The sequence below is a fragment of the Miniopterus natalensis genome, chromosome 2 (assembly GCF_054644295.1).
Source record: "Miniopterus natalensis isolate mMinNat1 chromosome 2, mMinNat1.hap1, whole genome shotgun sequence".
Taxonomy (NCBI): Eukaryota; Metazoa; Chordata; class Mammalia; order Chiroptera; family Miniopteridae; genus Miniopterus; species Miniopterus natalensis.
This window is the reverse complement of record NC_142082.1, coordinates 21,420,272-21,535,385: the sequence shown is the minus strand read 5'-3', so window position 1 is coordinate 21,535,385 and position 115,114 is coordinate 21,420,272. Positions and strand designations below refer to the sequence as shown.

Below are 115,114 nucleotides of genomic sequence, written 5' to 3'. Positions count from 1 at the left end.
ATTTGAATACTTTTATATATTATAAAAATTAGTATTTTATCTTTATGTCAAATTGTATGACTATTTATCTCATATACCAAGGTTAATTATGCTGCTCTTAAAATAAAATGCTTTCTGATTGTCTAAAACCTGATCAAAATTTTATCGCCTACTATACATCACTGAAGGCACGATGAGTATTAAAAAAAGGCTGGTCATGCTTCTACTTATAATTTCTGTGGTTCAATCAAGTTAGAAAGGTGAAATATGTATTTGTTATTTATATTCATTACTTTTTTTTTCATGATTGGTAATAAAGGCTCAGCTTTTAATATGCATGACTTATAGGCATTTAAATCATATGTGTTTATAAGAACAAGTACTTTTTACATGTTTCCTGGAAGCCTGGGACTATGCTGATATCAAAATACGTGTGACACTCTCCTTATTTCCAAGTACATTAGAGACTAGCAGATAACTAGATATGTACAAGAGATGCCACAGCTAGAAGTAAAAAATCCTTGTTAGAGGGATGTTCAAAGTTCTCTGGGAGCACAGCCAAGATAATTTTGTTTTCTATACAGATATCAAGTGAAGCTAAAGAGTAGATGTGACATTTGATCTGAGCTATATTTGGATGAGTGAATGACTTGTATGGATGTTAGTGCATTTTAGAAATTTTTGTAAAATAATTTTAAACTATACAAAAATTTAAGTGCAAATGAATGATAGATTTTTGTGTTAGACTGATAACTTGTAATAGTCTAAGGGTGGTGGGATTGAAATGATGAGGACTGGAAGCAATAACTTCATTAAGAGGAATTTTCTATAGGTTAGGCCAGTACTGTCTACCTCCTCAGGTCTAAAGGGGGGGGGGGGGGTAAAGTAGTAAAGATACCTGAGAGATATTTTGAAAGAAAAATAGGTTTGTTGAATTATTTGATATGGAGAATGATGAAGTTGTTAAGATGACTAAGCAACTGGGATGAAAGGAGGGAACCAATGTTACAAGCAGCAGATTGAATCAGGGAATGAGAGATAATGAGCTCAGTTAAAAATATGTTGAATTGGAGGTGTTTTATGAGTAGTAGGTATATAGAATATTGGAGGAGTTGGATCTCTTCGTAGCTCAGGCTGGATAGTCCTGGGCAGAACACAAGCAGACTTTGGCCTGCACCTCCCTTACGACCTCAGTCTATTCAACTGGTCCATTCTGGTCCATTCAAATCTCTTAAGAATAAAGCTTCAGATCTGCTGATCAAGGGAACAGAGTTTTGCTCAAAATAAAGATAATATCTTCACTTCAGTTTTGTTTCAGCCCCAGGCCCATGAAAGCTGAATGGCCCTACTGACCACACCCTCACGAAACCAGGAAGAACAATGACATGGCTGACATTAGGACCAGATGCAAAGATCAACTATGCCTACCCCGAACCCAACCAATCAGTAGAACTCATGACCTCAATTCCCTTCACCACCATGACTAATGGTTATTTCCCTATATAATCTATCCTCTGGAGGCCACTGGGGAGCCAGGGCTTAGACCTGACTGTCTCCCAGCTTGGCATCATTCCTTAAATAAACCTTTACTTTCTTTGCTGCAAACTCCTGTTTGTGTGCATTGGATTTTGCTGCACACAGGCAAGTGAACCCCTTTAGTTTGGTCACTGACTTGCCCTATGGGTCACCCAGCAGAGGGGCAAGAGAAAGGTGGTGGGTAAAGCAAGAGGCCTGGAGTTAAATAAAGTGCAGCCTCCAAAGCGAACACAGCCTCTCACAGAAGCCTGGTTCAGGGTCACGGGGAGGGTCAGGTGGGCAAATATTGGATTTACTGAGGCTGCACCCAGTCAGCCAAGTCTGATGAGAAGGACCAGGAGGAGGAACACGGCCCACCACCCAGAGCCCTTCCTGAACAAGAGCAGTAGGTGCTAACCCCACAGTAAACCCAAGTGGGTGGTGGGAGAGCCGGGGAGAAGAGCTCAGGAGCTGAGTGTAGGTGGAAATGTCCTGCTTAAGATGACCACCTTCAGGTAAGGGCCCTGGAATGACAGAAGTGCAGGCTCAGGCTCAGGGGTGGAGGAGAGAGAAAAACAGACAGGCACGCAAACTGTTCCACACTCAGTTTATTGTTTTCTTCAGCTGTGACCGAAAGAGGGAAGGTGGAATTTTCATTTCTCAGTGAGACACTCAGCATTATCCATGGCCATCTGAAGAAAGTACTAGTTACTCTGGAGGAAAACAAAGACTCAATAATATATATCATCAATTTCTATTGATGTATATTAAATTATGTATATTTAAACTATATATAATTGATATATATAGATCTTATATAAAATGTGTGATATATAATCAATATATATCATGTATCAATGTTTTATATATGTATCAATATATGGCATATATATCATATGTATATCACCAGTGATATCATATGTATAACAAAAGCAATGTTAAGCAAATAAATTAGTAAAATAAACAGATGTGAATATTTTGGGTTTATATGTTCTTATGTTAATTATTAACTCTTACTCAAACAAATATTTCCAAAAAAAAAAAAACATGGAAAATAAATTTTTAAAAACTATAACTTTTTTCTGTTTACAAACAAGAAAAGCAATAAATTTTTTATTTTGACTGTAAATTGTAAGGTATACAAGCACAATTTCCATAAGTGAAATATTTTAAAATGTAATGCAAAAAAATTCTTTCAAAATGGAAATTAGGGAATTCTATTTTTAAATTTTTGAAGACTTGCCATATTGTATTTCCAAGAGCCTGTACCATTTTACATCCCACTTACAGTGGACAAGGGTACCAATTTCTTCACACACTTGAAAACACTTTATTCTCTGTTTGTTTGTTTTTTAATAGTATTCATCCTAATTGGTGTGAGGTGGTAGTACATAGTGCTTTTTATTTGCATGCCCTTAATGACTAGTTGGTGTTGAGCATCTGTTCTTGAGTTCATAAGCCATTTGTGTATCTTCTTTGGAGAAATGTCTATTCAAGTCCTTTGGCCATTATTGAATAGGGTTTTTTATTTGTTGTTGTTGAGTTGTAACCCCTCTATATGTATTCTAGATATTCATTCCTTATCAGGTATATAATTGGCAAATATTCTCTCCAGTTTCTTGGGTTGCCTTTTTACTGTGTTAATATTCTGGTTATATATCCAAAGTAATAGCAAACAGGGTCTTGATGAGATATTTGCACACTGATGTTCATCACAGCTTTATTCAAAATAGGTAAAAGATGGAAGCAAATTAGATATCAAAAGATGTGTGTCCATCCAGAGATGACTGGATACACAAAATGTGGTATTTAAACACGAATATTACTCAGCCTTGAAAAGGAAGGAAATTCTGACCAATGCTACAAAACAGATGGACCTTAAGGACATTATGCTAAGTGTAAGAAGCCAGCCACAAAAGACAAATAGTGTAGTTCCACTTGTAAGGAGTATGGAGAGTGGTCAAATTCTTAGAGAAAGTAGAAGGTAGTTGCAAGGGTTTAGCAAAGGGAGAAACGGGAAGTTGTTTCATGGGCATAGAGTTTCAGTTTTGCAAAAACAAAAATGTCCTCCAGGTGTCTGGTGGTGATGTTTTCATAACGATATAAATATACATAATAGCAATGAACTGAACACTTAAAAATGGCTTAAGATGTTACATTTTATTTTAAGTGTATTTTACTGCAACAAAAATTATCATAAAACAAATTTTATGATAACTCTTGGCAGAAGAGGCCTAGCTTTGGGTCTATCTCAGCTTTAGACATCTTCCTCACTAAGCTTAATCATTTCTAGCCCCAAACAATTGCAATTGTAACATCACAGACAACCATAAAAAATACGAGGAAACGTTTGAAATATTGTGAGAATTAGCAAAAATTGGGCACAGAGACAAAAAGTAAATGCTGTTGGAAAAATGGCACTGATAAACTTGCTTAATACAGGGTTGCTACAAATTGTCACCTTGGAAGTAATACAATATCTGTGAAGTGCAATAAAGTGAAGCACATTTAAAAAATTTTTCCATCATCCTTTATCCCCCTTTACGCCCTCTTCCACCTCCACCCATACCCTTCCAACCCTGCAATCATCACACTATTGCCCATGTCCATGAGTTGTTTTTTCTTTTTTGCTCAATCTGTCCATCTCCCCCCGTCCCCCACACCCCCCACCCTTGAGCTTTTCTACCTGCTCTCTATGAGTCTCTCTCTATTTTGTTTGGTAGTTCAGGTTGTTCATTAAATTACACATATGAGTGAAATCATATGGTACTTGTCTTTCTCTGACTGGTTTATTTCACTTAGCATAATGTCCAGGTCCATCCCATGCTGTTACAAAGTGGATAATTGTCTTCCTTTTTATGGCAGAGTAGTATTCCACTGTGTAAATGTACTACAGCTTTTTTATTCACTCATCTGATGGACACTTGGACTGCTTTCAAATCTTGATCTATTGTAAATAACACTGCAATGAACCCAGGGATGCATGTATTCTTTCAAATCAGTGGTTTTGGTTTCTTTGGATAAATTTCCAGAAGGGAAATCATTGGGTAGTAAGGCAGTGCCATTTTCAAATTTTTAAGGTAACTGCACACTGCTTTTCACAGTGGCTCCACCAATCTGCATTTCCACCAACAGTGAACCAGGGTTCCCTTTTCTCCACATCTTTGTCAACACTTGTTTGATTTATTGATAATAGCCATTCTGACAGATGGTGATGTCTCATTGTGGTTTTAATTTGCATTTTTCTGGTGATTAATGACATTGAGTATCTTTTCATATGTCTCTTTGGAGAAATGTCCCTTCAGGATTTTTGCCTATTTTTTAATTGGATTGTTTTTTTGTGTTTGTGTTTGTTTTTGTTCTTGTTTTGGTGTTCAGTTTTATGTCCTTTATAAATTTTGGCGATTAATCACTTATCAGAGGTATCATTGGTGAATATGTTCTCCCATTCAATGAACTGTCTTTTCACTTTGTTGATGGTTTCCTTTTTTATGCAAAAACTCTTTAGTTTGATGTAATCCCATTTGTTTATTCTTTCTTTTGTTTCCCTTGCCCAAGGAGATATATCAGAAAAAAATATTGCTATGAGAAATTACTGCCTGTTTTCATCTAGGATTTTTATGGTTTCAAGTCTAACTTTTAAGTCATTAATTCATTTTGAGTTTATTCTTAATGTAATATCACCCAAAGCAATCTAAAGATTCAATGCAATTCCTATCAAGATACCAGTGGAGTATTTCACAGAAGTAGAACAAATGTTTCAAAAATATGTATGGAACCACAAAAGACCCTGAATAGCAACAGTGATCTTGAGAAAGAAGAACAAAGTTAGAGCAATTACTCTACTTGATATCAAACTATAGTACAAGGCCATAGTAATCAAAATATTATGGTACTGGCATTAAAACCAACTTATAGATCAATGGAACAGAATAGAGAGCCCAGAATAAATGCACACCTTTATAGTCAATTAATATTTGACAAAAAGGCAAAAACATACAATGGCCTACTGAATAAATAGTCTATTCAATAAATGGTTTGGGGAAAATTGGACAGATACATGAAAAGAAGAGAAGAGAAGGAAGCAAAAGAAAGAAAGAAAGAGAGAGAGAGAGAGAGAGAGAGAGAAAGAAAGAAAGGAAGAAAAGAAAGGAAGAAAGGAAGAAAGGAAGAAAGGAAGAAAGGAAGAAAGGAAGAAAGGAAGAAAGGAAGGAAGGAAGGAAGGAAGGAAGAAAGAAAGAAAGAAAGAAAGAAAGAAGAAAGAAAGAAAGAAAGAAAGAAAGAAAAGAAAGAAAGAAAGAAAGAAAGAAAGAAAAGAAAGAGAGAAAGGAAGAAAGAGAGAAAGGAAGGAAGAGAAAGAAAGGAAAGAAAGAAAGAAAGAAAGAAGAAAGAAAGAAAGAAAGAGAAGAAAGAAAGAAAGAAAAGAAAGAAAGAAAGAAAGAAAGAAAGAGGAAGGAAGGAAGGAAGGAAGGAAGGAAGGAAGGAAGGAAGGAAGGAAGGAAGGAAGGAAGGAAAAAAGAAAGAAAGAAAGAAAGATGGAGGAGAGAGAGAGAGAGAGAGAGAAAGAAAGAAAGAAAGAAAAAGAAAGAAAGAAAGAAAGAAAGAAAGAAAGAAAGAAAGAAAGAAAGAAAGAAAGAAAGAAGAAGAAAGAAGAGAAAGAAAGGGAAAGGAAGAAAGGGAAGGGAAAGGAAAGGAAAGGAAAGAAAGGAAAGGAAAGAAGGAAAGGAAAGGAAAGGAAAGGAAAGGAAAGGAAAGGAAAGGAAAGGAAAGGAAAGGAAAGGAAAGGAAAGGAAAGGAAAGGAAAGGAAAGGAAAGGAAAGAAGGAAAGGAAAGGAAAGGAAAGGAAAGGAGGAAGGAAGAGAAGGAAGGAAGGAAGGAAGGAAGGAAGGAAGGAAGGAAGGAAGGAAGGAAGGAAGGAAGGAAGGAAGGAAGGAAGGAAGGAAGGAAGAAGGAAGGAAGGAAGGGAAGAAGAATGAAAGAAAGAAAGAGGAAAGAAAGATAAGAAGAAAGAAAGAAAGAAAGAAAAGAAGAAAGAAAGAAGAAAGAAAGAAAGAAAGAAGAAAGAAAGAAAGAAAGAGAAAGGAAAGAAAGAAAGAAAGAAAGAAAGAAAGAAAGAAAGAAAAGAAAGAAAGAAAGAAAGAAAGAAAGAAAGAAAAAAAAGAAAGAAAGAGAAAGAAAGAAAGAAAGAAAGAAAGTTAGACCACTTTCATACAGTGTACACAAGCAGCACAATTTTTTTAAAAAGCTTAATGAGATATATCTATGTTATGCTGTGGAAACAGATTTCTACCTTGAATAATGGTATATGGTGATGCCATTATAAGATATACAGGATGTGAAGGGAAAATTATACCTTTTTATTCAAACATTGATAAAGGAAGGATACTAAAGGAAATATCTCATTGGTTTGTTTTCTATAAAGTTTGTAGCAAATACAGATATAAAATCCATCATGGAGTTAACCTACAATAGCAATGAATGTAGTACACCACATTAGCAGAATGAAGGAAAAACAAGACGATCATCTAAATAAAACAATAAAAGAAAAAAAACAGGGTTTCATAAAATTAAGTAGCCTTTTATGACAAAAATATTCAACAAGCTAGGAACAGAATGTAAAAACCTCTTAATAATAAAAGATATATGAACAACCCTATAGCTAACAGCATAATCAATGGTGAAAGGGTGGAAAGAGTTTGTAAAAAATCAGGAAGAAAGCAAAGATGCCCATTTTGCCGCTCTTATTCAAAAGAGTACTGGAAATTCCAGGCAGGGAAATCATGCAGAAAAAAATGAGGCATCCAAATTGAATTAAGTAAATTATCTCTTTTCACAGATGGTATCATCTTGCATGCAGAAAAAGCTCTAAAAATTACATACACACATAGATACACATCTGTTAGACCTAATAAATGAATCCAACAAAATAGGAAGATACAAAGTCAACACTCAAAAATATGTTACATTTCTATACATTTAACAGTGTACAATCTAGAAAGAAATTAAGAAAACTATTCTATTTACAGTGTCATCATAAAAAGTAAATTCTTGTACTGGCCAGTGTAGCTCAGTTGGACATAGTCCCATGCACCAAAGGTGGTGGGTTCAATTCCAAGCCAGGGCACATAACCAGGTTGTGGGTTCGATGCCCAGTAGGGTCATGTACTGGAGGCAACCAATTGATGTTTCTCTTTCTATCTTTCTCTTTCCCTCTTCCTTCCTCTCTCTGAAATCATTAAAGATATGTTAAAAAAAAAAAAACACACAGATAAAAAAGAATAAATTTTTAAAAGAAGCTGAAAGCGGTACAATGAAAACATACAAATAAATAGAAAGACATCCCATGTTCATGAATTAGAATACAATAATTAGTAAGATGTCAGTACTACCCTCAGCAATCTATAGGTTCAATGTATAAAACTATGAATGACTTTTTGAATAAATAGAAAAATCCATCCTAATATTTATGTGAAATTTCAAGAAATACTGCCCTGGCCAGTGTGGCTCAATTGGTTAGGCACCATCCTGTGCAGCAAGAGGTTGCCTGTTCCATTTCCAGACAAGGGCACATACCAGGGTTGCAGGTTCCATCCACAGCGGAGGGCGTGCAAGAGGCAACCGGTCAGTGTTGTGGTCTCACATTGATGTTTCTCTCTCTCCCCTTTTCCCATACCCTCTCTAAAAATGAATAAACTATTAAACAAAAAAATACTAGGAATCCCTCATAGTCAAAACAGTCTTGAAAAGGAGAAAGTTGGAAGACTCACACTTCCTGATTTCAAAACCAGTTACAAATCTACAGAAATAAAAAAGAATGATATTGACATAAAGACAGACATATTGACCAATGGATGAGATTAGAGTCCAGAAAGAAACATTTATGTATATGGTCCAATGATCTTCTGGAAACTTAGCAAGATCATTCAATGGGGAGAGGACAATCTTTTCACCAAATGGTGCTGAGAAAACTGAATCTTCATATGCAAAAGAATAAAAAATAGACCCTTTCTTAACACCATGTACAAAAATTGACTCAAAAGAAATAGAAGACTTAAATGTAGGAACTAAAATGATAAAAGTCTTCAAAAAAAAAACAGGAAAAAATACCACAAAGTTGGTTGGGTGTGGCAATGATTTTTTTGGATATGATGCCAAAAGCACAGATAAAAAAAGAAAAACACAAACAAACTGCACTCCATGAAAATTAAAACCTTTTGTGTATCAAAAGACCCTACAGAGTAAAAAGGCAACCCACACGATAAAAGAATATATTTGCAAATCACACAGTTTGCAAATCATAATCTCATAAGGGATTAAAATCCAGAGTATATAGAAACTGCTAAAACTCAACAACAAAAACCACCAAATAATCTGAATCAAAAGTTGACAAGGAACTTGAACAGACCCCTCTCCAAATAGATATACAAATGGCCATGAAGCATAAAAAGAAGATTCTCCACATCGGTAATCATCGGGAAAAATGCAAATCAATATCCACAATGCCATACCACCTCATGCCCATGAGGAAGGGCACTGTCAAAACCCCCAGAAAATAGTGTTAGTATGGATGTATAAAGATGTGGAACCTCTTAGCACTCTTGGTGAGAATGTAAAATGTGTAGCCACTGTGAAAAAGTTACTCCAAAAAATTAAAAATAGAATTACCTTATGGACCAGCACAACCCAACTTCTGGGTATACACACAAAAGAATTGAAGGCATGGTCTCAATTACGTATTTGTACACTCATGTTTACAGTAGCATTATTCACAATAGTTAAAAGGTGGGAGCAGCCCAAGACTGCCAAGAACACACACAAGGGAAAGGAAAATCTTTTCAATGAATGGTGTTGCAAAAACTATATACTCACGTGCAGAGAAGTGAAATTGGATCATGATCTGACATCCTACCCCAAAATAAACTCAAACTGAATTAAAGACTTACACATAAGACCTGAAACTCTAAAATGCTGAGGAGAAAGCTCAGGTAAAAGCTTCCTGATTATGGCCGAGGCAGTGGTATTTCCATGATCCCCAAAAACACAGGCAGCAAAAGCAAAAATATACCATGGAATTGCATCAAACTAAAAAGCTCCTGCACAGCAAAAGGAATAATTAGCACACTGAAGAGACTATGTTATGCAAGGAAATATTTGTAAATTTTACACCTGATAAGGGGTTAATATAAAAAATCGTATAAGTAAATCAAGTCAATAGCAAGGAAAGAAATAGCCCAATTAAAAAATGGACAATTATATAGATGTAAGTTCACAAAAGTCAAAATGTAAAACCATTTCCTCATGGCTTATTGCAGACAGGTTTGATCTCTGAGAGTTTTCTAAACTTACTCTGACAAAAGCATCACTTACCTCTTACTGGTGGACATTTAGAAAAGGAAACTCTTAGTCTCTGTGGTGAGGTACTCCCACCCCTGACTCAGGAGCATCTCTGTGTATTGATGGGAAATCTGCAGGTCGTAATTATCTCCAGGGAAGATGATGGATTTCTAATCCATGTATACTGGTTTGAGGTATGGAAAAGTGTACCTATCTCAGTAAGAGCAAGATGGGGAGAGGGGACACTAAAGCAAGACAATCTTACCCAGAAAAGCTCAGCTTCAAGTAAAGAAAGAGCAGCAAAACCGGGTGCAGCAAAGGAAAAAATACAGCCTAGACTGCAAGTTACATGAGGTCAAGAAAGTATCACCTGGAGACAGAACATTTATGTTTGACCAGAAACTCAATTAGAGCAATTCCTTGAAGATAGAAGGGATGCTAGGGAGTCTCTGGGGGCTTGGGGCTGGCCTTACCCAGCAACACTTCAAATCCAAAGCTTGCAATGGATAGGGAGGGGAATCACAAGCTGCTGGGGAGGTAAGGGCTGTCGGTGTCCTCTTTGGAGATGGGAGCAGTTAGCACAGCCATAGGCACTGAGGGCGGCAGCACAGGGGACAATGGAATGTTCTCACCTCGGGATGCAACAGCCTCCCATGTTCAAAAGAGGCTAAACTGCCTATTTCCTACTAAAGGGTCACAGCCTGTAGAAGAATCAACAGACACAGGCCTACATACTTTCGCTCACAGGATTTATTTTGGTTTGTGAAAGTGAAAGCCATAAGCCATAACAAAAGGAGAGAAAAGCAGATTCTTTTCATTCTTGGATCAGACCAGCTAATGGTGAGTTTCTTGGTAATATCCTTTCTCCAACCTAAGGCTTTTTGACTTATTGCTTAGTCACTGATCTAAAGAAATACAGAAAACAGAAATGTTAAGTTGTAACTTAATAAAGCTGCCTAATTTTACTATGCACCTACAACGGTAGCATTTAATTAGTGTAATAAGACACTGGTTATACCACCAAAACCTATGTCTGTGCTCTGTGAAATTTGTAAACCCATTTCTTTTTCCTGAATCCTTTGTGATAGACACATTAAAAATATATTATGCATTGGCATTTATAAGTGTCTCATTTACATAGTCTCTATGCTTCACATGGTAAAAAGAAAATCACCAGCAAGGAAACAGAGAGGAAAAGAACAATAAAAACCTGTGAGAAATAAATTGTGAGTAATTGGTCCATTTTTATCTACAGAGGAGGAGTGCTCCCAGAGTTCTCCAGCAGGTGACCCACATACACATGATCAAAAGCAAGCTCATTCTTCACTCCCCTCCACAGCGTCCTTCCAGCACCAAACTGGCTCTTTCCTGCTATACAGTCATAAGTAAAAGCTATGCTAATGCACTGTATCAGAAATGGCTAAGTCTTTGTAGTCCTTTGTTATTCTACCCCAAATATATCCATCACTCACCACTTAATTGACTCTACCTCTGTTACATCTCACGAAACTTTTTCATCTTCTCTTCCAAACCTGCCCTCATCACATCTTTCCTGTGTATTCCTTACTCCCGTAGCTGCTGTGCTCATCTCCGGTGCTGGCTGAATCTGACTGAACTTTCCCCTACTTCATTCCAGCACCATGCCACGCTAAATCCCTCCCCTACCACTTGGGAAATACTTTGACGTGTTCCCATTCATATATGAGGAAATGTAAACTCCTTATCAGGGCACCCCAGACACTTGCCTTGGCTCACGGTTACCTATGTATATTTTATCTCTCGATGTTCATGAATTTTAAAATAAATTTTAAAATGTATTAAGAGTAAAATTTAGAAACGGGTCTGGGTTTACATCTTAGCATTCCTATCTTCCAATGTTTACCAATAAACATCATTTAGGTACTTTTTTTTACACTTTGCATCCAAACTGTCAATGCCTTCTGTTGGTTCACCTTACGAATTTATTCCTAAAACCATTTTTACTATTGCTCTCTGAGCTGCCGTTCTGTTTTGTCGTGGGTTACTGCAGTAGTACTTCACTGACTGGTTTTTCTCCTTTTAGTCTCTGTCCTTGCTTCTTTCAATAAAACAGCTTTAAAAGTGTATGTCATGTGCCTTCTGGCTAACTCTGCTCCAGACAAACTGGCATCACTGTTATTTATCAAACATTTTGACTTTTTTTCTATTGGATCATTCTTGTTTGGAAAGCTCCTGCCCAGATATATGCACGAATAGCTCTGCCAGCTGCATTCCTGTGTAATATAGCGTTGATTTATAGCTGAAATGGAAAAGCTCTATCTTTATGGATGTCTGCTTTCACACTTTGCCAAAATAAGGGCAGTGAGATTGATGATCAGCTATTTAAATTCTTTTTAAAAGGAACCTTGAGACTTTGTGTATGAGGTGTCTCTCTGACATCCATTACTTGCCTGCACTCTTCTCTTGCTGTGCCGTATCCTTTGCATTTAAATTAAAGCCTCATGTGAGATGAACTTGTAAGTCCATGAGAGTCTTTCTAATATCTAAACTGGATAAATATTTTCACCTCCTTCAATTCTTTGCTTACATATTTCTTGTTCAATTGGGCCTACCTAGTCAACCATTTAAGAAAAAAATGACTATCGAATTCCTTCATCAACATCAACTCTTCCAATTACCCCTACTGCCCTAATCTTTCCCATCTGATTAATCAATGTCAATACACTATATGATCAACTTATGAAATGTGTTTATTGCTTATGGACTGACTGCCTAACCCACTATTTCAAATTTTTGAGGCAAGATCTTAAAATAACCATAAAGTAGTGGTGGCAGAAGATGGCTGCAAAAAAAAAAAAAAAAAAAAAACCAAGAAAAAAATATAAACCAAAGGAAACTATTGCATTTATGACTTAAGAGCTCGAAGAAATCAGAGGAATGGCAAGATCAGTAAGTATATTGCTCTAGGATAAAATGACTGAAGTTGGGTGGCAGCGATTAATTGAAGGGAAGACAACCCAGCATGAGGATGGACTGTGACTGGAGGATGTGAGAGGAAGACAGCGACCCAAGTGCCAAAATCCTCACCTAAGATGTGGATTTTCATAGAATAATTAAAGAAGAAGTAGGGATAGGTCTAGTCAGAAATAAGATTAATTTCATTCAGGGTAGGAGTTATAAATTTGTTCTCTGTGGCAGATAAGGAAACAGATCCATTGACTTAACTCTCTCAAACTCAGATACAGAAGAATGGCACATACGCTTCTGGATGAATTCTGACCTCACTCTTGGATGAATGTTTGAATCCTTCTATGTACTCCAAGAGAGAGGTCTAATATGTGAAAGATCATGGTTTCTTTATACATATAAGTTAAAATTTGATAAATATTTGCAGATGCCTACTTTATTCCATCTTATAGCAAATAATTGCCTTTCTGCCTTGGAGAGTGCATGTAGCATTCACATATCAGGCTATATGAGTCAAGACTATGGAATTATTAGTTTGAACCCTTGAGTCTGATTGTCTTAAAATCGAACTCCAAGAATTCCTAAAATTCTATACACATGGGGAATTATTTAAATTCTTATGTCTATTTTCTCATTTATGAAACAAGAATAACCATAACCATGGGATCTTAATGAGGAAGAAATATAAATGTTTGGAAACAATCTATGTAATTCTACCAATTGGAACCTTAAGTGAGTGAGCAGGATACATGACAACTCATAACTATTTTAAGAATATATTTAAATCTCTCCAAAGTCATTCCTATTTCAAGAAGATAAACAGCTGACAAATCTCTAATACTTGTTAACATTAACTATTTCTAAAGAGTATAAAGCAATGCTTGAGTTAGCTTTTGTTTTAGTATGTGATATTGACAAATAGGAGTGATGAGGGTGAAACGGAAAAAATAGGTCTCATACTGAGGTATTATTAAAGATTAAAAAAAAACTATTTCAGCATGTTATTTTATCAATAGTTTGATTCTTTCATTTCACCTTTGACTCTGTGTATGACTCATTGCTGTTAGTCTTGCTGCCTTCTGACATAGATCTGTATAAGAGAAATAACATTAGTTTTATGTTTAGGAAACTTTGTAATCTTAAAATCAAGAAAAGTAACAATGGTATATTTATACTAATTACTCAAACAATCTATACCAAGATCCGCTTTGCTTCCCATATTCCACTCAGTGATCCCATATTTCTAATGTTGATCTAACAACTAAATATGTTAAGCATATATAATTTTAAACTAAAAATGATCCTCTATTTTCTCTATCTTCTCTACAAGGAAGGCAATAGGTATATTAACATGTCTATGACAGTGTACCTCCAAAGTTAAAAAGGTAATTTACATGCAAATTCTCAAATTCTTAACTTATTACCTTTCCAGTTATGATATTTCTATCAAAAACTATGTAAATAACTTTCTCACTTTCATTAATGAGGTCATTAGTGAGGCCTCTATGTCTTTCAGTTACATTTAGTTACATTTGGTGGTATTTTAGTCTTCATTTTTTTCTTTGGAAAACTCCAATATCTACACAGTTCCTGTCGAAGAGAAATGTCATGGTGCCCAGGTCTCTGCTACATGACTACAGTTCCTTGGCCATGGGGTAATAAAGTCAGGTTGGAACACCTAACTCAGGGTTATAAATCCAGACAGAACACAGGTTGATTTTAGGCACACTTCCACACCCACTTCCTCCTGTCTCTTGATTATGTAAATAAAAAGGCATTGGTTTGGAAACAGATTATTGGTATTTTACTTGAAAAGGAATCTAGACAAAGTTTAGATTGCTATTCTCTGCTATGTGCAAACAGAGCAGTCATTTTTCAGGTAATGGACACACATACACAAGAAGAGATGATGTCAATCATAAAGCCTTACAGTGATGGAATGACATAGTTGCTGAACCTGCAGTTCATTATACCGCCCATTGGTGCTTCAGCTCTACATCATTTCTTTCTTTTTTTTTTTTTTTAAAATATGTCTTTACTGATTTCAGAGAGAGGAAAGGAGAGGGAGAGAGAGAGATCGAAACATCAATGATGAGAAAGTCGTTGATGGAGCCTGCAACCGGGGCACGTGCCCTGACTGGGAATCGAACCCCAATCACCTAGATCCTAGGTCGATGTTCAACCGCTGAGCTATGCCCAGCCGGGCTACATCATTTCTTACCCTTGCAACCCTGAACCCACTTAGTGTTGCTCTAACACTTAGACTGTCATGACCAGTTTTAGTTATTTATGATCAGTCATTCCCTATTACAACATCTCATTTAAAAGTCAGGTTTACTTCCAGCAACTATTCAGATTTGTCCAAGAAGTCTTAAGTAAGACACAAGAAGACTTATGCCAGATATTCATTCAGGTCAATTTATAATAATTTGATGATTATGTAAATGTCTACATCAATCAGGCAGAATACTACACTGAATTTAACTAGTTCCTTCTAACTTGCTTATAAATAAAATTAACTAACTTAGGAGATCGACGTGTTGACAAGATTTTCTATCATTATTTTATTTATCTCTCCAAAAGTAAGAAAGAGAACCACTTTCCTTTATCATGGAATAAAGAGACCCACTTATTTATATTTCATTCTGCATTCTCATTTTCTTTTCTTTTCTTTTTTTTAAAAAATATATCTATTGATTTCAGAGAGAGGAAAGGAGAAGGGGGGAGAGAGGTAGAAACATCAATGATGAGAGTCATTGATCGGCTGCAGCCCACAACCCGGGCATGTGCCCTGACCAGGAATCGAACCCCTATGGCCTGGATCCTAGGTCGACGCTCAACTGCTGAGCCACGCCCGGCCAGGCTGCATTCTCATTTTCTTGAATATTCACTAATCAAGTTGCAGTGTGTATTGGTGTTACTGTTAAAGAAAAAAGCTGTGCAAGTACCTTAATTCTAACTTCAGAAACACGTGAGCAGTATTAATTATGTATAAACTGGGCAGTATCCTGTGTTATCTCCCTCATTCTGTGCTATCTTGTGTTTTTCTTAACTTCTACATATACTGTACACAAAATTTGCTTCCGTATCTCTATTGATCTCCTTGGTATACCAGAATGTGGGGTTGCTTGGAAAATAGAAAAAACCTCCTAAAACAATTATAGCCAAGTAGTTTTCTATTTGAAAGGCACTGAGGATTTACTGAGTAGCTTCAGTTGTCCCTGGGCCCATGTGCACATGAAGGATACCTACCTGCCTGAAATCTGAAAAAATAAAATTATATACTAAGACTCAATATTTCGACAAATCAATCCAACCCATCCCAGAATTTCTGCTTGTAATATCCTGAATTACATTTGAATTCTTCTCACAATGCATTTTAATATAAACATGAGAAGTAATAAGTTTACTTACCCTTCACTTACTGTTTCCTCTCTTTTCCAAAATTTCATTTTATTCCATTTAAGAGCAATGATGGCAATTAACATAAGGCCAGTTAGAAAAATGCAGAAACTGATAAAGAGACCATTTTTTTGAGCAGCAGTACGTGGTTCTTTTATAGGCAAGCTTACAATTTTTCCTGAAAACATGAGAGTACCATTTAACATTTTCAAAAATTATATTCAAAGCATATTAGAATTTTAATTTATAAAAATTTGTGATTCTAATAATGCAGTCATGGAATGAATAAAATTAAGTTTAATAGTATTTTCCAATATTCTGTAACTTTGCCATAAAGTGCTTTACATAATTATGTCACTCTATATATATCAATATCACTCTCATACTTTATTTTAAATCATTACATGTATAATTTTTATTTTTGTTTTAATTCTAATACATTTTATCATATTCCCTTCTGTGAACTGCTGCTGAGCACATATGAAATTGATATTACTACCTAATAGTTTCTTCTATTGAAAATATAGAACATACAAAAGAACCATTTAAAAAAATGATTTAATGAAAAATTATTGACATAACTGAAGGTGAATTGTAAAGCACAATTAATGATAGTAAACTAGGTTAAGTTTTCATATTATCTGTATAAAGTGATATTGTCTTAACTTTGATTATGTTAGAAAAATAGATATTCCCTAGGTGTTAGAAGACATTTCTGAAAAATTTTTAAATCTATGGAAACTTGGTCCAATTTAACAAAAGAAATAATCTAGACAATTAAAATACAGAAAACTAAATTAAGCAATCAGAATTACCACCAACATAACTGTGATAACATTAAATGTAAACAAAATTAATGCCCCAAGTAGGAGAAAAGTTCAATAACTTTAAAACACACACAGTCCAATTACATGTTGATAAGAAGTGATTTAACTGAAATAAAGTGATTCAGAATGTTTTATGTATTAGAGGAAATAAATTGTCAAGTATATGCAAAAATATTGAAATCATGCAAATAGGCAGCAGTCTTACACTATGGTAGAACTCAAGACTTTTAAAACTCTCCTTTCCCTGCTACATCCATCAGAAAAGGTCAGTTCTCCATTAGTCCAAGTTCAAAATATCGTATTGGAAGTAGATCTTTCTTCTCATGTACTAAAGGCTAATTAAAGAAATTGCACCTACTTATTGAATTGAGAGATGTCCGTTACCCTAAGGAAGAATGGTAAGGCTTCCACTTTAGCTATGATGGACTTTTTCCATTAAATGGTGCCAATCTAGCTCTCTTACAATAAAAATATAAAACAAGACAATCTACATGAAGGAAATGATTTCTGGAAGTCAACAGGAAATGCAAAACTATACCTGAAGGAAGGAAAATATGATGTTGACTTTATGAAAATTCAGTTCTACCTTTGGAGAATTTGCTGATCTCAGCAGACAGTTAGAGTCCTAGGCAAAGTATAGCATTTCACAGAGGTAAGGAGGCAAAGGACAGAGTTCACAGCAGCAGAAATGGCTGGATCTGCAGGGTGCAGCACTGGAGAGACAATTGCTCTGTAGATTAGGGACCCCGGAAGTGTTGTGATAGCCTCCCAGGTGTCCTTTGGTAGAGATACAACCTGAAGCTAACCAAACTGCAGCTCCTGCTGAGTTGAGATTGAAAATGAGATACTAGAGCTTGAGCAGTGCTGGAAAAAGCACCGAGAACATCCCAATTTCTCCACATCCTCACTAATAACATGGTGCCTGTATTATTATTATAATCAACCAAAGGAGGGCAAATGAGTATCTCATGTGGTTTTGATTTACATTTTCCTAAAATGTTGAGCACATTTTCATGGGTTTATGAGGTATTTTTATATCTTCTATGGAGATATGTTTACTTAAACTCCTCATTTTTAATTGGGTGGTTGTTTTGTATGGATTGTAAGGGTTATTTATGTATTCTGGATACACAATGTTGCATAGCAGATAAAAGATTTGCAAATATTTTCACCCATTCTGTAGTGTCTTTCACTTTCTTGGTTATATCCTTTGCAGTACAAAAGTTCTTAATTTTAATGAAGTTAAATCAATCTCTTGTTTCTTTCTTTGCTTGTGCTTTGGTGTCTTCTATAACATAGCCTATGCCAAGGTCACAAAACTATACTTGTGTGTACTGTTTTATAAATTTAGCTCTTCTGTTTGGATCTATGATCCATTTTGTTATTTTTTGTGTGAGGTTGTGATGTATCAATCTAACTTCTTTTTCTGCATGTTGATACCTACTTTTCCCAACACTGCTTGTTGAGAAGACCATTCTATCCTCCACTTAATTGACTTGACATCTTGTCAAAAATTAATGATTTTAATTAATGACTATTTATTTCTGGACTCAGCTTTTTATTCCATTGAGCTATATGTTATCCTTATTCTTAGGACAGTACCACACTGCCAATTATTTTTGCTCTGTAATATGTTTTGAAATTGAGAAATATGTTTTCACTTTCAAATTTTCTTGAAAACCTACTTTTGAATTTCTGCCTGCCTTTTAGGATCAGCTTGTCAATTTTTGCAAAAAAGACAACTTGGGTTTGTTAATGATTGTATTGAATATTTATCTCAATTTGTGAAGTAATTTTGCATTAACAATATTGAGACTTCCAATACATTAGATGTCTTTACATTTATCTAGATCTTTTAATAATATAATTGGCTTTCAGTGTGTATCTTATACATCTTTGCATAACATTATTTCTAAATATTATATTATTTTTGGTGATATCAAAATGGAATTCTTCTAATTGAATTTTTATTGTGGTAAAATGCACAACAAATAAAATTTATTATTTTAAACATCTTTAAGTGTACATTCATTGGCATTATGCACATTAACATTGTTGTAAATCCATTACCACCATAAAACTTCAGCCTTTTTATTACCTCAAACTGAAACTCTTCATCCTTTAAACATGAATGTGCCATTTCCCCCTCCCCACCACCCCTGAAAACTGCCATTTTATTTTCTCTCTCTGAATTTGACTAATGACCTCATAAATGCAGAATCATTCAGTATCACATCCAGCGTGTGACTGGCTTTTTAGTTAGCATAACATCTTCAAGTTCCATCCATGTTGTAGCCTATGCCAGAATTTCATTCCTTTTTAAAGTTAAGTAATATTCCATTGTATGAATATAACACATTTTGTTTCCCCATGTGTCTGTGAATGGGCATTTGGGTGTTTCCACCAATTGTCTATTGTGAATAAGACTGTATGAACGTGGCTGTACAAGTGTCTGTTTGAGGTCATGGTTTCGATACTTTGTGGTATATACCTAGCACTGGAATTGCAGGATAATAAGGTAATTCTGTGTTTAATCTTTTAATGAACTACTGCACTATTTTCCACAGAGGCTGCATAATAATAACTTTATATTCCACCAATGGTACACAGGGGCTCCAATTTCTTTGTGTCCTCTTCAACACTTAGCATTTTCTCAATTTTTTGACAACAGCCATCCAACTAGTTTTTAATTAGTATCTCGTAGGTTTGACCCAAAATTCCCTAACAATTAGTGATACTGAGCATCTTTTCATGTCCTTGCTGGCCATATGGGTATCTTCTTTGGATAAATGTTTACAATTGAATTGTTTAATGGGGTTGTTTCATTGTTGTTGTGTTATAGGAGTTCTTTACATATTATGGATATTAATATTTCATCAGATATATAATTGCAAAGATTTTCTCCCATTACATGGTCTACCTTTTCACTTTGTTGATAGTGCTCTTTGTTGGAAACAGTTTTTAATTATGGTAAATTCAAATGTATCTACTTCTGTTTTCTTTATTTTTGGTGACATGTCCAAGAAATTATTGCAAAACCAAGAAGTTTTGCATATTTCTGCTGTTTTCTTCAAAGAATTTTATAATTTTAGCTCTCACATTCAAATTTCTGATCCATTTGTAGTTAATTTTTTTACATGGTTTAAGTAAATGTCCAAGGTTATTCTCTTGCTTGTTGCTATTTACCATCCCAATGCCATTTGCTGAAAAGACTGTCCTTTTCCCATTGAACGGACATGGCATCATGTGGAAAATCATTAGTCCACATACATGAGGGTTTATGTCTGGGTTCCCAATTTTATTCCATTGGAAAATTTCAGTTTTCTGATTTTGTTGCCCAAAGAAATATAATAGCTTCAAAGAAGGTCCAAAAGAGCTTTGGAGTCAATTCTGTCATTATTTTAGCTTCTATTGAACACAATTGAGAATTTAGAAATTTTATTTTACTGCCATAGTGATAAAGAAAAAAGTATTGATGGAGGAAGACATTTTACAATTTATAATCAGACAAATGTAGAGAAAGAGAGAGCAGAAGAGACTTTTTGCTAAAAAAAGGATATAAAGATGCCAAAATAACATATTAAATATATTTAACATCATTACCCATTAGGGGAGTGCAAATTAAAACCACAATGAGGTATTATTATACACCGAATTGAATGGCTTAAAAGTACGTGGTGGGAATGCCAAAAGTTGGTCATTCAGATATTTTTGATGTAAATGTCAAATGGTTAGCCACTCTGGAGTAGTTTGGCAGTTACTTTTAAAATTATAAAAGGTGCCCGGCCAGTATGGCTCAACGACTGAGCATCAACCGATGATCCAGGAGAGTGCAGTTCGATTCCTGGTCAGGGCACATGCCCGGGTTTGTGGGCTGAATCCCCAGTGGGAGGCATACAGGAGGTAGCTGATCAATGACTCTCTCTCATCATTGATGTTTCTATCTCCCTCTCCCTAAAATCAATAAAAATATGAAAAATAAATGTAACTATAAAAGGCTTAGTATCAACCGAGCAATTTCACTCTTGGGCATGTTTCCCATTGAATTTAAAAAATTACATTTATTCAGAATATTCCACATGAGTATTCATCGCAGATCTATTCATAATAGTTAAAAATTGGCAGCCAGCCAAATGTCCTTCAGTGGGTGAATAATTAAATTTTGATACATCCACACAAAGAAATACTAATTATCAACTTAAAAAAAATGAAGTACTCACATATGCAACAACTTACATTCAGTTCATGAAATTTATGCAAGAGAAAAAGCCAATCTTTAAGAGACACAAACTGTATCAATGTATTTATATAACATTCTCTAAATAACGTACTTAGGGAGACAGAGAAGTCTAATGGTTGCCAAGAGTTAGGAAGGGGAGAGAAAAAGGTCAGTGTAGCTATAAAAAGGAATAATACTAGTTTAGTGATGATACTAAACTACAGTTCTGCATCTTCATTGTGGTGGTGACTACACCAATTTGAAAGTGTTTCCATTGATGAAGGCTGACTAAAGGGTACACGGAACTTCCTCCTACCTTTCTTTGCAATTTACTGTGAATCTGTCATTATTTTAACTTAAATTTAAGTAAAAGCCCAATTAGACATCATTACACATCTAAAACTGGAAAAACAAAATTGAACAAAACAACAATAACACCCACAACATCAAGTGTTTATGAAGGGCATATATCTATGCAGAAAAACTGTATCTCTCATTAATGAATGGGGGGAAGGAAAAATGGTACAGCCAGTTTTGAATATAGCTTGGCTGTTTCTTATAAAATTAACAGTCCACGCACTAAAAAAAAAAAAAAATACACTTAGTAAATGACCCAGCAATCTCACTACTAGGTGTTTACCCATCAAAAAGTGAGAATATATGTATATTCTATACATATATGTATATTCTATAAGTATATTACATAAATTATATTAAATCCTACATGCACATTTATATCAGCTTTATTCTTAATTGCCAAAATCTTGAAAAAACACAAATAACCTTTAATGGGTGAGTCTATAAGCAAACTAGAGGACATCTTTTCAATACAAGGCAGGTTAAAAATAAAAATAAATGAACTATTAAAACATATGACAACAGGAATGAATCTCAAATGCATATGACATTCTGGAAAAGAGAAATCTCTAGGGACAGAGAACAGGTCATTGTTTCCTAGGAATTAACACTAGGGGACCACTGCAAAGGGAAAGCCAGAGGGAGGATTTGAACTGATAGGTCTATTGTGTATCATGTGACAATTGATGGGAACAAAAGTCTGTTCATTTTTCCTATATCCATAGAATTGAATACCACAAATCTTAATGTGTATACATTTTTTTAAAAGCCAAATATGTTTAATAAAAAATAAATATTGAAAAACAGAAAATGGCTAAGACATTTTTCAAAATTTCCAAGAATACATCAACCTACAGATTCAAGAATCTCAGCCAACCCAAACAGGATAAATTCAAAGAAAAACACATCTTGGTCAATCATGGTGAAAATGTAGAAAATGAAATATAGAAAATAAATCCGAAACTCAGACAAAGAATAAAAGAATAATTATATTATTGAAATGTATAATAAGAATGACAGCTGTATTCTCATCAGAAAATGGAAGCCAGGATACAATGTGATTACATCTTTGAACTGCTGAGAGTAACAATTCCTAACTTAGAAATCTACTTCCAGTGAAAATACCCTTCATGAATTTAGACATTCTAAAAACATTTTAAAGACAAACAAAGGCTGAAATTTAAAAAATAAATAAATAAAGACAAACAAAGGCTGAAACATATGGTCACTGCAAGATAAATACAAAAAAGAGAAATACAAAAGGAAGTTTTTCAAGCTGAAAGGAAATGACCCATATGGAAATTTGAATTTGCTGGAAGAGTTGAAAAGCCCTAAAAAACAGTAAATATGTGGGCAAATGTAAATATTTATATTTAAAAATCTTTAACATTCTATTAGCTACCTAAGGCAAATAATAATGCATCGTCAGTTTTATAACATAATATATAAATGAAATATAAAACAAAAGTGCCGATGATTGCAAGATATTAATGGAATGAAACTCTTATGAGATTTATACATTGTGAGGTTTAGAAAAACCAAATACACTACTTTACTCATGAATGTTCACCAAATAAATGGAAAAGTGTTTTATACCATCTACTCTCCATGTGCTATGGGTGTGAAAGATTTGAGCATTTTTACCTTTCTACATACAGAATGGTTAACTTAAAAATGCAACTTAGTTATGAACTAGCACATCATAATAGTTAAGATCCTTGGAATATAAACTATATAACAAAACTATCCCCTATTCTATAATTTAATAACACCAATCAAGAAAACTCTGCCATATAAATAGAAATGTTTGGGTAACCGTGGTTAAAATTAAGGAGACACCTATTAAAATGTTCACGTCTAGATGTGAATTAAAAGTGTATATAAAATTTTTATTGACAGTATCATTTAGAGTAGAGCTGCACTGTGTAACAGAGTAGCCACAAATGGCTATTTAAGTTTAAATTAAATAAAGTAAAATAAAATGGAAATTTTAGTTCCTTAGTTGCACTTTCCACATGCTAGGTGCTCAACAGCCACATCAACAGTGGAGATGTAGAACATTTCTGTAAGTGCAGAAAGTTCTGTTGGAACACACTGATCAAGATACTAACCTTCGGATAAAAGCCAAAACCCATCATCAATACTTCCTCCTGGTGATGATGGTATTAACTCACAAGATGGAGGAGTAAATCCAGCGTCACAATGACAATGGTTGTTAGTGTTGCAAACCTAAAACCAAAACCAAATGAAAAATAACAATATTATACAATAAAAATTAAATGCATTATTTGTCATTGTTAGTCAGTGTACATTATTAAATATTATAATTTAGTATATTACATATAGTGTTTATTTTAATGTGCAAATAATTCTAAAATAAAGTTTAATAAAGTAAATGTCCATGCAGCATCTTTTTAAATGTCACAGAGATTTTCTATTATTTGTCTCTTGTGTTTTTAAATAAAAGTAGGTAACATATTGGATACAACTGAAATATCTTATCCTAGAAGGGCATAACATTATGAGGCTAGATGTTATAAAATTGTGGGAGTTTAAATTTATTGTGAATTGTGGTGGATAAAAAAATAGTTAAGAGAAGAGCCAACCTTTAGCAAAAAAAATATGGGAGTAAAAAAACTAAAGGAAGAACTTGCTTAAACAGACATAAATAGCAAAAAATTATTTTGCTAGAAAATATCTATAAATGTGAGCTGGTGAAGGAATTGAAAGAAGGGTCAGAAGCAGACTAGAGAATCTAGAAGTAGGGTCATGCAAAAATTGAAATAAAATTAAATAAAGAAGAGAAGAATCAGAAAATAAACTGTAAATAATAGGACATTTAAGTTATCTGGGAGAAAATTTTGAATCAAGACACACAGACACGCTCTTTCCTGGGTTACTGTAGTATAATATATGAAGCATCAATATGGTGGAAGACACTAGTCACACATGTAAAGCCAAAGGCATGCTTGGAAACCTTCCAAAGTTTCCAAAATTTCTATAACCTAGTAGATAATTGCACATTGGGTGGGCAAATAGAAATGCAAATGGGAAATATGACCATACAGACATAATTAAGAACTGTATCATTAATTATTAAATAAGTGCAAATTAACAATAGATTTACCATGGTAGAAGAGATTAAAGAACAGAGAAACTAGTCTGGCCAGAATTAGAGGAAATGCACCTTTTCATACATGAAAAGTGGGAGCAAAAACTGGTATACTGTTTCTTGAAGGCAATACAATATTACAGAAAATATTAATGGTACATACATTTGGCCTATCAGATTTTATTGTTAACAATTTAGGAAATCATATAAATATGCAAAGATGAATGTATAACAATGTCCATTGCACTACTATTTATAATAATTAAGTAAAAATTAACATTGTACCAAATTCCAGTAGTGAATGACTTCAAATATAGTGTGGGACAGACATACAGGCAACAAATTGAAGCCATGAAAGGGTGGAAAAGATCAGAATAGACAAGAAACTCTGCTTTCACAAAAATATTAGACTATAAAAAATATGTGTAATATAAATATATTGTGCATGTGTAAATATATTTCAGTAACACTCAATAATAAACAATTTTATATGTATATATAATTGCATATGTACTATGTTTAATAAATCTATTTCCAAAATTTTACAATCTTGATCTTATAATACCTTGTTTTATTTTGCATTTTTCTAAAGTTCAAAGCTTAACTCATGAGACATAAAATTCTGATTAAACACATAATTCATGTATATATGTATAAAAAAATGGAAACTGCTTTCCTTATTTGAGTGCAATTTTCCATAAGAAATTTCCCCATCAAATAATTCTGAACCTTATTTATTATCCTGGAAACGTTATTGACATGATTTTTTAAAAATATCTATACATAAAAATAGAGTAATTATTACGTACGCCATGTCCACCGCACAGTAATGTCGAATTACATGGTCGTGATGATATTAAGCTTGAAATGTGTACGCATTTTTGAGACATACAAACCTACAATTTTAGAAACAAGCAACAATGATGAAAAACATTAAGTGTAAAGAGCTGAGCAATTGTTCTTGGTACAAGACAGATGCACAAAACTTGTAGGTACCTATATGTAAAACATAGTAATCTGTTGAATAAAAGTGGTGAAAACAGATATCACTACCTTGTTCCTGACCTTAAGGAAAACAGATTTAGTTTTTGCCTATTGTGCCTAATGTTGTCTGTAAGTTTTTTGTACATGGTCTTTATTACGTTGTGGTATGATCCCTCTATTCCCACTTTACTGAGAGTTTTTATCATAAATAGGAGATGGATTATATCTAATGCTTTTTCTGCATCTATTGATATGATCATGTGATTTTTATCTTTCATTTGGTTTATGTGATGTATCACATTTATTGATTTGTGTATATTGTACCAATCTTGCATCCCAGAATAAATCACACTTGATCATGGTATATTATTTTTTTAACGTATTGCTGCATCTGATTTGCTCAACATTGTACTGGAAGTTCTAGCCATAGTGATCAGACAAAAAGAAGAAATAAAGGCATTCAAATTGAAACGGAAGAAGTAAAATTGGCATTATACGCAGGTGACATGATATTGTATATAGGAAACCCTAAAGAATTCATGAAAAAAACTATTAGATCTAATAAATTCAACAAAGTTGCAGGATACAAAATTAATATATTCAGAAATCAGAGGCATTCCTATACACTAATAATGAACTTTCAGAAAGAAAAACTAAGAAAACAACCCCATTTACTGTTGGTACAAAGAAAAAAAAAATGTATCTAGGAATAAACTTAACCAAGGAGGTAAAAGAATGGTACTTGCAGAACTATATGACATGAAAAAAAAAAAAATTAAAGAAGATACAAACAAGTGGATGCATATACAATGTTCATGAATTGGAAGACTTAACATCATTAAAATGTCCATACTACCCAAAGTAATCTATAGATTCAATGCAATTCCTATTAAAATACCAATGGCATATTTCACAGAACTACACAAAATATTTCAAACATATATATGGAACCCAAAAAGATCCCAAATAGCCTCAGCAATCTTGAGAAAGAAAATCAAAGTTGAAGAGATCCCAATACCAATATCAAGCTATACTTGACTTGTAGTCAAGGCCATTGTAATCAAAACAGCCTGGTACTGGTACAAGAACAGGCATATAGAGCAATGAACACAACAGAGAGTCCAGGAATCAACCCATGCCTTTATGATCAAATAACATTTGACAAAGGAGGCAAGAACGTACAATGGAGTAAACACAGTCTCTTCAATCAATGGTGCTGGGAAAATTGGATAGGTATTTTAAAAATAATGAAACCACACCATCAACATAAACCATACACAAAAATGAATTCAAAATGGATAAAAGACTTAAATGTAAGTCACGAAACCATAAACATCCTAAAAGAAAACATAAGCAGTAAAATCTCAGAAATCTCTTGCAGGAATATTTTTGCCAATATGTCTCCAAGGGCAAGAAAAACTCAGGAAAGATAAACAAATGGGAGTACCTCAAGCTAAAAAGTTTCTGAACAGCAAAAGAAACCATCAAAAAAAGATGAAAAAAGAACCAACTGTATGGGAAAACATATTCACCAATGATACATCCAAGAAGAGGTTAATTTTTAAACTACATAGAGAACTTATACAGCTCAACACCAGAAAAACAAACAATCCAATGAAAAAATGGGTGAAGACATGAATAAGCACTTCTACAAAGAGGACATACAGATGGCCAACAGACATATGAAAAATTGCTCAAGGTCACTAATTATCAAAGAGATGCAAATAAAAACTACAATGAGGTATTACCTCACACCTGCCAGAATGGCTACTATCAATAAATCAACAAACAACAACTGCTGGCGAGGATGTGGAGATGAGAGAACCCTTGTGCACTGCTGGTGGAAATGCAGACTGGTGCAGCCACAATAGAAAACAGTATAGAGTTTCCTTCAAAAATGAGAAATGGAACTGCCTTTTGACCCAGCAATCGCATTTCTGGAAATATACCTTAGAATCCCAAAACACCAATCAGAAAGAATATATGCATCCCTATGTTCAGAGCAGTATTACTTACAATAGCTAAAATCTGGATACATTCCAAATCAGTGCATTAAAAAAAGTGTGGCATATTCACACAATGGAATACTATGCAGCTGTAAAAAAGAAGGATCTATTACCCTTTAGAAAGCGTGGATGGACCTGGAGAGTATTATGCTAAGTGAAATAAGCCAGTCAGAGAAAGTCAAATACCATATGATTTCACTAATACATCGAATCTAATAATCAAAATATACTAAGGAACAAAGGGAACCAGAAGCATGAATACCGGAACAAAATGGCTGGTGCCTAATGGCGGTGGGGGTGGAGGTGACTGGATAAAGAAGGGGAAGGAAATAGCTAAAGAATATATATGCATACCCTATGGACATGGACAATAATTTGGTAAAGGCCAAGAAAGGGGGAAGCAGGGGCTGGGTGCTGGAGGTTAGCCAAGTGTGGGGGGTAGGGGACACTTGCAATGATGTCAACAATAAAAAGAAAATTCTATTGAAAAAACATATGAATCTGGATTTTATGGCATCATTCAATAAAATAACTTATTTGATCAAATATGAAATATTGAGAATCAGATACTATTTTTCCCTTGAGGGAGCAGAGCTGTGAGTTTATTAATACTAATTGGCATAAGCACAAAAATAGCCAACTTGTACCAATCACTCGTAATGAGCTAGGAAATGTCTTAGCACTTTCTATGCATTTTTACTTAGTTTTTTCTTTTTTTTTTTAAGTTTCTTTATTTTTATTATTGAAAATATTACAGACATCCTGTTTTTATCCCCACTGAACTGATCCAATCCACTTTGAATCCATTCCACCCCCAGGCTTTCCCCATGTCAATGTCTGTGTCCATGGGTTATGCTTATAAACATATAAGTTCTTTGATTAATGTCTCCCCACCCACTCCCTCCTCCCACCTTTCCTCTGAGATCCCTCAGTCTGTTCCATGCTTCTATGTCTGTGGATCCATTTTGTTCATCAGTTTATTTTGTTTATTATATTTCACATATGAGATCATGTGGTATTTGTCTTTCTCTGACTGGTTTATTTCACTTAGCATAATACTTTCTAGTTCCCTCCGTACTGTACCAAGGATAAAATATCCCTCTTTCTTACAGCCACATAATACTCCATGGTGTAAATGTGCCACAGCTTTTTTATCCACTCATCTACTGATGGGCACTTGGGCTGTTTCCAGATCTAATTGTAAATTGCACTGCTATGAACATAAATTCATTGTGATTGGTTTTTTGGGTTCCTTAGGATATATTCCTTTCTGAATTGGGATCACTGGGTCAAATGGCAGGTCAATTTTTAATCTTTTGAGGAAACTCCATACTGCTTTCCAAAGTGGCTGCAGCAGTCTGCATTCTCACCAGCAGTGTACCAGGGTGCCCTTTTCTCCACACCCTCCCCAGCACTTGTAGTTCCCTGATCTGTTGATGGTAGCCATTCTGACAGGTGTGAAGTGATACCTCATTGTGGTTTTTATTTGCATCTCTCTGAAGATTATCGATGTTGAGCATTTTTTCATATGTCTCTTGGCCATCTGTATGTCCTCTTTAGAGAAGTGTCTATTTAGGTCCTTTGCCCATTTTTTAACTGGATTGTTTGTCTTCCTTGTGTTAAGTTGTGTGAGTTCCTTATATATTTTGGATATTAACCCTTTATCCAATGTGTCATTGGCAAATATGTTCTCCCATACAATGGGCTCCCTTTTCATTTTGTTGATGGTTTCTTTTGCTGTGCAGAAGCTCTTTATTTTGAATATAAACTAGCATATAAGATGAACAAGAGACACAAATAGTGTCCCAGAAACAGTCATACAGTTAAAAAAAAAAAAAATCCTTATATAACTAAAACCATATTTCCTATAGAAAATGCCTGTTTATGTAAGCATATTTTCTTATAGTCCTGTGTAATTTTATTTATTAATTGATTAGCTTGCATACTTTTAGACATTTACATGCCCCAAACATATTATTTTTCAAATTTGAAATGCATGTGCTGAGGAGTGCTTATATCTTCTAGAATACCCACATGTCTAGGATCAGTTTGATAAACTATTCTCCTGTTCTAAGACTTATAAATGAAAAATTCAAAGACATTTTCTATCACAATCAATATTAAGGAAACTTGCAATGCTGGAATAATGCTTATCTCCATGTAGCTTATTGTTCACTTAGTATTACAGAATTAAATTTATGAGTGTTTTGACCGTCCGGGCATCACTCAGTGGTTGAGCGTCCACCTAGGATCCAGGCGATCCGGGTTCGGTTCCTGGTCAGGGCACATGCCCGGGTTGCAGGCTAGGCAGCTGATCAATGACTTTCTCATCATTGATGTTTCTATCTCTCTCTCTTCCTCTCCTTTCCTCTCTCTGTAATCAGTAAAGATATATTTTTAAAAAAAGAAAATTTATGAGTTTTATTTAGACTTACTATTACATAATAAGGGAGACATGCTTTTCTTCATGTGGATAAATAAGAAATAACTTTGCTCTCTTTTTGTATTGATCAACCAATTGATCAATCAAGATACATGGATACATCAATTAATAGATCAATAAATTGATAATTTTTACATAGGACCCACACTAAATGAGAGGTAAAGACATCTTAACTTTCTGACCTCTCTGAAATCTTCCTTCCTTCCTTTTTTCTTCCCTTCCTTTCCTTTCCCTTTTCCCTCCATGGGGACATTGCCCATTTGGGCATGGTCTAACGGCCAGACTTTCCCATGCAAAGAATTACTGCTAGAGAAATGAATAATCTGTAAAGCCATCCAGGGCTGGTGTGACAAACCAGAGGGCTTTGAATGCATGGCTCATTTCCCCTAGAACATTAGCTGAATTCCGTTATTATGTAAGATGACAGACAACTAGTTAACTAGCATGGCAATCTTCTGTAGCATTCATATGTCCAGTTCCCATATGGTTTTATTTCCATTATTGTAACTGTTACTCCTGTACATAGATATAATTGCACTCTCACTACTTTTAAGGTCTTTCTTTTAAGGTCTTTAATTTTCAAAATGTTTATTATGCTGTATCCTATCATAGATTTCACTGGATTGATCCTATCTGATGTTCTTTCAGCTTCTTTCATCTGTGGGTTTATGCCTTTTGCCAAATTTGGAAACTTTCCAGGCATTATCTCTTCAAATACTTTTCCATCCTTAAAGTCTTTCTCCTATTATCTAGGACGGCAATGCCATGCTTATTATACCTTTTCTTATAACTCCACATGTCCCTGAGGATCTGTTTATTTTTTCACCCCATTTTCACTCTATTGTTCAAACTGGATATCTTTTAGAGTTCTATCTTTATCTTCACTGATTATTTCTGTTGTCCCCACTCAGTTCTGAAACCATCATCACTGAGTTTTAATACACAGGGTGGGGCACCAGTATGTTTACAGTTGTGAAGACAGGAAACACAGAGTTTATTTTTTGTGTTTTATTAATCATTGTATTATTTTCCAAACAACTGTAAACCTACTTTTGTCCCACTCTCCACTAGTTGGTTCTTCTTCATATCTTCTATCTCTTTGCTGGAACTTTCTATTGTTTCATTAGTTTCAAGCATGTTTACAACTGCTAATTGAAACATGTTAACGATGGTCACTTTAAATTCTTTGGAGGGTATTTCTAACATCAATGTCAACTTAGCGTTAGTTGATTTTCTTCTGCTCTTTCAAATTGAGATTTTGCTGGTTCTTGGAATTATGAGTGACTTTTGATTAAAACCTCGATATTTTGAATATTTTGTTATGAGACTTTAAATCCTGCTTAAACCTTCTCTTTTAGCAGTTCTCCTCAGGGCTCTGGAGGTGGGGAAAGGGACACTGCCTCATTATTCTCAGGTAACTTTAGAAGTATAGGTTCCACTAACACCTGAGATGAAAGGGTTCCTAATTACTGCAAGAGTCAGGAGAGTACAGGCTCTCCACTAGTCTTTTGCTCATACTCTCCTGGTAAGAGTGGAGGTGTGGTTTCTCTTTGTGATTTAGCAGAAATAGAACAGTTACCATTTAAAAGCGTACTGCTTTGCTAGGCCATTCCTTTGGCTAAAGAAGTCAGGCTTACCTTGATGACTATGTTTGGTCTATGCCATTTAGCATTTCTGAATTGCTGGCTTCTCTAGTATTCAGTTTGGGTTATATGAAGAAGAAAAGGGAACTCATTACTATGTTGTTCCTTGGGTTCTGAGGTCCCTAGCTGGTCTGGCTTTTTCATTCAAGCTTTCAAAATATTCTTAGGTTTATATAACATCCAGGGTTTTTAGCTATACATAGTGGAAGGAATGGGAAAAAGCATATCTAGCCTGTCCTGCTGTAACCTCAAATCTCTATTTAGTAGTTTTTTAATCATAATGTAATACACTTATATTCTTCTTTATATAGATTTTATTTATATCATTTAAGAAATCTTTAATTGTACCAGGAACAATGCCTATTTTTTCTCTGAGGACTTTATCAAAACATTTTGATCTCTAATTCCTCCAAAATAACAATTTCCATTTTAGTCTATAGGCCAGTTTATCTATCCCTGTATCAATACTCCATTGTTTTAATTACTTTAACTTTACAATAATTCTTAATATTTAGTACAAATGTCCCGTTTCCATTTTTTCTTTAAAATTACATTGGCTATTTTGGTATTTTAGCCTTTTGCATTTCCATATAAACCTTTAAATCTGTCCTTCAGTTTCCCCCAACAACACATTTCCCCTCCACAAAAACACCTGCTGGGGTTTTGATTCTTGATAGCATCATATTCCTCAATTGATTTTTTGAGAACATAGACACATAAGTCTTCTAATTAATGAATACGGTTTATCCCTCCATTTATGTAGATCTTCTTTGCTTCTCTAGTAATGTTTTATAGCTGTCAATGTAGAGGTTGCTTGCTTATCTTTCCTGAGATCATCATAGGTTTTAGATGCTCTTCCATGCTATCAAAACCACAATATTTTGATGCTAAGGCTTCATCTAAAAACTTTATTTGTTACTTGTTATAAAGCTATAATAACTAAGACATAAAGTCACAGGGTTGCTACAATCTTGACTTCGGGGTGTCTCACAAGACAACTTAAGCCAAAGACATGACCTCTGCTTTAGCAGAAATTACCCATAGAATTTCCATGTGCAATCCAAACAGCAGAAATGCACATTTTCAAGGTTTTGCCATGGTTTCTCACTCACCGTAATTTTGCTAATATACTTCTATGTTATTAAAAAGTACTTCTACAAGTTATTTTAGAAAGAAATACAGTATTGGACATATTGTAATTTATCTGACCAGCCTATAATTGTCATTTAACATGTCTTGATTATTTCTCTCTAACTCACATCATAACTGCTTTATGCCAATGTATTTTTCTAATATCTAAAAATTAATTTGACATTATTCCATTAGAAATGGATTTTTAAAGTATGATATTGGACTCCTTACACATTTCTAAGTCACTTTCCAGAAAGTATCTGCTAATTTATACTTGCTTTAGGATGGTAATAAGTTATTCTTCTCACCATCAAATATTATTTTCGATGCCCAAATCATAACACATAAACAATAGCTTACACCTATAAAACACCTATATAAGTTTTATATATGTCTAATCACTATGCTGTACACCTGAAACTAATAAACTATTGAAAGTCAACTGTTATTAAAATATAAAATTTTAAAACAATAGCTCAATATTCAATGACGTATTTATTTAATCACAAGTTAGGTGAAACAGTTTCATGTTCCTTCGTCATATATGTTTAATTTCATGAGATTTTTTTGCACTGATGTATAATGAGAGATAGGTATGTATATGAGTGTATATAAAGGGAAGACATATTACTTTATGATGTTGTGGATACAAAAGGGGCCATATACTAAACCTGACAAGCTCAGGGGAGGCCTGCATGGTGGATCTTACAAACTCAGAGGCCAAAAGTAACCACACAGAATGGTCCAAAACTAAAACTTTCTAGCTAAAAATGTGTCAGTGTGACCTACGCTATCTTCCTTGACAAAGTCAGCTTTTAACTGAGCCTGCAGATTGTCTTTTTGCATCTAAAATAACATACCTATGGAACGTCAGAGTAATCTCCTCTTCCAGACCCCTCAGGGCACAGCCACTGCACCAGAGCAGTAGACCACAGAACCCCTCATTACCTTATTCCCACACACCATCTCTATGTGCTGTAAATGTTCATTATTGACTATCCTGTACCCACCATTGTATAAGAAGTATGTGTCTATTTGTTTTACTTTTTATCCAGTCTTAGAGATTTCCCAGCTTTGCTTTCTCCAGCTTCCCTAAACTACCACCAACGAATGTGAGGTAGCCACACTTATAGTTTCTCCTTTGATTCTGACACATAAAATAAGCAATAAAACTGCTATTCCCCAGAGCATTTCCTTTGAGATTTTGCTTCCTGGCAATTGTTGTGAGTTTGGTTCAAATAAACTCTTGTAAGATTTTTCTTAGATTGGACATTCTTTTGTGGAAAATGTAGTCAGTACCAGTATGTTCCTTTGTGATTACTTTATTATTTTTGCGTAAAAATGTCTTTTCCCATTCTGAAATGTTTACTCAATTCCCCTTTCTTCTTATTTTTCATTCCTTAAAATACTGTTTTCAATATAAATTATGTTAATTAAAATGTAAGATAAGTATACACGTTTAATTTTAATAATCTTTCGTCAACTATTTTTAGTGGTAATACTTTCAAAATCACTTATCTATTATGTTTCTAATATTTTTTAAGAAAAAGAAATGAAATAAAGCTTAGATGCTGTTTTATTATTGTGTCTTGTGGGAGGGCCAAATTTTTAACAAGTATACTATGCTTTTGGAGAAAGAATTAGGGGAGTAGGCTAATAAGCAAATAAATGTTTTACTTTCCTTATAAACAAGTCTCATCAATTACAGTAACACTAAATACTTGTTTGTTTTTGTTACTGCTGTTCTTATTATTCAGATTGCTCTATTCCACTTTTTTAGTGTATTATTTGATTCTTTTTTAGTTGTTTGTTTACACAAACTATTGCAGACCAAATCCTAGCCTAATGAAGAGGCTTCAACTTTCAAGTGTGAGAAAACCAGTTTGAATATCTACAGCAAAATTCATAAAAAATGATAGGAAAGCAAGTGTTCCTTTGATCAACAGAAAGTCTAATATTTGAATATTAAGATACAGGAGCCAGTTAGTAAAATTGTAAATAAAAAATCTTAACCCCTCTCTCTGTCTCTTTCTCTCATGTGCGCAGGCACACACACAAACACACACACCATATATAGAATCAAGTAAAATTTATATTTACCTTATTTTGATCACATATAGTACCATCCTCTACAAAGCTTTGATCTGGACCTGGAGTTTTTCTTCTTTTAGATGCTGACATACATATTTGGCCGCCAAGGTAAGTGTACTGAATATCATAACTTGTGGTTGATGCTATCTTTGTATGTGTCCAGTGACAAACTATCTTTGCACAAAGGGTATTTCTGGAAATATAAAGCAGAGAAAATTTCCCATATGTCACTCTGGGGCACAATGTATTAGGTAAATAACAATTCAAAATATGAAGATAATTCAAAATGTTACTCAGATCATAACAACAAAGCTATTCAGAGCAGACACCATCTTATGAAGTAGAACATATAAATTCATCTGTATGTACTATATTCATCTCTCATTTGAATTAAGTGAATCATTGTAGAAAACACATACACACAAAAATACTCCCACACACAAACACATATGCATTTGGAAAATGAAGTTTTTAAAATACACACGTTATAACACAGCGGTCGGGAAAACAGTTTCCAAAGTTATCTCCGAGAAAATTGACTTCTTCTGCACATAAATAACTAGAACCTTTAGAAACTAAAAACATAAAATTACAATTAGTCATTTTAAAAACATAAAACTAAAAATGTGATACATTAATATAGAAACATCTAGACAGCAGCAATGTCTAGTCAGTGCCATCTACTACAAATTTTTGATGTTACTTAGTGGCTCTTCAAGAATGAGAAACACTCCCTAAAAACTACCCACTTGAGAAAATTTGGTATCATCTTGCAGAAATGACAACACAGTCATTTGCTCTCTTATCTACAATTCTAATAATCTGCTTCCTTTGACCAGTCACCTGAAATTTTACTAATGTCCTATTGTCTTTATCCTATACTTATGAAGCCAACTTTGCTTCTTGACATAATTCACATACTTTGATTTGCAATTTTACTTTCAAATTTGGATTTAAATAAACAATGACTTTTCTTGTGGCTTATAGGGTGACTTTATAAAAACACAGTTTAAAAATGAACCCCAGCCCAGCCAGTGTGGTTCAGTGGTTGAGCGTCGACCCAGGAACCAAGAGGTCACTTGTTTGATTCCTAGTCAGGGCACATGCCCAAGTTGAGGGCTTGAACCCTGGGGTGGGGGTGGGGGTAGGGGTGAGGGCAGGGCAGGGCATGCAAGAGCTTGCCATCAATGACGTTTCTCTATAATCCATGTTTCTCTCTATATCCCTCTTCTTTCCCATCTCTCTAATAATCAATAAAAACATATGTTTAAAAAAATGAACCCCAGAAAAAAACCCACAACTATTACATTTTCCAAATAACTCCATACACTGTCTACTCGGATCTCGGCATATTCCCTTATAGCAAAAGGCGGTTTTATTACTACATGGTTCATAATCAAGAGATTTCATATCATCTACACAAAACTCAGATGTTCCAGTGCAATATTCTGTAAAATCACATGGATCTTGGCTTATCCGACATATATGTCCTCTTGGGAATAACTGTGAGAAAAAGAAAAACAAATAGTGTGTTTTTTGGTAATACATTTTATCCAAAGATCTTAAAGTGCTTCACACATTACAATTAATCAAGTCTTACTACTACTCCAAGCAAGGTATTACTATCAGCTATGATAGTTTAGATCAACTGTCATTATAGTTAAGAATGATGAGAGATTAAGTGATTTGTCAAAGATCATCCACTACTTCAGTACTGGAGAGGTACAACTCAGGTTCCTGACTTACGCTATTAACATTAAGCACAGCCCCTGTGCATGGTATCCACTGAGCACGGCACCCTTCTTTTGAAATAATTTACGATATGCTAACCTGTTATGAAGTTTAAGTGAACATGAACATAATGGCATCAGTTCATGTACTCATACCCAACACCAAATTTGGAGGCAAATATGCATGTAATTTTCTGAAAGATGGGGAAATGTTAAACACATAAGTTAGCATCATTATTTTTTCTCATCAGAAAATGTCATGTTACCTTTAAAAAAGTGTTGAACTCTCTCATTGTTCCTAATAACTTCAAACGTAAGAACAAAGGGAAACTGAAAAGTGGGGGCTGCTACCAAAGCAGCAGTTCTAGGACGAAGTCTTTTCACAAGGTTGCTCAGGTTTCGTGATTGCACCTGACTGTTTGAGACAAAGGACATTGTTGATTTCTTTTTTTGATCTTTCTGAAACAAATATTTTTGTAAAGCACTAACCAAAAATGTAAGAAGATTAAATAAGAGAATTGTGTTGGTAACTCTCATTTGGATTCTATTACGTTTTTAGATACTTAAGGAAAATTATAAATTTACTTCTAGAGAAGTAGACTGGAAAGAACCCAAATACTCATCAATTTTCACCTCATTTTTTAAGAAGGGTCTAGTGAAAGATCTCATAGTTACAATGCTGTGGTTATACTAAACACTTCAAGATAAATAGAAAATATCTAATATCAAACTATGCATATTTATTTTTCAACTTTTGACTCTTGGGGACTAACCACACACCTGAAATGCTGCACTAACTCAGAGGCTAGTCTTTACCATATTTCTAAAATATTGCTTAATGGGCTTCTTTTTCACGTCAAGTAATTTTTCTTTCAGGACCTATTCCACCTCTACCACAAGAGGTTATAAATCATGAATCTGCTTCTGACTCAGGATGATAATCAGAACACTTCTCCCTAGACAGTGAATGGAACAGTGGTGGAAATTTAACTCAGCAGGGTCAGTCTTGCTTTCCTCCATTACCAAGCACTGAGGCAGATGTTGGGAAAGAAAGGATCTTTCTGTTCTTCCGAAATATTGTACCATGAACTAGAAAAGCCAGGAGGTGCAGTGAGCTCTCGGCATTATATATGCAGAAACCTTGTTTGAGACCTGTTAACAAAAATGTGAGGCTATTGAATGGGTGTATAGAATAAGACCTCTATCGCTCCTGCTTGAAATGCTCACCTGAGCATGAAGTTAGACTCATCTTTTACCTAAGCTTCATAAGTGTCTGTTTTCCTTTGCTTGGCTATCATCAAGATACAACCTTTTGGGACAGCATGGGTGGACCTAGAGAGAATTATGCTAAGTGAAATAAGCCAGTTAGAGAAAGAAAATGCCATATGATTTCATATACTTATAAGTGAAATCTAATGAACAAATGAAAAAAACAAGCAAAATAAAACAGACTCAGACATAAAGAGAACAGAAGGACAGCTGTCAGAGGGGAGGGGGGTTGGGGGCTGGGTGAAAAAGGTGAAGCGATTAAGCAGTACAAATTGGTAGCTGCAGAAGAGCCAGTGACGCAGTATGCACCATGGAGAATACAGTCAAGAATGTCAAGAAAACGGTATGGGGCCAGGTGGGCAGCAGGGGGGCAACTCTGGAGAGTGCTGTTATCTGAAACTGGTGTGGCATGGCATTGAATGTAAACTGTGGCTGAAACACACAATAATTAAAATGAAATAAAATAAAATGAAATAAAATACTGAGTAGGTAGTGTGGGCTGTGTTTTGATTTATGTTCTTTACAAAACAAATTCTAGAATATTTTTATATTTTTATTTTAACTACTCTTTAGAAAAAAGAACTCTTCAGCTTATTCTTCTAAACAGTGAAGTTATGTAATGTCAAATTTTTTTTAGTCATTTTTGGTATTTAAATAACAAAAGCTATATATCTAGAAGTTATCACCTTTGCTGTTTCACTATGCCACTAAAATTATAGTATATCTAAAGGGTGAAATGAAAACAATATTAGCAGGAAACTTTATTTCAAATTTTTAATAGGCTTGAATCTAAAGTCTAAATATAGTTAGAACTATCAAATCTTTCAATATTTTCACACATAAAGTCATGTATAATGAATTCATAATAAACATCATTTTGTACAAATTAAAAAAAGATACAACTGACCAATACATAATTGGTCTTATACCGTACCAATTAAACTTTTAAAATTACATATAGAAATGTCTGAGTACTAGTTAGAAACAAGTTAGTCACTGTTATGTTTCAGTAAAACAGCTGGTTAAACTTGTCTTCCATATTTTTGCACTTGTATTTGTGCCTCTCTAAACAGAAATGTTATTTTTAAAATACTGGATAACATTGTTAAATTTTGGAAAAGCATTGGTGGAAACTAGCCTAACTGAAAGTAGACAGAGAAGAAAACAGGAAGGAAGCCTTTTACACCATGGCCAATAATGAAAGAGCAGAGTATAAGACACTTGTCAGCCATAAATGACATCAAAAGCCAAGTTCTGTGCTATAACACATAATAAAATTAATATAAACTAACAAAGTGCCTTTATCTCTTGCCCTGAAGCCTTCCTTAGCAACTTGTACTGTGAATTTTCAGTCAACCAAATGAACAGATTATCTCCATTTTAAAGAAATATACTTTGGGATGTAGGTAAAGGGCAATGGACTCTTTAGAAAAGTCTTATTGCTCAGTCCCACTGGTTTACAGACAAAGGTGAAGATGAGAGCTCTGCTGAAAGGAAAAACAACAAGATTTACTGCTAAGAAATAGAAATCCTACACTGGCCTCTACATTCATGTGCCTTAAAAACAAATGACCACTGGTTCTAATTACTAGCCCACAGAGTAAAGAACAAATATTGAACAAAGTAGAATAATGTTGTGAGAGATTTCATTGACACAGACAAAATGAATCTGGCAAGAAAAATTTCTCATTAATCAGCTTTTATATTTGTCATAGACTCCTGAAAGTGACACTAAATGAGATGCTGCAATGATGTAATCCACAGAAGACAAATCCTAAACAATCTCCTCTCAGATGTGGCTACAGAGAAAAATTGAATGGAAAGCTTCCCAAGGGAAGTCAATTCAATCCACTTCTAGGCCAGGAGTCCTGGCCAAAGGTAAACCTCATTGTTTTATATGCTACATATTGCTGACTAAACTACATAGGTTCCTTTTCTGTTATTTTCAAAATGAGATTTTAAAAAAATGACTCTCTCATTCAAGCATCACATGCCAAGTGTGTGGTGGGTGACTCATTTATCATTTTGTCATAAGTTGTTTCATGATGCAGAGCGGCAAACAGGCATGACCAGGAGGAATATATAGCACCCAAATAATCTGGAATTGGTTTCAATGCAATAAATAGATGGATCTTGAGTAGAAATTGAAACAATATAGTGAGTGATGGAGCTAAATAGCAGGAAGAAAAACACCTAAAGACATCATCTAAATTCTAAAACGAACTGTGTATGAATCGGGTACATAAACTAACATATTTGAAAGATGTGTAAACACAAGTTTTTAAAAAACTAAAATAGAAAGAATGCCCAAGAACACAAAAATTCCATGAAGGTAAACAATGAAATATTTTGAAAGTTTACCCGACAATTTTTACTATTACAGCATGGTCCACTGCCACATTCTGCAGAGTGACGCAGTTCACAAGTTGCCAAGTTACAGCATTTTTTGAAACGACACTCCTAAAAGTAAATACAATCAAGTTAAATAATAGAAATTTTCAATCAAATAGATAATTTTATTTTTCAAAATATACTAAAGTTTGTCTCTAAGTTAATCACAGTTACAGCGTAATTTTTACTTCTGTATTATTTATAACACTGCTTCATTAAACTTAATATATTTTCAGTATAGAAATCAATTGTAATAAACTATTCATGATTTCATGGTTAAGAAACTGAACTATTAATAATTTAATACAACTTCTTTCAATCCTCTTCAGTTTTGTAAACATATTTATGCACAATGAACTTTTAGATTTTTTTCATTGAATAAATTCTAAGTACCTTTCCATATTACTGAGTCTTCTCAAGAAATAATTTTGGGAATATATAACAAGTTATGATAGTGACAAAATCGAGGTTTCTAAATTATAATATTTTGGTACTGTAAAAGAGGATTCAGAGGAAATTGTCATTATTATATTTTAGCTCCAAATTTTATACTAAAGATTAACTCAAAAAGTTTTTGGAGTCATGGAGTACAAAAATAGTACATGCTCTTTATAATAGTATACTAGGATTTTGTTCTTTTTATACACTTGTCTATTCTATGAAAGAGGGATGTTTTTCTAGAATGATAAGAATATTTAAAAATTAGTAAAGTTTATAGGCAAACATAACTAAGCATTTATGTCTATTTCAATTTAATAATTTTACTAATAACGTGTTGAAAATTTCTCACATATGCACATTCTGGTTTACTTTATATTTCTATGTGTTGATTTTGGTTGAGGTATTCTGTTTATTTCCTATATTTGTAAGTACTTGTATATTAATGATACACAATTCAAAAACTGAGCTAGTCAGAAAGAAAACAACATAAATGAATATAATTCAGAATGCTTTTGTGATCTTGTTCCAGATTATCACAACTGCCCTTAACCTAAGGACTGGATACCCACTTTTTATCAGGAAACTTTAATCTGAGACTTGTTCACTTTGGAGGTAGGCAGCTTTGGCCTAAGATAAACTTTTGAACAGTGATATGATTCCCCTTAGCCACAATTTATTACATCTGGGGGTCTGCCTTTATTATCCAAAGAAAGACAAAACTCTCTTGTAAACTCTCCTAGGGCCCATAGCTTCTACTCTGATTGCTGGATCTATCATATTGCTGGCCCACTTGATGAAAATCATTAGCTGCTCCTTTGAACTCCTCGGAATATTGATTCCTTCCTACAGGGTTCCTTCCTGCATTTACATCTTTCTCATGTTAGTAATCCCTGCTTTCAGTCTCTTAAGACTTGGATCTTGACCTCATATCAGCCAAATGCTGCTGCTGAGGTTGCTACAAATGCCTTGGTAGAAATGATTTTGCCCAGATGGCCAATGTACTGGATCTACACATGCTGTGATAGGAGAATTGTTCTTTTCAGAAAAACTGCGGTCTGTTTGGCAGGGAACGTTTAAATCCATTCAAGGAGTGTGCTGATTGCTGACTCATCTCAGTGGAGTAAAGGAACAGTTAAGTCTGCAATTGTTCTTCCTTCCTCCTGGATCCTCCTGCAGTTTTTCTGACTCCAGGGCTTGGTGAGAGTGTGTTCAGCTCCAAAACAAAATCTCCATTATTGTGTGAGCCATTTCCTGTGATGTCTCACTCTTTCTATACTTATTCATATACTGTGTGTGTGTGTGTGTGTGTGTATTTGGTGTGCATGCACAAAAACATGTATGTATTATATTAATATAATATATTAACACATAACTATAAAAAATACAATTGCTCAATAATTTTATGCACATTACATGTTGAAATAATACTATACTGGACATAGTAAGTCACTATATGTTATATAAATTAATCACACCTATTTCATTTTGTTTTATAAATGTGGCTACTAGAAAATACAAAATACATGTGTGATTAAGATTATATTCCTAACAGATTACATTGATCTAAAGAAACTCGAATGGAATCAATAACTGAATTTGGCAAAGTTGCAGTAAAATATTCAAACTACAAATATCTAGTGCATTTTTAAGTCTGAATAATAGAGAAAACAAAATTTTTAAATATATGATTTAAAGTATCATAAAAATTTAAAAACATAGAAATAAAAATTTTAAAGTTTATCACTAAAAGACTTGAATATTAGGAAATACTGTTGAGAGAAATTAAAAGAAATAAAAAGTAAAGGCATATATCTCCATTTCATCTAACCTCAAATTTATCTAAAGATTCGATGAAATTTCTTCTGTCTTTTTGTTTGCAGAAACTGAAAAAACAAATCAGATAGTCTTCCTAAAACGCAAAGGGCCAAGATTACCCAAGACAATCATGAACTGGAATAATAATGCTGGAGGATATATAATATCATATTTCACCAGTTAATAAAAATTCACAGTGTTTCAAGATAGTGCCATAAGAATAGAAAAAACAAAAACTCATAAATGATTACTTGATTGATGACCAAGGTTGATTCATAGCACTGAGGGAAGGACAGTCTTCAAATAAAATGTGATTTTTAAAAATTTTATATTCTTATAGTATATATGAAAATAAATTACAGGTGAAATGATATTAGAGTAATGGCGGCTTGAGAGATCCCCTTAGTCTCTGCCCTTGAAGCTTCAGCAATTTGAATAGTTATGAATCAACAGAGGATTCTCTGCTCAAAGCACAAATATGCACATTGAAATATCTAAAGGTGGGCAAGTGGGAGCAAACAGGGAACAAGAGAAGGGAAAAGGGTTGAGACAAGCCACAGACACAGCCCTGCAGTCAATAGCTTACAGAGGGAGAGCAGATAAAGGGACGCAGCTAAGGCCAGAAAATGGGAGAATCCAGTTGTGGCTGGCATTCCCTTCAGCTTGGCAAAGCAAAGAGATTCTGCAGATATTCCTGCAGAATGAGCTGCGACTGAGTCTAAGGATCTGGGAAAGGACACAGCATAGGGTGCAGGGACGGCTGATGGGCGGCTGGCATTCAAACAGAGAAAGAAAGCCATAGAGCCCTGCCACCCCATAACTTCCTGGAGCTTGCCTCCCTTCACCCTTGGTGTCTGGTTTTGAGTACATTATCTCGAAACCTGAAACTGTACAGAAGTATAACTTTTTTCCTGGAGTAATGGGTGTACCCTGTACCTGGTCCCAGGGTGAGGGAACAGGGAAAACCCCTAGAGAGGTCCAAGGTTTCCATTACCAGGAGGGCAAGACAACATAAAAGGCTGTAAGATTCCCCCAGCCCACCCCACCTCGACACATCACTGCTACACTTATGGCTGAGTTTGGCTGTGGAGGACAGCACTGGCATTTCACAGAGCTAAAAAACTTGTGAATCAGTGCCACCTACTGGAAAAAAACAAAAAGGCCTATTCATATATCTGCTAGAGAAATGCCACTCATACACAGATGCTTAGACAGAGAGGAATCCATCAAATACCTTACATAACGAAGATAGCAAGGAGGTCAGAAAGAAAATGAAAAAATCTCCAAAAAAGCAAACTAGAGACATGGAAATATGTGATATAAATGACAGAAAATTCAAGATTGCAGTTCTGAAAAAACTCAAAGAGATGTGAGAAAACACAGTCAGGCAATTTAATGAGATCAGGAAATAAATCAACCAACAAAATGAGTACTTTCCCAAAGAGTTTGAAACTTTAAAAAAACAATCAAACAAAAATTCTGGAAAGGAAGAACTCAATAAAAGAGGCCAAGAATGGCCCTAATTTGTGTGGCTAAGTTGGTTGGTTCTTTTCCTGTGCACCGTAAGGTTGCTGGTTCAATTACAGTCAAGGCACATGCCCAGGTTATGGGCTTGACCCCAGTAGAGGCCATGCAGGAGGCAGTTGATGGTTATATCACTCTCAAATTGATGGTTTCTCACTCTCTCCCTTCCCCTTTCTTTCTCTCAGGAAAAATTAATTTAAAAATTTTAACGAGATCAAGACTGAACTGGTGAAGATAAGAAATGAGCAGAACAGATGGAGAAAAGGATTAGTGATACTGAAGACAGAATTCTAGAAATGAGGCAGAGGAAAGAAGAGACTTGAACAGAAAAAAAAAGTGAGAATTCTAGGAGAACTGACACCACCAGAAAGAACAATATAAGAATAATAGGCATGCCAGAAGAAAAAGGAAGAGAGAAGGGAATGGAGAGCTTATTCAAACAAACAGTTGATAATTTCCCAAACATATGGAAAGAACTAGAACCTTGAATCCAAAAAGCAAGCAGAACACCTATTTACATCAATCCAAAGAGATCTTCTCCAAGGCACATTGTATTAAAACTGTCAAAAATTAATGACAAAGAAAGAATTCTCAAAGCAGTCAGGGAAAAGAAGAAAGTAACCTATAAAGGAAAGCCCATTAGGTTATCACTGGACTTCTCAGCATAAACTCTACAAGCCAGAAGAGTGTAGAATCAAATATTCAAACTACTAAAAGAGAGAAATTACCAGCAAAGAAAAAAATCCAGCAAACTTATCCTTTAGATATGAAAGAGAAATAAAGGCTTTTCCAGACATACAGAAACTGAGGAAATTTATCACCGGAAGAACCTCCACTGCATGAAATATTTAAGGGGGTCATTATACCTGAAACAAAACATAAAAGGTCACAAAATTACAAGTAAGGTCACCAACAATCTTACAGCATAAGTGGGAAAATTTGTGACAACAAAAACATAAAGGGGAGGGAGGTAACGTCTGAATTTGCAAGGGAGGATGATTAGATGCATTCAAAAGAAAAAGGACTACTGTATGTATATATATTAAACTTTCTTTTTCATAAACCTAATGGTAACAACACACACAAAAAACAAAACCTAGACACATAGTTTTAAAAAAGAGCAACACAGGAAAGAAGTATGGGATACCACCAAACTAAAAAGACAGACAAAAACACAAAGGAAAAGAACCAATGGAAACACACAGCTGCCAAAAATCAAAATATAAATGGACTATAGGAAATACTCATATATCAATAATTACCCTAAAACTAAATGGCTTAAATTCACCAATAAAGAGTCACAGAGTAGTACATTGGATCAAAACAAACCCCAAACATATGCTGTCTTTAGGAGGCACATTTCAGCTGCAAAGACAAAGTTAGACTCAAAGCGAAAAGGTGGAAAATGATTTGCCAAGCAAATAACATCCACAGAAAAGCAGGTGTAGCCATATTTATATTTGACAAAACAAATTTCCAGATAACAAAGATAATTAGAGGCAAAGATGTACATTTTATAATGATAAACGGGACACTACATCAAGAAGAAATAACACTTCCTAATACATATACCCCCAATCAGGGAACACCAAATTATATAAAGCAACTACTAACAGAACTAAAGGGAGAAACAGACAAAAATGCAGTCATAGTTGGGAACCTTAATAATCCATTGATAGCTCTAGATGGATCATCCAAGCGGAAAATCAGCAAAGAAAGATTGCCCTTCAATGACACATCAGACGAAATGGACATAATTGACATTTACAGAGCCTTTCATACCAGAACATCAGATTATACTTTCTTCTCCAGTGCACATGAAACATTCTCAAGGAGAGACCACAAAGTAACTTCAACAAATTCAAGGAGATTAAAATTACACCAAACATATTCTGTGACCACAATGCTCTGAAATTAGAAATCAGCAGCAAAAGGGAAGTAAAGAAACCCACAAATATGTGAAGATTAAACAACATACTACTAAAACAATGACTGGGTCAAAAAAGAAATATAAGGTGACATCAAAAGATATCTAGAGACAAATGAGAATGAAAATACAACATATCAAAACTTCTGGGATGCAGTGAAAGCAGTAATAAAGAGGGAAGTTTATATCATTACAGGCCTATCTCAAGAAACAAGAGAAATCCCAAGTAAACAACCAAACATTACATCTTAAAGAATTAGAAAATGAGCCCTGGCCAGGTAGCTCACTTGGTTAAAGCATCGTCCTAATAACGGCAAGTTTGTGGGTTTGATCCCCAATCAGGGCACATATAAGAATCAACCAATAAATGTATGATAATTTGAAACAACAAATCAATGTCTCCTCCTCTTCCCTCTCTCTCACTCCCTTCTGCTCTCTATCTAAAATCAATTTTTTAAAAAGAACTAAAAGAACTAGGGGGTTAGGAAAGATTGGGTAAAAGAGGTGAGGTTATTAGCTAAAGAACATATATGCATAGCCTATGGACACAAACAATAGTGTGGTGAAGGCCAAGGGAGGCCGGGGAGGGGCGGTGGAGGTACGCAAAGGGGGATGGATGGGGACATCTGCAATAGTGTCACCATAAAAAATTTTTAATAAAAGAAAATAATAAGAAAAAAGAACTAGAAAAGGAAGGTCAAAAGTAACCCGAAGTCAGCAGAAAGAAATAAAAATTACAGCAGAATTGAATGACAGAGAAGAAAAAGACTGTACAAAATAATAATATTTAAAAAGCTGGCTCTTTGAAAAGATTAATAAAATTGACAAACTCCTGGCTAGACTCACTGAAGAAAAAAAGAGAAAAGACTCATATAAACAAAATCAGAAATTAAAGAGAAGTTACCACAGACATCACAGATATACAAAGGATCGTACTAGAATATGATGAAAGGCGATAGCACATTCACTTATCAGCATAGACCCTTGAGAAATGCAGGCAACAGGTGCAGCTGCAGACATGCAAGAACAGTCAAGGTCAAGATGAAAACATAATCACTAATGGGGGGAAAAACATATCTACTAAATCACTGAAAATAAATAGTGGGGGGAAAAACACAGGTCAAAAGAAATAAGCTAAAATTAAATAAGAAAACAAATGTGACAAAATGCACATACAAAATATAAAAATTTTGAGACAACTAAACTTACAAAAATATTCATTCTAGAGGGGTGTAAGGAGTCATATCAGCTTAATACAATAAGGTATCCTGAAAGACATCCTGGGGCAGAAAGAAGCCATTAGGTAAAAACAAAGGAAATCTTAATAAACTATAGACTTCAGTTAATTTTAAAATATGCAAAAATATTAATCACAATAATGTCTAAGGTGATAATTTTATAGATCAAATACAGATCAAATAATAAAATAATGTAGATATTGAAGTAAATGGTACAACACAAAAACCAAGTGAGGATAGAGAAATATTGGGGAAATACTAAATGAAAAGAAGCTAATGTGTGCATAGACATGTAGAGACAGAGACAAAGATTGACACAGAGACAGATATAGAGACAGAGATGGAGAGGGAGTTAGAGGTCGATATGTCAGACCAAATGACTTCAAAACAGAAAGCAACATTAGGGATAAGAAGATTCACTATGAGAAGATAAAAAGTTAATTTCTAGGAAGGTATAACAACTGCAAAGAAGTTTGCACCATATAAAACAGCTTCAAAATATAAAGAATGAATTGAGTAAAGTATAGTGAGACTTTGGCAAATACAACTGTATCGCTGGAGATATCAATATTATTTCTCAAGTGCTGAGGGATCAAGCAATCCAAATTAATAAAAATACAGAAGATGTGAGTCATTCACTTACAATTATAATGCAGTCACGTTATACAGAATTTTGTTCCTAATAATTAGAGAGATTTCATATTTTCTAGAAAATCTCTATCATTCACAACATCACCATGCATAAGTATATGAAGGCAGACACAACAAAATTCACTAATTAGTTATCTTACCAAATACAAATAAAAAAATGATAGTAGCAAAAAAACTAAATATAGCAATAATAAATGATGGATTATAATCAATCCTGTGAACCCAAGTTAAAATAAATGAAGTTCCCCAGATGCAGGGACTGAAATTAAGAGATGAGGTAAACAATTCACATTTTGTAACTTAGGGAACCAATGTACTCACTTGGCAAGAATTCAGGAGATGATTTAGGTGATGATTATACTATTGATGGAGCTGGTATTTATCATATAGAAAGGTCGGTGTTGCTATTAATGGTTACACAATGAGGAAAATCTTATTAAATCCATGCTACACTTACTCCATACTTCAATTCTTCAAATGTTTGAAATTCAGGATGAATTTCACATGTTCTCACATGTGCCATATCCCCGTATCTTAGACATTTCATAAAATGGTGCAGCACTTGACAAAAAGCCCTCCCCTTTTGTATCACATCTATATTTATAGTACTATAAGAGAAACAAAACAATAAATCTTTACATAAGCTATTAATGTTTGTCACTAACCTCTGCACTTCCACAATCACATTGTTCTCCTCCTTCCACAATTCCATCGCCACAAGATGATTCTCTTCCTTGGACAACCACTTTTGAAATGTTTTGATTCTGAAGACATTCAAATTCAGGCTGTGAAACTGCACGTTTAAACTCATTCACGCTGCAACTGCTAAAAACCTTTACGCCTCGGGAACGTCTAAAATTAGATTATATTCTTCAGGTAGATGCAGTAAAATCACTATCAAAGTAACACTCTTCAATATAGCACTATTAATTCTCTACAACATCAGTTACAGAAAAGCCAAGGAGGGGAGAGTGCTTTATTCTTAATACAAGTCATAAATGTAAGCAATGAGTTCATTTATATTGTAATTTAATATACTAGAAATCTAGCAAGTAGAAGAAGCTAAAGTGCGATGAATTAGAATATGTTAAAACACAACAGTGTTTGGCACACAAAAGGTCTAACTAAGTATGTTCCATCATTTATTATTTTCATTATTACTGTCAACATCATAATGATAATAATTATAAGGAGCACTAATTATCATTAAGAATATTACATATGCTAGGTAATTTATATGGAAAACTGAAGGAATAAAAGATAGTTGATATTGCTAGTGAAAAATCATAAATACATTTTTCTTGGTAAGATTCAATTAAAATATGTGAACATTAAGTATATAAAATATATAAAATTACATTATTTTTTATTTTAAAAGTTCTATATTACTAAGTGTACTGTTGAATGGTTGTTTTAAATTTTCTCTCTCCAAATTAGAGAAGTGATACAAATGAAGTCCAAAGAATAAATTATTTTCAGAAAAAGTTAACAGTAGGTTGCCTTAGAATGTTTTGATAACTGTAAATATTTTAATGTATAATCTTACATAGAAATGAATTCTCCTAAAACAGATCCTTTAAAATCAGGAAATAATGACACATTATTAACACCTAGTCCTAAAATTTCATTCAGAATTTTCCTTCTGCAGAATACTGGAACTTTGATTGCAAAAGGATCAAGTTCAGAATCAATCATTGCATTTAGCTCTCATGTTTCCTTAGTCTAGTCGCCTATTTTTTTTGTTGGATTTTGTGACACCCAAAGTTTTGTCATTACAAGCTGATTATCTGGTAATGTGTCCCTCAATTTCAGTTTATGAAATGTTTCCTGATAATTAGACTGAGGTTATGCAAGCTTATCACAAGAATGTTGCTGAGTTTATTTCACTGTGTCCTAATAAATGGCACATGATTTTGATTTGTTGTATTACTGATAAAAAAAATTACTTTGAGTAGTTGATTAATGGTGTGTCTGCCAGCCTTCACTCTGAAATGACTTTTTTTCTTTATCAGTTAATAATCATTTGGAGAGAAGTACTTTGGTTTTATGTAAATATCCCATTTCTAACTTTCTGATTTATTCATTCATGCATTTACATGATTATGGAATCATGTTTTCCTATTATACTAAATGAGTTATAATACATTACTATCATTATTACTTATGACATTCAGTTGGCCACATATTTGGCTATAGGGAGTCCCTTAAAACTGGTCAAGGTGTCCCTTTGAAAAATCACCATAATTCTTTGAACACCACCTCATATTTTGACACAAGATGTTCCAGGCTCATTTGTATTTTCTCTGCCATAGCCCTGGAATCAATCATCCCTCCAAGTCCTTCTAGTGGAGAATAGTATTTCCAAAATATTACCTGGGTGCTACACATCCTTGTTATTAGATTTTTAAAGCACAGGGACCAAGGCCATAAGCAACACCTTAAGAAATGTTCCGTGCCTTTGCTCTCACCTACAATTTGCAGTATCCCCACCAATTTGGGCGCCTGTAATGGCATGAGCGTCCTGATATTTCAGCCTCAGTGGGGGACAAGTCTGGGGTGTATAGATCAGTCAGTGATTTCTGAGCTCCCAGGCCTGTGAGGTTTTGTACAGCCCCCACTGTGTTCATTTTATTGCCTCCTACACAGCTACTTAGTTCATGCAGGTCTTATTCTGTCAGTGGATTGGGCCCACCTGCTGGTATCTTTGGTGCATTCCAGTTTGGGGAATGTAGAAAATGCTTTCGCTTTTTTGTTTGGTTTCCTAGTTTTACTCGTCGTTTTTGTCAGAGAATTGGGGGAGACTAAAATACAATGCTGATACTTTTACCATCTATCTGACTTCTATCTTCTCCCTTTTCTTAAAATATAATTCTCCCTAGGTAAGGAGCCATCCTATCTTGGTTCTTATTCTAATATTGTCTTCCTTTCTATGACAAGTATGCAAAGCTATACCTTAGGGCAACTGTTCCACTATTTTCAGCTTCTTTCGAAATGATCTGTTCATGGTTTTAATTCCCATCAATATGCTGATGGCTCACACATTCTAGATCCCTTGTCCTCAGAGATCCTGATCTATATAACTGTGTACTTATCTCTAATGAATGAGTCAGAGGCCCCAATATAACATATACAAACTGCCTCAAGATTTCCCATTTTCTCCTTTCCTAAAATATTTGCCTTATTAACAGTATCTGTTAATAAGTTGTGATATCCCAAAATCTACATATAATTATTGCCATTTTCTTTCCTCTCAACCTTAATAAACTGCTGCAATTATTATGAGAATCATCTCCCAAATATTATGATATTGTTGTTCCCTCTGATATATTATTCATTCATTTCTAAGGTAATCTGTATTACCCATACGGCATAAATCAATTTAAAATGTGGTTTGCTAGATTGATCATAAAATACTAACTCTTACATCATGATAACATGATCGGGCTCTTTTCTACATATTCTATGTTAGTTACCACCTGGACTTCTTCCCCTCACTCATTGTTCTTTACATTTTACTTTCTTTTCCTTATGCCTTGTATATATTTCCTTATAGTCCCAGCTATTTCTTTTCTTTTTTCATTTTTATCCCCGCTCCCCACAGTCTCCTTACTCCAGTCTGTTCAGTTTCTCAAGCTTCTTGCTATCCAAGTAACACTCACTTGCTTACCCTGAAAACTGTTCAACGAATTTTTTATATGACTAGAGTCATTCCTTCTCTGCAGGTCCCAACAGAATTATTTCCTAGGCCACTTTATTGGAAAGTTACCTCTCCCCATGTATTCCCTATCTACCTCCTTCGGGCACCTCTCATAAGATGTTTATTCCATGGCCACTTTTTAATTTCCTGTCCCTAATGGACTAATATAAGTTATTTATGACTTATCTATCTTGTCAGCCATTGGTAAGGCAAATACACATAATCCTGCAACAGAGCCAATGCTTGTTACATATTTTTAAAATGAATAAATAAATTTCACCTCAAAAGTCTAGTAAACCCCCAAAAGTCATTATCAACAAACACTTTCTCTCTAGACTGTAACACTGAATATAGAAATATTAAGGCCATTTTCTACAATATTGAATCCTAATTCAATTTAATAAGCTTTAAATAAGCACATATATATTTAATAAAAATCTTCTTACTCAAGTTATATTGCAAGTGACATATATCAAAGACTACTACAAGCATTTCACCAAAAAAGTCATAGATTTGATAAAAAACAACATCTTACATTGCTTGAGGATTCATAATGCATGTAGTTTCTGGACAGTAACAATTATAGATGTCACCATAGGTTAATCCCAGATTAATTCCAAGCAACTGTACCATAACAACTGAGAATGCCTCTAAAGTTATCGTCTTTGGATACTAAAAACAAAAACAATGTTGCCTATGTTATTTCTTCACCACTTTGATCATTTCAATAAATAATTTGTGGACATACTATCTAAATGCAAATGCAAAAATAAGAAAATAGTATTCCAACGCTCAATAATTTCTTAGAAATACAGAAAACAAAAAAATTTGGTACAGTGTGGTGTTTTGGGGTTTTTTTAATTGAGAAATAGTATTTTTAATCTAAATGGCATTGACAAGTAACTAATAAAATTAATGTATTTTATGTTTTTATTATGTGTTACTGATTTAAATCCAAATAACTTTAATTTTTTTTTAGAAGAATAAGCATTGTTTCAGTGACCATATTATTTTCCCAGTGAACACTTAGAAAAAAAATACACAGCTTCTCAAGGGTTGAATTGGCAATCAGTTTCAGTTCATCAATAATTTTAGGAAAGAAAGCCAAATTAACTTTTTCTGAAGGTAGAATACTATCACACTTTGCAAGTAGCATTTCTCTTGTCTCCAAAACAAAACAAACACAAAAAACAAAAGTAACTTGAAAAGCAGTAATTTCAGGAAGAAATACACCCCTAACAACCGTCTTTTACTATCTGCATGGTTTTTCCTTTTCCATAATGTCATGAAGCTGGAATCAGATGGTATTTAGCCATTTCCGATTGGCTTCTTTCACTAAAGACTTACGTTTTCTCCATGTCTTTTAGTGACTCGATCGCTCATTATTTAATCACAAAATAATATTCCTTAATATGGATTTACCCCAGTTTGTTTACCCATTTGCCTACTGAAGGACATTTTGGTTGTTTCCAATTTGGGGTAGTTATGAATAAAGCTGCTCTAAACGTTCATATACGAGTTTGTGTGTTTAATTTTCCAACTCATTTCGGTAAATGCCAAGGAGAACAATATCTGAATCATATGGTAAGAGTGTGTCAAATTTTCTAAGAAATTGCAAATTGTTTTCCACATGAGTGCACCATTTTGCATTCCCATCGACAATAATGAGAGGTTCTGTTTCTTCAGATCCTCACAGCACATGCTGCTGTGCTTTTCCCTTCCAGTACAATGCTGAATAGGAGTGGCGACCTATATCCTTGACTTGTTCCAGATCTTAGTGTGAAAGCATTTAGTTTCTCACCAAAAAGTAGTAATAGTAGCTATAGGATTTTCTGTGAATGTTCTTCCTCAAGTGAGGAAGTTCCCCTCTATTCCTAGTTTGCTATAGTTTTGTTTTTGTGTGTTTTTTTAATCATAAATAGTGTTGGATTTTGTCAAATGTTTTTCAGGATCTATTGATATGACCGTATGATTTTTCTCCTCTAGTCTATTGATGGGATAGATTGCATGAAATGATTTTCAAATGATGAACCAGCCTTAAAAATCTGAAATAATGTCCAGGTATAAACATCAACAAAAAGATATAAACTATTTTTTTCTAATTCTTACACTAAAAAATACAATAAATGAAATTAAAAATACCCTGGAGGGATTCAAAAGACACTTAATCAGGCAGAAGAAAGAATCAGTCCTAAAGACAGGACATTTGGAATCACTGGGTCAGAGGATGAAAAAAGAAAAAAAGAATGAAGAAAAAAAGAGCCTATGGGCACTGGCAAGCAAACCAATATATGGAGTACTAGGATCTCCTAAAGAAAAGGGTTACAGAAAGGGGCAGAGAGCTTAACTGAAGAAATAATGGCCAGAAAGGCCAGAAACCTGAGGCAGGAAATGAATATACAGATTCAAACAGTTCAACAAACTCCAACTAGGGTAAACCCAAAGACAATCACAGAAAGACACATTATAATCAGACTATCATAAGCCAAAGACAGAGAATGTTGAAAGCAGCCAGAGAAAAGTGACTTGTCACATAGAGTCATGCATCACTTAATGAATGGGATATATATTCTTAAAAATATATATCTATATTTTGTTCAGCATCTCAAAGAAACTTTCTGCTTTGGCCATGATCACCAGAGTGCAGAGAGAGAGACACTTCTGTGTCTGTTCTTCATTCCAGGTCATTAGAACTTCCTCCATGTCTGATACAGGCTCTTCTTGAATTTTGTTAGTTTTGTTGCCTTCAATGAAGAGATCCTTTCACAGCTTCTGTCACCTTGTTCTTGTTCTTGAAGATCTGGCTAGGGTGGAATGAAATATGACTGGCTGGCCAGCACTAATCGTCACTGATTTTCCTCCTTTGTTGTACTTAATCACTTTTTCCTTTGTTTCCAGACCAGTCACTCAAAGTGGCCGCTTACATGCAACAGTGATTTTGTATGCTTGGGGGCCATGATGAACAAAACAATGTGAGATGAGATCAAGCACAAGAGAAAATGATGCAATCAAGAGATGCAGTGAAGACGAGATGTAGGAGGCTGCTGGTGCTAAAACATGGCATAATGTTTTACAGCAAATTTCTTTTTATAAGTAGAAAGAGTACCCTCAAATATAATAACAGAGCATAGTATAGTAACTACATAAACCAGTAACATAGTCATTTGTGATCATCATCTAGAATTATGTACTGTATATAACTGTATTGCTATACTTCTATATCTATATAACTGGCAGCACAGTAGGTATGTGTACACCAGCATCACCACAAACACATGAGTAATGTATTGCGCTATGAAGTTATGACAACTATGAGCTTACTAGGTGAGGGTAATTTTTCACCTCCATTATAATCTTCTGGGACCACCATCAGAGAAGTGGTCCATTGTTGACCTCAGTAACTTTATGTGGTACATGATTGCATTCATTACATTTGAGACAAAGCTTCAATGCCTTACTATATTCAGGTTATTAATAAGCTAGGAAGGGAAGGATACACACAACTGATCAAACTGAATCATGAAGTAAGGGAAAATCTGAAGGGACAAATAACCAGTAAGGAGATTGAAGAAGTAATCAAAAACCTTCAAACAACAACAACAAAAACCCAGGACCTGATGGTTTTCCTGGTAATTTCTACCAAACATTTAACAAAGATTTACTTCCAGTCCTCCTCAAACTCTTCCATGGAATCGAAGAAGGGATACTCACAAACCCATCTTATGAGGCCAGCATTACCTGACACCAAAACCCTCAACAAGAAAAAAATTAGAGACAAATATCCCTGACGAATATTAATGCAAAGATCCTCAACAAAATAGTAGCAAACTGAATTCAATAGCACATTAAAAGGACTTTACGCCAGAAGTGAGGTTTTTCCCCCTGGAATACAAGGATCAATTAACTAACATAGGAAAATCTATCAATGTAACATACCATTTTCACAGAATGAAGGGTAAAATCCTCATGGTCATCTCAGTTAATGCAGAAAATACATTTCATGGGATTCAACACCTTTTTGTGGTAAACAACAATCAACAAAATGGGAATATGAGAAAACTACCTTAACACAATAAATTACATGTATGAAAAGCTCACAACTAACATTCTCACTCTTGAATTCCCAGAAGTTTTTCCTCTAAGATCAAGAATAAGACAGAATGTTCTCTCTCGCACCAATTCTATTTAATATAACATTGGAAGAGCCAGCAAGAGCAATTAAGCAATAAAAAAAATAAATGACATCTCACTTGGAAAGGAAGAATCAAAATTATGAGTGTTCACGGCTGACATGATCCTATATATAGAAAACACAAAAGACCCCACATGAAAGAAACTCTTAGAACTAATAAATGAATTATAGGATAGAAAATCAAAACAATTTATTGTGTTTCTATACACTCACAATGAATAATCTGCAATGCAGTGGATGTTCCCTGCAGATCAGATACATGAGGCTAACAAAGCTCATGTTTGAAAGTGACCTAAAGTGTCATGAGGAGAATTGTAACCAGGCATGTTGAATGTTTTCAGTTTTACTGTTGGACTGAATCCCAGGAGATAAAATGGTGGAGACGTCATTACAGAGAAGCCCAGGACGTGTCATTGCAAAGCCTCACTCCAGTGCTCCCATGAGTACTAAGTGCATATGTCCTTAATCTCACTTGCTATAGGGTAAGTTTAAAATGTATTCATTGAAAATCATCTTTTTGAGATTTTAGAGGATACAGAAATTTGTTAAGTATATAGTTTTACTTCAAGTGCCTTTTTTTCCTTTTAATTTAACTCCCCAGTGTTAGATACTCTCTCTTTTAATTTTTCAATTACAGTTTACATTCATTATTATTTTGTATTAGTTTCAAGTGTACAGCATAGTGGTTAATTAATCATATACTTGACAAAGTATTCCCCCAATTTTTCTCGTACCCACCTGGCACCATACATAGTCATCATAATTTTATTGACTGTATTCCCTGGGCTGTGGTCTACGATTAATGGAGTTTGTGCACATCCTTTTGGGTTGTGCTAATAAACAGACTGATACGCAAGTAGTGTTTTGGGGTCGCTATATTGGCTGTTATATAACTCATATTCAATTTGTTCAGCTAATTTGTTGAAATAATTTCAGTGAATTGGAAATCCTAGGGCTAAGGATATCCTAAATTTATATTTTGAGTCAAAACTGTAGCTTTTCCACTAATTGTAGATCCTCCTCCTCAATCTGTCTCCCAGTGTTTGCTTAAGAGAGTTGAAACTGTACAAAACTGTTCAAAACTGAAAAACATTAGATATCAGTGTTTTTATTCTTTGACAGTGTGATATTACAGAGAAATTATTCTAGTCATTGTTCTGCTCAATCATCATAAATTCTTAATCCTTAATTGTCAATTGTATTATTTCATTTTCTTTTCTTCCAGTTTATTGGGATTATTAGCATCTTGGTTTCCAAAAGCTCATTATAAAGATGTTAACCATTTGCCATGCATTGCAAATGAAATACCTTTTTTATATTATTTTACTGTGATATTTTATTTCTTGGTTGTATATTAAAATATAATCATGTTCTGTTTTTAAAGAAAGGAAATAATTCGAGTTGCAATAGTGTAAAAAAAAGTGAGATACTTAAGAACAAACTTAAACAAGGAGATGAAAGACTTGTATATTGAACACTGCAAAATATTGCTGAAAGAAACTGCATGACACAAATAAATGAAAAGTACATGTCCAGGAATAGAAGACATAATATTATTAAGATGTCATTACTACCCAAGGCAATCTTAATATTCAATGCAATCCCTACAGCAATCCCAATAGCATTTGTTGGTAGAAGTATAAAGAAAAATAATCTCAGAATTCATATGGAATCTCAAGGGACCCTGAATAACCATAAAAATTTTGAAAAAGAAGAACAAAGTAGAACAACTCACATTTACTGATTTCAAAACATAGTACAAAGCTAAAGTAATAAAAACAGTGCGGCATTGCCTTAAAAAAACACCCTATAGATTATTGAAATAGAATAGAGAGCCTATAATTTAACCCTCACAAATATGTTCAAATGTTCTACGAGAAGGCTACCAAGACCACAAAATGAGGAAAAGATAATTGGTTCAACAAGAATAAGTGGTGATGGGAAAACTGAATATCCATGTGGAAAAGAATAACCTTGGACCCTAATGTTACACCATATGCAAAGGGTAACTCAAAATGGATAAAAATCTGAAGGTAAGACCCAGAACTACAAAACACCTGGAATAAAACATAGAAGAAAAGCTTCACAACATTGAGTTTGTCAATAATTTCTTGGATACAATGCCAAAAGCACAGGCAACAAAAGCAAAGATAGAAAAATAGGACTACATCAAACAAACTTTTTGTGTTTCAAAGGGCACAACCAACAGTGTAAAGGCAACCTACAGAATGGGAGAAAATATTTGCATATCATATATCTGATACGGGTTAATATCCATAATATAAAGAACTCCTACCACTTGACAACAAAAGACAAATCGCTCAGTTAAAATATGGACTAAGGATTTGAATAGACATTTCTCCAGAGATAATATACAAAAAGTCAAAACACATATGAAAAGATGCTCAACATCACTAATAATCATAGGAATGCAAATCAAAATCACAATGAGGTATTACCTCATATCAATTAGGATGACTGCTATTTAAAAACACAAAAAATGCACTGGCTGGGTCGCTCAGTTGGTTGGAGTGTTGTACCATACACCAAAAGGTTGTGGGTTCCATTCCCAGTCAGGGAACATACCTAGGTTGCAGGTTGATCCCCAGTTGGGGCACGAATGGGAGGCAACCAATCAATGTCTCTCCCTCACTCTCTCTCTTGCTGCCTCTCCCTCTCTCTGTCTTCCTCCCTCTTTCTCTAAAATCAATAAGCATATCCTTCAGTGGGAATTAAAAAAAAAGAAAAGAAAATGACATACAAGTGTTGGTGATGTTTTCACAATGCAATGTGAACAGCTGGGATTATAAAATGGTATAAGCAGTATAATAGTTCATCAAATTATTAAAAATACAATTACCATATTATATAGCAAACCCACTTCTGGTTATATATCCAAAAGAACTGAAATAGAAGATATCTGCACTCCCATTTCATTGCAGAATTATTCTCAATAGCCAAGGAATGGAAACAACCTAAGTTTCGATGGATGGATGGATGGATGGATGGATGGATGGATGGATGGATGGATGGATGGATGGATGGACGGACGGATGGAGAAAATGTTACACACACAAACACACTTGCATGCACACATGCACACATACATACATACATGGAATATTATTCAGCCATAAAAATAAGGAAATCCTGTCTTTTGCAACAACATGGATGTAGCTGGATGGTACAATGCTAAGTGAAATAAGCCAGACAAAGACAAATATTATATTATTTCCTTTATACATGAAATGTTAAAATGTCATACTCACAAAAGCAGAGAATAGAATGGTGGTTGCCAGGGGCTAGAGGATTTGGGAAATAGGGCCATTTTTCTCAAAGGGTACAAAGTTTCAGTTATGCAAGATGAAAAGCTCTGCAGATATGTTTCACACAACATAAATACACTTAACACTACTAAACTGTATACTTAAAAATAGTAAAGGTAATGTATTTTATATGTATTTTACCACAATAAAAATCTTTTTAAAATTACACCATTTGAGTTTCAAAATGTATAAAAAAGCACATTCTAAAAATCTGTCAAAACAGTATGGTAGATACACTATATGTACTTTCTCTTCTTGAAGTGGATACTAACTTTCAATAGGGTATGTAACTATTCAAGAGATGGGAATAAAATACATACCAGAGCAATTCCTACAGCAAGCTTTGAATCACACGCCATTCCATGATATGTTGCTCCCACGTAAGTAGTATAATCCCTATAACTAAATAATAAATTTTTTCTTTAGGATAAGTGCTTTATAAATATTAATAACTTAATGGCTTTTGAAGAATTGGATTCCTCAATAGAACTATGTTTGCTATATTTTTTTAATTCATCTCTATTGTTGAAAGTATTACAAATGTCCCCTTTCCCCCCTCCTGCCTTGATCCCCTCCAGCCTGTTCCCCTCCCCAGGTCTTCACCACATAATTGCCTGTCTCCAGGGGTTATGCATGTATGCATAAAAGTTCTTATGTTAATCTCTCCCTATGCACCCACCCACATCTTCCCTCAAAGATTCATCAGTCTGTTCCATGGTTCTATGTCTCTGGATCTTTTTAGTTCATTAGATTCCACATATGAGTAAGATCATGTGAAAGTTGTATTTTTCTGACTGGCCTATTTCTTTTAGCATAATTCTCCCCAGGTGCCACCATGCTATGTCATAGGGTAAGGGATCTTTCTTTTCTCCAGCTGTATAGTATTCCACAGTGAAAATGACCAAGAAGATGCTTGATCTGATTTCAATGTTCTTGAACTTGTAGAGACTTATTTTTGTATCCTAACATGTGGTCTGTCTTTAAGAATGTTCAATGTGCACTTGAGGAGAATGCATATTCTGCAACTTTTCAGTGGAATGTTCTGTAAATTTCAAGTAAATCCATCTGATCTGATCTAGTGTATCATTTAGAGTCACTCTTTCCTTGTTAATTTTTTGTCTGGAAGATCCATCCACTAAAGTTTGTGGGGTGTTAAAGTCCCATACTGTGACTGTATTGCTGTCTATCTCTCCTTTAATGTCCTCCAGAAGTTTTTGTTTCTGTTTTTGATCTGTTTGTGTTCTGAGGTGGGACAGCATATATTTGGGACTTGTTTTATTTTATTCATTCAGCTACAATACGTCTCTTTTTTTAATTCTTTGTTTGTTTATTTGAACATTGTTGAAAATATTACAGATGTCCCCTTTTATACCCATTGATTGGTCCCTTCCACCCGCATCCACCTGACCCCTAGGGCTTCCCCAGAACACTGTCTGTGTCCATGGGTTATTCATATAAACATATAAGTTCTTTGATTAATCTCTCCCCACCCACGCCCCCATCTCCACCTTCCCTCTGAGATCCTGCAGTCTGTTCCATACTTCTATGTCTCTGGATCCATTTTGATCATCAGTATATTTCATGTATTATATTCCACATATAAGTGAGATCATGTGGCTTTCTCTGACTGGCTTATTTCCCTTAGCATAATACTTTCTAGTTCCCTCCATGCTGGGCCAAATGATAAAAGATCCCTCTTTTATACAACTGTATAGTATTCCACGGTGTAAAAGTCTCACAGCTTTTTTATCCACTCATCTACTGATGGGCACTTGGGCTGTTTCCAGATCTTAGCCATTGAAATTGCGCCACTACGAACATAGGGGTGCATATGTTCTTTGTGATTGGTGTTTTGGATTCCTTAGGATATATTCCTAGAAGTGGGATCACTGAGTCAAACGGCAGGTCAATTTTTAATCTTTTGAGGAACCTCCATACTGCTTTCCATAGTGGCTGCACCAGTCTGCATTCCCACCAGCAGTGTACCAGGGTGTCCTTTTCTCCACACCCTCCCCAGCACTTATAGTTCATTGATTTGTTGATGGAGCCATTCTGACAGGTGTGAAGTGATACCTCATTGTGGTTTTAATTTGCATCTCTCTGATGATTAGCGACATTGAGCACTATTTCATATGTCTCTTGGCAATCTCTATGTCATTTTTGGAGAAGTGTCTACTCAGATCCTTTGCCCATTTTTTAATTGGATTGTTTGTCTTCCTTTTGTTAAGTTGTATGAGTTCCCTATATATTTTGGATATTAACCCTTTATAAGATGTGTCATTGGCAAATATGTTCTCCCATACAGTGGGCTCCCTTTTATTTTTGTTGATGGTTTCTTATGCTGTGCAGAAGCTTATTTTGATGCAGTCCCATTTGTTTATTTTCTCCTTAGTTTCTCTTGCCCTAGGAGATGTATCAGCAAACATATTGCTATGAGAGATGTCTCAGATTTTGCTGCCTATGTTTTCCTCTAGGATTTTTATGGTTCATGTCTTACATTTACCATTTTAAATTTACTTTTGTGTCTGGTGTAAGTTGGTGGTCTAGTTTCATTTTTTTGCATGTACCTGTCCAATTTTCCCAATACCATTGATTGAAGAAACCGTCTTTACTCCATTGTATGTTCTTGCCTCCTTTGTCAAATATTAATTGGCCATAATGGAGTGGGTCAATTTCTGGGTTCTCTGTTCTGTTCCACTGATCTATATGTCTGTTCTTGTGCCAGTACGAGGCTGTTTTGATTACAGTGGCTTTGTAGTGTAACTTGATATCTAGTATTGTGATCCCCCCAACTTTGTTCTTCTTTCTCAGGGTTGCCATGGCTATTTTGGGTGTTTTTTGGTTCCATATAAATTTTTGAAATATTTGTCCTAGATCTGTGAAATACGCTGGCGGTATCTTAATAGGAACTGCATTGAATTTACAGATTGCTTTGGGGAGTATGGACAGTTTAATGATGTTAATTCTTCCAATCAACGAACATAGTATATTTTCCCATTTGTTTATATCTTCCTCTATTTCTTTTTTCAGTGTCCTGTAGTTTTCTGAGTAAAGGTCTTTTACGTCTTTGGTTAATTTTATTCCTAGGTATGTTTTTTTTTTAGTTGCAATGGTAAATGGAATTTTTTTTTTTTTTTAGTTTCTTTTTCTGAGAGTTCATTATTGGTGTATAAAAATGCCATCGATTTCTGGGTGTTAATATTCTATCCTGCTACCTTGCTAAATTCATTAATTAAATCAAGTAGTTTTTTGGTGGAGTCTTTAGAATTCTCTAGGTACAATATCATGTCATCTTCAAATAATGACAGTTTTGTTTCCTCCTTTCCAATTTGGATGACTTTTATGTTTTCTTCTTGTCTGATAGCTGTGGGTAGGACTTCCAGTACTATGTTCAATAAGAGTGGTGAAAGTGGACACCCCTATCTTGTTCCTGTTCTTAGGGGCCATTGAGTATGATGTTGGTTGTAGATTTTTCATATATGGCCTTCATTATATTCAGGTATGATCCCTCTATTCCTACTTTGCTGAGAGTTTTTATCAAAAATGGGTATTAGATTTTATCAAATGCTTTTTCTGCATCTATGGATATGACCGTGTGATTTTTGTCTTTCAATTTGTTTATGTGATATATCACATTTATTGATTTGCGAGTACTGTACCAGCCTTGCATCCCTGGAATAAATCCCACTTGGGCGTGGTGTATGATCTTTTTAATATACTGCTGGATCCAATTTGCTAATATTTTGTTCAGGATTTTAGCATCTATGTTCATCAGGGATATTGGCCTGTAATTCTCTTTCTTTGTAGTGTCTTTATCTGGCTTTGGAGTAAGACTAATGCTGGCCTGGTAAAAAGAGCTTGAAAGTGTTCCTTCCTCTTGGATTGTTTGAAATAGTTTGAGGAGTATAGGTGTTAATTTTTTTTTAATGTTTGGTAAAATTCCCTTGTGAAGCCATCGGGGCTAGGGCTTTTGTGTGCTGGGAGCCCTTTGGTTACTGCTTCAAATTCACCAGCAGTTACTGGCCTATTCAGGCTTTCTGACTCTTACTGATTGAATTTGGAAGGTTGCATTTCCTAGGAATTTGTCCATTTCATCCATGTTGTCCAACTCGAAGGCATATAGTTGTTCATAGTATTTTCTTATAATCCTCTGTATTTCTGTGGGGTCAGTTGTGATTTCCTCTCTTTCATTTCTGATTTTGTTTATTTGTGTCCTCTCTCTTTGTTTCTTGATGAGTCTGGCTAAAGGTTCATCAACCTTGTTTATCCTTTCAAAGAACCATTGGTTTCATTGATCTTTTGTACTGTTTTTTTAGTCTCAATGTCATTTATTTCTGCTCTGATCTTTATTATTTGTTTCCTTTCACTTACTCTGGGCTTTTCTTCTTGTTCTCTTTCGAAGTTTTTAAGTTGTAGGATTAGAGAGTCTATTAGAAGTTTTTCTTGTTTTTGAGGTAGGCTTGTAGTGCTATGAACTTCCGTCTCAGGGCTGCTTTCATTATCCCCATAGATTTGGAGTTGCTGTGTGTTCATTTTCACTTGTTTCCAGGAACTTTTTGATTTCTAGTTTGATCTCTTTGGTAATCCATTCATTGTTTAAAAACAGGCTTTTTGCCTCCATTTGTTTAAATGTTTTTTAGTGTTTTCATTGTGATTGATTTCTAATTTCATGCCACTGTGGTCTGAAAAGATACTTGATATGATTTCAGTCTTCTTGGACTTGTAGAGACACATTTTGTGTCCTAACATGTGGCCTGTCTTTGAGAACTGTCCCGTATGCACTTGTGAAGAGTCTATTCTGCAGCTTTGGGGTAGAATATTCTGTAAATGTCACTTAAATGATCTAGTGTGTCATTTAGGTTTACTGATTCCTTGTTGATTTTTTGTCACAGGAATCTAGACCAGAGTCCCCTGACCTCACTCTCCAGAGCCCGCAACCCCGGACTCTCCCCACACAGCTCCAGTTCGCTCCACTCCCCCTCCATCAGAGCCCAAGCTGAGTGGCTGCACAAAAACTTTGTGTTGGCTTTTTAAGAGGTTGCCTGCAGTTCCCACTACTTCTCCCTGACTGACAGAAACCCTGTTGCTTTTCACAGCCAGATGTTATGTAGGCACCTTTCTCAGTTCTGGGGCTCTTGGCTGGGAAGCCCAGCCTGGGGTTTAGGACCCAGAGTTCTCAGTGGGAATCCCCATAGCTGAGATATCCCTCTGGATCTTCAGCTGCTGCCTTTGGGAGCCCAGCCAGCCCTCTTGGGTCCACACTTCCTACCAATCGCTTTGTGAGAAGTGAAAACTCGGTCTAAAATGACAGACAGTTCCCCTCCTCCCCCGGGGGCTTCCCCTGTTGCCATCCTGCTGTGTTTCCATGCATGCCAAACCAGAAAGGGCCTTTCCTTGCCCTAAGCAAGGTATAGCTGCCACATAGGCAGAAGCATGTATGGTATATAACTCCTTGCCCGATTGTGCTCTGGGCTCATACTTTGTAGTTGGACTCCTCTGGGCCCAATGGCATAAAATAACACCACCTGAACCCTGAGCCTCTGACTGCTGCTTGATCTTTCCATAAGGTGAATGTCTCCGGTTCCGCAACATATGTACTTTCCACCTTTCCTCCTTGGTGATGAGGGTGTTCTCCAGCTAGTCTTCACTTGGTTTTCAGGATGTTTTTTCTATGTTTGAGTTGTAAATCCACATTGGCCCCGGGAGAGTGTCAGTGTAGCTTCTACGCAGTCCGCCGCCATCTTGGATCTCCTCCTACAATACTTCTTCATTTGAACATTTAATCTATTTATATTTAAGGTTATTATTGATGGGTACTTCTCTATTGCTGTTTTATTTCTTTATGCCTATGTTTCTCATTCTCTCTCTTTCAACTTATTTCAGGAGTCACTCTAACATTTCTTAAAATGTTTGTTTGGTGGTCATAAATTCCTTGAGCTGTTTTTTGTCTGGAAAGCTCCTTATTTCACCATGTATTCTTAATGATAGCCTTCTGGATAGAGTATTCTTGGTTTCAAATCCTTGTTTTGCATTACCTTGAAAACTTCATGCCATTCCCTCTGGCCTGTAGAGTTTCTGATGAGAAATCAGTTGAAACATTATAGGAGCTCCTTTGTAGGTAACAGATTGCTTTTCTCTTGCTGCCTTTAAGATTCTCTGTCTTGAATTTTTGGCATTTTAATTATGCTATCTGAGCATGGGTCTCTTTGGGTTCTTCCTGCTTGGGACTCTCTATGCGTCCTAACCTTGTGTGACTTATTCCTTCACCAGGTTAGGAAAATATTCTGTCATAATTTCTTCAAACAGATTCTCTAATCCTTGATTACATTCTTTCCCTTCTTGTACTCCTATGATGCAAATATTGTTATATTTCATGTTGTCCCACAGCTTCCTTAAATCCTCCTCCTGTTTTTTTATTGGGTTTTCTTTTTGGTTCTCTTATTTTTTTTCTACCCTGTCTTCTAAGTCGCTGATTCAAACCTCAGCGTCGGCTAACCTGCTGTTTATTCCTTCTTTTTTAAAATTTTATTTTGACCATGTCATTCTTAATTTCCTTCATAGTTTCCATATATTTTCTCATGCTGTTGAGCATCCTTATGATTAGTACTCTGAACTCTATGTATGATGGATTGCTTATCTCCATTTCATTTAGCTCTTCTTCTGGAGAATTCTTCTGTTCTTTCATTTGGGGCTTGTTTTTCTGTCTCCCCACTTGGCTGCCTGTTTGTATTTGTTTCTATGTATTAGCTAGGTCTGCTAGGACTCCTAGTCTTTTGGATTGTCTCTGGTGCTAGGACTCCTAGTCTTTTGGATTGTCTCCATGTCAGATGTTGTGTGGGACTAGCCTTGAGTACCCTCTTTGAAGTTTTCCACACTCCACAGCCTGTTTCCTCAATTGAGGCTGAGCGTGTTTGGACAGTACCAAGAGTGTACAAAGAGGTCTGCTTTTCGAAGCCTTGGGTCCAAAAGCAAATCAGGCAAAGACTCAAAGCAGGCAGAGGTTGTTATTCAGTCTCTTAATGAAACTCAGGCTGTACAAACTCCACAGGATGGCGGCTGATTTTTATCAGTCGCTTAATGAGTCTCAGGCTATAGGAACTCTGCAGGGTGAGGTGAGAGGTTTTCCAGCATGGTAGGGCAATTGCATCCTACCCAGGCAAAAGCTTCTTGGAAGGTAAATGTCTGCCTGAGAAAGATGTCCTCTGCAGTATGGAGGAATGACTCAGTACCAGAGACTCGATGGGTATCCTCTGAACTCTATTCCCCCAGCCATCTCGCCTGGATACTTCTCACACAGCTCTAGTCCACTCTGCCTTTGTTCTGCCAGAGTCCAAGGTGAGTGGCTGCTCACAAAACTGTGTGTTAGCCCTTTAGGAGGGTGCCTGCATTTCCAGCTGTGACTCTCTGGCAGACAGAAACCCCACTGCTTTTCACAGCCAGATGTAATGTGGGCATCTTTCTCAGTTCTGGTGATCTGGGCTGGGAAGCCCAGCTTGAGGTTTAGGCCACAGAGTTCTCAGTGGGAACTCCCCCCCCATACCTGAGATATCCTTCTGGACCTTTAGCTGCTCCCTGTGGGAGCCCAGTCACCCCTCTCCCACCTCCACACTTCCTACCAGTCTCTATGCCATCTCCACTTTTTGTCCTTGGTTATGAGGGGGCTGTCCAGCTAGTCTTTAGTTACAATTGATTATGAAGGAAAATTTTTCTATATTTTAATTGTAATTCCAGTTTGGTCTTGGGAGAGTGTCAGTGTAGCTTCCAGTCAATCTGTCACCATCTTGGAAAATGACAAGCTATGTTTGCTTTAAAATGTGAATACTACATATCAAGTCCAATGTGTTTAATCATTTTTGTTTGGGTAATCTATAGTTTCTACAAAGTTAGGTTCTAAAAGGTTCTTTAACATTATTTGATATCCAATAGTACCCAATCCTTCCAAAAAGTTAATCAACACTTTTGTCACCACTTGGTGGATATAACTCTAGGATATAAAAGTCAAGATAACGTACTGCCATGATTTGCACATAGCAAATCTTTAAGTATGTGAAAAGGTTGGATTGGAGGACAAATAGAGAGAGAGAATAAGCAGTAAACTCACTAAAAAAAAGATAGGATGTACAAACTGTCCTCACTCATTTTAGCTTAGTAAAGATTGCTCGTGAATTCCCAAACCTGACCTTAGATTCCACAGGTGCCACCAACAGATTTATAAATGTACCCAATATTGCTTAAGTGTTCAGAATTGTGGGGATTTTTCATGTAAAATAATTGAATTATTAAAACAAAAACTACATATAGACTCTTGAAAGTATACTGCAAGTAATTAAATAGCTACCACTTAGATTAATATAGGAATAATAGAGGGTAACAACATTGTCATTTTAATATTTTAAATTGTAACCAGCTTTATGTGCAATTATTGCATTCTCTTAACTTATTGTATTTTATTTAATGTTAAAAATGTGGTTTCAGTTATTTGCATCTAAGAAAACATTTAAAACCTCAGAGGCCCAAGTTTATCCCAACACTTCCTATATTTTCAAGTTCATTACATTTCCATAGGTAAATAGCCCACTTTGAGAATAACGCCCTACCGTGATTTATTATGTTAGCTTGTTATCTGATCTTTTCATTTTGTACTTTGCCAACACTGTACTCATACACTCTTTATCATTATACATAACATTTTCTATGCAGTTTTGATAGCTAATATATCAAATAATTTGATAAACCCCATTATCAATGTGAATAAGGTACTTACATTAATAAGAATGTGACCTCATGGGACCTTTGAAACAAAACTTTTTCTTTCCATAACACAAATCTTTGTAGTACTTCATTAGGATCCCCGGTAGATAAAATCTTATTCTGATCTGACCAGAGTTCCAAAGATGTTAACATAGCAGTCACTTTCAGCTGGGAAAACATCTGAAAACAAAGAATGCATGACAAACAGTTTAGGCAATCACAAATATAACATTACATCTCTATACATAATGCCAATATATTCAATTTACTGTTATTTGAGATGAAATCCATTGGTGGTGAAACTGGTTGGTAGCACTATACATTTTATAAAAATGTAAATGCTATTTATAGAATGTTATTGCATTAATAGAATGGTTCTTATTTGAAATATGAAACGAACACTTACAGTGTTGATAAGACCAAAGATATGGACAACTTTCTCAGTTGCAACCGCCACTTCAGAGCCCATATAATCATACTGAAAGACAAATTCTGTTTCTTAATCACTGGTGAAAATTACTAAGTTACCACATTTTCAGTAGATAAAAAATGTTACAGTAAGTGCTTAAGTGAAAGGACAAAAGCAGAAGGTTAAAACTTATCAAATACTTAATAAGTTTTAGGCAGAAATCTAGGGCCTTTACATATTAATCAGTAATATCAAAATGACAGGGTTATGATTATCTTCCTGTTTACACATATAGAAATTAAGGGTCAAAAGTTAAGATTCCAAGATGGTAAAAATGCTAAAGATAAGAACCAGAAATGAAATCTCTCACAAAACCACTAAGTCTTTTGGTCTAACATAGAGCTCTGAGTACCATAATAGTGAACAATTTTAAGAATATCTCTTTATTTAAAGGAACAAAAGTCATATTTTACATGAAATCCTTCTTATTGTGAGGTCACATACATTTATTTCTAAGTGTTTGGGAAAAGCATAAGAACTGGCAGTTTGAGGTTTTCAATAATCTTCAGCAAGTCTGTAGAAGATTAATGACAGAAAATAAAATGCAACGGTCAGAGTTCTCTAATATAGACAAAAAAGATGATGCTATTCTCCTAGCTCTATAGAGACTGTCTGTACTTTTCTATTTATCTGTATATTTCCTTTCTCAACAAATCACATTGTAAATTTACCCAATGTGGCATGTGTGTGGTATGAGTGAAGGTGATCCTTTATAAGGTTAAACATGTGAAAAACAAGGGAAAAGAAATAAAAATGTGATTATGGAAATGAGTCTGCATACATCAATAATCACAAATTCACAATACTCCAAGTGATAAAGACTATTAAAAAGCCACTATGTACAAATAAAAATTTAAAAACATCTACATTACAAAGACATAGAAATATTAAAAGCATGAAAATATATACCAGAAAACTACTAGACATAAAGCAGATGTCATATAATATATAGTTATATTAATATAATAGTTACATTAACCCTTTGCGGTCATTTGTCTACTCTCAGCCACCAAAGCTTTTTTACCGTTCCAGTCGTATGTCTGCTCTCAGCCACCACAGCAAGGAACCATACGAATCTTAACTCTATTCATTCATGTATCAGTTCATAATTTCTCTTGTTTATCCTTCATAATCTTGCATGTTATGTATGACTGCTCTTTCAATGGAAATTAATTCCAACCAGTACAACACCCATGTCCAAATTTAATACGACCGCAAAGGGTTAATATAAGGAAGCTTACAGCAAAAATAAACATAATATTTATCAATATAATTGAATATTGATAAAATATTAAATTCATCAGAAATATGGCAGCGTTTTAATCTTGATGGTAACTAATAGCATTGCAACAAAATGTATAACATAAACCGAATTATAAATAGAAAGTAATTATCAGAGTAAGGGATTTTTAAATAGTTCCCTTAATCATTAATAAATCTAGGCTGACTTGCTGTCATGGTGACAGGTTAGGTAAGTGCTGAGCATGCCTTTTCCCACAACCACATCAAAATTACAACTAAATGACAGAACAACCATCAAAGAGAACCTCCTGAAGACTAACAGAACACAAGTCCTATAACTAAGGATAAAAAGAAGAAGCCATGACAAAAGTGGTATGAGGAACAGAGATGCTGAACAGGCTGGTGCCACACCCACAGTGTGCAGTTACAAAACGAGGGGGTTTTCTCAGCTAAGGAGGTCCCCTCTGAGGAGCAAAGGGTTGCAGCATCACACAATCTTCCGGGTCTAGGACTCCGGGGCTAGAAAGAGAAGTCCCCATGACATTTGGCAGTGAAAACCAGTGTGAATTGCAACTGAGTGAAACAGAAAATGGCTGGAGATCTAGAAGCTGCAGATTTTAAAGGGATTGGCAGCAGACTCAATCACTCTCAAATTCATCCTCTCTGAACTCCAGCACTAGGACAGCAACTTGCAAAGTGCCAGGAACTTACAAGGAGGAGCTGAATTAACTAACTTCAGAGTGAAGACACTATTGTTCCTTTGTTGAGCTCTTTCTTTACCCACCCAGCAGGTATACACAGGTGCCAAATCTTACTTCTCCATTAAATTGGACAACACCCTTTATCCCACGCTGGTGATTCCCTGAAACAGCACCCCACCAGACTCACACACCCTGCCTGAAACTCTCCCAACAGCTTTTCCAAACAAGCCTCCCTCCTTGGCAGCTGGCCTTGGGCATGCCATATACATCTTGCTAAGTGGCCCCAATTCAGCCTCAGTTCTAAGCCTGGCCACCCCCAGGTGCCTCCAAGCACAGCAGAGGCAACCAACTGCAGGTCACTTTGTACATCCTACCAGGTGGCCCCCAAAAGACACAGGAAGTGGCAAACATTAGCCTGCACAAGAGTCCCTCTCATGAGACTCCAGAATCAACACACCCAATGGCTGGCTTTAGATCACAGCAGGACACCACCCAATCAGGTTCAAAAAAGACAAACCCACATGGCAGACACAGCAAGCACCAGAGCCCTGCAAAAGCAAATCTCACTTTGTGGGGACAGTCCTGGAACAAGCTCATCTGTTGAGATTATTACCATTCCTCAAAGTCAGTCAGCCTAAAGGTCAATACCATGCACTGAAATGCCAACAGCAATCAAGGGTTAACTTCAACAGGAGGCACACATAACCCACAAAAAAGAAACCCCTGGAGCACCTGGCTCAGGTAACCATAGAGACTAGTCAGTAGACACTACAAGACACCTACTAGATAAAGGCTTTCTACGAGTAGGAGACATAGCTGATATACCTAAAACATGGACAAACAGGGAGTTAGCTAATTCAAGGAGACACGAAACATGTCCCAAAAGAAAAAACAGAACAAAACTCCAGAGAAAGAACTAAATGAAATGGAGAAAAGCAATCTACCACATGAAGAATACAAAACACTGGTTATAAGAATGCTCAGTGAATTAGAGGAAGAATAGATAAACTCAGGGAAAACTTCAACAAAGAGATAAGAAACAAAAAATAAAGATAGAAAACATAAAAGGAATCAGTAAGAAATGAAGAATACAATAACTGAAAATAAAGAATACATTAAGGGGAATTAACAATAGATTAGATGAAGTAGAGGATCAAGTAAGTGGTCTGGAAGACAAGGTCAGGGAAAACACCCAATCAGCACAGAAAAGAAAAAAAAAAAGGAGTTTAAGAGCCCTCTGGGACTACATCAAGCATAGCAACATTTACATTGTAGAGGTACCAGAAGAAAGAGAAAGAGAGAGCAAGGATTGAAAAGCTTTTGGGGGAAAAAATAACAGAAAAGTTCTCTAACCTGGTAAAGAAAGTAGACATACAAATCCAGGAAGCGCAGAGGGTTCCAAACAAGATGAACCCAAAGAGGTCCACACCAAGACACACCTTATTAAAATACTCAATGTTAAAGGCAGAGAGAGAATCCTAAAAGCAGCGAGAGAAAAGCAGTTAGTTACTTACAAAGTAAATCAGACTGTCAGCTGATTTCTCAACAGAAACTTTGCAGGCCAGAGGGATTGGCACAAAATATTCAGTTATGAAAAACGAAGACCTACAACTAAGATTGCCCTACCCAGTAAAGGTATTATTTAGAATCAAAGGAGAGATAAAGACTTTCCTAGACGAGAATAAAATAAAAAAGTTCATCACTTCTAAACCACCATTACAAAAAATGTTAAAAGGTTTTCTTTAAGAAGAATACACAAGATCAAAAATATAAATATCAGAGATTAACAGTAATAACCTTTTAGCTCACTGACATGGCAAGGAAAACTTTTATTTACTAAACACCTGCTCTTACTATCATCCTGCAGTGACCTTTGAAACCCCAAAGGCATATTACCTCATCCCTACTTCAAATGTCATAATGTCAAATGTGAATCCCCCTTTCTATCTCTGAACCTCTTCTGCATGTAGGATCTCTAACTTTCTCATGCATATGAGGTTCAAATACACATATATGTATTAAATTTGGTTATTTTTGTCTAGCAAAAGAAAGAAAATATATAAAAGAAAAAAATTCTCTATGACAAGGGCAAACAATAAAGGCAGTGGTTCAACCAATGTTAAAGCTCAAAAGTTAAAAATCCAAAATAGGAAGATCATGTGTAATCACAAGAAATTAAGGTGTACACACAGACATACATGCACAAAGGAAGTAAAAAAATAGTAACAAAGACATAAACTTGGAGAGGTGAGTAAAATTGTAGAGAATTTAGGATGTTTTCTAACTTAAGCGACCATGAAATTAAAATAGATTTCTCAAAACTTAACTTGCTATATAGGAAACACAACTTAACAAAAACCAAAAAATCAGCAAGAGATATACAAGAAATAAAGAGAAAGGAATCGAAACACACACTATAGAATCCACACACAAGAGAAGACAGCAAGAGAAAAAAAAAAGAAATACAAACAGAAAACTATTAATAAAATGTCAATAACTATATACCTATCAATCACTACTTTAAATTTAATTGGACTAAATGCTCTAATCAAAAGATATAGTTTGGCTGAATGGATAAAAAAACAAGACCCATATATATGCTGCCTATATAATACCCACTTCAGATCAAAAGACATACAGACTGAAAGTAGAGATTTAAAAAGTTATTTCTTGCAAATGAAAATTTTTAAAAAGCTGGAATAGCAATACTTACATTAAAAACACACACTTCAAAACAAAGATTGTAACAAGAGACAAAGAAAGACATTTCATAACAATAAACAGCAATCCAACAAGAGAATGTAACTTTCATAAATGTCTATGCACTGAACATAGGAATACCTAAATACATAAAGCAGATATTGATGGATATAAAGGGAGATATTGAAAGTAATACAGTCATAGTAGGGGACTTTAACACATTATTGATATCAATGAGGTAAAAGTGCCCTTAAATAGCAAATTAATCAGATGAACTTAATTGATATTTTTAGGATATTTTGCCCAAATGCAGCAGAATGTACATTTCCCTAATGTGCACATGGATAATTTCGTAGAACAGACCACACGTTAGGCCACAAACAAGTCTCAATAAATTTGAGAAGACTGGCCCTGGTTGTGTGGCTCAGTTGGTGGAACATCATCCTGTACACCAAAGGGTTGCAAGTTAATCCTTAAGCAGGGCCCATATGGGAGGCAAACAATCGATATTTCTCTCTCACATAGATCATCATCGATGTCTCTCTCTCTCTCTCTCTAAAAATCAATAAAAACCTATATCCAGGTGAGGATTTTAAAAAAAAACTGAGAAGACTAAAATCACATCAAGCGTCTTCTGCAATCACAACTGTATGAAATAAAAATCAACAGGAGAAAACTGAAAATCACAAAACATATAAAGGATAAATGACATGATAATAAACAATAAGTGAATTAACAATGAGATAAAAAAAGAAAAAGATACACTGAGATAAATAAAAATGAAAACAAATGACCCCAAATCTATGGTACACAGCCAAAGTAGTTCTAGGAGGGGAATTTCTAGCAATAGAGGCTTAACTCACGAAACGAAAATAATCTCAAATAAACAATGTAACTACACCTCAAGCAAGTAGAAAAAGAACAATGTTCAAAGTGAGTAAAATGAAGAAAATATTAAAGATCACAGTGAAAGTAAACAAAGAATAGCCTTAACAAAAACAATAGGAAAGATCAAGGAAACCAAAAGGAGGGTCTTTGAAGAGATAAACAAAATCTATGGGCAATTAGACAGAATCTAGAGAGAGAGAATGGAGGGGGGGAAGGTGCAAATTTTAAAAAAATCAGAAATGAAAGTGACAACTGATACCATGTAAATACAAAGGATTATATAAGAATAGCATGAACAATTCTATGCCAACAAACTGGACAACCTGGAAGAAACAGACAAATTCCTACAAACATGCGATCTTACAAGGCTAGATCAGAAAGAAACAGAAAAACTGAACAGAAAACTACTAATGAAATCAAATCAGCAGTAAAGACTATCAACAAACAAAAGAGCTACACCAGATGGCTTCACGGGTGAATTTATCAAACATTCAAATAATTAATACCTATCTTTTCAAATATTCCGAAAAGAATTCAGGAGGAAAGAAGGCTCCCAAACTCATTTTACTAGGCCAGCATTACCCTGATAATAAAATCAAAGACATTCCAAAGAAAGTCTACTTTGGCAGTATCATTATCCCCAATGAACATCAATGTAAAACTCCTCAATAAAATATTAGCAAAATAAATTAAGTAATACATTAAAAAGGTCATATACCATGATCAAGTGGGATTTTTTCAGGGGATGCAAGCCTGGTTCAATATCTGCAAATCAAATAACGTTATACATCACATGCAGAAAGTGAAGGGTAAAAATCATATGATCACACCAATACATTTTTTAAAAATCATTTGACAAAACCCAACATCCATTTATGATAAAAAACTCTCAGAAAAACAAGGACAGAGGAAACAAACCTCAACATAATAAAGGCCATATATCACACACACACAGCTCACATCAAACTCAACCATGAAAAGCTGAAAAGTTTTCCTTTAAGATCAGGAACAAGATAAGGTTGTCCACTTTCACCACTTTTATTCAACATAGTATTGGAAGACATAGCCACAGCAATCAGACAAGAAAGAGAAATAAAAGGCATCCAAATTGGAAAGAAAGAAGTAAAACTACCATTATTTTCAGATGACATGATACTATATAGGGAGAACCTTAAAGAATCTACCAACAAGTTTTAAAACTAGTAAGTGAATTCAGTAAAGTAGCAAAATACAGTATCGATATTCAGAAATGGGTTGTATTTTTATACACCAATAACAAAGTAACAGAGAGAGAAGTTTTAAAAAAATCCCATTTTGAATTGCAACAAGATGAATAAAGTACCTTGGGAATAAATTTAACCAAGGTGAAACACCTGTACTCAGAAAAGTATGCGACATTAAAGAAATTGAAAGAGATACAAATAACTAGAAGGATATATCGTGCTCATGCACAGGAAGAATTATTATCTTAAAATGTCCATACTACCCACAACAATCTAAAAATCCAATGCAATTCCTACCCAAATACCAATGGCATTTTCAGAGAACTAGAAAAATCCCAAAATGTATATGGAATGAGAAAGACCCTTCATAGCCAAAGCAATCTTAAGAAAGAACAAAATTGGAGGTATCATGCTACCTGATATTAAACTATATTACAAGGCTATAGGAATAAAAACAGCATTGTACTCCATGACACATACATCAATGAAACAGAATAGAGAGCCCAGAAATAAACCCACACCTATATGATTAATTAATCTATGACAAATGAGGCGAGAATATATATTGGGGTAAAGACAGTCTCTTCAATAAATAATCTGGAATCAATGGACAGACACATGAAACTGGATCACTTTCTTATAGCATATATGTACAAGAATAAACTCAAAATGGATTAAAGACTGAAATCTGAGACCTTAAACTTAACATTGGCAGTAAACTATTTGACATCACTCTTAGTAATATACTTTCGGAAATATCCCCTCAAGCAAAGGTAACAAAATAAAAAAATAAACAAATAGGACTATATCAAACTAAAGAGTTTTTGCACAACAAAGGAAGGCAAAAAAAAAAAAAAATGAAAATCAACCTTCTGAATGTATGAAGACATTGGCCAATGATATACCTGATAAAGGGTCAATATCCAAAATATATAAGAAATTCACACAACTTAACACACACAGAAAATCCAATTTAAAAATGGGCAGAGGACCTAAATAGACACTTCTCCAAAGGAGACATACAGATGGCCAATAGACACATGAAAAGATGCTCAGCGTCACTAATCATCAAGGAAATGTAAATTAAAACCATAATGAGATATTAATTCACACCTGTCAGAATTGCCAACATCAATAGATCAACAACACAATGGAAAACAGTTTGGAGGTTCCTCAAAAAATTAAAAATACATGGGTCTTGCCAGTATCATGCTAAGTGAAATTACTCAAATAGAAAAAGAACCATATAGTTTCACTCACATGTGCGATATAAAACTGAAAGCAACAAATGAACAAACAAGAAATACAAACAAACAAAAATTCATAGACACAGGCAACATTATGGTGTTTACCACAGGGAAGGGGGTATAGTAAAGGGGGTAAAATACATAGTGATGGAAGAAGATTTGACTTGGGGTGGTGGGCACACAATGCAACACACAGATAATGTATCATAGAATTGTACACTTGAAACCTATATAATTTTATTAAGCAATATCACCCCAATAAATGTAATAAAAAATAAATTAAATTAAATAATAGAATTACCATATGGTCATCATTTCCACTTCTGGGTATATTGATCCAAAGAAATCCAAAACAGTAATTTGAAAATATACTTGCATGCCTATGTTCATTTCAACATTATGTACAATAGCCAAGATATGGAAGGTACCTACGTGTCCATTGACAAATAAATGATTAAAGATATGTGGAATCTAAAGAACAAAATAAACTAATGAACAAAATAGAACCAGTAACATAGAAGCATGGAACAGACACGAATCTCACAGGGAAGGCGGGGGTAGGTGGGTGGCTTGAGATTAACCAATGAATTTATATGCATAACCCCTGGACACAGATAATAGTGTGGTGAAGGCCTGGGGGGGGGGGGGAATAAAAGGGGTCAATGGGAAAAAAGGGGGACATCTGTAATACTTTCAACAGTAAAGATAAAACTTTTTTTAAAACGATGAGTTACATATATACAATGGAATATGGAATATTACTCAGGAATAAAAATATAAAATAAAATCTTGCCATTTGCTACAACATGGGTGGACCTAGAAAGTGTTGTGGAAAGTGGCGGGTGCCTGAGGGGAGGGAGGGGAGTGTGACTACATAAAGAAGGTGAAGGGATTCACTAAGGAACATAGATGCATACTGCACGGACACAGAAAATAGTTTACTGAAGGCCAAGGGAGGGGGGAGACAGTGGTAGGTGGAGGTTAGCAAAGACGGAGAGGGATGGGGGACAGCTGCAATATATCAACATTAAAAATTTTTAATTAGCAAAAATAATGAATAAATAAATGTTAAAAAATAAGTGAAATAATTCACACAAATACAAATACCATATGATTTCACTTACAAGTGGAATCTAAAAAAATAAATAAACAAAACAGAAACACACTCTTAGATACAGAAAAGAAATTGATGGTTGCCAGTTTGGAGGGAGGGAAAAAATGAGTTTAAAGTGGGTTGGGATTACAATGTACAAATTGCCAGTTAAAAAAACAGCAACCATAGGGATATAAACTACCGCATAGGTGTGAAACTTGAGAAAGAAGATACGCACTAAAAAGGGTTCCTGTTGGCTAACTAGGCACAGATTTTAAAAAACAGAGCCTAGCAGCCATTTCTACACAGGGACCTCTCATGCAAACTGCACTTCAGAGGGAAGTCTGAACTTAACCTGCATGAATTGTGATTCTACCATCTGAGCCAGCCCTTATAAAGGAGTTCTTGGAATCCCCTTTCAACCCAGAGCTGTGCAGCTCTGACCAACCAGTGTGGCTCTATTCTGACCAATGAGCACAATGCCTTTTGGACCAATCAAACTGCAAGGATTTGGAATCCTCATTTGCATGAGGATGGAATAATCAGGGACCAAGGGAGACCATTTCTGTCTACATAAGCCAGCTCCCCTCTGGCTCAGGAAGCACATTCCTTTTCCAGGGAAGACTGAAGACTGTGTTTCCCTGGCTGAACTGAAAAACCTAAAATGTCTTGCTGGAGCAGAGCCGACTTGCATAGGCCAGAGCAGACTGGCACAGAATGCAGCAGACCAAAGCCCAGTGGAACACAGTGCAGTGCAATGAGACTGGCAAGGAGCAGAGCAAAGAAGAGCCGACAAGCTGGAGAGGGGCCTGGCCCCAGGGCTGCCTCACAGCTGTGCTGTTTTCACAGCTGTGCTGTACTACAGTTGAGCTGTTTGGCACTGAATAAAGTTTTCTTCTTCACTGCACCCCAAATTGGGGATTCCAGTTGGTGTTGAATTGATGCCAAAAAACATTGGTTGACATAGGGAACATAGTAATATTGTAATAATTATGTATGGTATCACATGGGTACTTGACTTATGAGAGGGGATTACTTGGTACGTTATATAAATGTCTAATCACTATTTTGTACACATGAAAATAATGTAAGATTGTATGTTAACAGTAACTGGGAAACTCAAACAAACTTTGGAAATAATATACATATATAAAAGCTTAAATTAAACAATTGGAAATGTATAGTTTTCAAATATACATGAAAGTTTTATAACTACTGACTCATATTAGGCCAAAAAACAGGTCTTTGGATATAAAACATAGTATCATGTAGATCACATTTTCCACCACAGTGCAGTTAAGTTATAGTAGACTTGATAAGTATTTTGACAATGTTATTTTTACTTAGAAGGATAACTAGACTGTGGTGATATAAGATAATAATCTTGTTCTACATAAATTTACACTGGAAAAAAATTAAGCTCCATGATGCTATTTACAACTTGCAAATGGAGAGAGCACAAGTGATAATGGGATACCATATTTATAAATCTAAGTAGAGAGAATATAGGTGTTCTTTGTGTTAATCTAATCTTTGTAACTTTTTAACCTCTTAAAAGTGAAGATAAAGATAACTTAGATGAACAAAAGCTGAAGATAATTCAACAGGCTACACGGAAATATCAGAAACAAAGAACCAGAAGAAAAATAAATTGTTTTGGAAATGGTAAATATGTGAAAAAAAATGAAATACTTTTTTTATTTCCTTAAATTTTTTATACATGCCACAACTGAAAGTTCAATTTCAAGTAATTTATTTTGTGGTATATAATGCATGGAGGAGTAAAATATAATAACATCACAAAGGTGCTAAATGGAACTTTATTGTTGTAAAGGCTTTACATTATATATGAAGGGTTGTAACTAGTTCTACATCATGATAAGTAAGGAATATTCATTGGAACCTCTAGAGCAGGGATAGGGAACCTTTTTTCTGCCAAGGGCCATCTGGATATTTATAACATCATTTACTCCTAGATTTAGTGAATTTTGAGTCCCATCTGCAGTTGCCTTGGCAGGGCCAGATGAAATGATTTTGTGGTCCCTATATGGCCTGTGGGCTGGAAGTTCCCCACTCCTGCTGTAGAGAAACCACTGGTTTGAGGGGTGGGAATGAAAAGCTTTAGTAGAAAACAAACAAGAGAGAAAAATAAATGCTAAAATAACCCACTAATCCAAGTGTAGCAAAGGAGGAACAAAGTAGTAAACAATGGATTGAACAAAGAGAACACTAGTAGGAGAGTAGTACTTCACCTATACCCATAGGTATCAGCACTTTTAATAAACATAAATCAACTAAATCTTCTAATGAAAAGGCAGGGATTATCTGATGGGGTAGAGAAAAAATACCTATCAATAGGCTGTTTACAGAATCGTACTTTAAAATTAAAGACAGATAACTTGAACACAAAAAGAGGGATATTATTTTAAAAAAACAAACACAAAACTCTTCAGAGGTTTTTTTGCAGGATAATATTTGCATTCAAAATGCCTTCTCTTGTTATTGGAACAGTAAGAAGGCATATAGCTACTGGAAACAGGAAAGTAAGCTGTCTAGATTTAATTTTAGCAACCTCTTGGGGTGGCTGTGGTATAGCATAATTCCAATGCCTATGATCCTGGTTTGGGTGCCAAATAGTATTATTCCCATGTAACAACAACAATAAAAATCTAAATGCCTTCAAAGGGGGTTAGCTCATAAAACAGATTAAATTATATTAAATATATTGATTGGACAATATATAAACATTAATATTAAATTGAAGTAACACATCAATAACGCATAAAATAGTTTACAAAATAGCATGTATAAAACAAAGGTATTTGAGCCCTGGGAAGTTTGGCTCAGAGGTTGGAGCACTGGTCCCTGGACTGAAGGGTCCTGAGTTCCATTCCCTGGCCATAGTCAGGGCGCGTGCAGGAGGCAACGAGTTGGTGTGTTTCTCTCACATCAATGTTTCTCTCTCTCTCTCTCTCAGAAAAAGTAATGGAAAATATATCCTCGAGTGAGGATTAAAAAATAAAATAAAGCAAAGGTACAAAAATATACACACTGCGTGTATTATTAAAAGAGGAAAACATATGCATGTAATTTATCTCCTGGAAAATAAAATTATACCTACTTGTTCTTCATTATTTTGTCCATCTATTCTTCCCTATTACTGTTTTTATTAAACATTATTTAAAGCTCTTAATGTTTCCTTTTATGAACAAAATATAGAACAGTATGGCAGTCATTGAGAGATCTCATGGAAAAGTATCAGTGATAAATGGACAAATCAGATGTTTTTACTTCCTATCCATATGACTTTGTGAAAAATTTCCATAACTAAATGAACATTCCTATGAATAAGTCTTCCTGTCATTCACATCTAGAACTTCCACAGGGGAACCCAAATGTTTATAAAGCATAAAATAATCTTATAAAAGAAAATACTCAATAACAAGGATCACCAATTGAGTATTACATGAAATAGCTTGTTTTAAAACAGAAATCAATTTAAGAAAGAAAATTTCACCACAATTTGTGGTGGATTCAGAAATATCTGCAGCTAGTTATAATCCAATAGATTATAGTGTAGTAGAAGCCTTCCAGACATACAAGTTATACATTGTTACTAGAATTCTATACTGATTTAGATGTCAATACCGTAAATACTGGTCCCCTATTTCAATGAAGAGGAGATTGACATTTCTTTATGCCCTGCTGTACTGAGGTACATATTTTGAACACAGTAAAATATATCTGTACTGCAAAGAAAGCATGTTTCTTTTTCTTATTCCCTCTGCATTTAAACACAAAACAAAGATATAATGAAACGTATCAATAATGCGTACCAAGGCTTTATCCATAATGACTTGTATTTTCAGAGTTCTTTTCAATAGTGCAACATCTGATTTTTTCTGTGAAACGGGACATGAATTAAATAAAACATTTTTAAAATTATTATATTGTTTGTAATTATGTATATTACATACATACACACAGAGAGGTATAGATGAATAGATAGATAAATACAGATACATAAAGATACAGATAATAGGAAAATAAGAGGATGGATGCTAAGTAAATAAGCAGGTGAGCTTCCAAACAAATATTTTAGGAACAAGTCAGAAGCTTTTACTTTATATTTTTTATAATTAGAATCCTCAGAAAAAGTTACTGCAATGAGGGAGAAGTCATATTTCCTTCCTCTCGAAACGTTCCTCTAGGTTCCTCTCCCAACCTTCAAGCTAACAGACTCCCATCAACTTTCCACCAAGCACTGCCTCTATTTTCTCATTATTTTTATACTTCTAATTATTTATATTAACTTTATTGTGGCTGACACCCAATAAAATGCATCCAGTTTAAGTACACAGTTATATGCATTGGTATTAATGCATACAGCCATGTAACTATTCCATAAGTAAGACAAAGAATGATCCCATTACCCTCTTCCAAGTCAATAGCCTACATGGCTCAAGGAAACCAATGATCTGCTTTTTTCAACATAGGTTACAACGATCTATTCTAGAATTTCATATAAATAGAATTATATGGCATGTACTCATTTCTATCTGGTTTCTTTCATTCTGCATTCATATGTGTTGTGATTATTAGTAATTCATTAATTTTGCTCTAAGTAGTGTGCTATTGAAGATATACATTGCAACTTGTTTATACATTTACCTGTTGATCATTTGGCTTATGCAGACAGTTTAGCTATTATAAATAAAGCTGTTATAAATATTAATATTTATACAGGTCTTTGTGCAGTTTTTTCTTTCATTTTTCTTGGTACTTAGAAATGGAATACCTGAGTCATATAACAATTGTGGGTGTGTAAAGTGATACGAAAGTGCCGGATTGTTTGCTAAAGTCATTTGATCATTCTGCATTTTCACCAAGAATTAAGTGCCAATGGTTTCACATTGTTGCCTACATTTGGTAATGGTATTAATTCTAGAATCGTTGAAAGATTTTGAAAAACAGGTTATATGTAAAACTCTTAAAACAATACGCGGCACCTATCAGGCAGTATTTGAATATAAAATAATATCAACAGTGGCTTTCATTCGCTTTAAATTCTGTATTTTCCTACATTGTTTGAATTTATATTCATCTATATGGGCCATGTTTATTTCCTTCTGATTATAGTTTATATTTTAGAATACATGGAGTTCCTTCAAGTTAAACCTTTCTTGAACAAAGAAAGATTAGTGACATATTATACTTTGGGTTACAGTATAAGAAATGGCCACTTATCCAAGAATGATATTTGCTCCATCTCCAAGAGAAGAGATGTCAATGAGAACAGCTGTCCTAGCTCACATGTATCAATGTGGAGAACTACTCTTTTCCCTTTACTTCTGACTAGATTCATGTAGTCTAGTGGGGAACTCTTAGGGACCTTGAGTCAAAGCCAGGAAAGGAATCAACCAGAATTTTATTCACCTTGGTCTCTGCACTAAAAAGACATGAGCCACCTGCCCCGGCATGGCTTAGTGGTTGAGCATTGACCTAGGATCTGGGCGATTGGGGTTCGATTCCCGGTCAGGGCACATGCTCGGGTTGCAGTCTCAATCCCTAGTTGGGGGCGTGCAGGAGGCAGCCAATCAATGACTCTCTCACCATTGATTTTTCTCTCTCTCTCTCCCTCTCCTTTCCTCTCTCTGAAATCAATAAAGATATATTTAAAAAAATAAAAAAATAAAGACATGAGCTGTAAGTTACACACTGAGAGCTGGACATTGTTTGCTTAAAAATGTAGTGGTATTTGACCCAACAGTGATTTTCATGAACAATACAGATTGAGGGCAGCTGCTTACATAGTTGTTCTACCTTTTCACTTTGTTAAAAGTTCACTGTATTTGGCAACTATTCTTTGTAAATTTGGTTGTGATTGTGGCTGGCTACTGCTCTCCTTCATGATGACATTAGAATATTTACTTTTAAGTTTATCTGTGGTTTATTTGTTTTATACATTAGGAAGGACAGACATTTCACATTAGGGAGGAAAGAGTGGTTTCAATTTTAAAAAACTGCAATTATGGCCCAGCCGGGCGAGGCTCAGTGGTTGAGCCTGGACCTAGGATCCAGGCGATCAGGGTTCGATTCCTGGTCAGGGAACATGCCCGAGTTGCAGGCTGCAACAAATCAATGACTCTCTCATCATTGATGTTTCTATCTCTCTCTCTCCCTCTCCCTTCCTTTCTCTGAAATCAATAGAGATATATTTTTAAAAATAAAATAAAAAATAAATAAAAAATAAAAAATCGCAATTATGTAGTTCTGGCCGGGTACAGAATTACAGGCTGGAAATTACTTTGACTCATTTTAAGGAATTGGAGAGATACTGCCTTTTAGCTTCCAGTATGGCTGCTGAGAAATTTCATGCCATTCTGTATCTTATTCATGTATAAGAAGCCAGGTTTTTTTATATCAGTCAAAAAACTCAAATAATTCTGAGAATTCCTCTTGGATTGTTTTCTGATTTACTCTACTGAAATTTTTTTTATCTTTATTGTTGAAAATATTACACATATCTGTTTTTTTCTCCAATTGGTCCCCTCCATCCTGCATCCGCTCCACACCCCAGGCCTTCACCACACTATTTTCTGTGTCCATGGATTATGCATATATGCATATAAGTTCCTTGATTCATCTCTCCCTAGCCCCTAAACCCCGCCTTCCCACTGAGATTCATCAGTGTTCCATGCTCCTGTGTCTCTGGATCTATTTTGTTCCTCAGTCTGTTTTGTTTAACAGATTCCACATATGAGTGAGATCATGTAAAACTGAATCAGGAAGAATCAGAAAACCTGAATAGGCTAATAACAACTGATGAAATCAAAGCAGCAATAAAAAAAACTCCCAGCAAACAAAAGCCCTGCTCCAGACGGCTTCATAGGGAAGATTTCTAATTCCTTAAGTTGTAGTGTCAGAGAGTTTGCTAAAAACTTTTCTTGCTTTTTGAGGTAGGCCGGCAGTGCTATGAACTTCCCTCTTAGGACTGCTTTCACTGTGTCTTGTAGACTTTGGGTTGTTGTGTGTTCATTTTCATTTGTTTCCAGGAAGTTTTTTATTTCTTTCGTGATCTTATTGGTAACCCATTCATTGTTTAATAACATACTATTTAGCCTCCATGTGATTGAATGTTTTTGAGTGTTTTTTCTGTAGTTGATTTCTAATTTCATGCCCTTGTGATATGAGATGCTTGATATGATTTCAATATTCTTGAACTTGTAGAGACTTGTTTTGTGTCCTAACATGTGGTCTATCTTTGAGAATGACCCGTGTGCACTTGAGAGGAATGTATATTCTGCAGCTTTGGGGTGAAATGTTCTGTAAATATCAATTAAATCTATCTGATCTAGTGTGCCATTTAATCACTGTTTGTGTTGACTTTTTGTCTGGAAGACCTATCCAGTGAAGACAGTGGGGTGTTGAAGTTCATGAATATGACTGTATTGTTGTTGATCTCTCCCTTAAAGTTCTTAAGGTTATTATTGATAGGTTCTTATTTATTGCCATTCTAATTCTTTATGCCTATATTTCTCTATTTCTTCTTACTACAGCAGTCCCTTTAACATTTCTTGCAATGCTTCTATTTCTACTTCTAATTACAGCAGTTCCTTTAACATCTCCTGCGGTGCTGGTTTGGTGGTGATAAACTCCTTCACCCTTTTTTTTTTTTTTGTCTGGGAAGCTCTATTTCACCATCTATCTTGAATGATAATCTTACTAGATAGAGTACTCTTGCTTTCAGATCCTTGTTTTGCATTACCTTGAATACTTCATGCCATTCCCTTCTGGCCTGTAAAGTTTCTGATGAGAAATCGGCTGACAGCCTTATGGGAACTCCTTTGGAAGTAACAGATTGCTTTTCTCTTGCTGCCTTTACAATTCTCCCTGTCATGAATTTTTGGCATTTTAATTATGATGTGTCTGGGCACGTGACTCTTTGGATTCTTCCTGCTTGGGGCTCTCTGTGCCTCCTGAACTTGTGTGACTTTTCCTTCACCAGGTTAGGGAAGTTTTCTGGCATTATTTCTTCAAACAGGTTCTCTAACCCTTGCTTACTTTCGACCTCCTCTGGCACTCCTATGGTGTGAATATTGTTCTATTTCATGTTGTCCCACAGCTCCCTTAGACTGTCCTCCTGACCTTTGTTTTTTCTTTTCAGATCTCTGATTGATTTTTTTCTACCAGGTCTTTTAATTCACTGATCCGATCCTCAGCCTCCTCTAATCTGCTATTTATTTCTTCCAATGTATTCTTTATTTCTATGTTGTTCTTCATTTCCTTCATACTTTCCATATCTTTTTCCATGTTGTTGAGCACCCTTACATTCAGTATTCTGAACTCTATATCTGATAGGTTATTTATCTCCATTTCATTTAGCTCTTTTTCTGGAGACTTCTCTGGTTCTTTAATTTGGAACTTTTTTTTTTTTGTCTCCCCATTTTGACTGGGTATTTGGGTTTGTTTCTATGTATTAGGCAGACCTGCTAGGACTCTCAGTGTTTTTGCATGGTCTCTGGTGCAGGCCAATGTCAGACACTGTTTGTGATTGGCCTTGAGTACCCCGTTTGGAGCTACCAACAACCCATCGCTTGAGGTAACCTCTGTTGGGGCTGGGTGCGTTCGGACAGGCGCAAGATGCACACCAAAGTCTCCTTTTCCAATGCCCAGGTCCAGAAGCAGATAAGGCAAAGATTCAAACCACTCTGAGGTCTGCCTCTGCCTGCAGGATGATTAATATGATTCTCTTAAAGAGCCTCAGGCTGTAGACACTCCATAGGGTGGGGCAGCTGATTGTTATCAGTCTCTTAATGAGACTCAGGCTGTAGAAACTCCACGGAGGAGGGCAAGAGGCTTTCCAGAGTGTGGGACAATTGCTTCTCCCTCAGGCAAAAGCTGCTTGGAAGGTGAATGTCTGCCTCTGTAGAATGGGGAAATGACTTTGCACAGGAATCCAAAGGGGTGCCCTCTGAGCTCTATCTCCAGAGTCCATAACCCTAGATTCTCCTCACATAGCTCCAGTCCACTCTGCCTGACCCCAAGATGAGTGGCTGCACATGAAACTTTGTGCATTGGCTCTTTAAGAGGGTGCCTGCATTTCCAGCTGCCTCTCCCTGGCTGATAGAAACCCTGCTGCTTTTCACAGCCAGATGTTATTTCGGCACCTTTCTCAGTTCTGGTGCTCTTGGCTGGGAAGCCCAGACTGGGGTTTAGTCCTCAGAGTCCTCACTGGGAACCTCTCACAGCTGAGATATGCCTCTGGACCTTCAGCTGCTGCCTGTGGGAGCCCAGCCAGCCCTCTCACATCCACACTTCCCACCAGCCTCTATGCAGTCTCCACATTTCCTCCTTAGTTATGAAGTTGCTCTCCAGCTCATCTTCAGTTGCAGTTGATTATTCAGGACGGTTTGTCTATATTTTAGTTGTAAATCCAGATTGGCCCTGGGGAGAGTGTCAGTCTAGCTTTGACTCAGTCTGCCACGATCTTTAATCTCTCAAGTGAATTTTCTCTAATTTATTCAAATCAATTTTCTCCAGTATGACTGGAACTCCTACTATATCACTCATATTTATATTTTAATTTAATTTCTTATCTATCAGATTTCCAGATCCTGCACTTATCTTTGTACTTTACCTTTTGTGTGCTCTCTAGAATTTTATCTTGTGAACTTTATATTGACTTTGTACATTTCTATTATTATGTTTTTAATTTCCAAGAACTGTTATCTGCTGAATGTCATTTTATACTGTTATTATTTTATAATGAAATATTTTACCTTACCTCTCTAAGAATCTTTTATTTTCCTTTTTCCTTTTTTTGTTTTACCTTCTACATTTTTTGGTGTCTCAACCTTTAAAATTTTTATTTTTTTCATGTCTCTATCTTCCACATTAAATTGTTTCATCATATGTCTGCTGCCCCTTCATATTAGGAATTGAGCATTTACCAGCTTTTACCAACATCTTTGACCACATACAGAGTTTAGGAGCTGTTGTCTTCACAGAGCATAATTTGTCTGTGTTGTATGTTGGAAAAACCCTGCTTTCAATGTGGTCAATTTTGATTCCTTGGCTGATGTGATCCCTCCTGGAATGGTAATTTCAATACACTTCTTAGAATGTGTAAGCCTGGGTCCGAACATCCAGTGTGCTAAGTTGAATTTAGTCACACTAGTTTCAGATTGGTATTTCTCCTCTGTTGTGAGATACAATAGGACATTTTTGCCTGGTGTCCTGTTTCACAGACTCCCCAAAGGAAACAGCCTTCAATTACCTATCAGCCTACAACAGAGACATTGATTAGGGGAAGAAATCAGGATCCCTAAATACTTACAGAGCTTATATTTAACCAATTCTCTTCATAGGTCCACTTTTAAAATCACTTCCTAAGGAAGCTGGACATGCAAGTCCAGAAATATTTGAGTAGTACTGCAGCATATATCAAGTTTCCTATAGCTTATCCCAATTGCCAGTTTATGATTCCAATTTTGGGGGCCTAAATCAGCTAGCTACCTCTGATATTCAACTTCCAGTGTTATTACTCATCTCCCATTCTGTTTGTGTTTATATGTTTATGCCATTTAAAAAATCCCTTTCTACTTTAGTGGGGTTTAAGGGCAGTGGTAAACGCATGTGTCCAATATACTTTTATTGCATTTTGTTTGATTTCAATTCCATTTTTAATTGTGGTTATAATGAAATTATTCACCCTGTTTCTAAGTTTGTGTTTCCTTTCATAAATGTAAAAGGTGCCTAAAATATAGCTTTTTATATTATTTTATTTCTTTAAAAAACCTATTATATTAAAAATGTTCATTTTATTTGTGCTATTTAAAGCACTAGTGCATGTAAAATATGCTGAATTAAGCCTATACATTTAAGCCTATCAAATTCAGAATGAAAAGCAACTATTGAGTTCCCCTGTGTGAGAACGAATTCAAAAACACATGCCAACACCTAATTATGTCCATTCCTGCAGTGATATCCCTGGTTTCGTCTAGGTTGTGAAATTCTTGTCTCTCTTTTATTTAAAGATTACGTTTAGTTTTATATCTGAACCCTTCTAATTACTTCCAATTATTTTGCTCTACTACATTAGAAAATATGGTTAGTAAATATTAATCGTAGTAGGAGTGACATTTATTGATTGCTTATTTTCTCCACATGTTATGCTAAGTTATTTCCATTTATAAACTTATTTGACCTGTGAAATAATTGTAATAGTTAGATATTATTTTCCTTATTGGCTTTTTAGAGATGAAAATGTAAACACAGGAAGATTTTTTTACTCCCCAAGTTAATGTGGCTATGGACTAACAGACTGGGATTTCAAACCATGGCAGCTGGGACTATATGTTATATCTCTCTCTCTCTTTCAATCCCTCTCTTATTGATGATTCTTTGGAGTGGGGTGGCTGCAAGAGAAGTATTATTTGTCTTTCCCAAAGCATGTTCCCCCTTCAGGTATTCCCTTTGCCACAGAAGAGTCTTCATAGAATCCTTCAAAGGTTTTTTAACTACTTTATGTGATAGAGCTCTACTTCAGTTGCATAATTGCCTTAAGTTGTGTCCAGTGTTGTATTGCAACATGCAGGTATTTTCCTGAGCTGCCATAAGGGTTGGGGTCAAATCTTAGTTTCATTAAAAATGAAACTTTTGTCTCTACATATGATTAAGTTTCATCATTTTTATGGATTTCTGAAACAACCATTTTATTAATTGTACTGGAACCAATACCTTTGCCAAAATAAATAAAAGCAAATTAGAGCAACAATGAGAGGCAGTTTATCGTAAATTAAATTCCCGTTTTATTCATTGCTATTTGTTTGGCTTCTCTTTAACATGAGATCCAATTTGATGAGAACATGTGATTTATTTAACCACTAACGGTAAAATGAAAAATTGTATAAATATTCTTAAGGAGGAAGGTTAAAAAGGAAGTCAAAAAACCTTTGAAAATAATGTCTACTTTTACATGCAAGTATTTATAAGCAAAGTGTTAGTTTTAAAAAATTTGTCACATTGCCCTAGCCCTTTGCCTCAGTGGTTAGAGTATCAGCCATCGGACTGAAGAGTCCTTGGTTTGATTCTGGCCAAGGGCACATACCTCAGTTGTAGGCTTGATCCCCGCCCTGGACGTGCCTGTGCTAGAGGCAACCAGTTGATGTATCTCTCTCACATCGATGTCTCCCAACCCCCCACTTCTACTCTCTCTGGAAAGCAATGGAAAAAATATCCGTTGGTGAACATTAAAAAAAAAAAATGGCACATTCATGAAGTCCATGTATTGGTTAAATAAAATTATAGATATACAAAATATGATATAATTTTTTAAGTATATAAATTTTAAGTTTATGCATAAATATATAAAATTGTATAACAGAGTATATATCAAAATGATTGCAGTGCATTCCACAATGACTTTTACCTCTAGGCAATGGCATTGTGGCCCATTCTTACTTTTCTTATTTATATATATATATTTAATATTTTTATCAATGTTAACCAATATTATTTAAAATACGTGCAAAAGTAATATAATAATTAAATTGGACTTTATTAAATTTAAATAATTAAATGTTTAAACTGCATGTCCCCTTAAGAGCAAAAAGAAAATTTCAAAGAAACATACATAGGTCATTTTTTGTTTAAAACAATGTATACATTTATAAATCCACATTTATAAGTAGCTATGTTTAAAGAATTGGATCAAAATTCTAAAAGCACTATCTCTAGATAATGATATTTGGCACAACATCTTGAATTTTTTCTGCTTTTAAATTTTCTGTCAAAATACTACTTTTTTACAAAGATAAAATAAGTATTGGCAAGGAAAATATTGAAAAAGTAATAATCAGCAAATTTGAGTATCATTCTATTAGTAAGATGCAAATTCAGTAACAATACTTGCAAATAGGGAAATGTAAGAATGTGTGTTTATATCTATTACTTTTTCTTTTTTTGGCTTTTGAAAAAAAGCATTTATTTCAAAGTACAACACAAAGTTGTATTTTTAAGAAATACACATTCAATCTTGTATCTCAAGACTTGGCTATGTGCATTTCAGTTTTTTTAAATAAATTCAGGAATAAAAACGTTATATACCTCAGGTTCAAACAGCACAGAAAATGCATATGGTCTTACCTAAATGTTTTTACATTCATTCACTATTCTTCAAGTTGACTTACATTTCATTTCTAAATTTTATATGAGTCAACATATTCATATATTTACACAATATTTAAAATAAATATCTTATAAGAGAAGATTTTAATATAATTAATATCAGTTTGTTTGTTTTCCAAATGTAACAAATTTCAACGTAAGTTTATCAAAAGTAGCAAAAATGGAGATTTCAGAAAATGGTTGCTTACTTCTGACTTCACCAGAATCCTGTAGGCCTGATCTCCCAACTGAATCATAGGATAATTGTCTTGTAAGGGGAGAAAATCAACTTTGTTATTCTTTATTTGATAAAGAACATGCTCATACTTAGCTGCAGATTCCAATGGTTCAATCCCATAACTGATATTCTCCAATTGCAATAATCCCCTGAATAAGCATATAAAAAGACATATGGTAATTAATATACTTTTCGCACTGAGAAATATAAATCAATGCTAAATAAAAACATTTTATAGAAATTTGATAGTGGTCTTTAAGGTCTAATTTAATCTAAGAATCATCCCATTTTACTCAAATTAACTTTCAACTCAATTTTATACCTCCTGTCTATTATAGCATTTACAAGTCACTATGGTTCTAGTATGGCTAATACATATGAATATTATTTATACTAGTGGACCTTTTCTAAATAAATTTTATGACAGTAAGCCTAGGATAGAGACAACTAAATATATAAAAAATGTAACAGGAGGATGAGGAAAAGAAAATATCTGAGAAGAAATATAATCAAACCTGTATTTTCTTTGCTTTCACTCTATCATTCAAGGAATTTCTAAAAATTAAGGGGCTACACAAGATTGTCAATCATGCACATATCTGGAATATGCCATTACCTGAGTCCAGAACAGGTGTTAAGTGTCACAGCTGATTTTGGAATCTCTGCAGCATATCCTTGATAAAAGCAGTGTCCCTAAACAGGAGTACATAAAGGTACATTCATGAATGATTTGTAAATAAAGTTTTGGTTTTTATACTCACTTCGTAGACATTATGAAACATGCACATTTAGCCATTAACCAATATTATTCACCAGATATCCCATTTCCTTTTGATCTACCTACAATTTCTTTCTCTTAACCCTCTTCTGCCTATGAATCCCCCCAAATAATCCTTGCTATAATTCTAAATTCTATAATTGTGAAAGAGGCTTTTAGAATCCAAGGACATATAAAGAGCTTCCCAGATAAGAAAAAGCTAAAGGAGTTTGTCAACACCAAACCAGTGTTACATGAAATGTAATACGTGAAAGTAATACTTCTTCTTTAAAAAGAAGAAAAGAAAGAAAAATAATATGAACAATAAAATGGCAATAAATATTTATCTATCAATTGAATCTAGAAAATAAAATAAGCAAACAAGCAGAACAGAAACAGAAAAAATAAAAGCTAATGTAAGCTATAAGGTTTAATTTAATAGTGATGTATCAATATTGGCTTATAAATAGTAACTCAAATACCATACTAATACAAGATATTAATAATAGGGTAACTAAGAAGTTCGGAGGGTGAAGGGGAACTCTGTACTTTCCACTTCATCTTTCTTAAAGCTAATATTGCTGAAACTAATAAGGTCTATTACTTTTTTAAAAGCTATTATGGAGGAAATAAAAAAACAAGCCATGGACTAGATGAAATGGTTCACAATACACATATTTTATTTCATTATATATTTTTAATTTAAATTTTATTTTTCAATTACAGTTTATATTAATATTATTTTGTATCAGTATCAGTGAAGAGCATAGTAGTTATACTTTACAATGTGTTTCCCTTGTTGTTTTCAGTACCCACCTGGCACATACATAGCTTTTGCAATATTATTGACTATATTTTCTATGCTGTATCCTACATATCTGTTATTATTCTGTAATTACCAATTTGTGCATATTAATACCTTCACCTTTTCTGCCCAGTATCACAAACCCTCCTCTCCTCTGGAAAGCATCAGTCTGTTCTGTATTTATGTCTGTTTTGTATATAGGTACAGTGCATACATTTTTAAAAAGAATTTGCATCAAAGATATAAAAACAGATAATACAACTCAGTAATAAAAAGATATATAACCCAATTAAAAGTGATTAAGACTTTTTGAAAATAAAAACTTACTATAAAGCTACAATAATCAAAACAGTGTGGTACTGTATTAGGAGAGATATATAGACCAATGCAATAGATTAAGAGTGAAGAAATAAACTCAGACATCTATAGTTAATAGATATTTTACAAAACTTCTGAGATTATTCAATGTAGACAGAAGAGTCTTGTCAACCAATTGTGCTAGGCAAACTGAATATCTGTATGCAAAAGATAATATCAGATCATGACTTCACATTATATACAAAAATTAAGTCCAAATGGATCAAACATCCAAATATAACAGCTGTAACTATAAAACTCTTACAAGAAATTATAGGGGTAAATCTTCAAAAATTTGAATATGGCAATGGGTAATCATTTCTGAGATCTGACACCGAAAGCACAAATAACAAAAAATAAACTGGAGTTCCTTAAAATTAGAAACAAGTATGCACATCAAAGGCCATTGTCTAGAAAGAGGCAACACAAGAAATGGGAGAAAATATTTGCAAATCGTATAACTGATAAGGGTCTAGTGTCCAACTTAACATCAAAAAGACAAATAACATAGTCAAAAACATGCAGAAGACTTAAGTCAACATTCCTCCAAAGTACATATGAAAATGGCCAACAGAAAGACTTGAAAAGATATCAAACATCAATCATTAGGGAAATGCAAGTAAAAACCAAAGTGAGTTACCACTTCATATTCACTGCACTAATCAATTAAAATGAAAAATAGTATTTTGCTTAGCATACTACTTTCCAGGTCCCTCCATGCTGTCTCAAAGGATAAGAGATACTTCCTTTTTACAGCTGCACAGTACTCCATTGTGTAAATGCACAACAGCTTTTTTATATGCTCATCCACTGATGAGCGCTTGGGCTGTTTCCACATATTAGCTGTTGTCAAGTATGCTGCTATGAACATAGGGGTGCGTATATTCTATCTGGTGTTTCAGTCTTCTTAGGATAAATTCCTAAAAGTGGGATCAATGGGTCAAAAGGCAGTTCCCCAGTCAAAGAAAGACAGATATCAGATGATCTCACTTATATGTGGAATCTAATGAACAAAATAAACTGACCAAAAAAAAATACATCCAGAGACATGGAAGCATGCAACAGACTGATGATTCTCAGAAGGAAGGGAGCAGGGGGAAAGTGGGAAGAGATTAACCAAAGAATTTATATGCATATGATGGACACAGACAATGGTGCAGTGAAGTCCTGGGGAGAGGAAGGGAGTGGGAAGGAGGAGGTCAATGGGGAAAAAAAGGGGGACATCTGTAATACTTTCAACAATAAAGATACATTTAAAAAAAGAAAAATCATTAGTAGTGCTTGGAACTCTTGAACATTGCAGAAGGGGATATTAAATGCAACTGGTTTAGAAAAAAGTTTGGAGGTTCCTCATAAAGACAAACTTAGAATAACCATATGATCCAGAAATTCTATTTCTAAGCATATACCCAAGGAATTGAAAGCATGCTTTCTAATAAAAATTTGTACTCAAGTGTTTATATCAATACTGGCCTAAATAAATGAGTGAATGAATGAATGAATGAATGAATAAATAAATTAATTAATAAAATAAAATATTTTAGCATAAGCTTTCTTATGTTTTCTTCCTCACTGGCATTTCTCTTTTAAAATTTTATACTTATTGTTGAAAGTATTACAAATGTCCTCCCTTTTCCCCCATTGATCCCCTCTCCCCTTCACTTGTCACCAGGCCTTCACCACACTATTGTGTGTCCATGTGTTATGCATATACGCACGTAAGTTTTTAAGTTAATTTCTCCCCACCCACTCACACCTGCCTTCCCTCTGAGATTCATCAGTCTGTTCCATGCTTCTATGTCTCTGGATCTATCTTGTTCATTGGTTTACTTTGTTCATTAGGTTCCACATATGAGTAACATCATGTGATACTTGTCTTTCTACAACTAGCATATTTTGCTTAGCATAATACTCTCCAGGACCCACCATGCTGTCTCAAAGGGGAAGGGATCCCTCGTTTTTATAGATGTATAGTATTCCAAGGTATAAATGTCTGAGAAGATTCTTGATATGATTTCAATCTTCTTGAATTTGTAGGCTTGTTTTGTGTCCTCATGTGTTGTCTGTCCTTGCGAATGTCCCATCTTCATTTGAGGAGAATGCATATTCTGCAGCTTTGGGGTGAAATGTTTTGTGAATACGAATTTAATTCATCTGATCTAGTTTGTCATTTAGAATCACTGTATCCTTGTTGATTTTATGTCTGGAATATCCATCCAGTAAAGTCAGTGGGGTGTTAAAGTCCCCTACTGTGACTGTATTGCTGTCTCTCTCTCCTTTAAGCCCTCCAGAGTTTTCTGTGGGGTTTTTTTTTTCTTAGGCCTATGTGAAACTTTTGATCAGAAGTGGGTCTCTTGTAAACAACATTTGTTTGGGTCTTGTTTTTTTATCCATTCAGCTACCCTATGTTTTGATTGGGGCATTAAATCCATTTATATTTAAGGTTATTATAGATGGATACTTATCTATTGCAATTTCATTCCTTTATCCCTGTGTTTCACATTCTATTTCAACTTGTTTTTACAGCAGTCCCTTTAATATTTCTTGTAAAGCTGGTTTGGTGGTGATAAACTCCTTTATCCTTTTTTTGTCTGGGAAGCTCTTTATTTCACCATCTATTTTAAATGATAGCCTTGCTGGACAGAGTAGTCTTGGTTTCACATCCTTGCTTTTCATTACCTTGAATACTTCATGCCATTCCCTTCTGACCTGAAGAGTTTCTGATGAGAAGTCAGATGACAACCTTATGGGGGCTCCTTTGTAGGTTAACATATTGCTTTTCTCTTACTGCCTTTAAGATTCTTTCTCTTTAATTTTTGGCATTCTAATTATGATATGTCTGGGCGTGGGCCTCTTTGGATTCTTGCTTGGGACTCCCTGTGCCTCCTGAACTTGTGTGACTTTTTCCTTCACCAGGTTAGGGAAGTTTCCTGCCATTATTTCTTCAAACAGGTTCTTGAACCTTTGCTTCCTTTCTACATTTTCTGGCACTCCGATGATGTGAATATTGTTACAATTCATGTTGTCCCACAGGTCCCTTAAGATGTCCTCCTGTTTTTTAATTTTTTTTTTCTTTTTGGTTCTCTGATTGGGTTATTTTTTCTACCCTGTCTTCTCATTTGCTGACCTGATTCTCAGCTTCCACTACTCTGCTGTTTATTCCTTCCAATTTTTTTTTTTACTATGTCATTCTTAATTTCCTTCAGCATTTCCATTCCTTTTCTTATACTGTTCAGCGTCCTTATGATCAGTATTCTGAACTCTGTATCTGGAGAATTTTTTTGTTCTTTCATTTTGGGCTTGTTTTTGTGTCTCCCCATTTGGCTGCCTGTTTGTATTTGTTTCTATGCATTAGGTAGATCTGCTAGGACTACCAGTCTTTTGGATGGTCTCTGGTGCAGGGCAACTCAGAAGCTGTTTGTGACTGGCTTGAATATTTCTGCACTCCACAGCTTGTGGTTGCTCTGGTAGGGCTGACTGTGTTTGGGCAACACCAAGATACGCTCCAAGGCCTACTTTTCCAAACCCAGAGTCCAGAAGCAAATCAGGACTCTCAGCTGCATTTCTTCAATGTATGATCTATAACTGCTAACTGCATGTAATTAACATTAGTTTGATTTCAAATGTGAACATCTCACTTGGTTTTTCTAAGGTGCTCAAAAGTACCTTAATTGACATTTCCTAATAATTTTTGTCTTTAGTATTTCACCTTTTGATCATCCTTAGTTCAAGTTCTCATCTCTACGGACTTTCATAGCAATAATCTCCCCAGGTTCTCCCCCAATATTCTCTTTCAGTAAATATTACCTTTTCTTCCCTTAAAAGTCTAGTGATATCTAGAATCAGACCTGTTCCTTTGTCAGTCTTGTGGTATTAAAACTTTACTAGTATCCAGTTCTCTTCTATGAATTTGCTTATGCGTTTTAAATTCCCAGAGATACATTTCCATCAGTAACCATTTGCTTTTTCTCAAAACTAGCCTTAACCACTATCCCCCACCCACTGACAGCAGCTGAACATACCCTGCTCCATGCTAAGCAACAGTTGCAGCTATCTCCACATGCCAGTACAGGTGCCAGCAGCCATTGTAGCTACAAGCCCTTCACAAAGTAGAGAGTTTCCCAAACTATACACAGCAGCAGAGAGCAATTCAGATTCTCAACGCCTGGTCTTGCATCCAAACAGAGAAAAGGATCCTCATGAGAGATTTCTCAGTTAGGATTTTTCTTAACTAAGATACACTGGCAGAGATCAAATGAGAAACACACTGACATCCAGTGGCTGGAGAACAGCCAAAGAAAATGCTCTCCATATCATGGGTTCTTCAGCACCCAACTCCACCTAGCAATACAAGTTGGCCCAGCAAAGTACCTTTTACCACTATAGGTTGCACTATCGGGAGAAATCCAGCTGAAGTTCCAGCAGAGCACAATAAAATAATAGCAAAAGACCCCAAAAAGCTAACTACTCATTAGAACAATAGAACACACTAAATCGACACTTAAACTGGGTGATTGCTTTCAAATTTAGATTATTTAAATGTGAAGCATGCAACTAAAAACCACACACTATACCAACAACCAAGGAAATCACAGCAAAAAATGAGAAAAGGTAAACACTGATGTCAATATTGAGATGAGCCACATGCTGAAACTATCAAAGATTTTAAAACAGCTATGAAAATTTGTTTCAATGAAAAAATTAAATGAAATTCTGGTCAGGAAGACGGTACAGTAGGAAGTCCTGGCTCCTCCATACCCCAATGAACACACCAATTCAGCAATAATTCACAGACAAATTCCCTTTGTGAGAAACCAGGAACTAACTGAAAACCTCCTGCACGCCCTGAAAGAATGCAAAATCCGACCTACCAAAGCCAGTAGGGAGGTCTGGAATAGGCTTCACCAGAGATTCTGCTCCAGAGCACTGACAATATAATCAGAAAGAATCCCTCTAGTTCTCACCTTGACTCAGGGGAGGAAAGTGGTTGCTCACAAGTCCAGTGAGCACAGTCAAGCCCCTGAGGCAGCAATGCAGGTGGTGCTTACTATACACCATTGATTCATCCCCACCCCAACTCTGCACAGAGTGAGTGGATAAAAAATCCCAGCTCTCTGCTTCCTCCTGGGGTAGGAAAGAGTTGATCCAAGCAGGCAGTTCCTCCACTTCCCCCAAATTGCTCAAAGAATTAGTGTCTTTCTCACCAGTCCTGGAGCACTGAAGGGTCTGGCACGATCTAATTATCAGGGAAAGAATAGAGGCAGCAGCTTGGGATGGTAAATGCCACTGATTCTTTCTCCTGACCAGCACAAGAGAAAGCAAGAAAAAAATAGATGCCTGCTTTTCCCTGGAGAGGGAAAAGTGTTAGTAGAGGCCCCCAAAATCACTTTCCAGGATGTTTTGTGAAATCGTCTTCTGTATACTCCTACAAGGTGAAGACTGGGAGAGTCTTCTAATATGCAGACACCAAAAAAAATAATAATAATAATAAAGTAATCAGGAAAAGATGTCCAAAAAAAGAAATAGGATAAATCTCCAAAACTGACCCTAATGAAATGACGTTAAATGGTTTACCTGACAGAGAATTAAAATGAACTCTCATGAACATGCTCACTGAGGCCAAGACAACAATGCAAACATTACTAATCAGTGAGAGACCTTATGAAAAGGATGAGCAGACACATTACAACACGGGAGGAAATATTTGCATACACACATCTGGCAGAATACATATTTGCGTAATACATATCTGTATTTAGAATACATAAATTGCTCAAAAATTAACAATACAAAAACCAACCAGTCAAACTAGAAAATGGGTAAAAGACATTTAATAGATATTTCACAAAAATGGCACAAAGAAGCACATGAAATTATGTTCAACATCATTAGTCATTGGAAAATGCAAATCAGAATCACAGGAGACACCACTACACATCTATCACACGGGTAATTCTTTTTTAAATCCTGAGTAGCAATCAAACAGACTTAAGAACGCAGATACTTAGACATTGCCGGTGGAAATGTAAGATAGTACATCACTCTGACAAATATTTGGTAATTTCTTGTAAAATATAAACATACACTTACAATTTGGCCTGCCAGTCGTTTACCTGGGTATGTATTCCAGAGAAATAAAATTTTACTTTTCATTTAATCTATCAGATTTATTGGTGTAAAGCTTTTATAATACTCCCAAATATTTATTTTTCTCTGTGACTAGTAATATCTCCTTTCATCCCTAATATTCATGGAATTAGTTTTCATTCTGAAGAAGTCTTACTAAGGTTGTTAATTTTTAGTCCCTTTAAAAAGGAAATAATTTCCGGGCTTTGATTGTTCCCATTCTTTTTCCTTTTTCTATCTCATTGATTTCTGCCCTTATGTGCATTATTGTCTTCCTCTACAATGTTGTAACCCTTTATAGAGTATTGCATTTTGTATAGGAAAGCAAATAATTTAATGGTAACCCTCCTTACTCATCTCATTGCTGGGCTTCAGGCCATGGGGTGATAAAAATATCTCTTACTCTAGATCTTTTCTCCTAAGGATTAGCCTTTCTGGTCTCAGCTGAATGCCTGGTCACACTATGCTGCCTGGACTGAGAAATCCATTATCTCTCAACACTGTTTGACCTAGAGCAATGATTTTCAAACAGTATGATGCAAGAATTTTTTAAACATGTAATACCTGACAATTTAGTCAGGGGCACTGACCTCTTTTCCCTTAGGTTGTCAAATAAAAAAATGACAACAGCCAACACAACAGTAGCCATCTGGTGTGAATTATACCTACTTTTGAAGAGATTCCAAGATGGTGGTGGAAGCTACACTGACACTCCCAGAACCAAACTTGAATTACAACTAAAATATAGAAAACCCATCCTGAATAATCAACTGAAGACTAGCTGGAGAGAACCCTTATAACCAAGAATGCAAAGTACAGATTGGTAGGAAGTGTGGAAGAGCGAGAGGGCTGGCCAGGCTCCCACAAGCAGCAGCTGAAGTTCCAGACACATACCTCAGCTATGGGGGTCCCACTGAGAACTCTGGGGTCTAAACCCCAAGCTGGGCTTGTCGAACACTGGCTTCTTCCTAATCGTAGTTTCTGGCAAAATGAGAACCTTACCGACTAAAAGCTAACTTTCTCACATGCTTTTAAAAATTTCTTGACTCCTACCTGCATTTTGGGATACAGTTGAAATTCCTACATTTCCCATGTGAACATATTCATTTTCTGTACCCAGTATACTTTTGTGTCCTGACTTTCCCAGTAGTTCACCTATAATTTCCAAGGTTACCCCCACCACTGAGGTCCTAGGATATATCAATTTAAACTACTCAATGTGTTTAGGGTTTTTCTAGTTCTTTCACTTATTTTTTTTGTTCGTTTCCTTTCAAACTCCTATCGATACTTCCAGGTAGTTTAAATGTCCTTCTTGGACAAGTGGTTCCTGAATTTTAAATCTAAAAAGTAGTTGTTCTTGCCCAGACTGCGTGGCTCAGTGGTTGAGCATCTAACTATGATCCAGGAGATCTTGGTTCCACTCTCAGTCAGGGCACATGCCTGGGTTGCAGCCTCAATCCCAGTAGGGGGCGTCCAGGAGGCAGCCGATCAGTGACTCTCTCCCATCATCAATGTTTCTAACTCTCCCTCTCCCACTCCCTTTCTCTCTTTGAAATCAACAGATATATTTAAGAAAAAAAATTTTTTTTAAAGTAGTTGTTCTATTCAATAAGACTTCATTGTTAATTGCCACATTATATTTGGACTTGTGACCTGTTTCCCTAATAATTCTGTGGAGTATAAAACATTATTTTTCACCCTAGCTGAAAGCTCAGTGGTTAGAGCTTTGGCCCATGGACTGAAGGGTCTCGGGTCCGATTCCGGTCAAGGGCACATAACATGGTTGCAGGCTTGATCCCTACCCCTGCCGGGTTGCATGCGGGAGTCAACCAATAGATGTGTCCCTCTCACACAGGTGTTTCTGTTTCTCTTTCACCCTTCCCCTTTCTCTGAAAAAGCAATGGGAAAATATTCTTGGGTGAGGATTAAAAAAACACGTAATTTTTCTTTCCAACAATGGCACTTTAACCACATACAAAATATAATCTACACGGAATAAAAGCAAAACTTACCTTTCTAAATGAAGAATCTGGATACAATGTTCCTGATTTGTTGTATGCATATACCAGGAAATGAGGGTCTAAAAATGACCTAATTCAACCAAGATAATGATACTTCATTGTAATAATTTCATTAACAAAAGTAACTTTCAGAATCATTAAATTAAACAAAATTTATTTTCAATTATACAAGCTCAAATATCCAAAAAATTAAATGGACTCATCTCTCCATTATCTACTTTGCTTTCTGATAGCATAATGTGTATACAGGAGACAACAGTAATCACTATAACCAGATACCAGTATGAATGCTGTAATGACACAGCTTTATCTGTAGTAAAAACAAGAGTTTCCAGGTTCCCACAACAAAGTTTTATTTTAGATTTAACCATCAATAAATCTAATAGTTTAAACATGCTAGTTAAAATTTTCTAACAAGTAGCCCTCAACTGATGAAGACCAAAAAATGTATGTTTTTATCATTAGTTTTCATGAAGTTATGCTGTGGTAAAAGGGAATGCCAATATTCTTATTGCCTTAAAACAGCAATGGATGTTCTTTGCCAGTTGACTGCAGGTTCAGCTCCACACTACCTTCGTTCTGGAACCCAGGAAAAGACATGACCCCTCCTAGGAACTCGCCTTTCTTGTGGCAGAAAGAGAAAAAAATTGTAGAAGTGCTCAACAGTTCGCGAAGCCTTTGTTTAGAAGTGGGATACTAGTGTTCTGCTCACATTTCCTAAGCTAACCTAAAGGATCCCTGTAGACCAACCAATATAAACAGAAGTTTAATCTTCTTACCAGGAAAAAAGTGATGATCATGGAACAATCTAACAGCAGTATTTATTGTAGGGAGACTGGAATTTCTCAAGGATTCCAAACACCAAAAGGCATTTCAAGGCCAGAATCCAAAGAGACTAAAGCAGTCACATCATACTTTCTGTCACCAGGACTTCTCTTTCTGTATCTGCTTCATTGTCTCTCATTCCTGATAACTTTTCCTTTTCCTCCATTCAAATAGCAAAACTAGAGAGCTTCCCCCAAGAAAAACAGATATTTATCAGTTCACAATCACACACTTAAGGAAAAACTGAATGGCCTGGGCTGGTTCAGGTGCAAGTGCCTGGAGCATGAACTCTGGGCCAAGGCAGAGTGCCATGTTAATATCTGTAGGCATCTCCACGGAGGTGGTGGAAATGGGAATCCAAGCAGTCCCCAGGAAAAAGAAATCAGAGGGGAAAAACTTAACAGATATCTTACAAACATAATTAAAAGGATAAAGCTTTAGTTTGCAAGTTTCTTCACCCTGGGCCCTCAAAATATACTTTTTGCTTCTACGTGAAACAACAAAACAGTCCAGCTTAATCAGTGAAGAAATAAAGACACAAACGACCATTCAAAGAAAAACGAGACCCATTGTAAGGAAATGAACAACAAAACAGAAGAAAGCAACACTTGAAAGTTAGTTCCTAATGAAGTAGCATGAATTGAAGAAAATAATCATATTTTCAAGAAAAGTTAACAAGCTGTCAAAGAATATCAGTTGAAGAAGAAAAAAAAAAGAACACTCTGACTCTAAAATACATGACAGGCAAAGTTGACTAATTTAATAAATGCGCCAAAGAGAATTTGGTTACTGAGATCAGACAAGAGGCCCAGCCAATAAAGAGAACAGACCCTGGTAAAATACACAGCAAAAACAAAGATTTTGAAACAGTTATAGAAAAAACTATGATATACAGGGCAGAACAAAATGACCCAGGAAGAAACCACAGATTTCCCGTGGAATAAGTAATGTGTAGGAACTTAAAAATAAAATTAAAAAATCAAGGAACTTATGATATATCAGGGAGGATTAATATAACACCACACACAGAGAGAACATACTGGAAAATTCACTTACAGTGGACTATATCAAATTATAAAAATTTATAGCAAAGGAATATGTCTCACAAATACTACACAGTGCGAAGATGTTACTCAATGAGGAAAACAAGAGACCTTTGCAGATATGCAGATTCGGAAAGCTTTCCATCTGCATATTCTATCTAAAGCATATAATGTGAAAGTATTCTAATTAAACATTCCTTGAGTCAGCATAAAATTGCAATAAAAGAAAAAAAAATGAAGCACTGATAAAACTGGACTAATGCAAGACATTTAAGTAACAGAAAGCACTGGATTGGCATCTTAAATGTAAATAGAATTTTAAAAATACTACAGGAATATTATAGTACTCCTATAGTGAATGTGAGAGGCAAAAGGGAGGAATCTGAGGACCTAGAAAGGAAAATATGAATATAATGATTATATAAAAATTTCATTTTTATAGCAATACATCCCACAAATAAAGGAAGAACACAAGCATTAGGCTGGATGGCATATTTGCAACATACAGAACAGATAAAGGGTTAATACCTATAGTAAACACAAGTTCCCAAAAACTGATCATAGTAGAAGAAAAAAAGCAGAATGATGAGCCACAGACTGAAAATAAATACACAAGGCAAATGAATAAAAATAAAAATCCAAAAGAAAAAACAAAATCTTGGGAGAGGCAATTCAGTTAGAACGGTTGGGAAACATCTGAAAAGATACTATAAGTTATTAATAACCAGTGAAGTGCATATCAAAACAATAAAATAGCATTTCTCACCCATTAGTTAGCAAAATAAATGAGTAAAGATACTCATTTTGTTCGCAGTGTAGAGTACAGAAAACCTTTTGGATTGCTGGTGTGAGTGAAAACTGGTATAACCCTTTGAAGTAAAAAATTTGCTATATATATATATGGCACATAAGAATTTTCTTACATATAACCCATCAGTGTCACTGGTGCCCAGGCAGTTGTGGCCAGGGATATCAGCTTTCCTTGCTATAAACATGGGTGGATAATTAATAAGTGAGATATATTCATTTGATGGCTGCATATGTATTTAAAAAATTTATTTTGCACACAGCAATATGAATCTCAAAAAAATAACATTATGCAAAGTGTTGCATTAAAAACAACCACCAAACCACAACCACATACAACAGACTAATAAGTATCTATTGCTCACACTTCTGGGTCACATGTGGGTAGCCATGGTAGTTCTGCTGATTGACTAGGCTTGATCAATGGTCCTGGATTTAGCTGAATGTTGCCCTATTTAGGAATGATTAGAGCACCTTGGGTGTACTCCACATGTATCTATCTTTCAGCAAGCTGGCCTAAGCATATTCTCATACAAGATATAAACAAACAAGGTAGAAGGCAGAAAAGCATGAGAGCTTTTTCAAGCCTCTGTCTGAATCAAGACAGGTAATATCTTTTTGGCCAAAGAAGTCACATAGCCACAAAATGGGCTACACAATTTGTGAGACCCCCAGGTAAAATAAAGATGCGAGGTCTCTTGCCCAAAACTACTAAGAATCTCAGGACAGCAACAGCAGAGCATTAAACCAAGCGCAGGGCCCTTCCAACCATGAGGCCCTGTGAGAGCACACATCATGAAGTTCGCCTTGCAAACGTAAATTCAGATCCAAGGGCTGGAGAGTAGAGGGACTGAAGGAAACGTATTTATCCTACCTCTTGATGATACACACACAGAGTTAGTTACATGGCAAAGAGTGAAGATATAGGAAAAGGTAGTGTTGGGGTCACTTTTGTGGCCCACCATATTAAGATAAATAAATTGATGGAATATACAGTATTGAGTCTTTACAACTATTAAGAAATACTGAAAACATGATTCTTATTGCTCTCTCGACATATAAATGAATGAAGATAAAAATATGACAGAAGAACATGTGTCAATATTATAATTGTGATTAGCAATGGGGAGTGAGAGAGATTAATAGGTCTGGTTATGCAAATAACAGATTTCGGTATTACAGGCCATGGACAATACACTTCTTTTAAAACAGTGTAGGCACAACGCTTACATGTGTGTCACTAACTGTTTAAATTATTCTCAGAATTATCCATTTTATTTTTTATCATTCAAAAGAAAAAAGCCAGCATAAAAAATATTGAACTAATATAAGCTATGGACTTTGGGCGATAATGATGTGTCAATTTAGGATTATCAATTTTAACAATATATCATTTTGATGGGGGTTGTTGATAACAGGGAAGCTATACATATGTGGGGGGTAGGGAGCATATGGGAAATCTCTGTACATTCCAGTCAATTTTGCTGTAAAACTAAAACTGCTCTACAAGATAAAGTATAATTAAAATAATAAATAATGAGAAAACTATATGAATAGGCAAGCCTCATACAGGTAAATGCAAATAGCCAATAAATGTTTAGAGTAATTATTGAGGGAAATACAAATTGATGTTCAGATGAAACAGAATATTTTAGCACATCATGCAGGCTTTTGGAAATCTAAATTGCTACCACCTTTTCAGAAAGACACTGGGAATGTCTCTCAAAATCTTAATATACTACAAAATGTGAGTATTAAATCAGTGACTACATGCAAATTGCTTAGAAATATGCCCAGCAAATGGTATGTGTTCAATAAATGTCAATTACTTTTGTTGTTTTTTATTATTATCACTATTACATTATTCATACTTCTTGATCCAGAAACCTATTTCTTGATATCAAGGCTACAAAACAAAATCTATATTACATAAAAATATACATACAAGCATGTTCATTGCAGGACTCAATAGTGACAATCCTTGGAGAGAACCTCATTACCTATCAATATTACACACTGTGGAATGTTATCTATTAAAGGATGAGTTACAACATATACAAAGAGCAAGAAAACAAGCACCATTATTTAATAAGACCTGTCAGTTGCAACACCCATTTTTGTAAAAACAAAATTTGGGGTAGGTTTTATTTAAAAGAAGGGTGAAATTTAACTGGAAAATTGGGAAAAGATACGCACAAAGTTATTAATATTGATCTTCTAGAGTGAAGATAGAAAACTGAGCATTTAAGACATTACAAATACTATAGCAAAGTGAGAAAAGTATTATAGACTATCAAGTAAAATGCTTAAAATAATTTAAATATATGAAATAACATGAGGACAAACAAAGCTAAACATAGTCAAATAAAACTATTCCCTTCCTTGTTGCAATTGTGATTACATTTTAAGGAGTTATGCAGAGTAGTTTTAATCTATCTAAAATACCTCAATATTTACATCATTAAGTCAGAATTTGGCTTGAAAGTTAAATTTCAAATCTCAAAAGCAAGAATGAAATTCTCATCTGACATGAATCAGGAAGAAGATATAACGTGAAATAAATGTAATATTCATGCTTTTGTTTAGTCTCAATTTAGGGGAGTGACTGTACTAATTTAAGAAACCAGAAACAACTGTATGAATAAAAGAATGGCCACTTACTGTTTTTCAAGATGGAGAGTGTATGTTTTCCTGTTAATTTGGATGGTATAAATGACCTACAGCAAAGTATTCAGAAAGAAAGTAATTATTAGAAATGTAAAATTCTTAAAAGTCAAGACATAATTTTTAAAATTTACTCTTTTATATAAACAAAGACTGTATTATGCATGTGTCAAAATGCATAATCTAAATCTATTTCAAATTAAGAACACTAGTCACTGGCATTTATTACATATCACAATCAAGTTTTAATTTAAAATGGTTACATTTGGAAATGCTGAGGAACCTTTGAAAAAACTTAAATTTTATTATCTTTTTTCTAACTTTGCAGTTTCTAGCACAAATAAATTGAAAATTCGAATGAAACAATTCAGGTCCCCTTTTAAGGTTGAAGGAAGTATCCATAGTTGTCAGAAGCATCTGTTTTTTTCCCCTCCCCTTCCACAGGGCCCATCACAAGGACATACCCTAATTTACACAAATCCCCTCAGAGATCGCAGCTCAAAGAACCCAATCGGGAACATCATCAGAAAACATAGGCCCTTTTATGGGGTAGCACATGCTCAGTTCTGTTAAACATTCCAAGTTTGCAAAGAACATGAAGTTTGTCATTGGGTGCACTTTTCTGTATATGTCATTTTCAACCTGTTAGTGTTCAGTCTTCTGTAGCCTATTGAAAAAGGTGTGTTGGCATTTCCAAGATTATTGTGACATTGTTTCTTTCTTCTTTTAATCTGTAGGTTTTCTGTCTTGCATTTTTTGGAGCTTTGTTGGTGGGTGCAAACAGATTTAACATGTTGATATCTTCACGATAAACTGACTCTTTTATCAATAATAACGTAGCTTTTACTTCTAGAAGTGCTTCTTACTTTAAATTCTACTCTGATATTAGTATAGTTGCAACAACTTACTTTTGATGTTTTCACTATTTTATTTTACCTTTTGATCTACTTTGATGAAATAACTTATTTTTTAATTTTACATATCCATTTAAAATTTAGAGATGCTTTCTGAAAGATAAAAGCAAGTTGCAATTTCCAGGGTTTCCCACATTATCTATTTTCCACAACGTAGAAGACAAGTTATACAGGGCTTATTCTCAAACAATGAAATAAAGATAGGACACTAAAAGAAGTAGTACTCAAATCTATTGTTTTTCTACATAATTTTTATATGTACAAATATAGTCACAAAACGCATCATGAAATGCATCATGAAAACGCATCATGAAATGCATATGATTTGGGAGGCACTGGAATATTACTCAGCCATCAAAAAGAATGAAATCTTACCATTTGTGACAACATGGATGGACTTAAGAGGGTATCATGCTAAGAGGAAAACGTTCTATGGACTCACTATGAAATGGATTCGAAAATTTCTCCCTCTATCAGTTTTTATTTTATATGTGCTGAGGGCATTTATTACATTTGTAGAAATTTATAATTGTTATCTGTTCCTAGTTAATTTAATATTTTAATAATGCTTATCCCTCATAATGTTGTGTGTGTTGAGTGTATTAAGTTTGTTTGAGTGTAGTAAATGCTTTCTTTTTCTGTTATTATTGTGGATACTCATGTTTTCTTTTTGTTTCCATTATCCCAGTATATGCTAAACTTTCCTAAAACTTTAGCCTCTCTGGATACTTAGATTTTAGTGTAGTAGCTTTTATAAACACACAATCACTAGATATTTTTCTGGTGCCATAAAGTGAGACAATCAGGTAGAGCATTCAGTGTGGAACACCTGCCTCATATCAGTGCCTAATAGTTTTCCAGCTGGCAATTCAATGTTCCTCTCTGCCACTGCTACTGAGGTTCCAATCCTTGAATTCCTGTCAGATCACCGAGTATCTTTATAGTGTCATAATGTTCACATATCACTTGACAAATTACGACAATCAACACACGTTCTCATTCAGACAAAATGGCTCTTAAACACAGCAATTAGAGCACAATTTTTCACAAAGGGCTATTCATGAATTAACTTGTGTCATGCAGTCCAGGAAAAATAGAATTACTCATTTAAAAAAAAAAAAAAAAGTCATTTCTTAATTACATGTGTTTCTGACAGATCCCCATTATTGGTGTTGGTTCGCAGCTTCCGTGGCACTGTAAGTTGCAGATGAGATGCTTCAGAGTCTGCAGTAAAAAAACACATGTGTGAGCATTCCCAGGGTGCAGAGCATCCTTCCTCTTCGCTGACATGACCTCTCCTATCACGTCGCTCTGAACCCCCAGGCCCCACCGTGCGCGCACGCGCACGCACACTCACACTCACACACGCATACTTGGTGCGATTCCAGGAAGACACTCCTCCCGCGAGAGCATCACCCACCACCGCGCACAGGCACTTGGGCCTCGCCCACCTCAGCCCTGACTAGGTGAAGAAGGGCTGGTCCCAGGGCCCATCCAGCTCGCTGGGTCCCCACCACGCAAGGAGCAGGGCGCCCTCTCCCGCCAGCGCAGAGACAGGTGAGTGAGGACCAGCTGGCCCAGGCCTGCTCTGAGCCCTCCAACCACCCGGCGCGCCAGGACCCTGAAACCAGGCGGCTCTGGCAGCAGCACGCGGGGCAATCCCCCCCTGGCCCGAGGTTCTGCAGCAACAGGGGCGACACTGGCCTCGTCCAGGGACACTGCGCCTGGCCGCCCTCACCGGGCCGGTTCCCCACTTACAGTGGTCCGCGGAGGTCAGCCGGCCTAGGCCTGAGAGGATCAGCAAGAGAAACAGCATTGCGAGGCCGCTGAGCCTCCCCGCGGAGAGGGCGGTTGGCGGTGTAACCGTGGCGCCTCGCGCGGGGCGGCGGCGCAGGACGGGCGGCGGGCGCGGGACGCCGCTGCTCGGCCCCGCCCACCGCAGGCCGCCCGCCCAGCCGGCCCGCTGCGCGCGCACCGCGCTCCTGGGCGGGCGGTGGCCCGCCTCCCGCCAGGTGCCTCCGTTAGGCTAGGAAGCCGCTTTCTCTGGAAGCAGCTCTTGACGGGATTTCTTGGCAACAGTAAGAGTTCACGTCATAGCTTTCTCATACAATAGCTGAATTACTGTAGTGAAGGAAAAAGACAGTAGAAATTCAAGCTAGATTTAGTAGCAGACAACTGCCTATTGTAATCATATCTACTCCCAGATTTCCGCTTAAGTCTCGGGTCTAAACAAGTACACACGCGCCCACGAACATAAAGAGGTGTTGTTAAAACATATATAAATGAATTCTTCAATTGCCAGTAAATTCGTTTCTTAGAAAGATATTTGGTCAAACTAAGTAAAAAACTAAATATGAAATGAGTGTATGTATTTGTTTGAATCCCTCACTATGAAGTTACAATGTAAGGATCAAGCAGAAAAAGTCACAAGTATGAAGTGATCCTGTAAATACAACTTTACATTCTCATTATTTCTTCCTTGTGTATAATTTGGTTTCTGTGGCTAAGCAGACTAATAAAAGTTAAATATAAATTTTCCTCCCATCACTGTGGAGTTCACACATAGAAAGGCAATGGAGTTAACTTGGAAAGAGCTTTCATTTGATGGCTTAATATGCATGTTAGTGACTTGTTAGTGATTTCAATTTTGCAAGGACTTTTTTGCCAGAGTTCTTAAGTTGCTCCCCCGTGGAATACTTGTGTTTGCACTCCTTACATGCAATATTTATACACAAAATCAAATGATTGTGTTTTCCCAATGTGTAAAATGAGACAAAATAGAACAATGAAAATATGTCCTTATTCATGCTTTTCTTAAATCGTTTAAGTGTGATTTATCAAAAAAAATTGTACAAGTACCAAATAATAGCACAAGAAAATTCTATTTCTAAATAGCCGGTTCTGTATACAGTATTTCACTAACATATTTACAGCCTAATTATTTAGTTTTGTTGCAATGCATGCTGTATACCATACTCATTAATTTGAATACTTTTATATATTATAAAAATTAGTATTTTATCTTTATGTCAAATTGTATGACTATTTATCTCATATACCAAGGTTAATTATGCTGCTCTTAAAATAAAATGCTTTCTGATTGTCTAAAACCTGATCAAAATTTTATCGCCTACTATACATCACTGAAGGCACGATGAGTATTAAAAAAAGGCTGGTCATGCTTCTACTTATAATTTCTGTGGTTCAATCAAGTTAGAAAGGTGAAATATGTATTTGTTATTTATATTCATTACTTTTTTTTTCATGATTGGTAATAAAGGCTCAGCTTTTAATATGCATGACTTATAGGCATTTAAATCATATGTGTTTATAAGAACAAGTACTTTTTACATGTTTCCTGGAAGCCTGGGACTATGCTGATATCAAAATACGTGTGACACTCTCCTTATTTCCAAGTACATTAGAGACTAGCAGATAACTAGATATGTACAAGAGATGCCACAGCTAGAAGTAAAAAATCCTTGTTAGAGGGATGTTCAAAGTTCTCTGGGAGCACAGCCAAGATAATTTTGTTTTCTATACAGATATCAAGTGAAGCTAAAGAGTAGATGTGACATTTGATCTGAGCTATATTTGGATGAGTGAATGACTTGTATGGATGTTAGTGCATTTTAGAAATTTTTGTAAAATAATTTTAAACTATACAAAAATTTAAGTGCAAATGAATGATAGATTTTTGTGTTAGATTGATAACTTGTAATAGTCTAAGGGTGGTGGGATTGAAATGATGAGGACTGGAAGCAATAACTTCATTAAGAGGAATTTTCTATAGGTTAGGCCAGTACTGTCTACCTCCTCAGGTCTAAAGGGGGGGGGGGGGGGGTAAAGTAGTAAAGATACCTGAGAGATATTTTGAAAGAAAAATAGGTTCGTTGAATTATTTGATATGGAGAATGATGAAGTTGTTAAGATGACTAAGCAACTGGGATGAAAGGAGGGAACAAATGTTACAAGCAGCAGATTGAATCAGGGAATGAGAGATAATGAGCTCAGTTAAAAATATGTTGAATTGGAGGTGTTTTATGAGTAGTAGGTATATAGAATATTGGAGGAGTTGGAAATATGAGTCTGACACACCAGATTTGAGTTGAAAATGTGCTCACATTTGTGAGCACATTAAAAAGTAACATGAAGGAAAAAAGAGTAAGAACATCTAAGAGGAAACATATGCAAAGAAAAAGGAGGTCCGAAGTAGAATTATGGGCTTAATTGATGTTTTGGGGATTAAGAGCAAAGAATCCAGATAGAAGATGAAATGATCAAATATTAAGACGGTAATATAGTGATTAAAAATAAAACAGAATTACAGAGTGAAATATTAGACAAGAACCCCAAATGCATTTCAGAGATCAAGTAGAATGAGAACTGAGAAAGGGATTACTGTTTTGGTGGCAGAGTCAATAATGGAGGTCCCCACTGTGTTCTCCAGGAATCAGATGCTGAGGAAGAGTTAGAGAGCAAAATGTTTTTCTAGAAAGGTACATTGGGTAAATGGAGCCTAGGAATTTACCAGTTTCTTTTAGGCTATCTAATTTGTTGACGTATTATTGTTCATTCGTAGTAGTCTCTTATGATCCAATCTATTTGTTAGTATCAGTTATAGTACCTCCTCTTTTATTTCTGATTATATTTACTTGAGTCTTCTCTTTTTTTTTTTTTTTAGTTCATCTAGCAAAAAATTCAACAATTTTGTTCACCTTTTGAAAAAACAGGTCTTAGTTGGTGATCTTTTCTATTGTTTTTCTAGTCTCTACATAATTTATTTCCACTCACCTTACCTTTACTATTTCCTTTCTTCTGCTAACTTTGGGCTTATTTTTTTCTCTGGTTTAGATCTTCCTAAACTTTTAAAGATTTTTATTGAATTTTAGAATGACAGGAAGGGGGGGGAGAGAGGGGGGAGAAAGAGAGAGAGAGAGAGAGAGACAGAGACAGAGACAGAGACAGAGACAGAGACAGAAACATTGATATGAGACAGCAACATCTCTCACCTGCCTCCTGCACACCTCCTACTGGGGATAGAGCCTGCAACCCAGGCATGTGTCCTGATCTGTTGTCAAACTGGCAGCCTTTTGGTGCACAACACTATGCACAACCAACTGAGCTACACTGGTCAGGGCTCTAATTTCTTAATATATGTATTTATTTATATCAACTTCCCTCCCTGAAGTGCTTTTTGCAGCATCCATTATTTTTGGACTATTGTGTTTCTATTTTCTTTTGATTTTCTTTGACCCACTGATTTTTGGGAGTGTGTCATTTAGTTTCCACATATTAGATTTTCTAGCTTTCCTCTTATTGATTTCTAATTGTATACCATTGTTGGCCATAGAAAATAGTTGATATGTTTTCAATCGTCTTAAATTTGCTAAGACTTGTTTTGTGTCCTATCCTGGAAAATGGCTCATGTTCACTTGAGAAGAATGTGAATTCTGCTGCTAATGGAAAGTTGTATAAATGTCAGTTAGGTTCTCCTTGATTCTTCTTTCTAAATGATCTATCCATTGCTGAAAATGGGGTATTGGATTTCCTACTGTTGCTGTATTATTGTCTATTTCTTCTCCCTGCTTAATGTATTTAGGTTTTCTGATGTTGAGTACATAAGTAATTACATAATTACAATTGTTATATCTTCTTGATTATTTCTTGTTACAAACTTTGGCTTAAGTGTATTTTTTTCTGATATAAATAAGGCTACTCCCACTTTCTCTTCATTTTCACTTGCATGAAATATCTTTTTCCATCCCTTCACTTTGAGCCTATATGTGTCCCTAAAGTTGAAGTGAATCTCTTGTAGGCAGTAGCAGTATATAGTTGGATCTTCTTTTCTATTCATCCAGCCACTTTGGGCCATTTGATTGGTGAATTCAATCAATTTATATTTAGAGAAATGTCTTCTTATTGAGTGATTTCTGGTTGTTTGATATTTCCATTATTTCTTTTTCCATCTATTTCTGTCTACCTAGGTAAACTGGTGATTTTCCATGGTGGTAAGATTTGTTTCCCTTTTTTTAATCTTTTGTGAATCTCCTCTAGAATTTTGCTTTGTGGCTACCATAAAGATTATATAAAACATTTCAGATAACACAGTCCATGTTTATGCTGATAGCTATTTATCTTCAATTGCCTACATAGACTCCACCCTTTACTTCCTAACTTTTATATTTTTGATGTCACAATTTACCTCTTTTTATGTTATGTATTTGTGAACAAAACATAGTAGCCTTAGTATTTTAATACTTTTTTCCTTTAAACTTTGTATTGTAATTAAGTAGTTAACACAAGATCCTATTATTGAATTAGGCTTTTCAAAATTTTATTTATTTTTATTTTTTTTACCATTAATAGTGTGTTGTATATTTTCAAATGTTTTCATGTCACTGATTAGTGTCTTTTCATTTCAGCCTGAACAACGTTTTTCAACATTTCTTGTAAGGCAAGTCTAGTGGTGATGAATTCTCTCAACTTGTTTGTCTGGAAAATTTTTTATTTCTCCTTTATATCTGAAGGATAAATTTGCCAGATAGAGTATCCTCAGCTGGCACTTTTTTTCTTTCAACATGCTGAATATGTTGTTCCACTCTCTCCTGGTCTACAGGGTTTCTCCTAAAAAATCCACTGATGGCTTCATAGAAGTTCCTTTAAAGGTTATACTTTTTTATTTCCTGGCTACCTTTAGAATTCTTTATCTTTGATTTTTTGACATTTTCATTATATATCTTAGAGAAGGTCTTTTGGCATAGAGAAAATAGGGTGATCTATTAACTTCATGAAACTGGATGTGCAAGTCTTTCCACAGGTTTGGGAAGTTCACAGCTCTTATTTCTTTAAATAAATGTTCTGCCCCTTTGTTCCTCTTCTCTTCTCCTTCTGAAACCTGATTATTCAAATATTTGTCTTTTTTTATTGCAGCTCATAGATTATGAAAACTTTTTTGCTTTTAACTTATTTTCTTTTTTATTTTAAATCAAAATATCTATTGTCTAACTTATTCTTTCACCCGATTTACTCTACTACGAAAATGTTCTCAATTGCATTCTTCATCTCATTATTGAATTCTTCATCTCCCTTTTCTGATTTTTTTTCTCTTGCTGATTTTAAAACTTTGTTTCCCTTAGTTTTAGACAGTTTTGTCAGTATTTGTCTTAGAGAACATTTGGGATTGAAATTCTGATGTGATCTATTAGCTTCATGAACTTGGATGTCCAAATCTCTCCCCAGGTTTGGGAAGTTCTCAGCCATTATTTTTTTAAACAAACTTTCTACTCTTTTCTCTCTCTTGTCTCCTTCTTGGAGTCCAATAATGCATACATGTTGTCTCATAAATTCCATCAACTCTCTTCATTACTTTTTTTTTTTTTTTGCACTTATTGTATGAATTCAATTGATATTTCCTATAGGTCCCTGATTCTCTTTTCTTCTTGTTCCAGTCTGCTGTTGAAGCTTTCTATTGAATGGTTTAGTTTAGTCATTTTATAATTCAGCTCTAAAATTTCACATTAGTTCATTTTCTGTTTTCTCTCTGTGTGTTCAACTTCTCATTTTGTTCGTGTATTTTCCCACTGATATCATTAAATTGCTATCTATGTTCTCTTGAACCTCTCTGAGCATCTGTAGAACAATGACTTTCAATTATTTGTTGCATAGTTCCTGGATCGCTATTTTTTGGGGCCAATGACTGGAAGTTTACTGTATTCCTGTGGTGGAGACATGTTTCTCTGATTCTTCATAATCTCTGTAGTCTGATATAGGTGTCTGCACATTTGAAGATGCAGTCACCTCTTTCAGATGTTATGAACTGATTTCATAAGGGTAGCTTTCACCTATGGGTAGGGGCACACTTGATCATGCTATAACCCTGG

The 115,114-nt window shown here is 35.2% G+C and overlaps 1 protein-coding gene across 1 annotated transcript; it reads right to left on the bottom strand.

Annotated features, from left to right (window-relative positions):
* Nucleotides 1-10,281: 10,281 nt before the first annotated feature.
* On the bottom strand, nucleotides 10,282-109,136 carry LOC107526291 (A disintegrin and metallopeptidase domain 3-like). The gene is made up of 22 exons (XM_087814185.1): nucleotides 108,990-109,136; nucleotides 108,373-108,455; nucleotides 106,315-106,370; nucleotides 100,970-101,048; nucleotides 91,529-91,605; nucleotides 91,002-91,061; nucleotides 89,617-89,722; nucleotides 81,341-81,406; nucleotides 68,348-68,419; nucleotides 67,955-68,121; nucleotides 59,511-59,592; nucleotides 52,208-52,344; nucleotides 48,641-48,827; nucleotides 40,350-40,448; nucleotides 36,297-36,492; nucleotides 35,474-35,564; nucleotides 34,999-35,182; nucleotides 25,501-25,587; nucleotides 23,691-23,808; nucleotides 16,189-16,354; nucleotides 13,810-13,864; nucleotides 10,282-10,733 (listed from the first exon to the last, which is right to left on the bottom strand). Exons 1-22 carry the CDS (start codon nucleotides 109,045-109,047, stop codon nucleotides 10,722-10,724), a joined length of 2,238 nt encoding a protein of 745 aa, XP_087670311.1. The 5' UTR covers nucleotides 109,048-109,136; the 3' UTR covers nucleotides 10,282-10,721.
* Between the last annotated feature and the right edge of the window lie 5,978 nt (nucleotides 109,137-115,114).

Bases quoted from the DNA above. Each gene is read 5' to 3' on its own strand.
- LOC107526291 (XM_087814185.1), bottom strand. From the start codon at position 109,047: ATGCTGTTTCTCTTGCTGATCCTCTCAGGCCTAGGCCGGCTGACCTCC. The intron at 68,122-68,347 runs GTAAGTGTTCGT...CTTTGTTTTCAG, and splicing joins TCTTTGGTCTTATCAACACT to ATGTTTTCCCAGCTGAAAGT. The intron at 59,593-67,954 runs GTAAGTACCTTA...TTTATTATTTAG, and splicing joins GAGGTCACATTCTTATTAAT to TTATAGGGATTATACTACTT.